Source organism: Phyllostomus discolor, chromosome 5, assembly GCF_004126475.2.
Source record: "Phyllostomus discolor isolate MPI-MPIP mPhyDis1 chromosome 5, mPhyDis1.pri.v3, whole genome shotgun sequence".
Taxonomy (NCBI): Eukaryota; Metazoa; Chordata; class Mammalia; order Chiroptera; family Phyllostomidae; genus Phyllostomus; species Phyllostomus discolor.
In genome coordinates, this window is record NC_040907.2 from 126,891,104 (window position 1) to 126,995,764 (window position 104,661).

The window sequence follows — 104,661 nt, forward strand, 5'->3', positions numbered from 1 at the left end:
AGGAAGCTCGCCCTAGGGCTCTATGCAGTACCTATTAACCACTTGAGGCAAGCTGGAGCCAAGGCGAGTCCCACATTCGCCTTTTGTCTGAAAGCCTCTGCTAAATGAGAGTTCTGGTTTGGGGCTGCTCTTCAGGCCTCCAGGGGCCGACCGGGGTGCTTTGATCCCTCATGGCCAGGGCTCCCTCCACAGAGCCAGTCTGCACCAGGGAGAGTTCAGGGAGCAACATTTTGGGTTTCCTCTCTGTTTCTAATTTTCAGGACAGAAATCAAGCAAGCCTAGGGTATGACAGGGTCAGGAAAGTAAAGAGATGGAACATGAGGGGACACTGGCTGCCCTTGGCACTGGGTCATGTGGCCACTACCCCCTTTCTACTCTGACACTGCCATTCCTCACAAACCCAGGACTTCTCCTACTTTCTACATTTTAGGGTGTCTGGTTTTGCCTTGAAAGGATGTTTTCCCCCCAATTAAGGAGAGGCAGCAGGTGTAAAGGAGAACCCAGGACTAGGAGACTTAGGACCTGAGTTCTATGTGGTTCTGATAGAACTTGCTCTGTGACCTTCGTCGAGTCACTACTCCTTTCTGGGCCTTGATTATTCCATCTGTAAAAGGGGTCTCAGGTTTCATTCTTATAAGCTAGAACACAATTTGGAACAAGCTCTGACCTAAGGGGAAACAGCAGCAAAATGTGGAACCCATGAGTCTCCACGGGGTCTCTTTGTGGTCCTGAGCCTGACCCTGAGCTTCAGCTCCCGCACAGCAGGGGCAGGGGCCTGGGCTCCAGGGAACAGCGCCCCGGCCCCACACAGCTCTGGAGGCTCCCAAGTAGACGCAGCCTCTCTCCGCCTTGGACGTAATTCCAAGCGGCCGGGGTGGGCGTCAGAAGCTCAAACTTACCTCTTTCCCTCCCCCACCCCCTCAGTTTCCTAACCGGGTCCAGCGCCCCTCGCCAACTTCCGGGGGCGCAGGGGGTCTGGAGATGCTACAAAGTAAAGCCTTCGCCGCCAGCGAAGCCTTAGCCCGGGACCCCGTCTTCCCAGCCTCCGCCTCCTCGCCCTGGCACCGCCGGTCAGGACACAGGAGCGGAAGCCGCGACCCCTCACCCTGAGTGACCGGAAGCAGAAGACCACGGGGTGTCCGAGGCGGGGACAAGGGGGAGGGGCGGGGAGGAGAGGATGGATGGTGCGCTCGGACTCGCTTTGGGAAGATTTGCGGACGGCGACCACACGGACCCTGGGGAGCCCCTGCCCGCGTCGCGCCCGATCCCCGTGCGGCCGGGGCGGGAGGCCGGGCCAGGGGGCGCAGAGAGAGGGGTCTGCTTCTCCTCAGGCCGGCACCCCACCGGCGGCGTGTGGACTGCACAGGGGTTCGCTGTGAACTCCCGGCCCCTTCCCAACCCTTCTCGCGCGGGCTCTCGCCCTGCGGGCCCTGCGCTGACGCTGGGGCACTGTCCGGACCGGTCGCTGTGGGCTGTCCCCTGGGGGTTCCCCCGTAGCCACCCTTTGCCTCTGCGACACCATTGAGACGTCTTAGATTTCGGATGAGCGGTGAGAAGAGAGGATCTAAGTGCCTCCATCTGGAGTTTGGGGCATCACCTCGGGGCACGGTACGGGGTTTCACCCCCAGGCAAAAGTCTGCAAGTGGCAGGGGCGTCCGTCTCTGCAGTCGCCTTGTCTCCACCCCCCCCCCCCCATGAAGAGGGTCAGTGAAACATCGCCCTGCGTGTGTTTCCCCCGACCTGACCCACCCACAGTGCAGGAGAGCAGGTTGGCACCTGGGATTAGCCGCTGCTAACGGAAACAAGGGGGAGTCAGGACACCTGGCGCCTCGTTCCACCTCTTGCTGTGTGTGACCTGGGACAAGCCGCCTCCCTCTCTGAGCCTAATTTCCCTCTGTGGGACACACGAGATCTGCCTACCCAAAAGGCTTCCAAAGCCCCCGTCAGGGCACCAAGAGATTGGTGCCTGGGCTCTGGACAGCGGCCAAGGAAGCGTAGAACACTAGGAAAGCGGTCGGGACCGCCAGACGCGAGCCAGACGAGGCTCTCCTCACGGGGCGAGGCTCTTTGAGGAACCGAGAGTTGCTGGGACGGAGCCCGGGGGAGAAAGCAAACAGAGCAGCACCCCCGCCCCCTTAGTGCGGAATCCAGCTGTGCCCCGCGGGGAGGGGCCGGCTCGCGTGGCTCGGCCCCCGGGTCGCCACGCTGATAGGCCGGCGGCGCGGGCCGCGGCGGGGCAGGCACGCTCCGGGCCCCGCAGAGCAGATAAAGCGTGCCAAGGAGCACACGACCGCAGCTCGGGAAACCCGCTCGGCCTCGCACACGCGCCAAGAGACAGCAGCAGGGGCCCGGGACGCCCTCCGCGCTTCTCTTCTGCACCCCTGCGGGAACTCCCCAGCGGCAGCGCAAGAAACTCAGCTGAACTTGGCTACCGAAGGGCCAGATCAGCTCACAGCTGTGCTCAAAGCCCACCCGCTCTCCACCCTTCCGCAAACGAGAACAAGGTAACACCTGGAAGCCGCAGAGCGGCGTTGGAAGGGGAAAGGGTTAGGGTTCTCTGATCAGGTGGGGGTGGCTGTTTTTTCATTTTTATTTTTTTTCCCACCTGGACGCGCTTTGGAGAACTGCGTCCAGGTGACCGACCCACGTTTGCCCGTACCTCTTACCCCGCCGCAGGATGGCGCCTCATCCCTCGGGTACGCCAGCTGTCGCAGTGACCCACGAGACAGAGCAGCCCTTCCCGGTCGCCTCGACAGAGGAAGTCACCTGCATCGTGTCTTCTCCGCCGAGCCCCACTCGCGGGACAGGGGGCTGCGTAGAGGCTGAAGGGAGCGGCTGCCGAAGTGCCACCAGGAAGCTCCGGGCGCGGCGTGGGGGACGCAGCCGGCCCAAGAGTGAGTCGGCTCTGAGCAAGCAGCGACGGAGCCGACGCAAGAAGGCCAACGACCGCGAGCGCAACCGGATGCACAACCTCAACTCTGCTCTGGACGCGCTGCGGGGCGTCTTGCCCACCTTCCCTGATGATGCGAAGCTCACCAAGATCGAAACCCTGCGCTTCGCCCACAACTACATCTGGGCGCTGACGCAGACGCTGCGCATAGCGGACCACAGCCTCTACGGGCTGGAGCCTCCCTGCGAGGAGATGGGCAGCCCGGACGGCGGCTCCCCGGGAGACTGGGGTTCTCTCTCCTCCCCAGTCTCCCAGGCGGGCAGCCTGAGTCCTGCCACCTCGCTGGAGGAGCGCCCCGGGCTGCAGGCTCCTGCCTCCCCTGCCTACCTGCGCCCCAGCGCCCTGGCTTTTTCCGACTTTCTATGATGGCCTATGGGCCGCTGGGCGGTGGGTGCTGGAAGAGGGGCAGGAGGCTGTTCCCGAAAGTGGCGCCGGTGGCCCTCACATAGACTTGCTCCTTACGTCTCTCCTTCCCTGGTGGGCCCAGGTGCCCGTAGGGGTGGCTGGCCAGTTCAATCCCCCGTCCTCTGGGCCGCGCCAACTGCTACATTCTGCCGCTGCCCGCGCAAGTGGGCATTGCAGGTCGCGCACGTTTTGAGCCCCCTCCCTGCAGCCACCCCAAAATCTCGTACAAAAAAGACGAGAATGGTAGCACTGCACAGCGGAAGATGCTCGCCGTCTCCCACCACCCTGTCCTCACTCAATTGGTCTCTCTCTAACCACCCCTCCCACAAGGGGATTTAGTTCAACACTGGGTCTCGGAGCATTTGCTCGCCTCGCCCAGCGCGCCTCTCCAAAGACGCGGCCTAACTCCTACTCTGCTCCCTGTCAAGTTCCGGGGTCTGGGACCGCTCCACTCTGCCTTAATCCACGAAGACGTTTTTCTCCTTCTCTTGCACTTTTCGGAGCCACTGCAGGGCCAGAGACGGAACTGTGAACTGGTCTCACAGCACTCCCCCCACCCCGCCCCGGAGTGCCTTCCCGCCCTTCCCCCACCTCCGCCTCGCTGAGACCTGGAGAGCTGGTGTCTTAAAAAAAAAAAATCAGTTGGTAAATTATATGATATCTTTTGAAAAGAATTTTGCTACTGTAAATTATATGGCCCCTGCCCCCTGTTTTACACTTTGTATTTATTGATGAGATTTCAAAGAAGGAATGGTCTATATTTTGTACATAAGATTATTTAGGCACTGGTGAATGAGATTTTAAGCCAATAAAAAAAGGAACCTCCAGAAGTCTGAGCAAGATGTCTGGATCGTGCAGAGGGAAGGGGAGGGGAACGTCTTCTGCAGCGGCGGTGGGAGAGGCACCTCTGTCCAAAAAGAGGAATGAGACTTTCTGGGGTCTGGGGCACTTCCTCCGGCCTGGGCTAAGAGGCTGTGTGCCAGGCTGAAAACTGGGCAGGCTGAGTTTGGGAAGGCAAGTCAGCTGCGCACGCTTGGAAAATAAGAAATGGAAGGCTTTGGTCCAGACCCCTTGTTTTATTTATGGGGTAGCAACTTGTCTTATTCCAAAGAGTGGTCTAGAAAAAAAGACAAGCCTCCAACTAGGGATACTCACTGGCTTTGGTGACCCTTTCCCCAACACCACTGGAATTCAGTTGCCTATGGGGAAAAGAGCGAGAGTAATAAATAACCCCACCCCAGAGCCCTCCCCGAAACGCCACTGGCGGGCTGGGCATCCCACGAATTTTCCCAAACTGCTTCAAGTCCCAGCGCATCTTCTGAGCGCATTTTGCGTACCCAGCCTGGGTGGCGGCGCAGTGACTCTTGGACCTAAGCGGTGGGAGGAGAGGAGGTGGGGGGTCCCGCTGGAATGTCTGCCCCCCCCCCCCGACATCCAGCAGCCTTGGCTGCAAACTTATCAAGAAATTGTTCGAGGTTTCCAGCTTCTCTTTCTTGATTACTCCCAAGGTAGAATAGGATTGGTGCTCGGTGGTGACCGAAATCTGTCCCCGGGCGCTGCTGGAACACCGCTACTTGGCTCCTGGCATCCCCAGAACCTCTGGAAGTAGATGTGAGCTCTAAGAATCCGCAGAGTCCGTCTGGCAGACGGCAACAAGAAAACGGAGGGCTCGCACTCTACCCTACCCGTTGAACCCGAGAACTCCTTGGATTGGCCCTGGGCTCCTGGGGAAGAAACTGCCCGCGTCGATAGGGTGCATCGCGGTCAGAGGCCTGGAGACGGTAGGTTGCTTCCCAGAGCCTTAGAGAGCGCAATGGTGGCGACTTTGCAAGGGTTAATGGCTCTTGCGCTCTGTGCCTTTTATGCCCTCTCCGTTTAAAACTGAACTTTTCCTCTCTCCTCTACTCTACCTTTAGGTCCCTAAAGGCAGCTCGCAGAAGACGTGTCTCGGTTATCAGGGATTGGATTTTGGGGTGTGAGGGGGGACAGCAAACAAACTAATGAAAAGTATTTCCTTTAGCGGCTTTATCTGGGGGGCAAAGATTAATGGATTATTGGTGACCTCTGCCGCAGCCAGCTTTCCACCTGGGGCACCCCCGAGGTGGTGGGGAAGGGGAAGAGGTGCCTGCAGCTCCAGTTGCACAGACCAAGCCAGTGCCTGCTACTTGCTGGGCTTTGGGGGGAGGGTTGTGGGTGAACATAAAAAGCAGGAAGGTCCATCTCTGTCCTCCAGGGACAGTAGCAAGTATATTGACAAAATAATTTGAGGCCAAAACATATTGGTGCTGAGTGGAAGTACAAGCTACAGCCATGGTGGCACTGTTACCTGGGGCTGGACTGGGAGGTGGGCCAGGGAAAGTGGCATTTGGGCCAGGACTACGGGTCTGGAGGGGAAGTCCTCAAGCAGGAAGATCACTTTTCCTGTGAAAGGTTGCGGGAAGTAGTGTCAAATAGGCACACGTGCCCTTGGTTCAAACTAACCCTTGAAGGTGGAAGAGTGTCTGTTGGCACTGAGTTCTGGCTGGAGGCCCCCACGCCCCCCCCCTCCTATTTTTGAGGGGGCTCATTAAGGAGCTATTAGTTACCCACTGCACATGGATTGGTCCTCCCGCCAAAGAATTAAAAAGAAAATTACGATTTAACCAACTCCACTGCTGGTCTGACACCTTGGGTTGGGGCAGATTTGACCCCCGAGGTATCAGCTCCACTCTCCAAGTGGGAGGCAAAGGAAGGTTTAGGGTTTGGTTGAATTGCTGCAAAGTTTAGGACTCCTATGCCCAAGAAGATGTCCATCAATCACGTCGACGTGGGAAACTTCCTCCTTAGGCTTCCTAAGAGCACTGCTCCTCTGAGTGGCTCACAAAAATGGCCTAGCATCACTACCACCTGACCCCAGGCCCTGCCTCGCGGCATTTGTCATGTAGCTGCTTTAAAACATCAGGCCGCTCGCGTCTCCGCTATGCCAGCATTTGTATGGCTCAGACCTCTCCTGCGGTCTGAGGCGGTCGCCCCAGATCCCTGAAACCCGGACAGGGTCCCAAGCGGGAGCAGGAAAGACGCTCGGGTGGAACAATTCTTCCCCCTCTTCTGCCTTTGTCTAAGCCCAGGCCTGGCTTCCCGAAAAACAGCACATGAATCTTGCGCCACCCCTCCCTCACCCCATCCCACCCACAACAGCGCCCGCCATGCGCTCACACAAGCAGGTAGATTTATGGTGCCCTTCCCCCACCCCATCCCACCCCCAAGCCGGCCTCCGTCCGTCCGAGGACAAAGCACCCGGAGCCATTGGAATGCTAATGTCTGGGAGCCAGGCCGCTGGGCTGGAACAAAGGCAGGCGGCATCCAGGGCGCACGCGACCCCACAGGCGCACTCTGCCCTGCCTCTCTTCTACGGGCTGTTCTGTCCCGCTTTGTGACCTTGGACAAGTCTCTGAACCTCAGCTAATTCAGTTGAGAACTTCCCTAACACCCTTTCACGGGATTTCTGGGCACCTGAGCGAAGGTTGTGCTTATGGTGTTCAAAGTTAGAGCCCCACCCCCACCCCCAATCCCGCGCCCCTGACCCGAAGAAATGGAAAAGACTCTTTTGGATCTGGCACTGCAGACACTACGAGGACGAGGGCAGGGAGACTCAGCTGAGAATTTGGCACAGAATAGGCGCTAGGTATATTATCATTACATTTTTACATTCATGTAATTAATATCCTCCACTCTGTTCCTCTCCCCACCCCTGCCCTTTATAAAAAAGATACAATGCTCAAGAAAAGTAGTGGGGGGGACACTCGCTAACCTTACCCATCAGCTATGCCTTCAAAGGGGCAAGAGCAGACTGTGGGAGACTTGTGGCTGGACGCTTCTTATCTCAGGTACCATCTGCCAGCAAGGAAGGGTGGTCACACCCATAGAGACAGAGTCGCAAAGTCTTGGAAGTAGGCTACTTGCCGAAGGCCCTCAATCACTCAGTGGGTTATTGAAACAAGCTAGGACTGTGACCTGTCTCTAAATTAACACCCCAGAGTTCTCCGTGCTGAGTCAGTCTGTGGTTGTTTGTGCTTTGGCGCAAGGCATGTCCTTGAGTTCTTGTAAAGCCAAGAACTTGTTCTTTGGCCGGGCTCCCCGCCCCCCATCCCCGACCCCTGGCGAGGTTCCAGGTTCCCATCTGTCCCCGCTGCTTCTGTGATGCGAGGGTCAAGGCAGACGGAGAGGGTGCCCGCCTGGCTAACCCGTCCAGCACCGAGGTCCTGAAAGACTGCGGCGCGCCCCTGACCATGGTGCTGAAATAACCACGTTGGTTCAGAGCAAGCGGCGAGCGACCAGCTTGCGAATGAAAGGTTCCCAAAAGTGGAAAACCACTCTAATCACATTTTTAGGCCAGAGTCCCTAGAGAGCTCCCTGTGGACATGTAGACCAACAAGACTGCTAGGTTTCTTTGGTGTAGTGGAGAAAGCATGCGCTCAGTTATTACTGTGTAACCTCAGCAAGGACTTTCCTCTCTGGTTTGTAATTAAACTCCTTTGCCTAACACCCATTTCCCTTACCTGTGAAATTGAGACAATAGCTAGTAACCACTTAACTGATGAAGTGTGTTTGTTTTTAGTGCAGGTTAAGCTGTCATAAGTGGTGATTATTATTATTAGCATCTTCAGTTATCTCAAAGCCTTCTCATTCTCCAAGATTTCCATTGGGGGAGAGGGAGGGGTACTTCTTTAGGAATTTGAATTTCTTATGCACCCCTGTGCATTTCAAACTATCACAAAGGCCAAGAGCCATCAACCCCTTGCTAGCGACCCTCCCTAATTTAAATCTACCCTTCCTGAGTTCCAGAATTCCTTTGGGCACCCCAAATGAGAATGTCGAAAATGGAATTCCTCTCCCCTAACCCCAAACTAATGCTTCCTCCTGTCCCTGACCTTATTAATCAGCATCACCTAGTCATCACCAGTTTCTTATTAGAAACTTGGGGTTCTCTTTGACTTTCTTCTCTCACTAGCCAAATCAAATTAACCCCTAAGTCCTGCTGAGGTGTCCTTCTCTATATTTCTTGAAGCTCACCTCTCCTTCACCTTCTTATGACCACTGTCCTAATTCAGATTCTTATTCCTCTCATGGAGAGACCACCTAGCTGATCTCCATACCTCTAATCTTGACACTGTTTGCCGTACCCTCCATGGTGAAGGCAGAGTACCCACCTAACATGCAAACATGTTATTGTTCCTCTACTGTTTAAAATCTTCAAGTGGTTTCCAATCATTGCTAAGACAAAGCCCATGTTCCAATAGGGAAGGATGGTTAATGTGAGCTCTGAAGTGATATGAATCTGGGTTTAATTCTCAGCCTTTTCACCATCAGTACAATCATGAATAAGTTTCTTGCCCTTTATGTCAATTTCTTCATGTAAAGTGGGGATAATATTGCCATTTCAGGCTTAGGTTAGAGTAAAGCCAGGCTGCTGTAACAGCCTCACCAATAATTCAATTTATGGTGAACATTCCAGGTGGGTGAGTAGCTCTGCTTCATGACATTATTCAGGGTCCTTGTCATCCACATGGTTGAGGCAGCATTGCTATGGGCCCCAGCCAGTGGGAATGGGAAATGGAGGAACATTACCCACAGTCTTAAAGCTTAGACTCAGAAGTAGCACATTTCACTTCTGCTTGTATTCCACAGGAAGAACATGATCACATGGTCTCACCTAACTGAGAGAGGGGCTAATGTGTCTAAAAAGAAGTGAAGAATGGATTCTGGTGGGCAATGAGCTATCTCCACCAAAGGATTGCTGTCAGCATTAAATTGGATTACACATGAATCACTTATGTTTACGACCAGCATCCTGCTGTACAATGCCTTGCTTACCTTGACATTTACTCCCCAGAAATACTGACTTATTTGAAGTTTTTCTCTTATACACAGCCAGGTACCCTTCCCACGCTTTTTTTCCCAAACTGTTCCTTCTGTCCAAATCCTCTTTCCCTTTTCCCCCACCAAATCTCCAATACAACCCTGGCCAGTTGTTTCAATTAGTTGGAGCATCATTGCACTGAGGATTCCATTTCCGGTCAGGAAACATACCTGGGTTGCAGGTTCCATCCCCAGTCAGGCACAATGTGAGGGGGCTGATCAATGTTTCTCTCTCAAATCAGTGTTACTTTCTCTCTCTTTCTCCCTTTCTCTCTCTCTAAAATCAATTTTTAAATCTCCAATATAGATATCACCTCTTCTCAGAAGCTTTTTTTGAACTATTCCTCAGTGCTTGCTTCTGCTCCCATAATATCTTGTGCATTTGAATATCCTCATACTTTCCAGGTAGTATTGTAATGATCTCTTTGCTCCTCTGCACCCTCCACTCAAAGTCTGTGAGATCTTCTCAAGGGAGGAACTGTGTCCATATTCACGTCTCTAATGAGTTCCCATTTTCAACCATACACCACATGTTTTTAGAATGAGTTAATGAGGGAGTGAATTGACTAAATTAATGAAGGACATTGCAATTATTTGTTTAGAAAATCTTATTCATTCCCAGGCTGGCTACCATATAAATGCTAATGAATATTTGTTGAGTGACTGAATGAAGGATAGAAAGAGACTTATTAATCTGCCTCACGCCCTCCTCAGCACAAAAATAACCTATTCTTGGCTCTGTATGGGTCTATTTTACAAGATGCCCCATCTGAGTAGGTGTTCCTGGGTTATAACAACAGTGTCACTATATCTGAGATGACTAGTAATAATACCAGTAGTCAGATATGAGTGATCCTTCCTGAGAAAGTATATTACACTGACATCTACCTCAACTCCACCCCCTCCTAACTCGATCATTTTGAGCAAATTACCCTCTCCAAGCCTCAGTTTCTCCACCTATAAAAATGGTGAAAACCACACCTACCTCCTAGGGTTTTATGAGGATTCAGATGAGGTGACAGATATGTTCATATACTTCATGTACCTGCCAGTGAATTGAAGCAGAATTCATTATAGTACCTACTCCGTTTCCATTTCATTCCTACAAATGATGAGCAAAGAAAGTCTGGGCCAGGGCTCACTTTCCCACATTAACCAGGGAAGCATGATAGGGCTTACCCAAGGCCAAAACCTATAGATTGTGGAGACAAACTGAGGCTCCTGCTATCCTAAGATCATTACCAGCTACTAGCATCTCTGTTGTACTAGTTATAAAATGCTGCATGACAAATTACAAAAACACAACTTCTGGCCAAGATGGAGATGTAGGTACATACACATTGCTTCCTCGCACAACCAAAAAAAGAGTAACAACAAATATAAAAACAAAAAATAACCATAACTGTTAGAAAATTGAACTGTATGGAGCTCTGACAACCAAGGAATTAAACAAGAAACATTTATTTAGGCTGGTAGGAGGAGCAAAGACAGACAGCCAGGACAGAGAAGATGCAAGGCAAGGCAGAGGCTGGAGGACTGGGTGGGTCAGGTGGTGGCTGGTGGATCTGAACAGGTAACTTGGCAGCTGGTGGCAACCCAGGGTTCCAGCATGGGGAAATAAAGCCTCAAAACCACTGGCTGTAAACACCAGTGGGGGTTGCAGTAATGGGGGAGACGCCCAGCCTCACAGGAGAGTTCATTGGAGAGACCCACAGGGTCCTAGAATGTACACAAACCCACCCACCTGGGAATCAGCACCAGAAGGGCCCAATTTGATTGTGGGTAGCAAAGGAAGTGACTGAGAACTGGTGGAGACCAGAGCAAGTGGCATCGTTCCCTCTAGGACCCCTCCCCCACATATAGCACAACAATGCAGTGACTAGGTTGCTCCACTCTGGCAAATACCTAAGGCTCTGCCCCCTGCAACTTAACAGCTTCCCTGAGACTATATATATATATATATATATATATATATATATATATACAACCCAAATGAAAGAACAGATCAAAGCTCCAAAAATAGAACTAAGCAATGAAGAGATAGCAACCTATCAGATACAGAGCTCAAAACACTGGTAATCAGGATGCTCAGAGAAATGGTTGAATATAATCATAAAACAGAGGAAAAAGTGAAGGCTATGAAAGGTGAAATAAAAAAAAATATACAGGGAACCAACAGTGAAGGGAAGGAAACTGGGACTCAAATCAATGCTTTGGAGAAGAAGGAAGAAATAAACATTCAGCCAGAACAGAATGAAGAAACAAGAATTCAAAAAAATGAGAGGCTTAGGGACCTCTAGGACAACTTTAAACATTCCAACATCCAAATCATAGGGGTGCCAGAAGGAGAAGAGGAAGAGCAAGAAATGGAAAACTTATTTGAAAACATAATGAAGGAGAACTTCCCTAATACAGAAAAGGAAATAGACTTCCAGAAGTCCAGGAAACCTAGAGAGTCCTAAAGAAGTTGGCCCCAAGGAAGCACACACCAAGGCACATCATCATTACATTACTCAAGATTAAAGATAGAGAGTCTTAAAAGCAGCGAGAGAAAAGGAGATGGTTACCTACAAAGAAATGTCCATAAGACTATCTATCATCTGATTTCTCAAAGGAAAACTTGCAGGCAAGAAGGAACTGGAAAGAAGTACTCAAAATCATGAAAGGCAAAGACTTACATCCAAGATTACTCTATCCAGCAAAGCTATCATTTAGAATGGAAGGGCAGATAAAGTGCTTCTCAGATAAGGTCAAGTTCAAGGAGTTTATCATCACCAAGCCCTTATTATATGACATGTTAAAGGGACTTATCTAAGAAAAAAAAGATGATCAAAACTATGAACACTAAAATGACAACAAACTCCCTAGTATGAATAACTGAACCTAAAACCAAACAAAAAAACTAAGCAAAGAATTAGAATAGGAACAGAATCACAGAAATGAAGATCACATGGAGGGTTATAAGTAGGGAGGGGGAGAATAGGGAACAAGGTACAGGGAATAAGAAGCATAAATGGTAGATACAAAATAGACAGGGGAAGGTTAAGAATAGTATGAAAAATGAAGAAGCCAAAGAATTATGTATATGATCTATGGACTAAGGTCGGGGAATGCTGGTGGGAGGGGTGAATGTAGGGTGGAGGAGAATAAAGAGAGGGGAAATGGGACAACTGTAACAGAGGGGGGAAAAGGGATAACTATAATAGCATAATCAATAAAACATATTTAAAAATTTTTTAAATTAAAAAAGCAAAAAGAGTGCTGGCAAAAATTACAAAACAACTTAACTAAACAAGAAGCATTCATTATGTGAGTCTTCTGTGGGCCTGGAATCCAGGTGTGGCTTAGCTGGGTGCCTGTGGCTCTAAGGGTCTCAGAGCTGCAGTCAGGAGTCATCCAGGATTGTGGTCTCACCTGAGAGCTTGACGGCTGGATCCACTGCCAACCTCACTCAGGTGCCTATTGGCAGGACTCAATTCCTCGAGGGCCATTGGACTGAGGACGTCAGTTCCTCAGTGATTGGGGGCCAGAAGACTTCCTCAGTTCCCGGCCATGTGGGCCTCTCCAAAGAGCAGCTCACAACAGAGCAACTGGCTTCCTTCAGCGCAAACAAACAAAAGGAGGAAAGACACCCCAGACAGGAGCCTCCGTCTTTTTGTAATCTAATTTCAAATGTGACATCCTATCACCTCTGCCACATTGTATTTACTAGAAAAAATTACTAAATCCAACCCACAGCCAAGGGAGGGGACTACACAAGGGCATGAATACCAGGAGGCAGCAGAGATCATTGAAGGCCATCTGAGAAGCTGCCCATCAGATCAGCAGCAGCAGAATCATTGCTGCCTGCTTTCCACACCCCAGAGACAGACAGACCTACATGTGCACACGTGCATACACATACCTCCCCAGGGTCAACTTTACCAGGGTTCAAAGGAAGAGAGCCCAGGTGCTTGGACTCCTGGAGCTAAAGCAGATGTTTCTCTGTCCCCGTTGTTGGGTTGGCTTCCAAGAAGGGGCCCCTAAGTGAGTGTTTGAGCCACCCCAGCTGATCTCCGACATCCATTTACTGCTTTCACAGGCCTCCCCGCCCCCACCTCCGAGGCAGAGATTTAGGATGTCTGGGGTCTGTTCACCAGTACCCACTGAAGGGAAATTTACTGCCTCTAGAGAACCAGGCCTGACTTGGGGTCTTGAATGCATCTTTTTCCCCTTTGCCTCTGCTTTATTAGGTTAATCATTGCTTGAATTGGTTGCCATGGTTTGGGCAAACCCATGGCGACTCTATAATGAAGCCTGAAAGACTAGGACCCCATTTATCATCCCCAGTGTTTGGGAGGCCCAGAGCCTCATTTGCCTCCCCCTGAGTCTGGGCACCACCCTTCTGCCTGGGGCCCCCTGGCTCCTTTTGAACAAGGAATTAACAGGTGGCGACTTGGAAGAGGAGACCCACACAGGTGGAGTGAGCAGTGCACTGCACTCCCCCATTCTCACATGTTCTGCTCCAGGAGCCCAGACAAAGACCAAACACACAGGCATCTCTGCCAGACTTTTTCTTTTAGGAGAGTGGAGATAAGACATATTCTTTAGTCAGAAGTGGTCTGTGGCTGTCTTAGAAATAGGGACACTTGGGTCTCAACTGGTCCAGGTATCACCACCACACCCTTTCTTCCCTGGGCATATATTGGGCAGGATTGCAATCCTACAATGAGTTGGAAATAGATGAGGAAAGGTTCAGTAGGAAAACTGAGACATACGGAGGTTCAGCAACATGTTCAAGGTCACCCAGTGATGGTATAAACAGGGAAAACCCAAAATCAGTAAAATTTTTATGGAAAATCTCCAAAATAGAGTACCATAATGAATTCTCATGTACCCATCACCCAGATTCAACAATTGCCAACTCAGAGCTGACTCTATTCCCCTACATACACACACACACCCCTACACTACCACCACGGATCATTCTGAAGAAAATCCTAGACACCACACAATTTCAACTGTAAGCCCTTCTCTAGCATCCTTTCTGCTCAGCATAAATTGCATAACAGGATGTAGCAGCTGAAAGCATTGACTCTGAAGGTGCACACTCTAGGTTCAAATCCAAGTTCTGCCCCTTCCCCAATTTGTGACCCAATATCAATGAACCTCAGTTTCCTCAAAGTTACAGTTGATAGATATAGAGATGCAATGACATCTCTCTCATGGGGTAATCGATAGGACTAAATGAAGGAGCATAAGGCAGGGGATCAGCACCTGTGCCAGGCACAGAATAAATGGAGGCTTTTTATTGTTTCCATTTTTGTTACCACTGAACCACCAGAAGTGACTACAGTCTGGCACGAGGTCAGCTCTCAGCCCCAGCATCCAGATCTCTTGGTGCAGTCTCCTGGCATGCAGGCAAATGCCTTGTCACTACTCTCTACCTGGCACTGGACCGTGAGAACACAGATCTCAACAGTGAGCCTGGCTCCAGGTGCTGCCCACCCTCAGCCTCTGCTGCTCACAGCCCTGCTCATCTCTGCACCAGGAACTCCGTGACCAGCAAGATCACATCTTCCTTCTCTTCTTGCATCTGTAGGCCTTCTGACCTCTCTATTGCATGTCCCACTTGTGAGCAGGTATCAATATACCTGGCCAACATGTGTGTGTGCATGCATGTGTACATGCTTCTTTGTGTGTGTGTGTGTGTGTGTGCGTGCATGTGTGTGTTGTCCCTGCATGTGAACTAGCATATTCTGGCGTCTCTGTCTTCTCACCCTGTGAGGGAGATCCCCAAAGGAGATTGAGACCTGCCCTCTTGCAGTTCATCATTGACTGACAGAGGCCAGAGGAAAACTGGTCAAACAAAGGCTTGGAGGCACAAGCACACCATTGAGACCTCCTGGAGGAGATGGGGAGGAAACTGAGCTCCACCAAACATATATGAGTGAGAACAGAGCAGAGAGGCAGGCAGGGCATTCCTCGGAGGTTGAGGGCATGGGAAGGGAACAGCCCATCTGGGTTCATTGTACAGGGGAGTCCTGGGTCTCATAGCTGAACAATCTGGGGAGGGTTTATTTCTGGAAATCACCTACATCCCAAGTCTCAGAGTTCTGAGAGGTTCTCCTGAGGTGAAAGGGCATACTCTCCCCCCAAACCTCCCCTTTTCTAACAAGTAATTTTTATTGAGAATTCATTGTGTCTAATAACAGTCCTAGCGTTTTCTGTTAATTAGTCTGTGAGATCCAAATTATTATTCCTATTTGCAAATTATCAAAATGAGGATGAGAGCAAGTGAGTAACACGCTACAAGCTACCCAGTTATGGGTGAAGTTGAACTGGACCCAGGCATCTTAACCTAGTGCCCATCCTCTCAGCAACTGCCGCGCTGCACCATGCTCATGCTGTCGTCTCCCTTTTCTTAAGCTTTGGTTTTGAACGTTTTCAAACATGGACAAAGTAGAGAGAATAGAATACTGTGTCCTCAGGCACCATCACTCAGCTTCCACAACCTTCAATTCATAGCCCACCTTGTTTCACTTGTTCCCCCCGACCCCATCCATTTCACTCCTGTACACACACTTTTGTCTTTTCCTATGGGGTATTTAAAAGACATCCAGTTATCTATCATTGCAGCGTCCACTCCTAAGTGATAGGACATTTTTTAAAACACAACCACCAAGCCATTTTATACCTAATGAAATGAACAGTTCTGTAACATGATCTACATTCTATTCACATTCGAATGCTTCCAGTCATCTTTTACAAAATGCACAAACAAACAAGCAAAGGACCTCCCATTGGAGACTCTCTTCTTTCCCAGTCTGAGCAGGTGAACCAGGCAGCTGACTGAAGGCCAGGACCAAGGCCAAGACCAAGGTTAGGCTAGCCCTGTCTCCATGGCTGGGTGGGACTGGCCGTAAGCAAATCGATCTCCTCCCCTCCCTTCCCCACCAGTCCCATCCTAAAGTCTGGTGACCAACCACTCTAGTTTGTCCAGAACTTTCCCAGTTTTAGCTCTGCAAGTCCCCGGATGGTTGGTCACCCTATAAGGAGCCAGAAACTTGGTAGTGCCCACCCAGCCCTCCCTCAGTCTCCTGGCTCCAGCCTGGCATGACCCACTGAGAGCAGGGGGAGCCCACAGCTGAATTTCAAAGGCACTGAAATAATTTAGAGAAACTTTTGAGGCCCCCCACCGCCCCCAGCATGCCTGGCTCCAGCAAGGAGAGGGTTTGAAGCTCCCCAGCCGCCTGCAGAGAATCAGGATCTTTTCACACCCAGGCGGACAGATTCAGCAGTCTCCTCCCTCCTTCTTTTTCCCCTCTCCAGATCTAACGACAATCCAAAGAGCTCCTGATAGGGTTTTAAAAGATGCTCTTCATTCACCGTCCACGAAGCATGAAAATCCAGCTCGTTTGTCTCCATTCTTTGCCGTAAAGGCCTGGCCTGCCTCGGGCCTGAAGCCTCAAACTGTCACTCACTTTTCACTTCCTTTTGTTGGATTTGCCTTTATTTCATTCTTCTGTCTCCTCCGGGCACCCTCCTCTCCCCCTTCTCACTGCATCCCTGTCCTTCCCCTATACCCTCCCCCAGCAGTCCCCAGTTCCTCTGTCCACACAAAAAAAGCAACAGACCAGTCTGGGAATTTCTTTACAGTCCCTGTGCACCCCGCCCCACCCCACCCCTTCTTCTCACTCATTGCTTTTAAAAAGTGGGAGCAAAAAGCCAACAGCAGCTAAAAAAGGACTTGGGATCTCGGACCAGAATTGCTCGTGCCCTGGCTGGAAATGGCTTCAGAGAGCCCTGAGTCCTGACCTTGGGCTTTACAGCTGTGGAAACTGAAGCCCAGAGGGGGAAGGACTGGCTCAAGGTCACACAGAGTTAGTGGCAGAGCAGGGTCCAGAGGTGAGTGTCCCAGGTTCTCAGCCTAGACTTCCGCACACAGAATTGATGGCTGCTCCTCCACCCCCATGGCACTGAATCTTTTCCCCTTTCATGACTATTAGCTGTCTGGGCCTGGAGTCAGAGCTTGAAGGCAGGGGATATGTCCAGTTTGTTGCCCTGTCTCTTGCCCTGTCCCTTGACACATGGTAGGCATTTGGTGGTGGTGGTGGTGTTTTCAATGAAATGTAAATGTAGAAACACAGGGGCCAGGCTGCCCCCTACCCTTTGGACCTCATATCAACTACCTCCTGGGCTGTGGCTTTGTTGCCAAGCCTGGGGTATTCCCCAGGTCCAGGGGAGAGGGAAGGGAGGGTAAGAAAGGGGTGTGTGTTTAGCAGTCAGACCCTTACCAGACATTTCTCCTTCTCAGAACAATTGACATGGGGGTGGGGAGAGGAGGTGTTTTTACCCTTCCCAAGGGACAGGGCAAATAGATTGAACTCTTCAAGGCATCACTCTGGGCAACGTGAAACAGGAGGGAGTAGAAAAGCAAGAGGGTTTATGAAGGATCTGGTCCCCCCACTATACTGTGTGCCAAGCCCTGTGTGAGTGATGGGAAAAGAGAGGTAGGTGCTGTCTGTGGAGCCGCATGGGTCTCAGAAGGAGCGGAGGTCAGGTTAAAAAGCACATCCCCAATGGAGCATGGCCTATCCACTGTGACCTGCCCAAGATGCTTCCTTAAGGCCCCACTTCTGCAAATGGCACCACTAGCCACCCAACTGCCCAAGCTGAAACCCTGGGTGCCACCCTCACCTTGGCCTGTGTATGCTTTTTCTGCAGTGGTGGTGGAACCCGCCTTGGCCTCTTCCACCCCACCCCCCCACCCCCATCAGCCTTGGACTGCAGGGTTGCCCCAGACATATGTAGGTCCCTGCCTGGAACTTTCCTGTCACCTCTCCCTCCAGTCCAGCCCACACGCCATAGCCTAATCTTCTCACTGCAGTTCATGTCTCTCCTCTGCACAGAGCTTTTCACGGAGGTGAGAAAGCCGCTTACCTCTTTAGCAGGTTGTGGCGGTCAAGACTTCGGCTTAGAGGTCAGGCTCCCTGGGTTAGATTGCAGATCTGCCTTTGGTGAGGTGGTGAGAATGGCTTCTTTGACAGGGAACATTTGTGCTGAAGGCCTGGCAAGGCAAGCATGGATCAGAATGGCATGATACATGTGCTCAGAGGCTAAGATGTTAGTGAGCAAGGAGCAGACTTGGGTTTGAACTCCAACCTCTCAACTCAGAGGCCAATGACCCTTCATCTCTCTTCTCCAGTTTCCCACTGTCCCATGGTGTGGAAGGAAATTGAACCGGTCTATCACATGGGGACTGAACACGTTCCTCCCACATGCCCTGAACTGCATTGGGCACTCTGGGAATTCAGAGTAGATCCAGGGTTCAAGCACCCAGTCTGCCCAGGAAATTAGCTTTTCTGTATAAAAACATTGATTGGAAACTGCAGTTTATTTTGTTAAATATTAAGGTGGTACTTTTAAATTTGTCATTGTTTTAGATAAGAACCTCTGTAGTGACTTGAATAGTGTCCCTGCCCTCCAAAAAAGATACAGCCACCAGGGACCTATATAATAACCTTATTTGGAAGAAGGATCTTCCCAGATGTACCGTATTTTTCAGAATATAAGATGTACTTTCCCACCCCAAATTTGGGAGGAATAATGGCTATGAATGCTGAAATTGAGTTCTGTTTATATTTACCAGTAAAATATTATGTTATTTATGTTATGAAATATTTTACCACATTTTTTTGCTTCAAAATTTTTTTCCTATTTTCCTCCTCTAAAACCTAGGTGTGTCTTGTGGTCTGAAAATACAGTAAGTTAAGAAGCTGAAGATGAGATCATCCTGGGTTAGGTGGACACCAAATCCAATGATAAGTCCTGAGAAGGGAAGAGAAGAGAAGAGAAGGGGAGGGGAGGGGAGGGGAGGGGAGGGGAGAAACAGATACTGAGACACAGAGAAGGCAGAGAGTGGAGCTATGGAACCCACAGCCAAGGAATGCCAGGAGCCACCAACAGCTGGAAGAGGTAAGGGAGGATTCTCCCCTAGAGTCTTCAGAGGGAGTGTGGCCCCACTGACACCTTGATTTCACACCTCTGGCCTCCAGAATTATGAGGGAACAAATTTCTATCTTAATCACCCAGTTTGTGATGATCTGTTACAGCAGCCCCAGCCACCTAATATACTTTCTTTAAAATATTGCATCTTTCTGTACCTCCTTACACAGAGCACATGCCAAATGTCACGTGTGTGGTAAACAGGGAAAACTCAGCAAATGTTAGTCCCACAGACGCCTGTCTTGATGGCTGGGGAGCCACCACAAGGGTCGGCTCTGGTCCAGCTCTGTGCAGTCCTGGAGCTGCTGAGATGTGCTCACTCCTCCTTCACGTGGCCCCCAATAGCATGCGATGGGGATTGAGCTCTTTTGTCTGCTATCCTGGCCTCTAGGTTGCCAGGCCCTGGCAGCTGGCCGCCCATTGTCCAGTTTGCTCCCCTGTCACCTATGGTTTGGGGGGCAGTTATTCATGCTCAGTGGGATTACATGCAAAAGAACAATAGGTGGCATCTAAGTGAGCACCTGTGAGCCTTTTTTTTTAATAGCATGTGCTAGCTTTGGGTCTTGAACTTGATGCTATCAGGATGATGCCAGAGGAAGTGAAGAAGGGAGGCTCACTTAGTGAGGTGGGGGGAGGGACCCCAGGGTCCCAGCTGGGGGCCCTCAGAAGGACAGATATCAGGGTGAATGCAAACCTGCTGCAGTGGGCATGGCATCCGGCCTCAGGGCTTGTCAGAGGACAGGGTTTCTAGAACGACTGAGGTGGTCCAAGCCAGGTTGGGGGAGGAATCCAAGAAGGTCACCTGGAAGAGGTAAAGCCCTGTAGGAGGCAAGAACCTCCAGACCTCAACGGCAATGACAGACAATGAAATGAGTGTGGGATCTGAGCCCAAAGACCTGTCTCTAATATCAGGTCAATTACTGTTAACAACTGGTAAATATCCGTGTGTGTGTGTATATATACATATTTGAATATCAGCTCAGTTAACAATCGGTAACAATCAGTAAATATCCTTTTATATATAAAAAGAACAAATATATCCTTTTATATATATATATAAAATATGGATGAAACTTAAACTCTACTTTTGTCATACCATGCTTATTTCTCTTAATATATTACAATTACCTTTCAGTCTCAATGAAATGTACACCTACTTTGTTATTTGTACTGCTATGTTAATTGCTTCCATTTTTCTCATTTATAAAAAAGCTATATCTGCCCTGGCCAGTGCGGCTTGGTTAGCTGGAGCAACATCCGTCCCATTAACTAAAAGTTCACAGGTTTGATTCCCTAGACTTCCAGTCTGGTCTCCAGTCAGGGCTTGTCTGAAGGGCAATGCCTTTCTCTCACACTGATGTTTCTCTCCCTTTCTCCCTGCCCCTCCTCTCTAAAACCAATGGAAAAAATGTCCTTGGGTGAGGATGAAAAAATGTTTAAAAAAGCTAACTCTGACTTGCTATGCTCTTGGGTTTGGGGAGGTTTGACTAAGAAAGCTTGTGGTACCTCAGATGTGGGCCAGGGGAGGTGCTGGTGTGTAGTTCACGGACACGTGCAGATTGGGCATTATTAGCTGTCTCGCCGAGGGGACTAATGCATCCGGAAACAGCACGGCCCAGGAGAGGTGGAGAGATGGTGGCAGAACAGAGCGGCCTTCCTGCAGCTCCTCATCCATCAGTGCTGACAAACATGGCCCCCTGCTCGGGCTCCAGCCCCAGCTGCTGAGCAACGGCAGGTATGGAGCAGGAGCCCCTCCCTGGTCCCTTGGCACCCTCCTCTTAGGTCAACAGCAGACAGAGTGGGCTCTGTCAGCCAGGTCAGGACAGCGAAGATTAATGGAGCAGGTGCAAGCTGGGTGGGACAATCACCTGGCCTGACAAGGTCTCTCCTGGAGACTGAATGCCCAGCCCAGGCCAAGAACCAAACTGGGTGCCACTCACCCTGACTGGGACTCCACTGCAGGCTAGCGGGAGCCAGCCCCACTGCCCCTGCTGCCCACACCTTCCCCAGGCTCAGCGGGCCCCGCCTGGCCCCATTCGGTCTCCGACAGGGTGGGGGGGCCCCTGCAGCCCGATCTGTGGCACTCCACTTTGAAATAAATATTTTCGTTGTTTCTTCAGTATCCTAAGTAACTCACTGCAGAAAAGTGTAGATTAGCAAAATATCATAAATCATCCATTAATCTCACTATCCAAGATAACACAGTTAACATTTGGTAGATATTATCTCTCTGTGTATCTATCTGTGCCTACACGCACACACATACACACATGAAGGGAGAGAAAGAAATCACTCTATAAGGTTTGTTTTGTAATCCTACTTTTACACTTAATATATTATGAACACCTTTTGGTGCCAATGAAATATAGTAGATCGACTTCATCATTTTAATTTCTACATCTATTGTGTGTATTCCAGTACAGTATCATAATATACTTAACCAAAAATTTTCTGTTGGATATTGGAGTTATGTCCAATTTTTGCCCTTATAAGTAACACTAAGATGAACATTTTTATACATATTTTTATTATGTCTTTAGGGAAATGTCCTAGAAGTATTTTTTAATCTTCACCTGAGAATGTTTTTATTGATTTTAGAGAAAGGGAAAGAAAGAGAAAGAGAAACATCAGTGTGAGAGAGGATATCAATCGGTTGCCTCTCACTCTCACCCCTGCCAAGGACTGAACCTGAAACCCAGGTACGTGCCCTGACCAGGAATCAGACCCAAAGCCTTACAGTGAATGGGACAATGCTCCAACCAGCTGAGCCATCCTAGGAGTGTTAGATAAGAGGGCATGTGCTTTTTTTTTTTTTTTAAAAAAAAGTTTTTTAGACAGAAGGGAAAGGAGGGAGAAAGAGAGAGAGAAACATCAATGTGTGGGAGAGACATTAATAGGTTGCCTCTCACACACCCCCAACTGGGGACCTGGCCTACAACCCAGGCATGTGCCCTGACTAGGAATAGAACTGGTGACCATTGAGCTCGGGTTCACAGGCTGGCACTAAATCCACTGAGCCACACCAGCCAGAGCAGGGTATGTGCTTTTAAAGGCTTTGGTACATATTGCTAAAGAGTTATATTTGTGCTTTCTGGAGGCTGTGGACTGTCCATCCTGCACTGGCCAGGGGAAGGGGAGAGGAAGGAGGAGGGCAGCATGTGGACAGAGGTTGGAGGACTGAGGCTGATCTAGCAAGGATCCCGCCCACCAAGGGTTTGTCACCCAGCCTCCCACTCAGAGAGAAGATGCTGAACAGACAGGTGAGGAACCCCAGGTACTTGGGAGGTGAGTGCCTGGGAGCAGCACAGAAATCCAGGTGGGGAGGGAAAAATCACCAGAGGCAAAATCAGTGAAGACTTCCCAGAGCATCCGATATTCCCACTGGCCTAAAAAAATGAAAAGGATGGACCTATTGAGCTGAGTATTCCAGGTGGGGCAAGTGATAGGGAAAGAATTGCCCTACATTTTGGGGGGGTGGGGTGGGGAGGCTGCAGTGGGAGGGGAGGTGGAGACAGCCAGGGCCTCCCCTACCAAGCTAGCTGAGTTTTCAAGAAGACCAATCCTTGCCAGCCACCAGACCTAAACTGACAACAGAGACTGCCCCTACCTGGAGATTTGTGACCCTGAGTGACTCACTGAACCACTCTGCCCGTCATTTCTCCCACCTACAAAGGGGACGGTAATTATACCACAATGGCTGTGGGGACTGAGGCCAAAGTACAGGGTGGGCTTTTGTGCATTGTGAGTAATTTAAGGCATTAATCATTACAAAGTAGAAGTTATGTTATGGTTTTCTATCCTAAAAGCTAAAACATGTTGTTTCCATGCTCTCACTTCTGGGATATAGGATACTGAGACCCAGAAGCCTAATGGAGAAGTCCCAGGACCAGCTCCCTGGGCCCCAAGGAGAGGGAAAGAAAATGGACAATTACTGAGAGTCTACTGAGTGCTGCTACTGCACACCCCTTCTGTCACTGAGTCCTTACCCTGAGGGGTAGGAGTTATTATTTGCTCCACTGGAAATGAATGAAATGAGACTCAGAGTGTTCAGTAATTTACCTTAGTAGACACAGCTGGTGGGTGGGCAGTTAGGATTCAACCCCAGCACTATCAGACCCCACAGTCCTTGAGCCTTCCCTGGGCCAAGTTGCCACTAAGATTACTCCTCATCATCACTTGAGATAGAAGGAGCCCTTTGGAGTACAACTGGGGTCCCCAGGACTGACAGTGTGGGGTTGAGGGCTATGGAGACAGAAGGCAGGAACTCCCATAGGCTCCCACCCCCTAACACCACCACCGGCCTCCTCTGCATGGGGCAGCCATCTGGTGACCCAACCTTGTGCTTCTGACAATGATTTAACCACATTAGTGGGGAGTTTGGTGGGTGGGGGCGAGGGGAGGAGATATCTGTAAAGCTGCCAGTGGAGGAGGGGCTTTAACTCCAGCCTCTTGGATTAGCCGCTAGTTAGGGACAAGAGGGAGATAATTCAGGGAGAGACCAGGGGACTTCTTATTCTGCTTGCGTCTCCTGCATTGGGGTCCACTGTGTAACACCAGGGACCCCCTGAGCCCATGAACTTCTGCGTGTCTTCACCCACTCTAAGTCCAGTTTCCCTTCGTGCAACCCCAGGCAGCTCTGAAACACTGTCACTTCTCTCTCCTGTCCCATCTGGGCAGAGCCCGACTGGTCACAGAATATAGGAAAAATCACACTGGCCTGGGCTCCTATCACAGCTCCCCACTCTCTGTGCTGGGGTCCCAGAGCAAGGGCTGCAGGCCTAGGCAAGCAATATCCATGAACGGTGGTGGCCAAGTGGGAACTTCGGTCCCCTGGACAGGCCACATACCCCTAAAGGGGTATGGGGGGCCATACCACTGTGGATGAAGTGGCTTTTGAAGAATGCATGGCTGATGGCTGTGGGTAAGCAGGCTTCCTAATGTGGAAACCTAGAATTAAACTTAGTGACAGGATCACAGGCAACCCTGCACCATCGCCAGCCTCCCCTCCTCACAAGGGCACAGCAGAAATGTGTGCTCTCAGCAGGTAGCTTGCACCTGGAAAAAAGGGTGGGGCCACCTGAGCCTGCCTCACCAATCAAGTAAGCTAGTCGAGATTTCCTCGAGCAAATTGTAGGGGAGACAGCAGACAGGCCAGGCGCGTTCTGCTAGTGCGGTTCCATACTCAGAGAAGGAAACATCCGGATTCCATTTTATCTGTGCTATTGGCTTAGTAGCTGTACTTGCTATTCTCTTAGTGATTGCCCTGGAATTTATGATATGCTTGCTCTGTATCATGTGTACCAGAGTGTGCCACATAACAATATTGCACCATTCCACGTATAATGTGAGAACCTCACAAGTACACTTTGTTCTGCCTCCTGTCCTTTGTGAAGTTGTTCTCATGCATTTTCTGCGTATATTATAAGCCTCCAAATATATCATTTTTTTATTGCTTTATACAATTATATATTTTAAAAATATTTTCTACTTCCCGTGTATTTATCATTTCTTGCTCTCTTCATTCTTTTTTGCAAATCCATTGGTGGCAGGAAGAAACTGTAAGCTCTCCTGTCTACAGAGAGCATCTTCTGGATGGAGAGCGTGGGTCTGCGTGGCAGAACGGGGTGTGCAACAGCATAAGGACTGGACCCCCTGTGCATGAAGGCAGAGCGAGGATCTGTCTGATTTTCATCTGCCCCAGCACGGGGCACAGGGCCTGACTCTACACTGACACCAAATAAATATTTTCTGGCCTTCCTGCCCATAGGACATTGTTCTGGGTTCTCATCATTACTCAGAGGGAAACTTTCCCAAGGCCTGAAGTCCGTGATGTCCTCCCAATGAAACAGGAGGGTCTTCTCAATTTTTTTGCTGCAGAAACCCTCTTAGGCAGCGCCAACTTTGACTTCCAAATGGTGAAGTTTGCTGCTGCTGCTGGGGACAGTCCTGTCCCTGGGCCCTCTGCTCCTGGAACCTTCACTAATCAGACCCAGGCAGCCTTCTGGGAGCTGTGACTTCTGGTGGTTGCTAATCCCAGGGCTGACCACCGGCTTCTCCCAGGTGCCTCCTCTGTTAACTCGCCTACAATTGCACTGGTAACACAGACCCTCCTCTGTGCCGTGTGGACACTGACAACATCTTCGACATCAAGGGAGCTCCCTCAGCAGGTCTGAGGTGCTGGATGCAGGCTGGAAGTTCTACGCACGCGCGGTGCTGTTTCCTAGGCGAGGTGGCATCTAATTTCCATTTCCACAGAGATCTTGAAGAGATTGGGAAAAAAGAGGCCACTACTGAAAAGGCAGTGACCAAAGAGGATTTCAGGCTGAGTAGATTGAGTTTACTGCTACTCCACTTGAGGTCTACGCTGGCCCGACTGAAGACCGGAGCACCCCGCCCGCCACCGAAGGCTGGTCCGCCACTCCCAGGGCTCAGGCCACTGACTGGGCAGAAACAAACACGAAGTGCTCTTAAGCTGTTCTTCCAACAGCCTCTTAAACAGAAAACAGAAGTAAACAGTCTCTAAAATAGGTAATTATTTGTTGGATAAGTGGAAGAATAAACACAAAAAGACCAAGAGTGTTTAGATCGTGCTTATAGTGGGATGTAGCACAGTGCACATAGGCAGGTGAGTGTGGAGGGTGAAGAGCGAGTGACGTGAGTGTCCGTGAAAGGGACACAAGATTCTTTAAGCAGGGAAAGTTCTGTGCTGAGACTTGCTTGGGCTTAGAGGGCTGTCTGGCCGCAGGAGAAAAACTGAGCAGTGACACTTGTTCAGAGTTCACCTCAGTAGTCAGGTGTGAGAGGACGGAGACCTGGAGAATGAGGGAAGGCGCTGAGGTGAGAGAGATTTAAGAGGCAACGCTACCTTGGTGGCTAGATGTCGGAGCGGCATGCCAGTGAGGTACTGGGGAGGCTTTGGTCAGAGAGGGGACGAGGACCAGGACAGCAGTAAATCAGTGAGGACACAGGAGTCTCCACCCTGGGAGCCTGGGGCAGAAAATTTCACAGTGAGAAGAAGCTCTGGAGAAAACACAGTCCAGTTGGTCTTGTGTGTTTGAGTCGAGACATCACGTGGGTGTGTCTTATAGGTGATAGGATTTTTCAGAGGTGAAATAAATTTGGGAGCCATCAGGGAAGGGAAAGCTAAAGCATAAACCCTAGGAACATTCAGTGGATGGGACCACACTGCCAAGCCGCACTGCTCCAAAAGACACCTGCAGTCCGGAGACTATGTGTGTGTTACACACACATGCACACACACACACACCCTGATAGCAGAGGCCTGGGTGGGACCCATAGGAGGGCGCACACAGAATGCTCAGAGAAGAAGGGAGAGGCCAGGGACAGAGTGGTAGCCTAGAAGCCAACAAAGTCTGCATATAAAAACAATAAAGCTTTCAACAGGGTCAAACGCCACATGTGGGTGAAGAATGGGTAGGTGGCAAGGAAACCCAGGGTGAGCTCTGCCACTCACTCACTGGCGTTCTTGTGTCAGTCACCCAGCCTCAACTCACTCCCAGATCAGTGGACAAGGGTAAAGGAGTGGGTCCTTCTGACGTGCCTGTTGCTCTGCAGAGCAATGCTTAAGCAATGCTGGGTTCTGTTTTAATGGGTGATGAGTATTCCCTTTTTGCCTTCTTTAAGCTTTCTTGACTGTGTCAGCCTGTGCCAACTACCCTCATCTTGGACCTTCCCTTCTGCCTCACTGACTAAGTATCTGACTGGAGAGCCCCCTGAAGGCCCCAGGGCGCCCCTGAGTCTCTAGACCAGGCTTGCATCTCCCTGGCCTCCTCTCCCCCACCATTCTGAGGGCAGGGATGACCTGGGGAAGCAGAGGGGAGCAGGAAGTCCTAGAGTGGTCCCGGATTGCCCAGTGGTGAGTAGGTGGAGCTTAAGTGAGCCATGCCCCCCAAGCAAGCACTGCCCCTCCCTCAGCTTTCTCCATTTGCCTAAATTTTCCAAGGGTGTGGGTGCAGGCCAGTGTTGTCTCATCCTTGGGCCTAAGTGCTCTTGGTGCCAACACTCCTCAAAAAGTTTCCATGTGTTAAGAGGTGCGAGGAATGACCCCCATTTGGTGAGGGCATTGGCAGGATATCTCTAAAATTCTGAATCCCTCCAATGCCCCTCAGGCCCCTGTGCCTCAGGAGACTCCCATTCTTGTGTTCTGGGCCAGAGAGCTCAATTAGCTGGGGATGCGGAGAGAGGGGATGGGGAGGGAGGCACAAAGGGGCACCTGTGTGGCCTTGAGGCAGGCTGCTTTTGAAGGCTGATTTGTTCTGGCTGGGCTGCAGGAAGGAAATGCTAATTTCCTACAGAAGGAGGTCTGCTCTCCCTTCCTCCCTAGTCCCAAGGGGAGTAAGAGTGGAAGAGCAAATTTTCTTGTTGCCCTGAGACCATCATCCTCCTTCACATACCCTAGGCTCCTCACAGTTTCTGGGACCCCATGACCACCACAAAAATCACAGGAAGCAAGGCCTGACCAATAATGAAATAGATCACCATTTTGCCTCTATTTCTCCCACTAAGCAGATGGGTAACCAAGGCTAAGGGTGGCCAGACCAAAGCCACTGCACTCACCACCCCAGAGCCAGCAGTGCTGGGAGGTCGTAGAGGTACAAATAGGAATAACTGTTTGAGCCACTGATGGGGAGAGGTGTTCCTTTTTAATCCTCTTAATCTTCCTGAATTAGGCCCAGGAGAAGTCTGGGTTTGCTGCGAACACTTGCTAACAATCCCCTCCCCCATCTGACCACTCCCAACCCACTCACCCCCAGAGAGCCTCAAAGCCCCAAAGCCCTTGACTGACCCAACGTCTAGCTAAGGTTCGACAACTTGGGTTATTTGTATTAAATTTCTTTTTAGAATTAGCTTCTACTTTTTCTATTTATAGTTAGGATATAAACTTTTTTTTTAAGATTTTATTTATTTATTTTTAGAGAGGGAAGGGAAGGGGGAGGGAGAGAGAGAGAGAGAGAGAGAGAGAGAGAGAGAGAGAGAGAGAGAGAGATATCAATGTGAGGTTGCTGGGGGTTATGGCCTGCAACCCAGGCATGTACCCTGGCTGGGAATCAAACCTGGGACACTTTGGTTCCCAGCCTGCGCTCAATCCACTGAGCTATGTCAGCCAGGGATGACATTTTAAACTTCTTTTTTAAGTACTGTTTAAATAATATACTTTAAATTTAAAGAAGAATTAATCGTTTCGATGGGTATGGCGAAGCAAAAAGTGTGCACTGGGTGCCTGATGGTTCGGTCTCGGAAGCCTGGCCTGATGTCTGAGAGTGGGGTTCAGAGAGGCTGAGACTTGCCTCAGGGGAGCTGGGCCACTCCTGTACCACCCACAGGCCCCGGACAGGGACCCGGAGCTTCCCAGGCGGGCTCTCTGGCAAAGAGGAATGAGCTAAAAGCCCCCAGTTCTACCTTTCCTGCCTCTGGGCCTAGGCTCCATGCATCCTAGGGCTGGGGGCTCTGTACAGACTCACAGGCACTCACCCTCTCCCCTCCCTTTCTCCTTCTTCTCCCTTTCTCTCCCTAGACTGTGAGGCCCCTTTGGCAGCCCTTTTGTAAGGTAATTGGATTTCTCCCCTTGTTAGTTTGCAATGAAAATGTCATCTATTCCGGGCCACTGCCAGGGAGGGGTCAAGCGCCCATTCAGGGAGCCAGCCCGGAGCTGTGAAGCTATTCAGGCCCCCCAGCCTCCAGCCGGGCAGCTGCGGAGGCTTCCCTGACAATGTTGCTCTTTGCCTCCGCCCCTACCATCGTGCCCAGCCCAAGAGTGGCCGTGACTGGGCTGAGCCTGGGGGGCTGGGTTCTGAGGCTCCAAGGTCACTGGCGTGTAGGCACTAGCGGAATTTGATTTTAAGAGCATCCCCCACCCTCAAGTGTGGGCATGTGGGAGGGGCTAGGCTTCCCCCAAGGGGGAAGTTCCATATATTCTAAGACTTTAGGGCACTTGTAAAGCAGATTGAGAAAGGCTGCAAAGGGCAGATGCTGGGAAAGAATGATGGACACCATGACCTCCCTTGGGAGATTACTGGATGTTGTAAAGCCCAGAAGCCACCCAACCTCAGCATGAACGATGGACAAGTGCCTGTTCCTCCACCCCGGAGTTCCTAGCGGGAAACATAGGGGACAAAATGGCTCACAACCTGTTTGGACATCTGCCAGAGTCCTTCCCCAGGACTTTGTGGGCACAGTGAAAAATGGAGGAAATGAGATGGAAAGGCAGTTGTATGAATCTGTAACCTTGAAAGGCTCCCCCCACATGCAGACAGATAAATCTCCCATCTTTACCCTCACTGTTCAAATGTGGAAACTGAAATCCAGACTGTGTGAGTTCTTGCTCAAAATTGTACAGCTGACAAGTGGCCAAGAAGGGTTTTGAACCCTGGTCTTTCTCATCCCAAAGCCTGCGTTTCCTAATTACTATGCTCACTGCTTAAAAAGCACAGCAGTTTAAGATGGCATTAACATTTAAACCAGGGCCAGGATGGTTCCATACCTGGTGCTCTGCTCACAGCCCAGCTGAAGGACAAGGAGGCAAATCCATGTGCCTGCAGAACCAAGGGCTCTAGAGGACGCCAGCTCCATCTGGGGATGGTGAGGGGCCACACCAGGCAACCGGAGTCCATTCCCCCGGGGCCTCGAGAGATAGCACAGGAAGTTACAAGGAGATGGCTGAGGACTCTGCACAAGGAAAATCTTTCTGAGAAAAGATGGAGTGGGTTGTTTTAGTGGGGAGCAGGGGCTGTGAGTGGAGGCTGGGCTACTACCAGCTGGATTCGAAACCACTCTACTCCAATGTGCCATTTGGAACTCTGGAGCCAGCTAGTCCCACCTCCTGGTCCTCTTATCAGCAGCTGGCAACTGTAAGCTCCTCCATCCACTTGGCCTCTCCCTTGATCGCCCTCCTACCCCCAAAGCCTTCCTGGCCATCCTCTTCATCATGAATTTTCCCCCAATGAGGAGTCTGCTGGGGGGGAAGGGGGAGCACTAGCTCCTCTAACACTTCAGGAGCTGCTCAACCACCCTCACTCTTCCACCTTTGTCCTGAAATTTTATCTTTTTCTGAGGCATGCAGCCACCGACCATGGCCATCATGGAACATTCTGGTGACCCCATATTTATGAGAACATCGACACCTGGGTCACACGGCCTCCTTGCCATCAAGGTCTGCCGTCATTCAGGGGAACTTCAGCTCTCCTTGGGAAACTCACCTGACACCCCTGTTCCTCAGCCCCAGGATGGTCACCTTCCATTCACCTCGGCCATCCGCACCCCAGAGCTTGGCATCACCCTGAAGCTGTAAACTCCAGAGTCCTCCTCACCAGTGTAGGCTCCTGGCTTTCCGATGCTCCCCCCTGAAGTCAAGACACACGCCGGGTGACCTGCTCTTACCTTGTCCAAGTAGTCCCTGCCTCCTGGTCACACTGCTTTCCCACTACACCCAGACCTGGAACATCTCTACGTACATGCTTAGATTCCTAGGCCCCCGGCCCCAGCCCACCTTGGAGAGCCTCTATCTACCTTGAGCCAGGCATGCCCTCTGGCATGTTATGTTATGGGTTGAATTGCGACTTTCTGCCCAACTTCATATGTTGAAGCCCTAACCCCTCAGCACATCACTGGTGATGGAATTCGTTGAGATGAGGTCATACTGGAGCAGGGTGGGTCCCTAATCCAAGGTGAGAGGTGTCCTTATAAAGAGGGCAAGCACCCAGGGAGGACACCATAAGAAGACTAGAGTCATGCCTGCACATGCCAGAAACTTCCAGAAGCTGAGAAAGGACTGGAACATATCCTCCCCTAACTCTTCAGAGGGAGCATGGCTTGGACCTCACACTTCTAGCCTCCTCCAGAACTGTGAAATAATAACCTTCTGTTGTTCTAAGTCACCCAGGTGTGTTTCTTTTTTACAGCAGCCCTGGCAAACAAACATACTTCCTTCCTCCTATCCCATCACCCGCAAGCCCACATTCTGAAGCTCACTGTAGCCCTGCTTACTGCTCCAGACCCACCCCCTGGTGGCCCTGCCCTGCATCCCGGGTCTCAGCCACCAGCAAAGCTCTGTGCCTGCCATGGTGTTTCATGTCTGCAGTGCCCAGTGCTTCTCCCCTGTGGTCGCCCAGCTTGTTCTCCTGAAAAAAAAATGCCTGCTCTTTGGTCTCTTGTCCCTCCTCAGTGAAACTTCCCAAGACTTTCCTCTCTGGACCACCCTACAGTACATCTGTGCCTTTACTCAACTGATTTTACATTTCTCTGTCTCAGTTTCCTTATCTGCAAAAAGGGGCTAATAATAGGAATTACCTCCAAGGGATGTTGGAGGATCCAATGGGTTGGAGGCAGCTGGCCTCCAAAGACAGCTGACAACACCTGCAGTTCTGGGCCGTCCCCTCCCACATTTACCCTGGGCTGGCCTGGGACTCAGAATGCGGAGGGAGTGCTCCTGTGAGGGCTCTGGGCCTGGTCTGTAAGAGGATTAGCAGCTTCTGCTTTGCCCTCTTGGAAAGCATGCCTCTGAGCTTCCATAGAAGAAGCCTAGCTGTCCTGCTGGAGGAGAGCACCTGAAAATGTCCCTCTAGGAGAGGCTGTGAGACTACCTGGGGAAGAAGCCAGGACCAGCCATCCCAATGGCTGAGTATCCCATGGGGCTCAGCCTCCAAATGACCTCAGGTGTTATTGGACTGCAACTGCATGACACACTCCAAGGAAGACCAGCAGAAGAATTGCCCATCTGAACCCAGTCACCCCACAGAACAGTGAGGGGTAGTTAAGCCACTAAACTTTGACGTGGTTTGTTACACAGGAAAGAATAATGAAAGCAGAGTTAAGCAAGTAACAGATTACTATCTCTGGCTCTCAGCAAACAGTGAATGTGTTGGTTTGTGGTCACTGGTCCTAGCATCCTGCTGACTGTCGTGTACACCCAGCTCTGTGGGGAGGGTGCAGACAGCCAGAGGAGAAGAAATGTGGAACTATTGTGATTAGGTCTTTTTGCTGGTCAGAATTAGAGCATGGAAATAAAATACAAATATTTCAAGAGGAAATACCTCAACAGTTCACATTGGGTCTTCCAATTCAAATCCAGTATCACAGAGTTGTTATTTAACTCTACTGTGTTACACCTGCATCTCCTTTCTTTTATATTAAGATTCCTGGTTATCAGTACACAGGCACTGAAAGGATTAGAATGCCCCACAAACACCCATTTGCTTTACTTCACTCTGAACATAAACAGCATCAGAAGAGTAACACTAACACTACCACCTCAGTATGATTACTGAAAATGGTTTAAATTATTTTTCTTTTTTTTTAATTATTTTTCATATGCTCTCCCATCCTCCCCTGCCCCTAATATTTGTGCACGACAATTACAGTCAGATGATACAGCCACTGCATTCTATAAGTAACTATATATTTAATATTCATCCCCAGTCTTTATGCTGATATCTCTCTGGTCATTCTCCTCATCTGAAGCTCATCCTAGTAGATTCCCTAGGAAGGGCTCATGGGAACAATATTCTCTGAGTTCTTGCATGTTGGTCGATAAGAGTTCGTCTCTGCTTTTGTACTTCAGAGTCAGTTTTTCTGTATATAAAATCCTTGGCTCACATTTTCTTTCCTTGAGTATCTTAAATATGTTATTCCATTTTCATCTGCCATAAAATGTTACTGTCTAAAGAGTCTGATGATAATCTAATTTTCTTTTCCTTCTAAATCACATGATTTTTTTTCTTGCCTAGGACCAGAGAATTTCCTAAAGTATGTTATTGTCCACTTACTCTAGGCTGACATTTTCAGAACGTGGGGTGCTCTTTCCAAAACATAGCTTCTAATCTTTTTTTTTAATTTCAAGCAAGTTTTCTTGAATAATAGTTTTAAATATTTGTTTTGTACCTGCATTTTGGTTTTTTTCTTCAGGGATATGTTGGATCTTCTTTGCTTGTTTGCAATACTTTGCACCTTCTTTTTCTCTTAACGCATTACCTGTTGTGTCTGTTCGCTATTATGTTCCTTCTGTTTAGCTCTTAATTTACAAAGTGATGTTTTTCTTTTTATTTCTAATTCTTTTCTGGAATGTTGTCACCACACTTCAGATTTTTCTAATTCTAATGTAAATTACTCTTTCATGTGTTTTAGATCAATTTCTTGATGCACTTTTTACCACTTTGAGATAATAGGTTATAATTTTACACTTTTTGGTATAGGTCAGTCTTTCTGACATGCTTTTATTGTCAGTAGCAATATTGTTTGTTCCTTATTCTCTTTTTTCTTATAATAAATTCAAGTAATATTTGGCCTCAATATTCTTCTTTTTAAAAAACTTTGAAAAGATTATTTCTTGATTTTAGACAGAGAGAGAGAGACCTGCTTTCCACTGCACCTGTCCACACATCCATCGCTCCGCTCTTGTATGTGTCCGGACCAGAGACCGAACCTGCAACCTTGGTGCACTAGCTGGGCTGGCGTGCCAACCAACATAGCTACCCGGTCAGGCTTGCTATTTCTTGATTTTTATTTTTATGTGAAATTAGTTTTCCTGCACTTTTAGAAGGAGGCATGGTTCAAAATAGTCTTTATTATATAATGCCCGCCTAAAAATCCAGTGACTTGCTCACTCAGATTTCCTAGCTGTTTCTCTTGCCTCATTTTTATCTGGATGCTCTCTTTACTTCATCTCTATTGTTCCTCTCCTGAACAATTTTTATTCCACTCTAAGCCTTTATTATGTCTAGTAATAGTCTTTGCATTTCTTTTTAAAAAATATTTTATTTATTTTTAGACAGAGGGGAAGGGAGGGAGAAAGAGAGGGAGAGAAACATCAATGTGTGGTTGCCTTACATGCCCCACACTGGGGAATCTGGCCCATCACCTAGGCATGTGCCCTGACAGGGAATTGAACCAGCAACCCTTTGGTTTGCAGGCCAGTGCTCAATGCACTGAGCCACAACAGCCAGGGCAGTCTTTGCAATTCTTATATTAGAGTTGTTGTTAGGGGTCGCTGTGGAATTTATCAGTAGTATTTTTAGCAATTATCAATAAATTATGTGATATTTGTCTTTTAAATCACTCTTAACTTATGTTGATAGTTTTCATAATTTTTAACTTTGTGTCCTCAGAATTTTGTGTCTGTATTCTCTCTCTCTCTTTTTGCATCTATATTCTTAAGTGAAATTGGTCTATGGTTTTTGGGACCACATTCATTAAGTTTTGTTATTAAGGTCATGCTTACTTACAAAGTGGACTAGATGGGGCTTTCAATCTTTTTCAATAATCTGGAATAGTTTGAATAAGAGGAAGCTTCAAAATTTGGTTTGAATTCAACATTTCTCCTCTTCCTGGGCCCACACCAGACAGCATTTCTCAACCCCACTTGCTGACTGCGTTCTGGCTAATTGAACAGGGCAAAGCCATTCTCTTCTGGTCCTGGGCCATAGAAACCTCTACTTTCCCACCCTCCTTGCTCTTTCTTCTTTGCAATGCCCTGGGAGCTACTGTTGAAGATGGGGACACGGGACAGAAGGAGCATGGGCTCCTGCATTACCACTGAGAAACAGCTCCCACCACGGAGGGATGCTTGTTTTGGTCTCTATGTATGTAAAAGGTCAATTTCTGTTGTGTTAAGCCCCTGAAGTTTCAGGAGGGAAGTTAGAGCAGCTGATACTCCCTTATTAATACTATAATCAACTAACATTATCTAGACAGGTTGCATTCATAAGTCATAAATTTTTAACAGCTTTATTGAGATGTAATTCACATGTCACATAAGTCACTCATTTAAAGTACACAATTTAATGGTTTTTACATTATTCACAGATAGGTACAACCATCATCACAATCAATTAAAAATATTTGTATCACCTCAGAAAGAAATCCTGTACTGTTCACCCAGCACGCTGTGATTCCTGTGCCCCACCCCCAATCCCAAGCAGCCCCTAGTCTACTTGAGGCTTCGGTGGCCCTTGTCCTTGTGGGTTCTCAGTGCTGCTCTGTCCTGATCCGTTTCCCTTGCATCCTGGGGATGTTTCTCCATCTGGTCCTCTGTACCATTCTCTTGAGGTATACACATTCAGGTCTACTATCATTGCATCCAATGCAAATTGTAATTTAGCTACTGTATTTCTTAAATTTACCGCTGTCTCTTGCCCTTATTGAATAAAAGTATACTTTTGTTTCTTAGATAGAGCTTGAAGTACAAAATACTGATTTCATCAGTACAATCTACTGCTGAGGAAGGTTATACTCTGAGTTATAAACTCACTTAATAACCATTTACTGAGCACCCACTACGCGTCTTGTGAGGAGCTAGAGCTACAGTGACATAAGATGCAGCCATTGCCCTCTTGTCCCACCTTCCCTTTGCTGCACCTGTTTCCATAGGCCCGTTTTCCCCTCCTGCTGACCCTCCTCTAATGAAGAGTTCTTTCCCCAGGCCTTTATGTGCACCACCCTCACTCATGGACCCTGAGACTCTGGGGCAATCTTCCTCGGAGATCCGAGGTGGGAGATATGGGGGTATGTGGTACCCAGCCAGCCTTGGCCAGTATTCTCCACATGCTGATTCCCCTTCCCAGTGGGAGACCCCACTCTAGCCCAGGTGATGCTAGCCAGGAGCCTTGGAATGGCCCTTCTCACTGGAGTTGGTTCTGAGACCCACTTCTGCTGCCAGCAGGGTCCAGAACCATGAGGTTTACTCTGATTCTGAGGTTTACTCTGCTGCCCTGTTCCAGATGCTCCAGCATCACCCAAGTCAGCATCAGGAGGACAGCTAGGGCCAGTCATGAATTCCCACCAGGCGGCCAAGCCCCTGCCCACAGCTTGCAAATGGTGTGTGAGTCTGGGTCCTTCCTAGGAGCTGCTATAAGATCTACCTCCAACACAGACTTTGTTTCTTAAGTGATACAGATATTTCTCCATTTGCCGTGGTTTTACTGGGTTTTTCTTGGATGCTGGAAGGTGGAAGAGCAGCCACACCATGTTTTCATGGAGGAAAGGATACGAGAGCAGGAAGAGGGAGGGGGAGGCACAGCCCTGGTCAGGGGGACAGGGGGCAGTGAAGGCCCTCCTTACATCTGGCATGGCCGCCCTCTGAGCCATCATGGCTAGAAACCCTTAGATGCTCCCTCTGGAGAGAAGGAAGAGAGGTCCAGAAAGGGACAGAGATTTGGCCAAGCCAACAGCCCGTCGGGCAGTGCAACACACCAACACAGGAGCCCACCACATCCCAGGGGCCTGTCACAGGTGCCACGTGCTCCAGGCTGTGTCATTCCCTCCATCAGTCAGCACCTGCTTACGGAGCACCCATCGTGCCTCTGACACAGTGATCTGGGCACTGGGGGCGGCAACAGTGCACGAAGCAGAGCAAAATCCTGCTCGTCAGCGAGAGAGACTGATAGTGCACAAAGCAAATCAGTGAGAGAGATAATGCCTTCGATGACCACTGTGTTACTACTGTTACTCATTGTGTGGGCCAGGGCTTGGGTGCTGCACCCTCACAGGGCAGCAACTTGACGTCTGTGGTTTCTGTCACCCACACCACCCACCTGGCCAGATGTGGGCAGTTATCCTCCTTTCACAAAGGAAGAGACTGCCCTCTAGAGCCCAGGCACCTGCACTGCTCATTCTGGCATGTGAGTACCTGCCACCCTCCCCAGCCTCATTCTAGCTCCTTCCATGGCTGCCTGAAAACCTAGGCCTCCTTCTGGTGATCACATAATCCCCGGGGCTGAGGCTGTGCAGGCTGAGCAGGGTTGGGGGGCTTCACCTGGGGTTCTGTTTGGGGTGGGCCACAGAGAAGGCACTAAACCAACAGGTGATGCTGGTCAGGTGCAGGCAGAGGGCTTCAAATCCGCTCCTCCCCTTTATCCCACTAACTGGCCTCTCTGGACCTCAGTGTTCTCACCTGCAAAACAGGAATGTTGAAGCACCTGCCTCATTGCTGTGACTAAACAGGATGAAGAATCACATGAGCGGAGCTCAGTAGCCCCCAGCACAGGGTGACCTACCCATAGGTGATAACAGTAACCTATTATATTGTATCTGGCCTCAGTTTCCTAGGCTGTAAAATAGGGATGGAAAAGTCTCATTTATGCCCACTTCTTTGAACCGTCATTCATTTTATATTTATTTGTTTATTTATTTAGCAGCTACTATATGCAGGTACATATAGTATCTTAGAACCCCTTACCTTATGGCTCACTATTTTGGAGTGGGGCTTGGGGTGGGGAGGGTGAGGGAAGATGGAGGTGGCACACTCAAGCTGCCACCTCAGCGAGGGCCCAGGTTCTGAGGTGTGCAGTGTGGAGTTTGAGTGCTGGCTCCGAGCAGCAGGCCAGCAGCGCCACCTAGTGGCGATGTGCAGCCAAGCCAGAAGACTTGTGCCTTCCTGGGCTTTCAGGACTGAAAATCAGGCTCCCTTCCAGACTCACAGACTGTGGGAGCCAGGAACCTGTGCCAGACAGAGAAGCCCCGTCGCGTTTTTGGACACTTGCCAGTTCCCAGGAGGGTGGTGGTCAGGGAAGGAGTTTGGAAGGAGCCAGGTTCTGTGGTTGCTGGCAGAGCCTCTTGGCATACAACTTATTAAACTAGTCTGACCTCAATTTTCCTCATCTCCAAAATGGGTGATCATAAAATAAGCTCCTCCACACACAGACTGACATGAGACTCAGAGGAAATGGGTGGGGGGAGGGAGGTGAAAGAGTAGAGAGATGGGTCTTTCTGGTGCGATGATGGGTGGAACCATGTGAGCTAAGAATGAACTGGGTGAGTCCAGGGACCTGCTGACCACTGCGAGGGCCCGGGGCTGAGGATGGAGTGGCAGACAGGACCTCAGATGCCAGGCCAGCACAACGTAGGGCAGCAAGGGCCTTAGAGTCAGACATGTGTTCAAATCCCAGCTGGATCGCTTCCTGGTGGGGCCCTAAGCACATTCCTCAGCCCTTCTAATCCCATTCCCTTGCCTGCAGCCCAGGTCTTCTGGAGCATTGTGGGTAAAAGGAGGTGAGCACTGGGCCACTGCTCACCAGGCATGGCAAAGGGGGCAGGTATTACTTGGTTGACTCTGTGGGGCAGTGGGGAGAAGTCACCCAAAAAAGGAGTTGTCCTCTCAGAGATCAGGAGGCCAGAGTTCCTGTCCATCCCAGGGTCCCAGCACAGCTCTGAGTGTCCAAGCTCTAAGTATTGGCTCCATCCCATGCCCAGGGTTGTCTGGGACAAAGGCTAGGGCCGGGCCTGGCCTGGCTGTCACCGCTGCTTGGGCTTTATTCCTCCATGGATGGTGTCTCCCTCGCTGGTTCCCATTCATTCTTTTCCCTTGTTCAACAGCTCTGATCTGTTACTATGTGTCAAGCGCTAAGCTAGATGCTGGGGATACAATCCAGATGAGACACCTCTATGCTCCACCCCAAACCTTCTTGGCCTCATACTTGATTCCACCCTGGGCCAGGGGATATAGTTCTTTGAGAAGGCTCAACAGGGCAGGGCCTTACTCCCAGCCTGCCCTGGGGCTCCTGCAAGACCAGGGTTTGAAAGGCCTGCTTGGTACTTGTACATGTGCAACCTGAAGTGAAGGGGGGTTCATGCAGGTGGGGCTGCTGCTGACTAATGGGAACTGATGGAAAATGTTTCCCTCTTTCACCCCCTGGGTGGAAACTTCATCCACAAGCCTCGTCATGGGGTCCCAGGGGCGTTGTTAGCAACCCCATGGTGATGGCCAATGCGACCATACATCCGTACAGGCGCTTTCTCTCCTTTCTTCTTTCCTTCCCCCTTGTTCCTCACGCCTTCTGCCGGAGATCATTTCCCAGATAAATCCTCTGTGAGAAGCGTCTGTCTCTTGGTCAGCTTTCGGGAGAACCCAAGCTGAGACAAGTGATAAACAAAATACACAAAATTCCCACCTTCATGGAGCATTCACTTCAATAGAAGAGACAGAAAATAAATCGCATGAATGAGGAAAGTAGTTTCACAGTGATGAGTGCTAAGAGAAAAGCAACTCTGGGAAGGGGGACAGGGAATTCATGAAGGAGGAAGACCGCAGGTTTATCGAGGGCAGCCAAGGACGATCCCACCAAGGACGGGACATTTGACCAGAAGAGAGGAAGGGCCAGCCACGCTGAGAGCTGAGAGCAGAGCACCTCAGGCAGCGGAAACAATGAGTGCAAAGACCTGGGGCATTCAAGGAACAGTCGAATCTGACCCCAAGTCTCTGGCCTCAGCAGGTGGATGGCTGGCGTGGTTGTTCTCTGAGACGTGGAAGACAGCTGCAGGGGCAGGCTGGGGTGATATCGGGAGTCAGTGCTGGAAACTTTAGGTGTGGGTGTCGGCTGCTATTAGATGTCCAAGTGGAGGTATTGAGTAGTCATAGCACATATGAGTCCAAGGGGGAAAGTTCACTTGGGGGGGGGGGGGCGGTTTAAAGCCATGGGGCTGGAGGAGCTCACCAAGGGAGTGTGTGCAGGCAAAAAAGGCAAATGAGACCCTCAGATGCTAAGAGACTGGGGAAGAGGAACCAGCAACGGAGACTGAGAAGGGGTGGCCACAGAAGTTGGAGAAAAACCAGGCAAGGTTGCTGTCTTCAAAGACAAACAAGAAAGCATTTCAAGGAGAGGGTGATCGGCTGGCCAAGGGCTATGGATAAGCCAAGGAGACAAGGAGAGAACGTTGGATTAGGCACGAGGAGGTCACTGGTGATCTTGACAACAGCAATTTGGGTGGCAGGGTGGGGACCAGGGTCCTGTGAGGGAGGTGTGAGAGCGAGGGAGAGGAGAGAAATCAGAGATAGTATCACACTCTTCCCGCAGGTCGTCGTGAAGGGAGGGAAGGAGAGAACTAAGGCGGTGGGTAGCAAGCCCACTGCAGGGGTAGCAAGATCCAGAAAGGTCGGCTGGCTTGTTGGTTGGTTGGCTGGTTGGTCTGGTTTCAGACAGCAGGAGGAACGGCATGTTTATGTGCTCAGGAGCGTGACCCAGCTGGTTCCTCAAGAAGATCAGTACAATTGGTAAACCCTGGCCAAACTAACTGGGGAAAATGAAGATGATCTAATTATCTGTATCAGGAATAAAAAGATGCAATCACTACAGGTTCAACAGATGCTAAAAGGATAATCAGGTTGAATGTTTATTTCTTCCTTTTGTTCCAAACCGTTGACTTGAGTCCCCGTTTCCTTCCCTTCACTGTTGGTTCCATGTGTATTTTTCTTTGTTTCACTTTGTATAGCCTTCACTTCTCTGTATTCGTGAGTCTGTTTCTATTTTGTTTGTTAGTTTATTTTGTTCATTAGGTTCCACATATAAGTGAAGTCATATGGTACAGAGAATCCAAAAATAAACCCACACATATATGGACAATTGATTTTCAACAAATCAGTAGCATTTAACAACTGGCACTGGAGCAACTGGGTATTCACACACAGAATAAGTGAATTTCAATTCATACCTTGCACCACATGCAAAAATTAACTCAAAATGGACCATTGTAATGTACAGTTAAGTTAATAGCTTTACTTAAGGGTAAGTCTTCTGAAAGAAAACACAGGAGAAAACCTCTGTGACCCTGGCTCAAGCAAAGATTTCGTAGATGTGACTCCGAAGGCACAACGCACAGGAGGAGACACTGGGCTTCAGAAAGCTGGGACTTCTGCTTTGTCAAAATGTTGTCAAGAGAATGAAAAGACAAGACACAGACTGGGAGAGAATATTGACAAACTGTATATTTGATAAAGGACATGTATACAGATTTTATGAAGAATTCTCAAAATTCAATAATAAGAAAATGATACCATTGTAAAAAAGATTTGGACAGATGCTTCACTAAAGAAATTATATAGATGGCGAGTCCACGCATGGAAAGATGCTTAACAGGACTGACTGCAGTCGAACCTCAGCTCTCCAAAGGCTGCCGTCTCCAACAATTTGGTTCTTGGCCGTGCTGGTCACGGGGAAGAAGTGTCTCCCCTGTCAAACATAACTCCAGTTCCCAACCAGACAACACTGTCACGTTGACACCTGTGTGACCAGTTACCTGTCTCTTGGGTGACAGACAAAGGAGAGAAGGTGTGAGCATGAGGGTGGTTTGGTTTTCAAACAAATTGGTTCTTCAACAGCCTTCCAGAATGAATGACGTTCGAGAACCAAGGTTCCACTATATTAAGGAAATGCAAAGTAAAACCACAATGAAATCTCACCACACAAAATGAAAAAGGCTAACCATACCAAATGCTGGCAAGAATGTAGGGGAGAGAAAGTCATGCAACCAACTTTGGAATATGCTCTGCAGTTTCTTAAAAAGAGATTCACTTACCATATGATCCAGTTTTCCACTCTGAGATATTTACCCAAGAGAAATGAAAGTACAGTTGGCCCTTGAGTAACACGGGTTTGAACTGTGTGGGTCCATTTATACACAGATTTTTTTCAATAAGTACAGCTGACCCTTTGTATCCATGGGTTTTACGTCTGCAGATTCAACCAACTGCGGATTGAAAACAGTATTTTTATATTCCCAACCGCTGATTCTCAACCACAGGACAAAAATACTGCTTTGTATCCTCAGCTGGACCAACTATAATTATGTTTGGGGGGAGGAGCATCAAAGTTATTCCCAGCTGTTTGGCTGCCCGGGGGGTTGTCACCCCTAGTCCATGTGTTGTCCAAGGGTCAACAGTATATTTCTATAGAAAGACGTGTACATGAATGCTCACAGCAGCTTTATCTGTGATAACAATAACAAATAAAAACAATACGAATGTCCATCAGTCAGTGAATGAGTAAATAAACTACATTACATCCACACGATGGAATACCACTCAGAAATAAAAAGGAACAGACTGGTAGACACTACAAAATAAATAAATCTCAAAATCCTTCTGTCAGGTAAAAGAACCCAGACAAATGAAGAGTACATACTGTATGAGTCCGCTTATAAGAAATTTTAGAACCTACAAGGTAATTTAAAGAGACAGAAAGCAGATTCGTGGTGTTTTGAGAACAAGCAGGGGGTTGGGAGGGAGGGCTGTAAATAAGGATTACTAAAAGACAAGAGGAAATTGTTCAGGGTGATGGACATGCTCATTATCTTGACTGTGGTGATGGCTTCATTAACGACATTTAATATCTGTCACTTTAAATATATGCAGTTTATGTAAAGTATACCTCAATAAACTTAAAAAATAAGTTTGGAGAGTATTGTGTTCGGAATTTTTATACAAAGCCAGTCTTCCTTAATGCATTTGCTCTGTTTCTCTTGAAATTATATAACAAACGTCCAAAATCCAAGCCCACAAACCTCCTCTAGTTCCACAAGTATGGTGGGCTGCTCTGACACTGTGGGAGGAGGCCTAGTTTCGTCCATCCCTGTGAGACAGCGGGTCAAGATGTTGTCGCTGGCTTTAAGCACAAAGGAGTGCGATAGGAGAGTCGTCCCACTCACAGGACCGGAAAAAACAAAACAAAACAAAACAAAAAAATCGTCCTCTCCACGTGCTCGCTAGCTTTCTGGAGAAGTGAGTGGCCGAGGTTTGAACAAAAAGGAAACGACCCGCGGGAGCTCAGCCGTCCGAGGGCGCCACCCTGTGGCCCCTGGCGCACACAGCAGCAGTGTGAGGTGAGCGAGTCTGTGCGGGGGCAGGGGAGAGAGGGAGGCCGAGGTAGCCGAGGTTTCCAGGTTGGGGGTGAAGTGACTTTGGATGCGGAGCCTCCGAGCAGCCCGGAACCCTCTCCGTGCCCCCGCGTCTCCCGAGGCCCCCTGCGGCCCCAAAGGCAGCTGCCTGCCCATCTGCGCACAGAGCCGGAGCCCGGGGGCCCTGACGTGGAGACTGGCCAGGCCTCGTGTCCAGAGGTCAAAGTGGGGGCCAAGCGGAGCTCCGGCAGTGGCTGTGGCCGACCCTGGTTTTGCACGCCTCCTACCGTGTGTCCACGGGAGGCCACGGAGCCAGCAGAGCAGGGGGCGGACTGCCGTGAGACTCAGTGGTCCGGGTCCCGGCTTTGCCGGTCCCCAGCCATGTGCCTTGGATGAGTCACTGAACTGCTCTGCGCCTCGGTTTCTCCATCCATAAAATGAAGATGATGAGGATTACCACAAACAGTTGTGAGAAGTAAAGGAATGAACAGCTGTAAGAGTTTTAGACAAGTACGAGTCTAGTCACGAAGTAAGCTGGCGGCCGAGTCTGCTCTCGTTGCCTTCTCCCCGTTTGGAAGTCCCTCCGCGGCCCTTCGCTACATCAGACAGCTCCGGACTTCACGCGGGGGAGACCGAGCGTCCGGCCGCTGGACTCCGGGGTGTGATGGACAGTTCCCTTAACACCCTTAGATTAAGTTAATCGGGTTTGGGACCCCTGCTGTTACATGTCTATTGCCCTGGCTGCTAAGAACCTCTTAGAAAATCTAGAATTGAAGTCTTGGGGCAGGAAGGTGGGGCCGGACTGATGCGTGTAGGTTCTGCTATCTCCAGCAGGGGGCGATCGGCACCGAGCTTTGCTTGGCGTTCTGTACCTTCCACCCCGTCCCAATCCCTGGGAACAACTGTTTACTGAAGGCGGGAAGGTCACTGTGGTTCTAAAGCTACCGGTGCATCTGTGGGTACCGCTCCTTCCCGGACCCTGACTTTCCTAGTTCCCATCTTCCCCACTGTCCGGAGGAGGAGCCTCCTGCCATAGGTGACCTGGCCTTTGTTTCCCAGTCTGTAAAGTCACCTCTGCCTCCTCCCCTGAAGTTTCCCACAAGTAAATTCCTAGCAGAAAGGACAAGCTCCAGGCCCAGCCCACAAGCACAGCCGGGAAGAGCCATTTCCTTAAGTGGCAACGGCAAAGAATGGGAGAGGCCATTCCAGATCAGGAGTAGGCAGCGCCCACCAGCTGCAGATTCTCCCAGGCCTCATTGTCCCAAAGTGTCCCAGATCATCCCAAATCTCGGCCCCAGGGTGGCCCCTTTAATTCTGCACCAACAAGGAGCTGCCAAGTCCACATTCAGGCCTTCCTCATCCCCTCCCCACCCAAACGGCACAAATGAAAGACAAAAAAAAAAAAAAATCAAGTCTTTATTGTTTGATTAATAAACTGGCTTGGAGGGGCAAGAGCAGAGTGCATGGGAAAACCCAGCCTTGATTAGTCAGGCACTTCTGTTAACTGTGTACAAAACGAATGTTACAAAATCATGTAAAAAATGGATCAGCAAAGCAGCAGCCCTTGGGGAGGGCTCAAGGCACTTGGAGGCTGAGAAGTGGGCCCACCCCGGGTCCTGTGGCTTGGCTGAGGGACTGGGGACCTGAGGTCTGCACCCTCCCCTCCTTCACCACAGGGCACCCCATTCTCCTCTCACCCCACTTACAAATCACTAAAAAACCGCCCCCAGAGGGGCATAAACATCAGAGGCTAAGAAGACACTGGCAAAAATGAAGCAGCCCTGAGCTGAGCGCTGAGCTCCCTGTTTCCCAGCGGCCCAGGCCTGGGGAAGGGCTACCCTTGCTCCCCATGCCCAGCAGTGTGAGGGGACACAGAACCCGGAGCTGGGGAGGGGCCCCAGGCTCTGTCCCCCAGGGAGGCAGTGGCCATGGGAGGCCTGAGCCAGCCATGAGAGCAAGCACAGCCTGGGCTTTGGTCAGTGCCAACTGTGAGGAGAAGGACCACTATCCCGTCCAGCCCCCACGATGCAGTGCTATCCTGGCACGGTCCTGCAGAAGCCGCTGCCCGGGACAGGCCCTAAACGGGGTAGCACATGCAGCATCCCGTGCCTGTCGCCTCCATGCTGGGCTTGGCACCTGATTCCAGGAGCCCATCAGTGAAGGTGGCAGAGTGTTCCGCAATGCTGTCTTCCACCCGGGTGATGTACAGGACCGTCAGCAGCACCCCCAGGAACTGAGAAGAAGGGGCAGAGTGGATGAGAGCCTGCTGGGGACCTGGGCAGCCCTCTTTGGCAGTCCCCAGCTCCCAGATACCCTGGCAACCAGTCATGAGAACTCAAGGCACCAGTGACCTGGGAAACCCCCAGAGCACAGACTTCTCCCTGGCACCCCCACCAGTCAAGTGGCCCTACCCTGGGCCCTCCGCTGCCCTCCCAGGTCATTCCAGAGACCTCCCCTGCTCCTCCTCAGCAGAGGTTTCTCCTTTTGGGATTCCTGTCTCCACCCACGCTACAACACTCGCCCTCTGGAGGACCTTGGGCAGGTCACTTAACCTCTCCAAGCCTCAGGAGCCTTCTCTGTAAGATGGGTATGATAATAGTACCTACCTTGCAGAACCAAAGGAGACAGTGCCTGTGAAGCACTCGGAAGAGCTTTATAAGCAATGCTACTGCCATTCTCCTTCTCCTTTCAGCCCTCCCAGGATGAGCCCCTTTGTACCTCCTCTGCACTCTGTAACCACCAGCCACCCTTCATCTGAACCCACAGCCTGCCCACCACCCCTGAGTACAGTGGGGACCAGCCCACCTGGGGGAGCAGGATACCCAGCAGCAGGCCCGCCATGATGGCGTAGTTGTCCATGAACCAGATGAGCACGGCGTTGGTGCAGCCCCGCACGTAGATGACGTTCTGCACGCTGAGGCGCTGCACAGGAAGGACCTGCTGAGCGCCGCGCCTGGCAGAGCCCAGTCCCGACTCTGCCGCTCATGCAAGGTCTGGGCAGGTCCCTCGACCTCCCTGAACCTGGTTCTCGCATGCGGTATGAGAAGGTGGTTCCTGACCACTGGGTCTCAACAGGCAGCAGTGTTCCCTGTAACTCTGGAAACATTGTGGTGACGCTTCTGATTGTCAGAGAATGGGGTTGGGGACTGAGGGACTTCAGAGCTAAGGGCAGTCCTAGTTCACTGACAACCTCTCTGCCTGCCTGCCTGCCTGCCTGCCTCCCAGACGTTCCCTGGGCATTCACGTGGGTGAAAACCCATTTGTGACGGTCTGAACCAAAAGCCTAATTCCAGGCACATATAAAAACCAGTGTTTTCAATGTAGTTTTATGACACACTGAATTTTCACAAATACTACTATGTATAAATTAAGGAATGATTATACTTTATTTTGTTCAAAACTTTATAGAGAGTTATTCACCATTAAAAAAAACAAACACATCAACTGCAAAAATAAGGCTCATGATGTGCAAGCTGCTGACATGACACCCCCGCCCTCCAGGGGGCACTGTCCCACATGCAAGCGCCTGGCTGCCCGGGGTCTTCCTCTGCACCTGTCTGGCTCCTGAGCCCTCACGTGGTGAAGTATGGTCATAAATTGTTGTATTTTACTTCTTCCATTTCTCAACTGGATTGTTCTTACTTGTTTTGAAATTAGGTGTGTAGATAGGCTATATTATCTCTGAATTCCATTTCGAGGTAATCACGAGGACATAAACAAGAGTTCATTACAAAAATTGGCCATTGGGTCTGAAGGCGTGAGAGCCACTGCAGGCCTACGGCTCTCCACCTGAAACGTGCATCAGAATCACCTTTTAGGCCTCAAGGAGGAGCATCTCTCACAGGTTCCCAGGGGGTGCGGCTGCTGCTGGGTCTGGGACCTCTCTCAAGAACCACTACCCAGAGGCATCTCAAGTCACTACTTTCAGCTCCCTTCTCAGCACTGAGCCAGCTTCTCCCCTAGTCCAGGCGTGTAGCACAGGAAGCTGACCCAGGAGGCATCCCTCATAGAGTTCTCTGTTCCCCGGGACTCCTGGGTCCCAGGCGCAGACAGCCAGTATGAGTCATCTGCAAACTGGTGGCTCTGAGGGCAGAGGCAGGCTGGCACCGAGCATGCTGGGCACACGAGCGTGCCTCACAGATGAGCCCACAGCAGGCTCATCTACACCCCTAGCCTCCCAGCCTAGGGGGTTCTCGGCTCTCTACACCCCTCTGTCTGCGTAGGAGTCCCTGGCTACTGTTCAAAGCCAGAAACGTTGGAAAATCTCAATAGCCCACCCCTAGAAACCCTCCAACCACTCTGGATAGGAAGGAAGAGCAACCTTTCTGGAGGAGATTCAAAGACATTACCTCCTTGTCAATAGTTCTGTAGCCACACATGGTGTTGACAACACTCGTCTGAAACAGAAAGGTGTGTTAGCTGACACTTGCATGGTGCTTACCGTCAAAGACACTAGTAATAATATTCTCCCCGTTTCATGGACAAAGGAGCTGAGGCACAGAGTTGCACTGTCCAGTGTGGCTGGAGCTGAGATTCCCACCTGGGCAGTCTGCCTCAACTCTGCATCCTAACATCCCACCTCCAAGAAATGCACTGGGGGGAAAGGGGGGAGGGCTAGTTCTGTGGCACTCGGGTGGGAACTACCCCTTGACCAGCGGCCAGCGGCAGACTAGGAGCACAGAGGAAAGTGTGCCCCCCAGGCTCCCCCTCCCCGCCCTGCCAGAGGCACAGCTCTGCTGGCTTGGTGATGCATTGTCTCAGAGGCCAGGCTGGGCTCTGCCCTGCCCTGCTGGCTCTCCTGAAGAAAAACCTCAGACTTCAGCTGGGACCTGACCAGTGGTGCTTTATCCGAGGGCAAGGCCGGGACCTCTGACCACACTTCCCTGCCCCAGCCGATGGCCACCCCACCAGTGAGAGGAAGTGTCACCCCAGTTCCTTTCTGGGAAGACAGTTGTTCGCCAAAACTTCCAGATGCTGATGAATCTAGGTTGGTCCTAGACCCCATTCCATCATCCAGTGCGTGTAAGTCACAGGACTGGCAGGGGCACTTCCCATCATGCCTGTGGCCCTGTGCGGTCTCCTCCTCCTATCATGTGAGAGAGACAGCTAGATGCCCCAGTCCCCCCACCCCCCCGCCACATCTAAGTGAAAGCTGCTGTGGGGGCAGGGTGCCAGCAGTGACACAGGAGTGCAGAGGAGAGGCTGTGTGGTCCCGGTGTCGTGCTGCCTGGTCCAGGTCCCACACTGTCACTTATGAGCTCTGTGACCAGCCTTCGGCGTGCTGCTGAGGGGCTGGCCCATGGAGGCACTCAGTAAGTATCTGTTGAAGGAATGAATGAAAGAATGGGCTCCTTGGTCTCTTCCATAAGCAGTGGGATCAGTGAACCCACCTCACGGGGCTGTTTGAACACCAGATGAGAGACACACAGAAATGCCTGTCCCAGGGCCACACACAGAAGAGCACAGGAATGCTGGCTGGAGTGACTCTGTTACGATCCCAGCTTCTGCAAAGGCAAGGAAGGACATCTACTCTCCTTCCAAAAGAGCGGGTTGGATCTCAGACATCACCCAGATCAGTCTAAATGTCAGGACGTGGTGTGTGAGCAAAACAACTTCCCTCAGTCTCCACTGCCTCCGCGTGCCCTCAGACCCAGCATCCACTTAGCATTTCCAGCCCCTCCAGGCCATGAACATAACCCCATGGAGAGGGTCAGGCCAGGAACGGGTCCATGAGGGCATGATGGGAGCTTTCTACCTTGTTTGTTCACTCAGGCATTCACTGAACAAACAGTGACTGGATACCTGTTACGTGCCAATCACTGCTCTAGGTATTTGGAATGTAGAACAAAACAAAGACCTTGCCTTCACAGTTCTAGGCTAAAAAGAGGAACTGATGATGAACATAATAGACAAGCAAACCATACAGTATGTAAGCCGGTGACAAGAGTAACTTCCCTCCTCACTGAGGGTCCATCCCTGGCAGAGGGGCCACAGCCCCTGCCCTCAGAGAGGGGACACACAGCTGGCAGAGGCCTCCCTTACACTTAGAGACCAGGCCCTCCCCGGCCCTGGGGGGACTTGCCTCCCCCTCCAGGAGAGCTCCCCTCAGAGGAGGGGACACGATGCATCTGTGGTCTTTCCAAACATAAAGCCTGCCTGGCCGTCACCACAGAATCGCCGTCCTGAAGTGGCTCTGCCAAAAGCCCAGGGTCCCGAGACAAGCTGTGCAGCGGCTGCTTCCACCCGCCACAGCGCCACACGGCAGGACCTCAGGACGGGGACTCCTGAGCAGCCAAAGATCAATGCAGCGAGGTTCACACGTGCGTCCTCTCACCCTAACCCAGGACTAGCAAGCTGGCTCATCAGGGGTCTGGGCAGCTAAAAAGGGGGAGAAGGAGCATCAGGGACAGGCCCCCAAAGGGTAGCCAACAAAAAGGGCGTGAGCATCAATAAAAGCTGGACACACAGGCACAGCAGTCTGAGGCCACTTAATGTCAGACAAAGCTGCCCTTTACACCCACGGGTCTTGAGGGGCATTCCCAGTGTAACAACTTTACAGGAACTTTAGAAGCCAACACACAGCTCTGTTGCTCCAAATCCTCTACAGAGGACCAGGACAGCTGATGGTGCAGCTCCTGTCCGAAGGTTAGCAGGCTCCAGCAGGAACCAATGCTTCCGTTCTAGTCTGGAGGCAGGCAGGAAGAATCTTCTTACTCAGGGGAGGGTCAAGCCCTACCCAAATCCCCTGTAGGAAGCCCAGGATGAGACATTTCTTTTAAAGCTGAGACCTAGGGGGAAAGCGACTTTCCCTGGAGAACTGGTACGTTTGCTTGTGTGAAACATCGGTGACGTAACAGACCACATCTGCCTTTTTCCCTTTGGCTGCCAGGAAGCTCTAAGCCACCAAACACAAGGCTCCTTTCCAGTGATTCCATAAGCCCTTAGGCCTATGGATCAGTAGTTTACATTTTCTCCATCATATGTTGCCCCCTATTTTGGAATATATTTTCCATGATTCTGATTTTTTTTTAGTTTAGTGTTTTATTCTCTATATTTCCTTGGCTGAATAAGATAGTATAAAATAAGTAGATTCACACACAAATAGAATCTATTCTATCAAGGAAGGAAGCACCCTCTTTCACACTTAGAGAAAACCACCCTGGTGTGGGAGACACAGGGAGAACCAGTTTTGTCACATGGGACCAGAGATAACATAGCCCGGTGCCCGTCACCTCCCTACGGGGTCGGGGGGGGGGGGGGTCCCATTGAGAGGCCAGCTTCAGATTCCCTTTCTCTGCAGGTGGCATGCGTGTTTACACTCCCAGCCTTCACCCCTCCCCCAGGCTCCAGACTCATCTCTAACGACCTCTTTGCTGCCCCTGCCAGCCTGTCGCACCAGCTCTCCAACCCCACATGTCCACGTGGAGCTCCTGATGCCCCTGACCTCTGTCCACGCAGCCCTCCTCCTCGAGCAATGGTGGCCCCCACCATTCTCATCGTTCAGGCCAAACTCTGGGTGTTCTCCTCAATCTCCTCTTTCACCTACCTCCCACCCCCGATCTGTCAGCAAATCCTGGTGGCTTACATGCTAACCACAGCCAGAATCCAACCATGTCGTGCCATCCCTGAGATGGCCACCTGGCCCTGAGCCTTTGCCTTCTCCCACCTGGCATGGTGGGTGCTGTGAGGAGCCGCCTGGGCCCCTGTAGCTGCTGTGGCGGCAGCCCTTAGCTGTCAGCCCCCTGCAGCGATTGTCATGTGTGGTTAATTCGATGTGTCAACCTGACCAAGCTTTGAGGTACCCAGATACTTAGCCAAACATTCTGGGTGTTTCTGCAAGGGTGTTTTTCAATGAGACGAACAGTTAAATCAGTAGACTGAGGAAAGCAGATGGCCCTCCCTAATATGAGCGGGCCTCATCCAATCAAAGGCCCAAAGAGAGCAAAAAGGCTGCCCTTCTTCCATGTAATGGAGAGTTCTTCCCAGCAGACTGTCTTCAGATCCGAACTGAAACACCAGCTCTCCCGGGTCTCCAGCCGGCCAGCCCTCGGGAGGCACCGAACCATCAGCTCCCCTGGACCTCAGGCCTTCAGCCTCAGACTCGGACCGAAGCAACAGCTTGCTGGGTCTCCGGCTTGCTGGTATACCCTTCAGTCCTTGGGACTTGCCTGCCTCCATAGGTCTGTGAGCCGATCCCTCACAATAATCTCTTTATACAAACACACGCACATGTAGAGACCCATGCATCCTATCGGTTCTGTTCCTCTGCTGAACAGAAACCAGTGAGTCCCCTCGCAGGTGGGACAGTGTACTCATCCAATGCCTGGTCAAGGTGGGGTGCACAGGCTTGGCCCCTTTGTCCCAGTATGGGGCAGCTCTGAGGGATTGTCCACGAAGATGCCACTGAGGTTCCTACCGAGGCTGCATCATCGCTCAACTTCTCCCTCATCCCAGCTCTGCTTCTGTCGAGTCCCTTACAGATATTGGTCCTGGGAGCACCTCCTACTAAGCCTCCTGCTCACTAACCTGAATCCCAGACTCTGCTTCCCAGCCTGCCTGGTTTGCGACACGTGGGCTGCTGCGCCAGCCCTTAACCAGACGCCCCGCATCCACCTCAGCCCGCTCAGCAGCCACGGTGATCCTGGAAAAGCCCAAATCATATCTGCCGCACAGCCACGGAAGCCCTTTATGCCCTGTCACTCACGGGAACGTCTAAGTTCTGATCGTAGCCTTCAGGGCACCCATAATGTCTCTGGCTTCATCTGCTACCACCCTCGCTCTGCTGCAGCCACACTGCCTCTATGCTGTTTCTCAAACACACTAGGCAATTCCCCCTTGGTGCCTTCACAGTTGCTGGCCCCTCTGCCAGGAAGGCCCCTCCCCCAGATACACATGTCTTACTCCCTCACTTCCTTCAGAGTGTTTTGGAGAACCCACCATCTCAATGTAAAATTGCAATCCTCCATGTCCCTGCTTTATTTTTATCCTTACCATTTATCATCTCCTAACATCCTCCTTTGCCTATTTATTTTGTCAGTTTTCCCCATGAGGATATCAGCTCCATGCGGGCAGAGAGGTCTGCGTGTGCTTGCTGCACCCCTGGAACCTGGAACCACATCTGGCAAATAGTAGGTCCTCAATAAATACTTGTTGAATGAATGAGTGAGTGAGTGAATGAATGAATACAAGTTGGGCATCCACATCTCAGCATGGACATTCGGGTGCCACTGCCCTGGGTGAGGAAGTCCAGGATCGCCTCCCCCAGGCCTCTCTGAAAACCCCGGGCTCCTCCCCAGCACCCCCACTGCCCAGAGGGCCGCCCTAAAATGGCAGCTAAAATTTCCGAACAAGCCTCCCCTCCTGGGCTGGCCTCTCTCAGGGCTCTTGCATTTGTCACCGGCTCCCTGACTCGTGGGCGAGGGCCCCACCCCCACCAGCAGCTGCTCAGTTTACAGAATCCAGCAGTGGGCACAGAAGGCTGGAGACGTCAGGAGAGAAATTTTCCATGACTGTCTGGAGTGTGATGAGTAAGTGCAAAGCTCTCTGCCTGTTCCAGCCCAGAAACCAGGCAGTTTGTGGGCACATCAGTCAAACACAGAGGACTGACGAAGCCTCTCTCACTCAGTGACTGCACAGGGCAGCCTCCCAAGGAGCTAAGCGGGTGCGAGAGTTGACAGGACCCTCCTGGCATTTACATCATTGGATCCCCTTCCAAGTTCCTTGTTACTGATGATCACCAGGCCCTCAAGCCCTGGAGACGCCCGACGCACAGGCCCGCTCTGGCCCTCCGGCCAAGGCTGCAGAGCCGGCCACCCCTGCTAGGCCGCCCTGGCCCAGAACCCTCTCCCGCTCCTGGTCTGGCTTGTCCAGTAGTCAGAGCACAGCTCTGGTGGTGGCTGCCTGCCTCTCATCCCAGCCCTCCTGACCTTGGGCAAGGCACCCAGCCTCTGAGTCCCTCAGTTTCCTCATCTGTACAATGGGTAAATAACAGTACCTGCCTCACAGGGCAGCTGAAAGGACTAAATGAGTCAGGACCACCGAGGAACCTGGAGAGGCCTGCACACGGTGAGCGCTCAGAAGAGGTGAACTACTGCTTCTAATAAAGGGAAGTTCCACCCCCAGGTGCACCCCTTTCAGTAGCCCTTAAGGCCCAGGAAGCCTGGACAGTGACCACCACCTGCTGCCCACCCCTCCCCACCCCCCATCCTGAAAGACAAGAAAGGTATTTGACCAGCTGGGGTGGCCCCAGGAATAGGGAATACCGTGTTTCTGATGCAGCAGGTGTAGGGCACCCCGCAGGCCAGGGGTCCGGGGGCGTTGCAGTCATGATACTGGTTTTTGCTCCAATCTTGGTAGTCTTCCCCACCACAGCACTTAAACTGAGAGAGGAAGCAAGCAGAGAAAGCTGCTGTCACCACCGAGGCTGCGGGCAGACAGCAGGAGGGGGTCCCGGCAAGAGACAATCCAATTTATGATGTGGCCCACCCTGGCACTGGGAGCTACAGGGTGAACCTGAGGCTGGAGGTTGTCAGGTCAAGGCACTCCATAGGCAGCATAGCTGCCCAGGAGGTAGCGAGCTCCCCGTCACTGGAAAGGCATGCAAGCGAAGGCTGAGAAGCCTCTTCATGGATCATCAGGGTGATGACTAAACACTGGATAGCAAAGTCCTTTCTTGACAAATGGATGCCATCGTCATGTCCCAGTGCAGGTCTCAGGCCAGAAAAATTGGCCTTTAAGGCCCCAAACACTAGGACCCTATGGCAGCCATGACAACCCTGTGGCCCCTGCACCACACTGACCTGCTCCTCACTGGCCCGGCGCTGCCTGCCCTGCCCTTAGCAAAGGGGCACACAGTCCTCCCATCCTGCCCTGGGCTCAGGACTGAGCAACAATGAGACTGGTCATCTCCCCCTTGGTTAGCTCCTCCTTGCATCTGCTCTCACTGTGGTGCCAGTACTGGGGAGAGTCGGTATTCTACTGGGGTGCAGGGCGGCCAGGCCCTGTTCTGGGCACTGGAGAGACAGGGTGAGCAGAGCACTGCGGCCCCTGCCCACGTGGGATACAGCCAGTGGGGGGAGGCTGAGCGTAAGCAGGACATGAAAAGGCCAGTGAGGTAGTGCTGTGTGCAGGAATGTGAAAACACAGGGGAAAGGGAGGGCCACTTTAGGTTAGGAGGTTAGGAATGGCCTGTGAGGAAATGATGACATTGACTCTGACACATGAACAATAGGAAAAAGGCCACACGTGCAAAGATCCTGCACAGAAATGAGTTGTATTTCAGCAGCAGGCACAGAGGTGAACATGTGCGGAGTGCAGCAGGGGGGGTGGGAGGGGTGAGGCTGAGGGGGCCACATGGGCCAGACGCACAAAGCCTGTGAGCAGGACAGCAGGGAGCTGGGGTTGTGTTCTGAGTGATGGGAAGTCGCTGGAGGGTTTAACTAGGGAAGTGACGCAGTTGGAGGTCCTGGTGGAAACATAAACCAGATACCTTTTACTGTCCCCCCAGGGTCCGTATGAATATTAGGTTTTAGGAACTGAAAGTGCCTCTCTGTGGCACAGCGCAAAGGGCATTTGCTTTGCAACCAGCCAGACCAGTGTTCAAATCCTCACACCACCACTCCCAGCTGTGTGACTCCAGGCAAGTTGATCGGCCTCTCTGAGCCTCACATCCTCCTCTGTGAAGCAGGATGAGGAATCCCAGCTGTGCACAGCTGAGCTGAGGATTACAAAGAGAGGCAGTGCACGATGCGCCCCGCACAGGGCCTGGCCCCAAGCAGTGCCCAAAGAGGGCAAGTCACCCTCTCCAGCCCACTCCAGAAGAAACAAAATCCCCAAGCCAGCTGAGGGCTGCTTCCAGTAAAAACATCTTGCTCCACCCAACAGCCAGAGCTGGCAGGCACATCCCTGGCAGAGAAGGGCCACCCGGAGGCTGCACCTGTTGTGACTGCAGTCAAGCCCTGAGCCAAGGGAGTGGCCACCACGGGTGGCCCTGGGTGCAGTGAGATGTTGGTCCCCACTGATGGCTATCACGGGGGATCAGGCTATCATGGGCGATGAAGCCCCCAAGGTCATGTCCCGGGAGGTGCTGCCAGCCCTCAGGCTCTACTCGTCCTCACCTAGGACAACATGAGGAGGATGATCACCACAGCTGACATGTACTGACTGACGTCTTACCACACGCCTGGCGCTGTTCTGAGCACTGATTAAGTCAAGGGACTGTCACAGTGACACCAAGAGGAAGGGACCATCAGTATGCCCCTGGCACAGATGAGGAACCTGAGGATGGGGACTGAATGAGACCGGGAAGCCAAGCAGGACAGCGGCTGGCCTGCAGCTGCTGTTACCACCAGGACAGACTTGGGTGGTCCTCAGGGGAAAGAAGTCTTGCTCCGTCCCCAATGCAAGGGAACAGACTCAGGGAAGAGCTCTGGTGGCACTGGGCTGTCCCTTGACTTGGCAGGGAGTGAGCTCCCCCACTGAAGGGACTTGGCAGAAGGGACTTTTGAACTGGGTGGCTTAGAGGTCACTCCCATCTCAAGGAAGGAGGGTCACTGTCCATTGGAGAGGGAGACCCTGGGACCCTGTGGGTGGTTTGTGGCTGCACCTAACCTTGCTCTTTTTGCTTTAGGGAGAGGGTGCGTGTAACTGGAAAGGGACAGGTAGAGCAAGGACACTCTGGACCAGGCACGTGGGATGGCTGGTTGAGAAAGTCAAGCCCCATCCTCGGTGGCTGTCCACGGCCCACCCTGGCCTCCCGACGTGGCCTTACTCTGGGAATGTGTGAGACACGTAACCCCTCACTCTCAGCCTCTGGAGCAGAGTCCCCGGCGGGGGGCAGAGGGCAGGGGAGGCACGTCTCCAACCCACAGAGCCCGGCTCACCTCCTTCTGAACAAAATCCATGATGTTCTTGAAGTCCAGGTCATCGTAGTAGTTCTTGATCCCTCTTCGAATGTTGTTGTTCAGAAAGTCAATGGTCTGTTTGGACAGAGAAATCAGGAAAGAAGAGAACCACACATGCCCCCGAGTCCAAGCCAAGGTTTCCGAGAAGTTCCGATTGGAGCAGAGTGCCCGAGTGGCCAGGTAACCCCTGCCCACATGGAGCACCCCCTCCATTCCCACCCTGAATACACCCTGCCCACACGTCCCTAATGCCCATCTGATGCCCGAGCCCGTCTGCGATGTCTCAGCAGGAGTGATTCACCCGTTTTCCTTTACAGATTAAGCAACCCAGGCCCCGAGAGGGTGGGGCCCTGCCTGGCGGTGCACAGGTCCAAGCAGCCGTGCAGGGGCACTCGGCTGCCCTGGCTCCTGGCCTGGCGTTCTTTCAACTGCCCAAAGACAGGCCTGGCTGAACCTGCTCTTTGCCCTCTAGGCCTCCCCTTGGTTCTTCTCTACCATCCAACCTCTCATGCTGCAGATAAGGAAACTGAGGCCAGAGACGGGGCCTGATTCTCCCAACCTCACAGAGTAGGTGGGCTAGGGGCGCATCCAGGACTGGCAATCAGGTCTCCTGACTTCCCCAATGGGCCTCTTCTCTTCGCCGCCACACTCCGGCCCCGGCCCCGGCCCCAGGGCAAGGGCCACCTCCTAGCTCTGACGACAGTCCCCACCGGGTAGAGTGCTGGCACGCTGCCCTCTCCCTGTCGCGCCAGGCCTTCTGGACCAGCAGTCGTCGGGCCTTTGTGCTGAGACCCTGGAGCACAAAGGGCTTCACAAAAGGCCCCAGAGCGGGAAGGGGCGGGACGGGAATTCGGGCAGCCCAGCTCCCTGCTCACAGTGACAATCGGGCTTTCAGAGCAGGGAGGCCCTCGTGTCAGCAGAGGCTGTGCTGGCACAAAGCGGGCATTCTCGGCTCTGGGGCCGGATGACCGTGGGGGAGGCGCCTGCGGGGACATGAGGACAACATGGTCCTGGGTTCCGGGACCGGTCCTGCCACTGTTGGCCCGGTCCCAGCTCTTCCCCTCTCTGGGCCTCAGTTTCCCACCTGTGAACTGACCCTGCAGGCCTATCTTTAAGACACGTTCCAGCTCTAAGGATCGAAGACCCGGCTGAGAGGGGCTGTCAAGCTTTCTGATCAAGAACAGTCCACGCAGCCACCCAGGCCTCAGGCACGTCATTTAATGTCGGCACCTCCATTTTCTTCCCTGAAAAACGGGGAGGCAACCCTCGGTCTGGCCCTGGACCCCTCATGCACACCCTATAGCCCAGAGAAGCTACGTGACTTGTCCAATCAGCTGCTGGTCACTGGCAGATCGACGCTGGAATCAAGATGTCAAACTCCCAGCCTGATAGACTTTAAAAAGCCAAGATAAGAACCCAAGGTTCAGTTTGGGGCCACCTCCCCAACCATCTCCAGTATCAGAGAGGGAAGCACAAAGCACACAGCAGCCAATCCTCCGACACACTGCTCAAAGCCAAGGTAACAAAGGGACTGGCTTGGGAAAGCCTCTCGGGGGCCAGAAGGAAAACCCTGTGCTGACAACACACAGCCGCCCCGGAGCAGACCTGGGAGCTGGGGAGGACTGGACGGCTGCCTCAGGAGGCCTGGGCCCGGCCCTCTCCCACACGAGAGCCTCTGCACTCAGAAGCCCGCAGCCCTGCTTCTGTCTGAGTGCAGGGGCTGGCTGGAACAGCTGCTTGCTGTCCGCACAGCCTGGGTTTTTCCAACGGTGGGTGCCTGGTCCTCTGGGTGAAGAAGGGACAGACCAGCCAGCTGAGACATGGTTGGGGTGTCTAAGAAACAGGACACCAGGGTGGGGCCAGTCTGCCACCCATGGTGGGGCAGGGGATGAGCTCACAGCATTGAACAGCACCCTGCAGGGGCCCTGGGCTGAGCAGAGGCACAAGAGGGCAATGTCAAGGTCAGGGACTTGTCTAAGGCTACATGCCTCAGGCTGTTAGCTGGTTTCCTTCTACTCTCAAGGCACTGCAGACACAGTCCTGGTCCACCACATACTTCTGCACCTGCCCCAGCCCACTGGCCACCTCCCCAGCTCTCCACTGGGTCATGTGCCGGAGATGGAGGTGGGGGCCTGAGGGTAGCAGGCCGGGGCAGGGTCAGCGGAGGGGATGCCCACAGGCCTGATGGGGAAAGGCTGTCCCTCCCTCTTTGGTGAGCAGCCCTGTGCTCTCTCCTCAAACCTGCTCAGTCTCTGAGCACTTTCCAAAGCTGCTGGCTCCGAAAGAGGCCTCTGTGAAAATCGGGACTTCCATCTGGTAAACCAAGCTGGGGCCCTGCGGGGCAGAAAGGCCCCACTGGAGGCCTCCCGAAATGGGCAGGAAACACAGATGGTCCCAGGCCTCCTGGGTGGCAGCTGCCCCATTCCCATCAGGGACCTCCCTGTGTCATGCTGGCTCTTTCATGTGTGCACTGCCTTGGGCACCGTGTGTGTGTGTGTGTGTGTGTGTGTGTGTGTACCAGGAGGTGTGTAGGGCATTTAGGTGGTCCCTATGTTGTGATGGGGTTGGGGGATGGGACAGAAATTACAGTGAGGCCAGAGAGCTGCACAGTTCATCAGTAACCGTGAAGAGTTCTGCCGGGTCCAGCTATGTCCCGAGGGGCTGGGGCAGCCACTCAGAGGATACGCCTTGCAGAGCACGGCAGGGAAGAAAGAACTCTGGCTTCCTCTGCTGCTCCCGGAGGACACACACACACCCAGTGCCACCCCCACCCTGCTCTAAACCAGGTCCCACCGGCAGGGGCAGCTCCAACAAGGACTAGAAAACCACCTTTCACTGAAGGCTGGCCTGGCCTTGAGGCCTCGTGGCCCAGGCTAAATTAAGTGAAGAGTAAGCAAACATCAAAGGACATGGGGTTTTCAGAGCACATTGTTTAAGCCACCAACCAGATTCAAGCTGTCTAGTCCTTTCTTTTAAATCTACTTTTAAAGATATCCAAAGCCTCCGCATCGCCCCTCTCAGCAGAGATGCTTAGAGTGTTTTTAAATAAATGAGAAATTGAAAGGGGTGAGGGGCATGTGGCAGCTACTCCCCCAGGATAGGAGGCTGGAGGAGCAGGCAGAGGAGGGAGGAAGGGAAGGGGCAGCAGCTGGAGCCTCCCCCAGGCCTCTGGGGATGGAGGTGTCCTAGTTTCCTGCCTTCCTGGAGGTGGCCGGGTTCCATATCAGCTTCTAAGATCCAAGGCTAGGGAGGCCGGGCTGCTGGCAGCCCAGCTGGAGCCAGTGCCAACCTGGTTCCCGTGACATGAAGCCAGCATCTCTGGGCCTCCCTCAGTTCCCCTAGAAGGTGAGGACTCGTCTTCTTGCCCCCAGGCCCCAGCCTCTGCTCCAGCCCTGAGACAGGCCCACTCTGACCACCAATGGCCAAAGAGAACCCACGAAGCAAGAAGAAAAAGGAGAGGAAAGCTGCAAGGTTCTTTGGAATATTTGCCATTTCCATCCTCAGATCTGGCTGAGGTCACAGATTTAATCCCCATGGTGGGGGAGGTTATGTCTAAGTTTTCCATGTATTTGGGGCTCCAGTTCTCACCCCCAAACAGCTATCCACTATGGGGCGCACCAGCTGTGGGAGTCTGATTGGGTCAGTGCAGAACTTTCTCTCCTTGGCTCTAGGTAGAAGGATATACATGTTCAGGTGTTCAGCTAAGTGGATCACGGTGCTCTCTCCTTTCTCCCTGCCATTGACCTCAATGTCAGGCCCAGAGCCAGCCAGTGCCAATGCCATAAAGAAATCCCACAGGCTGTGCACTGCCCGCCATTTCCCTGGCCTCTGGGTATGAGCACGGCACCCTTGGATCAAGCCAGGAAAGAGGCCTCTCCTCCCCATACCCTGGTGGTAGGGGGTGGAGGCCTGGGATTGGGGCACAGATATACGGGGTATAGCCCAGCACCCTCTGGGTGCCCCTGCTCAGCTCTGCCCGACTGGGAACACACAGGTAGGAGCAGCCCTCCACCAGCGTCCTTAACACACCCAGAACAAGCTGGGGTGATGGCAGGTCAAGAGGGGCGAGACAGACCAGTCGGGGAGGTCACCCAGCTCTCCTCCCCCAGCTGAGGTCAAGATGCTGCACTCCTGCTTCTGATGCCCAGGCCCCAGGGCCACCTGCTCCCCCCATGCATGGCCGTGGGCCCCGCACAAGCAGAGGGGCCACTTCAGTTTGACCGTCAAGTCATAACTGACACTAGAAACCTCGTCTGGGTCAAGGGTGGTTGGAGAGTTTCTGCCTCGCCCTTGGGAGCCTGTTTATCTTTTGCATCCTGGGGTCATGGTCTATGTGTCTTCCTGAGAACTTAATGTGAGTCATTAGCTTAACAATCTGCCCTCATTTGTCACCATGAGTGGATTCTCAGAGTTAATAGCTAACCTGCAGGCCTGGATTTGTTACAGTGTGGCTCAGAGAAACCTGTCTTCTCCTCTTGGTAAGAAAAAAACGGAACCGGGAAGTCACCTCGCCCCGGCAGCTGACCTAGACTGCTCCTCACCTTTTTCTCCTCCTCACCCTGCCCCTTCCCGCCACCGTCAGCAACCGGCCTGTCCTTCCCTGGCCTCACCACTGGCTCATCTCATCCTGTTTCATAGAATCACACTGCATTACAGTGGGAAGGAACATTGTTTTTCCTTACATGATATTTTCCCCTTGATTATGACAAAAGAAAAAGAAACCTTGGAAGCTAGGGAAAAAACATGAGAAAATAACAATCCCCTTAGTCCCATCTCTTAGAGGAAATAAGAGTTTGTATGCTCATACTTCTATTTCCTGCCAGAGTTTTCAGGACTATTTTTTTATTGTGGAAATCTTGCTGTGCTTACTGTTTTGTATCTCACTTTTCAATTGTTTGGAATACGTACCACAGGGATGTGATAGCAGAGCCCACCAGGAGCCCTGCACAGCTGAGACCCAGGATGGAGAGGGTCCTCCCTGGGTGACCCACGGAGACCCTCCCCTGGCAGGGCCCCGGGAGGGGCCAGCCCATCAAGGGGAAGGAACACACTGCACCCCGTGGTTCCCTCGGGGTCGGGGATAACTGGTAACTCACACCCCCGGCCCCAGTTCCACAGCACCCCCCTGTGTGAGGACTAAACGGCCCCTGTAGGACCCTCCTTGGCTTGGCTCCCTCACTGAGGAGGAGCGGCGTCACAGCCCCTGCGGCCTATATGGCACCAGAAAATGGCAAATAAAACTGCCTTTGTGAAAGCGCGCTGGAAACCAGACTACTGTTCACTTAGGGGATTATTTATTAAAACCATGATGCCACGGACCATGGCCTGGACCTGGGCGGCAGCCAGGAAAGCACTCACCCGCAATCTCTGGAAAGCCGGAGGCCGGCCGGGGGCCCTGCTGGCTGCCCAGAAAAGCATCCCAATGGGCAGATGGAACAAACAACTCTCCCCCCAACACGGCCAAACACACACCAATGCCCTGGCTCTGCCCGCTCAGAGCAGACGGTCCGAGAAGTGGAAAAGGGAGGAGCACGTAGCAAGACCAGATTGAGAAGACAACCAACGGGGCAAATAAGGAGTCAAAACGGACCACGGTGCCGAATCTCCTACCATGTTAACGCTTTTATTATCTTCACTTCGAGTACAGATGACTTCCAACCTACGTCTCCCAGGAATGCAGATCGAGACGAGGGTCAAGATTTTGTCGAAGAGAATCTAACACGGGTTTGGGAGACTGACTTTTAGAGAGACACTTTCAGAAATTAGGAGAGACCAACTGGTTTTAAAATAATTTTTTAAATTACTCCTGGCTGGCGTAGCTCAGTGGATTGAGCGTGGGCTGGGAACCAAAGTGTCCCAGGTTCGATTCCCAGCCAGGGTACATTCCTGGGTTGCAGGCCATAACCCCCAGCAACTGCACATTGATGTTTCTCTCTCTCTCATTCTCTCTCTCTCTCTCTCCCCCCTCCTTCTCTCCCTAAAAATAAATTAAAAAGATCTTAAAAAAAAATAATAATAATTTTTTAAATTACTTTAAAAATTAAAAAATTTTCTTGCCCCCCCAAAAAAAAATATCAAAAGGGAAATAAAAAAATATCTGGAGACAAAAGCAAATGGAAACACAGCATACCAAAACTTAAAACAGTTCTAAGAAGGAAGTACATAGTAATAATATTTATAGTGATTCTTTCTACATTAAGGAAAGAAGATCTCAGATAAGCAATCTAACTTTATACCTTGAAGAACCAGAAAAATAAAGTAAGCCAAAGTTAGTAAAAGGAAGAAAATAACAAAGATCAGAGTGGAAATAAATGAAATAGAGACTAGAAAGACAATAAAAAGGATCCATAAAATTATTCAGAGTTGGTTTTTTGAAAGAGATCAACAAAATTGACAAACCTTTAGCTAAACTCTGAAAAAAGAGATTCAAATAAGTAAAATCAGAAATGAAAGAGGTGTTACAAAAAAAAAATGTTACAGCTGATATCACAGAAATAAAAAGGGTCATGAGAGACCATTATGAACACTTATATACCGACAAACTGGATAACCTAGAAGAAATGGATAAAGTGCTAGAAACATACAACCAACCAAGACTGAATCATGAAGAAACAGAAAATCCAAACAGACCAATAATGAGTGAAGAACTTGAACTGGGAATTAAAAGTCTCCCAATAAAGAAAAGTCCAGGACAAGACAGCTTCACTAGCAAACCCTATCAAGCATCTGAAGAATTAATTAATATCAATCCTTCTCAAATTTTTCCCGAATATTGAGAAGGGAACAGAGAAGAAGAGAAGGGAACACTTCCAAACTCATTTATGAGGTCAGCATTACACTGATACCAAAACCAATAAGGACACCACAGGAGAAAAAATCACAGGCTAATACCCCTGAAGAACACAGATGCAAAAACCCTCAGCAATATATGAGCAAACCAAAGCCAACAACATGAAAGAACCATGCACCGTGATTAAGTGGGATTTACCCTTAGGATGCAAGGACACTCCAACATCTGCGAATCGGTCAACATGATATGATACCACATTAACAGAATGAAAGATAAAAATCAGATTATCCTCTCAACAAATGTAGAAAAAGCATTTAACAAAATTCAACATTCTTTCCAGATAAAAACTCTCAACAATTTAGGTATGGAGAGAATGTACCTCAATATAATAAAGGCTGTGTATGGCAAGTCCACAGTTAACATCATACTCAAAAGTGAAAAGCTAAAATCTTTTCCTCCAAGATCAGCAAGAGACACAATGCCCACTCTCACCACTTCTATTCAACACAGTACTGGAAGTCGTAGCCAAAGCAAGAAAATTAGGCAATAAGAGAAACAAAAGCATCCAAATTAGAAAGAAAGAAGTAAATTGTCTGTTTGCAGATGACATGATGTCATATATAGAAAATCTTCAAGACTCCAGCAAAAAAAAAAAAAAAGGTGTTAGAACTAATAGACAAATTCAGTAAAGTTGTAGAATACAAAAATACAACATACAAAAATCAAATGCATTTCTATAAACTAACAATGAACTATCCAAAAACAGAAATTAAGAAAACAAGAATAGGCCTGGCTGGTGTGGCTCAGTGGATTAAGTGTCAGCCTGTAAATCAAAGGGTTGCTGGTTCAATTCCCAGTCAGGGCACATGCCTGGGTTGCAGCCCTAGAGCACATGAAAGGCAACCACACGTTGATGTTTCTCTCCCTCTCTTTCTCCCTCCCTTCCCCTCTCTCTAAAAATAAATAAAATCTTTTTAAAAAAAGAAAACAATAACATTTTAGCTAAAAATTGCATCAAAACAATAAAATACTTAGGGATAAATTTAAACAAGGACATGAAAGACTTGTAGACTGAAAACTCTAAAACACTGGAAGAAATTGAGGACAATACACATAATTGGAAAGATATCTCTTGTTCATGGATTGAAAGAAACAATATTTTTAAGTGACCTACAGATTCAATGCGATCCCTATAAATTCCAATGGCATTTTCCACAGAAATAGAAAAAAAATCCTAAAATTTGTATAGAACCACAACATACCCCAAATAGCTGTAGCAATGTTGAGTAAGAAAAGGGAAGCTGGAGGCATCACACTTCCTGGCTTCCAACTATATTACAAAGCTATATTTATCAAAACAGAATATATTGTTATAAAACCAGACGCATAAATCAATGCAACATGATAGAGAACCTAGAAACAAACCTACACCTATATAGTCAACTAATTTTCAACAAAGACACCAAGGATACACAACAGGGAAAAAATCGTCTTTTCAATAACTGGTGTTGAGAAAAGTGTATCCATATGCAAAAGAATGAAACTAGACCCTTATCTTACACCATACGCAAAAATCAACTCAAAATGGGTAACAGACTTAAACCTCAGACCTGGAATCATAAAACCTCTGCAAGAAAACCTAGGGAGTAAGTTTCTTGACCTTGGTCTTGGTAATGATGTTTTTGATCTAACACCAAAAGCACAGATAACAAAAGTGAAAATAAACAAGTGAGACCACATCAAACTAAAAGGTTTTTACACAGCAAAGGAAATGATCAAAAAAATTAAAAAGGCAACCTACAGAATAGGAGAAAATATTTACAAATCATATATCTGATAAGGGGTTAATATCCAATATACATTTTTTAAAAGCCTTAGAATTCAACAGCAAGAGAAAAATCTGATTAAACAATTGGCAGGAGACTTGAATAGATGCTTTTCCAAAGAAGACACACAAATGGGCAACGGGTACATGGAAAGATGTTGAACATCACTAATCATCAGGAAAACGCACATCAAAACCACAACAAGCTGTCATTTCACATGAATGTCTATTCGGAAAAAGACAAGAGAGAACAAATGCTGGTGAGGAGAAAAGGGAACCATTGTACTCTGTTGGTGGGAATGTAAATTGGTGTAAGCATTACGGAAACAGTGCAAAGTTTCCTCAAAAACTACCCACTCCTGGGTATATGGCCAAAGGCAATGAACTCCCTGTCCGAAAGAGCTATCTGCCACGGAGACAACTCCCGTGCTCACTGCAGCACTGTCCCAGCAGCCAAGACATGGAAACAACCTCGGTGTCGTCAACAGATGAACATGAAAAAGAAAAATACAGGGTTTACATTGGATTGTGTATGATATATAGCATATATCATAACATACCATAGCATAATATAGTATATTCAGCCACAAAAAAGAAGGAAATCCTGCCATACCTGAAAACATGGATGAATCTGGAGGACATTATACTGATTGAAATAAGCCAAGCAAAGACAAGTAGTATGGTATCACTTGTATGTGAGAAGAAGAATAAGAAGGAAAGGGAGAAGAGATGAGGAAGGGGAAGCAGGAGGAGGACGGGGAGGGGAGGAGAAGAAGATGAAGATGAAGATGAAGATGGAGAAAGTGAAGAAAGAGAAGGAAGTCGAACCGGTGGAACCACAGAGTAGAGAAGTGATTGGCGGGGCAGGGGCTGGTAGAAATGGGGCGCTATTGGTCAAAGCTCCCCACTCAGGTAGAAACATTCAGTTACGAGATGAATGAGTCCTGAGGCCCTGGCGTACGGCATGGTGACTGGAGTTAACAATACTGTGTTATAGACACTGTGTTACAGACATAGGATTTGCTGAGAGGGTCGACTTTAAGCATTCTCACACACAAAAAAGTTAACTATGTGAGGTGATGGGTGTGCTAACTGACTGGTAATCATTTCACAAGTATACATATATAAAATCATCAAATGTAGAGTTTAAATATATTAGCATTTTACTTGTCAATTGTACCCCAGTAATGCTGGGGGGTGGGAGAAATGGACAAAAAAAAGGACTAAAAAAGAGACTGAGCTGCCTCTGACTTGCTGTGTGCTCTTGGGAGGGTTCCCTAACCTCTCTGTGCCTTACTGACTTCATTGATGTAATGAGAATCTCCTCTCCCCTCTCCTGGGCCTCATGAAACAGGAAGACCTGGACTCCAGGGGTGCAGACAGACCTATGCTTAAGGCCCACACATCGGAGACCCAGGCAGAACAGGTTGTTCCCTGTTCCCATCTGGGCCAGAATACCGGCTGCACCCATGAAGAGTTTGGCAAGAGTCAGTCACTGGCTCGTTTAAAGAGTCTGCACAACCCGGTGCCTGGGAAGCTGGGTCTGGGAAGGCGACTGCTGCCTTGGGCTCAACTTCTGACAATAGTCTGGCCTCAGCCCTGATGCACCCACCCAACGGTGATGCCCGGGGGATGCCAGGAACCAAGCGGTCTGGGCAGTGAGGGGTAGAGGCAGGGGAGTGGACAGAGCGAGCTAAGCTCCCATAAACAGGCCCTGCTCCTCCAGCCCTGCCTCCATTGTCAAAGCCGGAGGAAGACAAAGGAATTTATGGGAGAAATGGCAGATCTCTGAGCTGGCAGGCAGCCCTGCTCAGCCACTAGTTTCCTGTGGGGAGTTGGGCAAGTCCCTTCTCTTCTTCAGGCTTCGGGACAAAAGCATGAACATGTATTGAGGGTCCAGTAGGGGCCAGGACCATGCCAGGTTCTTCACATGCATTCCCTCATCAAGTCCTCGCCCCAAACTCCACGAGCCAGGAACCTGGGGGCTTGCAATACATTAAGTGTTTGCCCGAGGTCACACAGCAGTATGAGGCTACCTGGCCTGCCATGGAAGGACTGGGAGGCCGGGAGGCCTGGGAACCCTTCCAGCTCACAGGGGCCCTGGTTCTGCAAACCCTTGCAGCGGGTTTGACACCACAAGGGCCTCCAGCCTTCCTCTTGCCCTCGGCCTTATGTCCCAGCACAGGAAAGTCCTACTGACACTGCCTCCAAAACATACTCCAAATCCCTGGTCTCCCCACACGCCGCCTCGCAGTGAGTAAAATGTAAATCAGATCACATCACTTCCCCGTATAATTCTGCAACAGCTTCCCATTGCCATCAGAGACAATTCCCAGGTCCTAGACCACGGGCCCTGAGAACCCAGGTTATCTGCACTTGCCAGCACTCCAACTCCACCTTCCATCCCTCCCCAACACTCACGCCCTTCAGCCAGGTGGTGTCCACACTGGTCCACACACCTGCCAACTTCCTTTCTGCCTCAGTGGTTCCCCCTGCCCAGACCTCTGCCCGCTCTGAGCCTTGCCTGGAAGGCTCCTTTCCATCATCCCATTATCAGCCTCCCCGTCTGATCCCCAGGCACTGTCCCACCACCCTGTCCTGTTTTCTTGTTCCCTGGTTTCCTTTTCCAGAGCCCATCTCCCCAGCAAAACAATTGCTCCACGAAGAATTGTATACCCTGCTCTCTGCACACGCCCAGTTTTATAGCCCAGGGCACACACACACTGTGTGCTCAGCATAGTCAGGGCTGATAAATGCACCACGGGCCCACCTGGTTCCGGAAGATCAAGGCCACCACGCCGCCAGTGAGCTCGATTATGAGGCAAATCCCAAGGATGTACATAAACTGAAAAACAAAATTCAGAGATTCACCTAGAGGGGCAGAGGTCAAGGACAATCAGGAGAATCATCTGTTGGAGCTCTTACTGCTCCCGGGCCTGTCGCCCCTTCCTCCCGTGAGGACACAGGATGTGAACAGACATTCTGGGGCAAAGCCCATCTTTGGAGCTGATGGTCAGGAAGAATGACTCAGCTGTCCAAGCCAGACTGTTGTTGAGGATTGTCCCAAGGCTCCTCAGCAGGATGTAGGTGGAAAAACACACCCGCTGTCCCAGCCCCCACAAAGAGAGCTGGTCCTCGCTCCGGCTGCCCCAGAGGGGACAGGCCTGGCTTAATGGGCAGGGTAGGGCAGCATTTCCAGCTGTGCCGGCAGAGCCCCTGAGAAGCGGCTTCCCAGACCCCCAGAGTGGGTGAGGGACAGATGTCTGAGGTGTAGAGGATGCGAACCCCGTCCCTGCCCCAGGCATCCCCCAAACCGATACCAGCAAGGTTCAGCCTCAGGCAGCCCTGAGGCCCTGCTTAGAGGGGATTTTAGGGACTTCCCGATGGAGGAAGACAAAGAAGTCAATCACACATGTGGGTGCAGGGCAAAAGCATCTGCCTACTGGTACCCACCCCGCTTCTGGGAGCCACCCTTTACCCCACAGTAAGGGAGGCAGGTGGGGCTGACCCCACCCCTGACCCCAGGGCGGGCCCTTCAGAGTCCTGGGACTTTGGCCAGAGTCACCAGGACAGGTTCCCTGGGATCAAGAGCCACAAGGACTCCTTTGGCCTGAGGCTGCTGACAACCACGGCACAGAGAAAGTGAGGACAATGGCAGGCACCCAGCTGGGAGCCGGAGAGAGCGCCCGAGGGCTCTGTCTACAGCCCTGGACCCGGTGCAGGTTTGCTGGTTTTATGAGCTGAGAACTCACCACCAACTTTTTTTGGTTTTGCTTGCTCTTATTTGAGTGTGGTTACTCCCAATTCTAACTGAAAGTGTAGACCAATGCAAGGTTTAAGCAAGTAAGTAAGGAGGGTATTCAAATCAGCCTTTCTATGTGGAAGTGGAGGTGGCCCGGGCTCTAGGGCCAGCGTGGACAGACAGGCTCGTCCAGGACGCCCTCCAGGCGAGCGGGCTTGAGGCCAGGGCTGAAAAAACTGAGCTGCCTGAAGACCGTGGGACAGTCTCGGTCTCCCCACCCCCTTCGGGGGCCCGCTGAGGGGTGCGTGGGGCCGACTCACCGCTTGAAGAAGGCACAGGTTGTCACGAAGGGAGGCCACCACGCCGATGAAGGAGACGATGAACATGATGACTCCGAGGAGGATGAGGATGATGGCTGGGGCCAGAAAGGCACTTTCGAGGGTTTTGTATTTCTGCCGCTCGACCTCCGCATAGATCCCCACAGACAGGACCAGGGTCCCGATCAGCTGCAGCCAGAAAGCAGGGATTGAGAGACAAGAAGGACTGGAGGACACTTGCTTTTCCTCCGAAGAGTTTGTTTGAGGGCTGTTGCACCTGCCATGGCAGGGAGGGGCCTGCCCCAGCTGACCGTACAGGGAGGGAACATGTTAGGGGCTGAATTACATTCCCCTAAAATTCCTACGCTGGAGTCCTAACCCCAGTGCCCCAGCTTGTGACTGTATTAGGAGACAGGGCCTTTAAAGAGGTGATTCGGTTCAAATGAAGTCATGTGGGTGGGCTTTAACCCACCAGGACTGTTATCCTTATAAGAGGAGGAGATTAGGACACAGACACACCCAATGGGAAGAGCACGGGATGACACAGGGAGAAGGCAGCCACCTACACCCCAAAGACACAGGCCTCAGCAGAAACCAACTCTGCCAACGTCCTCACCTTAGACTTCCAGCCTTCGGTGCTGTGACAAAGAGTTTCTGCTGTGTAAGCCACCCAGTCTGTGGCACTTTGTTACAGCAGCCCTAGCAAACTAACACAGATCCTATTTGGAAATTCAGAGAAAAGTACTAGTGAGTCAGGGGAAATGGCCTGCAGAAGGTCAGGGAACCTGGGCCTTTGCACAGACTGTTCCTGCGGCCTGGAACGCTCTCCCTCCCGAAACCCACACGGCCCACTCCCTCACCTCCTGCCTATCCTTGCGCAATAAGGTGGCCTCTCAGGGCCACCTTATTAAAAAAGAACCCTGCCTTCCGAAACTCCTGATGCCATTTCCCTGCTTTATTTCTCTCCCTTAGCACTTACCAGCATTTAACATACAACCTTTTTCCTATTATTTTTTCATTGTTTGTCTTCCCCACAAGAATATGAGCTCCACCCCAGGGGGATGTTTTCAGCCATCTCGGGCACCCCCAGCACCCAGTGCGGCCCTGACACTGAGGAAGTACAGTCAGCGTTTGCAGTCCATGTCCATGGAACAGATGCGAGCTGGGCTTCCCAACGAGATCGCCCTGGGCTTCAGGTCCATGCTACCTACCTGGTCTCCTGCCTGGCCAAGGATTCTGACTTCTTGGGCCACACATTCCGAAGACAGGGGCAAATAATTAGAGACACTGGACGTCTCCACTGAGCAGAAGGCAATATGGGAGTGAAAGCCACGGTGCTGTCAGCTACGGTCCCAGTAAAAGATGTGAGTGATGTACAGGCAAGGTGTACAGGCAAGGTGTTGGCTCAGGGGGTGGACCCTGAGCACTGATGCCCTTGAATCTGCCCTAGCCCTGAGCTGGCTAGAGTACACCCTCCAGGTAGATGCCCTTGACTTCCTTCTAAAAAGTGCCAGGACTGTCCCGGGTAAAGGGAAGCACCTGCTTCCCTTAAGGCTTAAGCTTTGACAAATGGCAAGGATATGAGAAGTCTAACAGACCAAGCTACTCAGAAATACCAGAGAACGGGATTATCAGGAAGCCATGGCCCAGCCCTCAGGCCCAGCAGTTTGCTGTAGTTCACTGCTAAGCACCCTTCCCTTGGTTTGTAAAATTATCCAGGATGATGAGGATCCACCCCCCTCCCAGGCTGAAAGGAAAGTCTTTCCAATAGCCACAGGCCAGGAGGTACTGAAGGCATTGACAAACTCGGAGATAAGCCACTTACTAACAAGTTGTCCATACCAGGAAAACTGTGAGTAAAATGATGTCATCAAATTTGCCCACATGGGTAAATTTTGCAATTTATAAGGCAGGACACACACACACACACAGAGCCCTGCACAGGACAATGGAGAGCACAGGACATAGAAGCTACTTTTGATAGAGAAAGAATAAGCAGAGGCTCGTCAGTTCATGCTCCACAACCCAGAACATGGCAAAATTGTTGTTCAAGGTCCATTTAAACTCGGGGGTCCTCTGAGAGCAAGGGCAAGCAGCTTTAAAAAGCCAAATCCCCTCTTCTGAACTACCACCCTTACGAGGAATCATTCACCCAAGCCTAACCCTGAACCAGACACAGAGCCTAGACATCCCTCCACCTCCAGGCTGAGGACTGTGGTTGAAGAAGAACCCCACGGAGAAGTGAGGTCTTCGCGGCTGGGCAGGGAGCGATTGAACTATGCGAGGACGAGGTGAACTTCAGGTGAACGGAAATGGGGTTTCATTTTCCATCTTGATGAAAGTGATGCTGTCACGCAACCAACAGCAGAACATCTTAATACTTTCAGAATTGATTCATATACTTTTGAGAGGTCTGTATTTCCTGTTGTGTAAAAACAAAACAAAACAAAACACATTCTCGGCAGGTGGCTGTGGCCCTGGCCTGTCTCCCTCCCTGATCCCCCAGCCCCCATGCTTTTGAGGTAAGGTGTCCTGCTTTGGAAACCATCTCCAAAATACGAGAGCAGTCACTGGCCCCAACTCTGGGCAGAACTGACCCCAGCCCTCTCCATAAATGCAGTCAGTGGCTTCTTCTGTTTTTACAAGCTCCCCAGAGCCCCGGGGCCCACTCCAGAACAGCCTTGCTGGCAGGAAACAAAACTTCCTCGGATCCCCCTCCTGTTGCAAAGCACCGCATTTCCCTCACTAAGCAGCCTTGCCACATTTCCAGCTGTGGGAAAGTGATCACGGCAAATGCAAACCCAAGCCTCCTGACTTCCCCGCCACTGTATACGCAGCCATCACAGGCCATTTCTCCCGGTCCACCCAAAGGTGCTGCTACTCCAGCCCGCTCAGAGGCCTGGCAGGCAATGCCCAAAGTGGCTCCCCACACCGCTCAGGCTGATTTGGGCTCTTTGTTCAAATGGTTGAGGGACAGTGGGCGCAGGGAGAGGGCAACATAACACTTCCCAGAAACTTCAAGATTTCCAAATGATATTTACATCTCTGATGACATCCGTTTATGTTTCCATCTGAATATAAAATGAACTGTCAATGCCAGTGTGCAATCACATCCATTCTTCTCTGCTAATTATAGCCTTTCACCAGGCGGCCAGCCACTTCAGCTCCTGCGCAGGAAGCAAATAGACTATTTGTCAAGCAGGGCAGCTTCAGCTAAACAGGGCTGGGGCAGGGGGCCCGCAGCCATGCCCATTTGGGGCCAAAGCAGAAAAGAACATGCTGCTGGTGACCTACGGGCCAGGACCAAAGCCTCAGGCTTTGCAAGACACATGGTGTCTTAAACAGGCTGCAGAGAAGCCCTGCAGCCCAGCGTGAAAGGGGCCTGGAAGTCCCCCCTGAGCCCTGCAGCCAGGGACCCACCTTCTTCCTCTGCAGGGAGAGGCCCGGCTCCATGCAGCTGCTGGGAAGCAGGAGGCCCTGTGAGGCATTCCAGCACCTGTGCCTCCTCCTTCAGGAAGCATCTGGTACTGGTCCCCTCCACAGACTGGCTCACCCCCAGCTGGGGCAAGTCTGCACTTAGAGGGGACCTGAATGGGCCCTTCTCACTACAAAAGGCACAAATCAGGCACCTGCTTTGTTCCAGGCCCTGACAAGGGGTTGCAGGACTAGACGTGGGGTAAGACTGGGGGAGGGGAGATTGAGAGAGGCTAGAAATGACCTCTGCGGTCCTATGGATGAAATTCAGGGGGTCTTGCGACTGGGTATGGAAAAAAGGTCACACCTTCACCTCTAAGTTAACCTCTAAGTGAAATGTTCCTGGCACAAAGAAGGTGAAGAAACCCCTGTCTACAGGAAGCAAGCCGCAATCCCGACTCTTGAGCGGGACAGAGGACTTGGGGAATTTGAACAAAAGTGAGGGAAGACAGGAATTGTCCGAAATCAGGATGGGCTTCCCGGGGAGCCAATGTTTCCTGGAAGGCCCCAAGAACTGCTTCATTCATTCCAGAGCCATCTCATGGGGCACTCCAGGCTCCAGGCCTTTGCTGGGCCCAAACAAAGCTCCTTTCTGAGTTTCCAGCGTGAAGAGATAGATGTGGGGAGTAGCTAAATTCCAAGGCCTGAGGGAGATTTTAAATAAGATGGGGCTAGCAGCATTCCTGCACCCAGCCGGAAAACCCTGGGCTTCACACCCATCAGCCTTCTGCCCGAGGTCAAGCCTGCCCGGCTCTGGGCAGAGCCGCCTGCAGACTGCCTCCTACTCAGTCCACTCTTGCCAGCTTCTCTTCTGCCCAGATCGGGGCTGGAAGGAGCAGTAGAGGCAAGATAGGAGACAGGAGTTGGGATTCTGAGCCTCCATTTATTAGCTCAGTGACCTTGGCCATGTCACTGCCCCTCTTTGAGTCTCATTTCTCACCTGTAGTACAGTAAAGCCCGGTGCCACTGAGAGAATGACTGCGCTCTGCCAGCATCCCGCAGAGTGCTCAACTTGCATCATCTCCCTTAACTTCACACCCCCTCACACACCCCAGAAATGACGAGTCCCACTTTGTAGGCCAGGCTCAGTGAGTGACACGGATCACAGGACAGGTAGAGTCATCAGGATTCACAGCAAAAACCTGACCATCTGTCCTGCCACTAAGGCCTGCAGACCAGCCTTTTGCAAAGACCTGGGAGAGAACTGCCCTGAAATGTCTTTGCAAAATATAATGGTGCCAACGGAATACTCTGTGATGTTGCTCACATTCAATACGGTAGCCACTAGCCACGCGTGACTAACAAGCTACTGAAATGCAGCTTATGTGCCTGAGAAACTAAACTTTTAATTTTATTTCATTTTAATTAATTTAAACCTGACCACATGTAGCTAGCGGCCGTGGCATTGGACAGCGCGGATCTCAGGCATCTCGCATTGGGCACCGCCCCTGACCACTCTCACATTGTTACTTTCTGAAAGTAGAGACCACGCTTAACAAAAAATCCTGTGCCCTAGTCATCCTGCCACTAGCTAGAGATGGCTCGATTAATATGCACTGACTTCATTCAGGAGAAAACAACCTCTTCTCCCACTCCCCCCACCCCATGCCCCAGAGCTCAGTCCCTGTAGCCCCACCCTCCTGCCCCTAAAGCAGGACAGACCAGATCCAGAAGGCGCTGACAGTGCCCCCAACCCAAACTGATACAAGGGACACTGTCTCCCTGGAGAGCGCCAGGCCCGCCTCCAGGACTACAGGGCAGTATTCTAGGCTTTGGGGGCCCTGGAGCCCAGCGCCATCAACTTGGCCCCTGTCCTAACTCCAGGCAGCCTGAGCTTGAGGGGTGGGGCTTCTTTCAATCCCAAATAAAGCCAGCCCTTGAGAAAGCTGCAGAGGCTGCCTCCTACTGCCAACAAAGAATCCACTCACTGGTCTTTGTCATTGGTACTTTGCTGTCAAATCTTGCTTGACCCTGACTTCTTTTTGAAAACTGGAGATCAAGTGCAGAGAACTCGGTTCATTGCCATCCTTGATCCATGACCTTCCCGGAGACAGCCTGCTTTGCTTTGCAGTGTAACAAGCACCATTCATCAACCAGTCCTCCTGTCCTCCTGTCACCCCACTGCTGTGACCCCGCTGTCACACACTAAGGTGCCATATGTGCCCCAATCGGTTTCCGTCTCCCTGCTTCTTCCACTGGTCAGTCTACCCCTAAATAAGCTTCCGTGACTAGAACTTTAAAACACATCTTGGCATCTAGTAGGCCAAGTCCCTCTTTCCTGTCTTTTTTGGAAGTGTCCTGGGTATCTTGGGGCTTGACTCTGCCTTATACATTGTAGAATCATCTTATCAAGTTCCATGAAAAAACCTGCTGGGGTTTGACTACAGCCGCGTGGAATCCACAGATCCCTTAGGACAGAACTGAAGCAGGTCTTCTGCCCATGAGCACAGTTTATTCCTTATTTGCTTATGTCTTCTTTATTAGGATTTCGCTAATAAAAGTGCTCTCTCCACTTCCCTGAAGCTTTGCCATGGCTGCCTAGGCAGAGCTGGGGAGAGACTTCAGGAAGTATTTCCCAGGCCTGCCTGAGCAGGCCCTCCAGCCAGGTCTGGGGGTGGAAGACACAGCCTTTAGAAAACAAATCTAAGATGTGAAGTGGACACACCAGTCTGTTTTGCTCCCCTCCTGCACCAATGGTGACAGAAACTTGATTGAAAAGACTCCCACATACTGTCTGTTCTCAATATGGTGAAGCTTCTGAGAGGTCTATGTTGTCGCTTTCTCTCTCACCCTAGACGATCTTCCACATTCCTATGGCGAAATAAAAAATAAAGACTCCCACACACACAGCACATTCCAGGCTGTGAAAGACCAAAGCTGGGAGCTTTGCGTGCCCCAGCCATTCAACCCGGCCAGGGCGAAGTGGCCTTTCTAACTGAGAACAATACACACATGAAGACCTAGAAGGGAGAGCTGCCCAAGCCTGGACTCTCCTTGGGAAGTTTGGGGCAGGCAGGTGGGAAGTGGTGTAACAAATAACTGATAAGGATATTCTGCAACGAGAGGCAAAGCAGTCGAGTCCTGCTGGGAAACCAGAGAAGGCCCATTTGAGCTGAGCCTTGAATGACGCACAGAGTTAGACTTCGCGCCACCAGACCCTCCACTGGCACAGGGATGGACCCAATACATCTATGTCGCAGAAATGAATCTGAGACATGACATTGCTTCACACACACGTCAGCCCACAGAAGGAATTCTGGTGACCCCATCCCACAGCAGGGCCTTCCAAGGTTTAAGGATGAGAATGACTCACAGTTACTCTGAAAACCAAGGAAACAGCCAAGAGAAAATGAGGAGTCAAGAGCAAATCACCTTTACCCAACACACTCCTCTCCCTGGCTTTCTTTCCTCTCCCTCGCTGGGCCTTTCTCTTTCTGAATCAAGAGTCAGAACCTGCCTCCCAGGGCTGTGTTCTCCTGGCATCAGGGTGGTTATCTTCCCAGATCTCAGCCCTAAGTAGGCCCCGGGCCCACCCTCAAGCCAGGCTGATGCATTAGCCAGAGGCCAATCGGAACAGAAGTCAGTGCTCCCCATGTGGACATTCGGCTCTGGCAGTGGGGACTTCCTGCTCAGGCCACTGAACAGACAGCACCCCAGGCCCAGGGTTGCTGCTGTAGCTGAGAGGCTAGGAATGGTGAATGCAGACCCGGGCCCTAGGATATGGGCTTGAGGACCCTAGAGATGATGAGCTATGCAAGGCCGGGTGGAGCTGCTTCCTGCTGGGTACACTCAGGTGTACACTCTGAGCCAAACCTCTATCTAAAAAGAGCTCCACTGCTCACAGCTGCAAGCTATTGGTAAGAATGGGTAAGATGGCCCAGGTACCCCATTTTTCCACACCCTTTAAAAAGAACACAGGCTCACAGAGGTGACAAGGAGCTTTGTCCTAGACAATGGCTTCCAGTTCCAGCCCCAGCAGCCTTTCCGAGCCCGTGCCTGTCCACCAGGAACTGAGCCAAGCATCTCCCAGTCTTCCCCTGGCCTGGGGTCCTTCCCAGAAATAGTGTGGGAGTTTCCCCATGGGACTGAAAGTGAGGACAAAAGGAATTTCAGGGAAGGGAGAAGGAAGAGGGGTCCCCCATGATCTTACTTCTCCCTGCCCCTCAGGGCTGCTGAGAGGAGAAGCCATAATAAAGCAGGGAGCCACCAAAAGGCAGCAGGCAGTGAAGGACGGGGCACCAGGGAAGGGAAGGAAGAGATGAAGGAACTTCCAGCAGGAGCTCCAGGAGGCAGTGAGGCCGCACAGCCAAGGATGCCATCTCCCAGGGAACACCTGCCCGAGTTGGGCACATATAAACTAAGGGTAGTCTCTATACAATTTTGGCAATAATAGGGCTTACTCTCTCATGCCACTTGCTTTTTAATGTTAGATCTACTTTTATATTCAAGAAAAAAAGAATCAAATATACACACACAGGCACACATATCCATCCATCCTTCGGTTTACTCCCTCCCCTTCACACAAAATCCCACATTTGAACGAAGCCCTTTCTCTGCCCCTAAACTAGGGCTGGAAGGCAGAGGAGGCCATCAGATTGCACATGTCAGTGCCTGGCATGAACAGGCCTTAAAGAATGCACACTGACCCAGTCCAAGGACTCATAACCCCACAGAGGTCAAAGGGCAAAGAAGAAAGGAGGCAGCATCATACATGGGAAGGAGCACTGAGCGACTGTGACGGGGGTGGGGGCAGGCGGATGGGAGCCCTGGACTTCTATCCCAGCTCTGTCACCAGCTCCCATTCAACTTCAGCAAGTCACTTTCCCTTTCTGAGCCTCAGTTTCTCCACTCCAGAAAGGAGGGGGCTGGCCAGGACAACACTTAGAGTCCCTTCACTGCTCCAGGAGTCCAGAAAACTCATGCCTGCCCAGCTCTTCCTAGATCCCCGGCCATCAGCAGAGCGTGCGTGACCCAGTACTTTCCCCTCCCCGGAGTTCTCCATGCTCTCCTACCTAGTCCAGGGATGCCGCACTTCTGCACGTGAAAGGCCCTCCGGGCACAGAGGCTCTCCCAGCCCAGCCTCAATGGAGGCACACACCTTCAGCATTGACTCCCACAGCAGCCATGGAAAGGAGACCAACGGTTTTTTGGGAATAATAGAGCCAAAAGGGGCTAACAATCATTCTCCAAAGCTCAGCTCAAAGTCTTCCTCCCCCAGGAGGTCTTCCTGGATCACCCCAGCTACTGGGATTTCTCTCCACTTCTGATCACCTATGAAATTGACAAAGGACAGCCCTCGCTGATACTGATGTTTATACTATTAATTATGCCCATTCGACAGATAATTCCAGGTATTTGTTAACCTGCTGCATGCAGGGCATGGATGGCAGAACCCAGCAACACACATACCATCTTTGACCTACACAGTTTCGCAGGCTGCACACACTACGCAAACGTTTTAGTCCCATAAATACCCAGGAAGTTCGGTGGCTCAGCTCCCAGACCACACTGTCCTGACAGAAGCCATGTGGAAAGTGGTCGGGGCCCATGCCAGTCCACAGCCGCCTAACGAACCACGATGCCCGAGACAAGATGTCAAGCAAAAGTTCCTGCCACTGAGCTGGCATTCGATTAATGTTACTTCTCCTTCCCAGTAAGGATGTAGTACTGATGTAATACTCAAATCAGATGCCACAAACCATTTCTCCTTTAGAGGCACTTTGGTCCAAGGATAATTCAGGGAAAGGGGAGTCCCTATTCTAAATTCCAAGGCAGCACTCACTGATTCAACATATGTTTATTAAGTGCCTGTCATGTGCCAGGCACGGGAGTGGAAAGATAAGACCTAGTTCCAGCCCCCGAGGAGCTCTGTCTGCCAAGAACACCTACACACCAGCAAATGCAGCAGAAATGGGGAACGCTGGGGTTGAGGTAACCAAGTGCGCAGAGAGGAGGAGCTGCTAACCCACGGCAAGACCAGTGAGATGGAGGAGGTGATGCTTAAACTGAGAACACTTAATGCATGTAATGAACGAGCAACATTTCCGAAGTGGACAAGGGTTTTAGGTGCCCGTGAAGGTGCTTCAGGGACAGCAGGTCAGCGTACCTGGAGCCAAAGACAATAGATGGGGCTGGGGAGGGGTCAGGGAAGCTCACAGAAGCCAGACCACCAGGGCCTGGTCTCTTGGGTTAAGTCAAAAAATTTATTTAGCCATTTAAGATCCTTTTACTGAGAGATTGAGTCCATTGTACTCAAAGTTTTTGGTCTTAGGACTCCTTTGGATTCTTTTTAAGGTTTTATTTATTTATTTTTGGAGAGAGGTGAAGGGAGGGAGAAACAGAGGGAGAGAAACATCAATGTGTGAGAGAAACACTGATTGGTTACCCCCAACTGAGAACGGGTACCTGGCCCACAATCCAGGCACATCCTCTGACCCTTGACCAGGAATGGAATCAGCGACCTTTGGTTTGCGGGACGATGCCCCACCCACTGAGACACAGGAAGCAGGGCTCCTTTGGACTCTTAAAAAATTTTGAGGACCCCAGAACTTTTGTTTTTATGTATTATATGTATCAATTACTGTATTTATTATGTAAGAAATTAAAACAGACATTTTAAATATTTAATTCATTTAGAAATAACAATAGGTTTGCATGTTGATATAAATAGCATAATTTTTTATTTAAAAAATGCTAAAAAACACTAAGATTAGCATGGGCTTTACATTTTTGCAAATGTCCATGTCTGGCCAACGAGCAGGCGGCTGGATGCTCACAGGCACTCCTCAGCCAGTATGCGACCCGTCACCGTCACAGGCCGCTGAAATACTCCACGCACACCCCTGAGAGAATGAGTGGGAAAGGCAGCTAGCATCTCAGTGTCACTGTGAAGATGGTTTTGACTTCCCAGACCCCCGCCCACCCACCCACCCAAGGATTCCTGGAGCGCACTTTGGGAGCAGCTGTTTTAGGAGGGGGCTGGGGAGAGCTACAGCGGCAAACCAAACACAAGAGTCCCGGCTTTGGTGGAACTCATTCTAGCTGGGGAGAGACAAACAAGAAAAACACACAGTATGTCATGGTCAGAAGTGCTATAAAGAAACAAAACAAAACAAAACAGGAAAGTGCACCAGGGAGGCTGGGGGAGGAGGCTGGCGTTTCGAATCACAAAGACCTTGGAACACACCCATGTGTTCAAGGCACAGCTGCTACAGTGTGAGGGGGAGGGTGTGTACAGGAGGAAAGAGGGCAGGGGCAGGGCGGGCAGACCAGTGGAGCCTTCAAGCCATTGGGACGACTCTGACTTTTGCTCCGAGTGGGTGGAAGGCACTGCAAGTTTGTAGAGCAGTGATCTGATCTGACTTTGATATTTAAATGAGCTCCTCTGACTGCTATACTGAGACCAGCCTGGGGAGTGTAGGTCAGGAGAGTAATCAGCCATCTGCTGCAACAACCCAGATTGGAGGTGGCATTGGCCTGGACAATGACAGGCATGAGGAGGTGGTGAGAAGTGGGCAGACTCAATATATTTTGACCTTGAAATAGGGAACCCACTGAAATAATACAAGCAGGGGAGTCACATGCTCGGATTTGCTTTCAAATGTTCTTTCACCCAATAGAGTAGTCACACAGCTCCAATGTCACCCCACGGCTTACTCATTTGTTTTCATGGGAAATGCACGTTTACAATACAGAGGGCTGGCAGTCAAGCTTGGCATGGCCAGCAGTGAGGTGGCCGGACATCAGGCATCTCCTAACATGGTATTCTGCACTTCCTGCCGCATCCCAAGGAAACGGGGAAGCATATCCACAATGCCAGGAATATTCTGCAGATGAACAGACCTGGAGGTCACAAGGGAATCAAAAGCCACAAAGGTGATCTAGACTGGGGAGACTGAGGAGACTCATCACAGCCCGAATGACGGGTGAGCCTTGAGTAGATCCTGGATTGGGTAAAATATCCCGCATCTGGAGAACAACTGAGGGAATCTGGATGTGAGCTGCACAGTTGATGCTCTATTTAATGGTGACTGTTTTTCAGGACAATGGTGTATGGGAGAACACCCTTGCTGAAAGGCTGAATGCTGAGGTATCTAAGGGTGAGATCATAAAGGCTGTGGTTTGCTTTCAGCTGTGCTGGCAGAAAAGTGATGTATTTATTGAGAGAGAGGGATTAAAACAAGATGTTAACAGTTGGTAACTCAAAGGCACACAGGTGTTCTCTGAACTCTTCTTTCAACTTTTCTGTGGGTTTAAGGGTTGTTTTTTTTTAAAGAAGTGTCATTTCCACCACCCCCACTTGGTGGGGAACCACTGGTTTAGTGCCCCCCATCTTGCAGAAGAGAAGGGGCCACTCTCAGCTCCATCCCAACCACCCTCTGAGCATGGGAACCACAGGACGAAGAAGTTCTCCCCCATGCATCCCTGGGTACAGTGACGTCCCAAACACCTCCTACACACTGGTTGTTTGCAAACACAGCATCTATGATTGGGCACCTCCAGGGCGTGTTGGGTCTCGTAAGCAGACTGTGGGTATCCAGCAGCCAGCCCTGGGTCTCGCTGCTCTGTAGGGCATCTCTCCCAGCACCTGGCCCAGGGCCCAGGGTGTGCAGTTGCGTGGGCACTCAGGGAGTCCCACATCCAGCCACCGAGGGAGGACTCGTGCAGGGGCCCCCACAGCTCCACACTGCTTCCCAGACCCAGCAAGCCTTTCCCTACTCGCTTTCTGCATTTCCCTAAGCAAGGAGATGGCAAGGCCCAGTAGGTCTTGGTGAGTCAGACAAATGCAGACAAGGGACACACAGCCATCTTCCCCAGGATTCCAGAACATTCAGGGCCTCAGAAGTTGCCTCTCACCTTTTTCGTTAAAATGAGATCCAATGCAGTACATGAGCTGTGTTGCTGGATGCTGATATTTTTTTAATGCATTATGGGAAACATTAGGGACAGTTGAAGAAGTTTTAACGTAGACTTGGTATTTTCTTAGGTGCAATCATGGAATTGTGGCTATATCTAAGAAGTCTTGTGGAGGTGCATTCTGGGATACCTGGGGTGCCCTGTCATGATGTCTGCCACTTAGTCTGACCCTTAGTTGGCCAAGTGTTGGAGTTACTGACTCTGCTTGCTAGGCATGTGGGTATTCACTGTATCCTTTCACCTTTTCTACGTTTTACATAATTTTACAATAAAAATGTTGAGAAAACAAGCAAGATCCAAGTTCCACCTCTTCCACAAGGAGGTCTGTTTATAGGTCTGAGTCTCCTTTTGGCCTGGGACATCCCCGTGGCCGCAGCCGGGGGTAGGCTCCCCGGGCCCTGGGGCAGGAAGCCTCCCCTGGCCTGGGAGTAATGCCCTCGCCAGATGTCTCACTGCTGACCAGGGCTAAATACAGCCTGAGACAGCAACCCACCTATTACACATCCAAGAGAGCCTCCTGGAAAACAGGACCCCAGCATGTCCCTCCCTGTTGTGGGGAGGCTTGGAGGAACAGAGAGAGAGGGTATCGCTGCCACCCCAATCCCCTCCTCCACTTTAAGACAGTTAGGACAAGAGAAGATGAACACGACAAATCAATGTCATGAGGAAACCCTGGTGCTGAAAGTGAGAGGGGGTCAGGGCTGTGATCGCCCTCTCCCTGGGGCTAGGCTGGTTGCACCAGCAAAGATCACGGCCAGCTGGGGCACACCCCACTCGGGAGATGCATGACCTTGGATGGCCTGCTTCCCTCCTCAGTGTCCGCTGCCTCTGCTCTTAAACAGGAGTGACCGTGCCGGCCCTGCGGTCATTCAGAGGACCCCAAGAGATGGGGAAACGCCTTCATGAACTGAAAGGTGCTATAACAAAGGAGAATCCCCGTTCTTTCTTTAAAATCAGCAGACACAAAGACTCTTATGTGCCCAAACCTGACCGCGGGTGCTGCTATTTTTCTTTAAATAACTGACTGCCTTTTTACTAAAATAAATATGATCTTGACCTACCCTAGTCAACACCTACGAAATCATTGATTTAAGGTACTATTTTAATATTCATTATGTTTAATATGCATTATGCATTATGTTTAATGCATATGTATTAAATGTTTTAATTCTCTCCCAGGGACTACCTACAATAATCTTGTGGATGTCGCCCTGGCCCCAGCCCCTCATTTTGCAGACGGGAATCTGAGGCCAAGACATAGGCTGTCACTCCTGTTAGGGTGGTCGGTGACACAGCTGTGAAAGAATTCACCAGGAAGAAAGTGCAGAGAGAAAAGTTTTTAGTTACTCTCCAAGAAAGGAGAGAACATGGTGTGGAGAGAGACACCAGCAGAGAAGTACAGAGATGGACGTGTGTACCCTGTGCCTGAGGGCGACCTCACCAATGATAGGAGCACCAGTCAGGTGCCCTGGGAATGGATTTAACCCACTCAGATAGGGGACTCAGTAGAAAGCCCATCTGAGAGACCACACAGGCAGGGAGAGAGAAAGCATGTTTGGGAGAGAAAGCCTGGCTGACCTGTGGATGTGCTTACCCCGTGTCCCAAGGGTGGCCTTACCAATGACTAGAGCACCAGACAAAGGGGAAGCAATAGGCTCTTTCGAACGTCAGGGGTGATCAGTTCCTGACCCTCCAGACCCCGTGTCCCAGGTGTCACCTGGGGACGGTCACGTAGGATGACTCCATGTCCAGAGGGCAGCCTTACCTTCTATCTCAGCACTGACAAAATGCATCCTGATGGAGGATTTCTTCCACAGCTTTCCCCATACCGATGAGGGCAAGAGAAAGTGTAATGGAAACAACTCCAGGTGCCACCAGAGCCATCGAAGAATGTCACCAGGGAGAAACTGGGTGGAGGGAGGGGCACCGCAGCCTGAGGTTTCCTTCTTCACAAATTTAAAACTTTCACAACCGTCCTGCAACTTTCACAAGCTTTCTCATCCCTTTAGAAATAACCATTTTTAGAATAAATCACTTTCAATCGCTATCCCTCAGAAGTCCATCTCCATGCCTTATGCTTTCTATAATTAAAACCATAAAATTTCTTTCCAACTTAATTTGAACTTAACTTTTAGAAACCTGGATTTCCAATAATGACTACAAAGTAAGCAACCGGCATTCCCTAGAATCACTTACAAACATCTCATGACCGTCAGAAACACAGGTCCCTCCACCGGCAAACACGCTCTCACTCCCAAGAAACCTCCAACAGAGCACAAGACGCTCATCCACAGCTTCAGATCCACCCCACAGCCTCTTGTAATGAAAAGCCAAGAGCAGGTCTAGCAATTTATATTTCAGTGTCTCATGTTATTTCAAAATAATTAGACATTCAATAACTTTTATCAAAATTTACTAATTTAGAAAGAAATAGCCGAAATAAATTATAATGATTTGACCAGATATAGCTAAGGTTTCCCCCCTTTTAATAAAAATTATCTCTCCAAAATTTTTATTTTAAAAGATGGCCTAGCCGGCCTGCGAACCAAAGGGTCATTGGTTTGATTCCCAGTCAGGGCACATGCCTGGGTTGCTGGCCAGGCCCCCAGTAGGGGGTGTGCAAGAGGCAACCACACATTGATGTTTCTCTCTCTCTCTCTTCCTCCTTTCCCCTCTGTCTAAAAATAAATAAATAAAATCTTTTTTAAAAAATGGCCGAGACAAGAATTCTTGAAGAAGACCAGGTATTTACATTCAAAAATATACAGAAAGAAAAGCAAGCTTCTCTTAGAAGACTTTGGTTTTATCAGGCAAAGGGGCGGAAAAGCAGCTTGAGTTTAACATGCCACTTTTTTCTCTGCACCGAGGCACAGGTTCTAGCAGCTCCCAGGTCTCCAGGAGGAAGATACGGAGTGTTTTATGGTCTAGGTATGGGGTGAGATTTTCTCTTATAAGGACACTTGTCATTGGATTTAAGGTACACTCAGGCAATCTAGGATGATTTCACCTCAAGATCCTGAACCTAATTATATCTGCAAAGACCCTTTTTCCAAATAAGGTCACATTCACAGGTTCTGGGGCATAAACATACCCACTGGGCAGGGTCAGGGTGGGGGGAGTCACCATTCAATCCACTGCAGAGCTTGCTGGTCAGATTCAGAAATTAAGTCCCCATTCTTCCACTAACTGGTCACCAACTCATCACCATGACCCCAAGCAAGCTCATGCCACCTGTCTGAAACTGTCCCCACCACCTGCTGCATTTCTCCTGTGGGGGCCAGAACTATAGGCCCCCAATACTCGAGAGATCGCAACCAGCTTCCCCACATGATGCCTGGACATCGGCAGTTCTCAAATTGTAGACACAGTTAAAGGGAAGAAACTTCTCACAGCTCACCTCCCAAGTGTGAGAACCCCTGACTCAAGAAACTCAGATCTGCTTCTATAGACTTCTTCAAGTTCCAAAGTTAACTACAGACCAGATAAGAGGATATTGTAAAGGTAAACCAAAAAGAAAGCAAAATTCTAGAACCATGGGACCCCCTGCCCCCACCATACATCCTGGTCCCCCGAAGAAGCCCAGCCTCTCACATTGCAAAGCTGTGGTTCCCCACCCCGCCACCAGCCCCTCCTAACCTGCCAACTCCCTACCCCTGCACCCCCTCTTTCTCCCCTGGTGAGCACGCTCTCTCCCTTCTGGGCCTACTCCCTCACTGGTGAGCCTCACCCAGATGGGAACACTAGCTTCCCCACCCACAGAGACTGACCAGACTGACGGAAAGGCTGGGAGCAGGATTCAGCTGGAGAGAAAGTTGTCTTGGAAACCAGGCCAGTCCCATCAGAATTGCCTCATAGGTACCTCCATGAGCTGCGGTTTCCACTCCAGCTGCACACTAGAATCACCAGGGGAAGTTTAAAAATTACAGGTGCCTAGGCCCCACCCCAGACCCATGGAATCTGAGGACCAGGTCTGGACATATGTACTTGTCAAACCCCCCAGGGACGGAGGCTTCAAGTCACAATCAATGCCCACTGGGCTGGGAGGTACTCTTTTGACATCAGGAAGTGACCCATTCTCAGAATTGATGCCAGCCTTGGAAGCCCCACCCCACCCCACTCCACATAGGAGACTTCACCCCAATGCATGACAGAGTGGGTGAGGGGCTAGCCTCCACCCACTGCCAAGCCACCTCAGGGTCCATAGCACCCGGCACACAAGAGCATACAGGCACTGAGCACCTGACCTCAAGCACCTGTGCAGCCCACCACACTGTACCCAACCCAGCCCGCCCCAGAACCGGAAACAGCTCGGGGAGGCTGTGTGACTGGTCCAAGGCCGCACTGCATCCTGGGAGGGGCTCTCCTGCAGGAAGCAGAAGAACTCTGGGCCCTGACCAGGCCAAGACTGTGTTCCTTCTACCCTCAGGGCAAATATTTACTTTCCTGCAGGCCAAGATGCAAACCCTTCACTTGTGGGAAAGTACCCTTTGGAAGAATTAAATAAAACACAGCAGGTGCCACTTCCACAGTAAGCAACTCGTCTCAGGAATGGGTGCAAATGGTTGGTTGTACCAGTCACTCCTCCCCTCAAGTGCCCCTGTATACGGAGCTCACAGTTGTTCTGAGGATCCAGTGAGGTAAAGTAAAGTATGGCCAGGCAAGTATAATATGGCGGTTCCTCCTGCAGCTGCCCCCACCCTCCCCCCAACCCTTCCCCACAGCCAGCAAGCTCTGGGCTCCTGCCTAGTGACACAGCTTCTCCCAGCATCTGCACTAACGCTTACCACACAAGGCACTCTGCTAAGAGAGACCTGAAGGCATCTCCCCATCCAAGTCTGGCCTCTGCAGGAGAGACAACGGTTATCCCCTTTCCAGGGACAAGGAAACTGCTGAGGCACAGGGAGTTGTCCGTAACTTGTCCCCGGTCATGCAGCCCATCAGACCTGCTGCTCACCCTGCCACTCCCTCTGTCGGAGATGCTCTCTCTGCAGGCCTTTTTATGGCCGGCTCCTTCTCACTGTGTGGGCCTCGGCTGAAACATCGGCTCCTCCGGAAGGCCTCCCTTTACTATCCTCCTGAGGCAGGCACTCCCATCTCACCCTGCCCGCTCCCTGATTTCCTCCAGAGTGCCAGTTACCAGCTGTGTTTATTCCTTGGCTTGCCAGTCTTCTAGAACCCGAACCAAGCCTTTCTTGCTCATAGTTGTTTCCTGGTAACTATCACAGGGCCTGGCATACCCAGTCGGCATCAAGAAAGTACTCATTAACCGAAAAGCAAACATATTGTCCCCACCGTGGAAAGAATGGCAGGTCAAGACTGGACTCTCCTGTCCTTACCTGTGTGGCTCACTCAGGTGGGCATTGTCCCACAGACTGAAAGGTCCCTGGGTAAATTCCCAGCAGGGGACATGATGGGTTGCAGGTTTGGTCTACAGTTGGGATCAGGGTGCATACTGGAGGCAATGAATTAATATTTCTCTCTCACATTGATATTTGTCGCCCCTCTTTCTCCCCCCTTTCTCCCCCTTCCCCTCTCTCCAAAAATAAATAAATAAAATCTTAAAAAATAAAAAGACTGGACTCTCCTGCCTTCCACTTAGTTGTCAGTTCAAATCCACTCAAATCCAAAGGTTCTTTCTGGGAAAGGTTTCTCTTTCCAATCCCCTGTGACCTGAGCTTACCCAGGAGACATCATTCCCTGTATGTGGAACCGGCTGGTACAGAAATTTCATATCAGTCCTTATCTGGTTTACTGAGCCCCACCCCAGGTTGGCACTGTGAGCCACCCAGAGAGAAGAGGCAGTGGAAAGAAGGAGGCAGCATTACTCCGGCTTCTCAGGAACAAACAACAAAGGCAGCAAGGTCCTGATCCAGCCTTACAACGTAAAACAATCCCCTCCTTCTGGGAGGGACGGTGCGCAGAAGCCAGGACTGAGAGCAAAGACACTTTCTCGGGTCTCAGTTTGCTCAGGTGCAGGGTGAGTGCATCAGAACATTCTCCAAACCTCTTCCAGGGCTGCCTTCCGGATTCCCTAGCCTTTACAGACTTCATAGCTGGGCTGAGGGAGGGCACGACTGCTCTGCCCCAGGCCGGAGCCCAGGCCCTTTGTTCCACATTTTCCCCGACAGCTCATTAGGCATGGCGAACACTGCTCCAGCCCAAAGGCTGCCTCACTTCCTGCTGTGTCACTACATTCTCTTTGAAATGCTTGCCTGGAACAAGAGGGAAATAGACCTGCCTAATGAATCAAGCACAATATTTTAAATTTAAGGAAATAAAACATGTACCTACACGCGTGAGGAGATGTCCCAATGGGTGTTTGCCAACACGTGACAGTGGCTGTCTCTCAGTGGCAGAACTGGAGGTGACCGTGACTGTCTTCGCTGTACTTACCTGAATTGCTTGAAATTTCTTAAAACTATGTGCGCATATTATTTTCACAAGGAAGCTCTTTTCAAAAGTTAGAAATTGAATCTACTCCCTTTCTCACCTGGCCTCATCTATTGCTTACATGGGAGACCAGGCACCTAGCTCCTTCCAAAAACCCACTGTCCTCTCCCCGCCCCCTGAGTCTTGACACCAAAGAGGTGCCACCTCTTTCAGGAGAAGGGGCATGGCTGTTAAAGGTCACGGTGACCCAAAGAAGAAACTGGAGTCAGGCAACCTGGGTCCTGGTCTCGGTCTGTCACTAACTTGCTGTGGGGTCTCAAGTGACTCACTTCCTCTCTCCAGACTTCCATTTAACTCTCAATAAAATGAAAACATGACACAGAAAGGTGCCTTTAGGGGCCCCTCTCATTCTCAGTTTATGGCTCTTCAGCACCTAGAATAGACAGGAAGGTAGGAAAAGAAGAGCTAACCCTTAAGTATCTAACACAGTACTTCTTATGTACCAGGCATTGCTCTCAGCATTTCCTATATATTAATTCAGGCAATTATCTCAGGAACTCCCGGGTAGATTTTAATATCACTCCTTTTACAAATAGAGAAATTGAGGCACATGGAAGCTAGTGTTTAGTCACTCAACCTCTAAGTGCCAGAACTAGGACTGGAACCCAGACAGCCTTGTCCAGAGTCCACAGCCTTAACCATTAATAGGGTTGCATAAAGAATCACAGGCCAAGCTCTGATAACAGAGCCCATGCCTGGACAAGGCAAAAAAAAGTTAGTATCACCTCTGACCCTTATTACCCTCACTACTTACCCACATCCACTTCCTTCCTACTCACTCCTCTAAGTTTTTTCTTCCTAATATACTACTAATATTCCCAAAACATAATAATGATTAGTTAACATCTCACATGCCAGAGCAACAGGCTGGGTGCTTTCTAGAGAGCCAGTGTCTCCATGATCAGCCCTACCCACTTAGCAAATTCAAGACCTCAGCAAAATCTAACACTGCTGATCACACACCCTGCTCAACATCTAATCCAGGCTCTGCCATCTCAAATCCTTGTTTACAAGACACAGATTAGGACTCCACCACCCCATTGCAACAAGGCTTTCCTGAGCACCTACTGTGTGCCCAGCCCCAAGACCGGCATTTGGAAGAAGATATGAATGAGCTACACTGCTGACCTCCAGGAGCCCACAGTCCAGCAAGGAAAAACAGTCATGTAAACGGATCTCTAGAATATCCTGTGGTCAGTGCTAAAAATAGAGGTATGTCCCCAGTGGGCCGAGGGCACATGTGCCAGAATGATTCACCCTGCATGGCGGGAAGAGTTGGTCTCAAGTGCCTCTCTGGGGAGTTCATTGCTTATGGAGACATCCTCAACAACCACCAGAAAGAGCAAAGAGCTGGGGACGAGGACACCTGTGGGTTCATGCCAGCTTTGCTGGGTGACCATGAAAACATCCTCTCTGGACCCTGAGGTCCCCTCTGATAGCAAGAGGGCCCGCAAGTGTGGGGAAGGAGATCACTGTAAGTGGTTCAAGGTCGTACTCACATAGACTCATGGACCAAGAAAAGTTTGCACTGCTCAACTCCCTTCCAATCCTCTCCATCACATAAAGGGGAAAATCCCAGTTTTGTGCCAGTTTGTCTGTAAGGCTCACAAACACTTGCCAGCCTACCTGCTTTTTGAACAAACAGGGCAGGCCTCAGGTTCACGGCGTATAGCACCCACAATATCTAGCTAAGATTCAATAACATTGTTTTCCTCATGCTGTATTTATTGTAACGGCATCTGCTATTTTTAATGAGAGAATAGTGTTTTCCCATTAGTAGCAGTGATATAAACCCTTCTTTAAAAACAAATTTCAGTTTAAAAAGTGAGTCAATTTAAAGAAATACAGCCCTGGCTAGCGTAGCTCAGTGGATTGAGCGCGGGCTGGGAACCAAAGTGTCCCAGGTTCGATTCCCAGCCAGGGTACATTCCTGGGTTGCAGGCCATAACCCCCAGCAACCACACATTAATGTTTCTCTCCCTCTCTCTCTCTCTCTCTCTCTCTCTCTCTCTCTCTCCCCCTCCCTTCCCTCTCTAAAAATAAATAAATAAAATCTTTAAAAAAAAAAGAATCCAGTTTAAAAAAAAAAAAGAAATACAGCAAATAATGTTACAATTGGTAAATCCTCTATGTGGAGGCAGTGCACCAACATCTATCAACACTGTAAGCACACATACAAAGACAGACAAAGCTGTCCTGTGCCCTTAGACATTTCAGGAATGGTTGCCAGTGGGAGGAAGGGGTAGGGTCCAGAAGTAGGAACACGGGAGGCTTCTGCTGTCCATTCTATTGGTTGTCCCAGGGGCTCATCATGCAGGTGTCTTCACTTTGTAAAAATTTATAAAGTTGGCCTGGGGTGGCGTAGCTCAGTGGATGGAGCGCAGGCTGGGAACCAAAGTGTCCCAGGTTCGATTCCCAGCCAGGGTACATGCCTGGGTTGCAAGCCATAACCCCCAGCAACCGCACATTGATGTTTCTCTCTCTCTATCTCTCTCCCTTCCCTCTCTAAAAATAAATAAATAAAATCTTAAAAAAAAAATTATAAAGTTGTATACACTTACGATTGGTGCATTTCTGCATATATATTATACATTCACATACCCTTTAAACAGAAATTCCACCTCTGGAAATTACCCTGCAGACATGCACACATATGTGCAAAGCAACACATTCAAAGATGCTCACTGAAGCACTGTTTACAGTAACTAGAAATTGGAAACAACCTGAGTTCCCCAGCTGCAGACTGATTAAATAATTTTTGGCATAGCCTACAGTGATTTCTATGCAGCCATCGAACAGAATGAGGCAACCCCTAGCAGAGCTCCAAAATTTACATGGATTTAAATCTAAATGAAAAGCTAAGGTTAGAACTGTTTATAGTGTGCTACCTTATGTGGAAAAAAAGAATATAATACATACATGTGTATGAGGGGGATCCCCCCAAAATGAGATTTATTTATTAAAAATTGTGTATTTATTCTTACATGTTTAAACTTCAATTACTTTTAAAGTACTCTCCATTTGGTGCAATACACTTATCAAGACATTTTTTTCACTGCTCTAAACAGTTTTTGAAATTGTCGATTTTGATGTATTTTAGAGCTTCTGCTGTTTTTTGTTTCACCTCTTCCACATTAGCAAAATGTTTCCCTTTGAGGACTTTTTTCCATCAGGGAAACACAGAAAGGTCACTCAGGGAGAGATTAGGTTAATAGAGAGGGTGAGGCATGGGTGTCACACTGTTTTTGGTCAAAAACTGCTGAATACTCAGGATGGTGTGGGCAAGTGTGCTAGTAAATCACCCCTCATTAAATGAGAAAATGAGTTGAAAGAGTCTTCAAAAAAAAACTTCAATGATCAGTTGCAGAGCTCAAAACTCGTAATCAGGATGCTCACAGAAATGATTGAGTACAGCTGCAAAATAAAGGAAGTGTGAAGGCTATACAAAGAGAAATAAAGAAAAATATATAGGGAACCAACAGTGAAGGGAAGGAAACTGGGACTCAAATCAACAATTTGTAATACAAGGAAGAAATAAACATTCAATAGGAACAGAATGAAGAAACAAGAATCAAAAAAATGAGGAGAGGTTTAGGAACCTCTGGGACAACTTTAAACATTCCAGCATCTGAATCATAGGGGTTCTACAAGGAGAAAAGGAAGAGCAAGAAATTAAAAACTTATATGAAAGAATAATAAAAGAAAACTTCCACAATCTGGCAAAGGAAATAGACATACAACCCCAGGAAGCTCAGGGAATACCAAACAAGTTGGACCCAAAGAGGAACACACCAAGACACATCATAATTAACTTACCCAAGATTAAAGATAAGGAGAGAATCTTAAAAGCAGCAAGAGAAAAGGAAACAGTTACCTATAAAAGAGTTCCCTAAGACTATCAGCTGATTCCTCAAAATAAAATTTACAGGCCAGAAGGGGCTGAAAAGAAGTATTCAAAGTCATGAAAGGCAAGGACCTACATCCAAGATTACTCTATCCAGCAAAGCTATCATTTAGAATGGAAGGGCAGATAAAGTGCTTCCCAGATAAGATCAAGTTAAACAGAGTTTATCATCACCAAGCCCTTATTATATGAAATGTTAAAGGGATTTATCTAAAAAAAAGATCAAAACTATGAACAATAAAATGACAACAAACTCACAACTATCAACAACTGAACTTAAAAAACAAAAATGAAAACTAAGCAAACAACTAGAAAAGGAACAGAATCACAGAAGTAGAGATCACATGGAGGGTTATCAGCAGGGAGGGAGAAGGGGGAGAATAGGGAAAAAGGCACAGAGAATAAGAAGCATAAATGGTAGGTACAAAATAGACAAGGAGGTTAAGAATAGTATAGGAAATGGAGAAGCCAAAGAACTTCTGTGTACGACCCATGGATATGAGCTAAGGAGGAGGAATGCCAGAGGGAATGGGGGTACCAGGCAGAGGGGAATAAAAGTGAGGGAAAAAATGGGACAACTGTAATAGTATAATCAATAAAATAAACTTTAAAAATAAATATTTACTCTTGTAATTAAAAAAAATTTTTTTAAGGAACCCACACACAGACTCACCTACTCAGACTCACTCCCTCTGAGCTCCAGCACCAGGGTAGCAGTTTGAAAGGCACCAGAAGCATACAGGGAGGAAGTGAAGTGTCTGGCATTAAGGAAAGCACTGGGGGACAGCTTTCTCCCACCCAGAAAGGCAGGCAGAGGCCCACAGAGCCACAGATTCAGCAGATGGGTGCTATTCCTGAGACTCTGTCAACCTGCTAACACTGTTTGCCCCACCCTAGAGATCCTGGAGACTGTCCTACACAATTTATGGGCCCACTCAAACTGTTAACCATGACTTTTCCATATGAATGGCTGGTCTTGGCTCATGCTTCACAACTTCCTAAATCCTATCAGATTAGCAAAGGCTGGCCTCACTGAGTCCCCAGGCCCCATACTTCTTAGTAAGTGGGCCCAGGTCTTGCATTTACAGCAGCCAGCCTAGATTCAAAGCTCGACTTCACTTGGGAATCTCCAAGCCCAGCACAAGTAGCAACCAACTCAGGTTGCTTTATAGCTCATGCAGGATGGCCCCAGGCAAAACACAAGTGCGGGCTGACCTTGGCTAACACCACCCAGGAAACCGCAAAGCCTTTACATCCAGTGCATAGCTACAGACCACATCAGTGGTCACAGCTAGTTCTTGCAGCTGAATGGCCTTGGTAAATCCCTCCCATTGACCTGTCAACAGCAATCAAGGCTCAACTCCAAGAGGAGGGTGTACCTAGCCCACACGAAGGGTACATCTCGAGTACCCACCTTGGGTGATAAGGAAGGTTGTACCACTGGACCCTACAGGACATCTACTACATTAGGCCATGACAGGGAGTCATAGTAGTTTTGCTTAATACATAAAAACCAACACAGGGAGACTGTCAAAATGAGGAGACAAAGAAACATGGCCCAAATGAAAGAACAGTTCAAAACTCCAAAAAAAAGAACTAAACAAAAGAGAGATGAGCAATCTATCAGATGCAGAGTTCAAAATACTGGTTATAAGAATGCTCAAGGAACTTAGTGAGGACATCAACAGCATAAAAAGATCCAGTCAGAAACAGGATTCACTAACTGAAATAAAGAACAATTTACAGAGAAACAGTAGAGTGGATGAAGCCAAGAATCAAATCAATGATTTGGAACATAAGGAAGCAAAAAAACAACCAGTCAGAATAACAAGAAAAAAAAATTTTTTTAAAATAAGGATAGTGTAAGCAGCCTCTGGGACAACTTCAAGAGTTCCAAAATTCTCATCATAGGGATGCCAGAAGGAGAAAAGAAAGAGCAAGAAATTGGTAATATATTTGAAAAAGAAAGAAAGAAAGAAAGAAAGAAAGAAAGAAAGAAAGAAAGAAAGAAAGAAAGAAAGAAAGAAAGAAAGAAAGAAAAAGGGAAAGAAAAAAGAAAGAAAGCTTCCCTAACTTGGTAAAGGAAATAAACATGCAAGTCCAGGAACCACAGGGTCCCAAACAAGATGGCTGCAAGGAGGCCCACTCCAAGACACATCATAATTAAAATGCTAAAGGTTAAAGATAAAGAGAGAATCTTAAACGCAGCAAGAGAAAAGCAGTTAGTTACCTACAGGGGAGTTCCCATGAGACTGTCAGCTGATTTCTCAAAAGAAACTTTCCAGGCTAGAAGGGATTGGCAAGAAATAGTCAAAATCGTGAAAAGTGGGGACCAACACCAAGATTGCTGTATCCAGCAAGCAATTGTTTAGAATTGAAGGGCAGACAAAGAGCTTCCCAGACAAGAGAAATGTAAAGGAGTTCATCATCACCAAACCATTATTATATGAAATGTTAAAGGACTTATTTAAGAAAAAGAAAAAGATCAAAACTATGAACAGCCCTGGCTGGTGTGGCTCAATGGATTGAGTGCTGGCCTGTGAACCAAAGGGTCACTGGTTCAATTCCCAGTCAGGGCACATGCCTGGGTTGCCAGCCAGGTTTCCAGTTGGGGGCGTGTGAGAGGCAACCACACATTGATGTTTCTCTTCCTCTCTTTCTCCCTCCCCTTCCCTCTCTCTAAAAATAAATAAATAAAATATTTCTAAAAACTGTGAACAATAAAATGGCAAAAAATACAAATGTATCAACAATTGAGTCTAAAAAACAAACTAAGCAAACAAGAAGAGAGACCAAATCATGGATATGGAGAGTGTTTTGATGGTTGTCAGATGGGAGGGGTGTGTGGGACCATGGGTAAAGAAATGAGGGGATTAAGAAGTACAAATAGGTAGTTACAGAATAGCTCTGGGGATGTAAAGTACAGTATAGAAAATGGAGAGCCAAAGAACTTATAAGCATGGCCATGGACAAGAACAATCATGTGGGGATTGCCTGAGGGAGTTGGGGGTGTTGGGTGGAAGGAGCAAAGGGGGAAAAATTGGAACAACTGTAATAGCATAACCAATAAAATATAATAAAAGTAAATGAAAAATATTTCGAACAATATCTTTACTGGATGATAAGATTTAAAGCAAAAAGTCTTACAGAAGGTGCATGGTCATGGTAAAAATTTATGGCCCCTTCCAGACTTACAGAGTGAAGTGAAAGTGTTAGCACTTTGGGCTTACAAAGTAAGTAACCCTTGGCACCACTCCTCCTCCCGAGGGATAGCACCAGAGTTAATGGGCTTTCCTGTAATGATTTCCAATTAACGGCAAACCCAGTGTCAGACAAATTACTTACACTGGACCTCCACCCTGCAGTTAAACTCTGGCACCTGGAGCTGCCCTGGCACAGTTGGCAGGTGACTGAGTACTTGGCATGGGTGGGGAGATGTTCAACAGAAATACTTCCAGTGATGGGAAGTCAGGGACTTGGTAAGGTAAACTCAGTGGGCTGGAGAGGGAGGATCCCAAGTTCTGAGGCACCCTCTGCCCCAAGAAAAAAGCAAAACAAGGGCCTTAAGTTATTCTGGGCTGCAGCAGACAATGACAGAACAAGGCCTTGAAAGTTCAATTTAAGTTTAACAGTATAATTTTCTTTTATATAACCAACATGTCACTCTCTCCCCACATCACTTATCCAAAAAACAGTTCAATAAGGTATGAAGCACAGTATCCATTATTCATTACAGATAGGAAAATAGAGGTACAAGAAGGTTAAAAGATTGGTCAGTGATTACATATGGAGAGAAGGGGTAAGGCCACAAACATACCCCCCACCTCTGACTCCTGGTCTTCCCTGATTTTCCTACCTCCCCACCCATCAACTGTAGCCTTCCCTCTTTCAGGTCTGACCTCCTGAGAGGAGAGTTCCTGAGTCCAGACAAGCAAGGAGCAGGCAACAAATCCCAGAATCAGAATTGAGGGGTGGTGGGCTGGCCTATGAGACCATCTAGCCCAACAGTTTTCTACCCTGACTACACACTAGAATTACCTGGAAAGCTTAAGCAAGTTAAATAAATACCTCTGCACAGGCATCTCTCATGTTTTTAAAACTCTCTAGTTAACTCTGATGCAACCTTGGAAGACAACCACTGAATGAGAGAACTCAAACCACCCCCATCCCAATCCCACATTCTCCTTTCTGCCTCCCTGGGGTTTCCACCAACAGGTCTATACTCCATCCTGTGGCCCCCAAACATACTGCTCATCTCTCTTCCACATTATGTAGTGTCAGAGACCCGGATTGGGAGCTGAGCTCACCTAGCTTTCCAGATGAGTAAGTCATTTAACAGCCCTGAGGCCCCCAATAGGCAAGTAACCTGCCTAAGATCTCCAAGAGCAAGGCTGGAATCTGGATCTCTTGACCTCTAGGCAAGTCACATCTGCAGAGGGGTCACATGGAAAGCCAGGTCTGACGGCAGATCTAGCATTTCCTGCTAAGAGAATAGACCCAACAGGGGGCTGAGGAGGAGACCAGGACTGTGTGCATGTTTAGGGGTAATGGGTGTCAGTCACTCCTTCTCCCCTTTCTGGGGGAGTCTGCCCTGTGGCTTACTGGCAGCAGGGGCCTATTCTACATTGCCAGGGCTGAAATTGGACTGTAGAAAGATGTCCCTTTTTCTAGGTGGGGGTCAGCCCAGTCTGAAATATCCATGAAGAAATACAGTCTCTTGGGACAGTTTACCAGGAGGACCCAGTTTCCCTGCCCACAATAATAAAAAAGGCGCACACTTCTTGAGCTCTTCACTGATCCCTGTGCTAAGCACTGCACTTGGCCTACCTCATTTAATCTCCAGAACCATCCTAAAAGTTCAACATAATTACCGTCTCTTTGCAGATGAGGTAACTATGGTCTAGAGAATTGAAGTCATTTCCCCAAGATCACTCAGTTAGAAAGTGGTATTGGCAGAATTTGAAGGCTGGTTCATGTCCAACTACCACCATCCTGCCCAGCAACAAGACAGAAGATGAGGAAAAGCCCAGTGGACACGGAAATAGTTACTAAGTACCTAGGGTGGCCAGAGACCTCCCCAGACGCAGTCTGGTGGAATCCTCCCAACCACTTCTCGGACAAGCACGGACAAGGCACACACATCCTCCTGGTGCATCCTCCTTCCACTCAGGAGGCAACCAAGAGCAACGGGGGAAACATATTGCTCAGGGGCATCAGCAAGTGTATAGTGAGGACGGCACTGGGAGTCCAGGGCCACAAAGCCTGACCACGTGTCTCCTCCATAGGCTGCTAGAGAGGTAAACTCTGTAATACCCAGCAGTCCAAGTGGGCGCGGCCGACGCGGGAATCAAGGCCTACCACACCACCACAGCCAAAGTACAGCGGATTGGTGGTCAAGTGCACACAGGTGAGACAGGCGGTACTCCTTCATCGTAGCCAACTAACTCTAACGCTCCTGACCAGGCTGCAGAAATACAGGCTGAGCTAGGTCATCCCGGTTCCTAGGAAGAGTGAGTGAGGAACCAGCCCTCCCAGGAGCAGCCACGTCTGGACCTAACCCCAGACCTGGCGTGGGGCGGTCAGGGAGTGTGCCCCCATCTCCATCCCCAGGCCCTACTGGGGCCACTCACCCAGAACACTGTAGAGTAAATGACGAGCGAGAACTTGAGCCAGAGATAGGAAAGGCGCGCGCAGTAGCGCACCTGCTCCGAGTCCCCGCGCGGCATCCTGGGCACACCAGGCGCGGGGCTCCGGGGCTCCCTGGCTAGGTCCCTGGCGGCAAGCAGCCCCACCTGCGGCTGCCTACCCAGCTGCCCGCCCAGCCGCCGCTCGCTGGGGGACAGACACAGCTAAGCCGCAATAACAGCAATAACAGCCGGGGCCGGGCCGGGACCAGCTAGCCCCAGTGACCAATGGGCGCGAGGCACCCGCCCAGCCTCTGGGAGGGGGCGGGCTGGGGGCGGGGCTACAGCCTACGACCCGGAGAAAGAGTAGGGAGCGATGGGACAGGACAGGGAGAGGTTTTTGCAAAGGAGTTCTCTTGCAACCATGGAAACGCCTGTATTAATGGGGCGTGACAGACTATGTACGGAGGAACTGCAGGAAAAGATTGAGCGTGCCTAATGCGGGGTAGATAAAAATGCATATTTTCCACTGTTGTCAAGAGAAAAAAGATTATGGGAGAAGGGCAGAACCTAATCGCTAAGGTGCTACAATGTGCAAGATGTGAACTGGGATAAAGAAGTGGAGTTGCTCAGCCTGAGGACGGAGTGCCCCATCTAAGAAGGTGCTGTGCAGCAAACCAGGGTGGGGCTAAGGGGCCCCACAGAGTTAGGGTCCCGAGTTTCCTTTTGTAACAGACACCGTTTACCCACTCAGTCTCCGGGTATCCCTTTCTCAGTGGCCGGGTGAAATCTCAACCCTGCTCTCAGGGGCCTTCTTCTCTGGGAAACCCTCCTCCACGCTCATCCTCAGGCCAGGTTAGGGTCCCCTTCCTTGCACACACTCAGCCCAGGTCTGACCCAGCCTCTCACAAGAGGCCCTCCTCCCCCTGGTGCCAGACTTGGCTGTGAGTGGTCTCCCACAGCTAGATGACCCCAGCTTGACAGCTTTCCTCGCTTCCCAGGCCTAGCTCAGCCTGGGGCTTGGGAGTCAATCTTTGACTATGGCTTTGATAATTAAATGTGTTTCCCAGAGGTCTTGAGCTCAAGGCAGTGCTGGGTGGGGTCCCTGGTGGTGACTGCAGGAATGGCACTCTTGTCCAGGTCCCTTGTCCTGAACTCCCAAGCCTCCCGCACTCGCAGACTCCCAGAAAGAGACAGACACTAGCCAGCCCAGCCCCAAGGGCTCTGCTCTAAAAGGGAGAAAGTAAGATTGGGTGTGAGGAGGTAGCAATGCTCTGCCATGAAGGGTTAAAGGGAAGTCAAATTTCTTGGTAGAAAAGGAGCAGGCCCTGCAAGGGTGTTTGCTTTGGGTAGAGACACAGAACCCCCAGATGAATAGCTGAATTCCAAGAAAACATTTTTACCACAGTGTTAATAGTTATCTTTCCTGTCCTTCAAGGAGGAGGAAACTAATTCCTCAGCCCTCTCTGGGGGACTAGCTTCCCTCACCCAGCTCTGCAGGGCTAGTCTTACGCCCACTCTCTGAGGCACTGGTCTCCCCCACGCCCCCTCCTTCCCTCCGAGAGCTAGTTCAGCACCTTGTTCTCTAAGGGATTCATCTGTCTCCTTCTCCCTGGAGGTTAGCCTCCTAGCCTACACACACCACACGCACACATCTGAGACTCTGCAAAATGCCCTAAGAAATGAAGCTGAGACACCCGTGCAGAGGGAGCCTGGAGCTCTTTGGGGCTGGCACAGCCTGCCCTGGGCTCCTGAGCTCCTTCATTGTCCCTCCCCACCCCCAACCTGAACCCCAAGTGCTGAGGGCTGCCCCTCAGCCATATCTGCAAACACTTGAGACCTCAGAAGTGGCAACCTATTTTCAACCTTTCCCTCCTTTTGCCAGGAGGGTTAGGGATCAGCAAGTCTGCTGCCAATCATGGTTTGGCCATCAACTTTTTTAAAAAGATTTTATTTATTTATTTTTAGAGAGAGGGAAAGGCAGGAAGAAAGAGAAGGAGAGAAAGATCACTGTGTAGTTGCCTCTCATGCACCCCCAACTGGGGATCTAGCCCACAACCCAGACATGTGCCCTGACTGGGAATCGAACCAGTGACCCTTTGGTTCACAGGCCAGCACTCAATTCACTGAGCCACACCAGTCAGGGCTGCCATTAACTTTTTTTGAGACCTAAAATATGTGGCATAGATAGTGTGACACACAGGTGTAAGTGTCACCCTGGCTGCAGATTAGAACCACCTGGTGAGATTTAAATGTGTCCTGATTAGGGTCCCCTAAGCAATCAAGTCAGAATCTGCACCTACAGGGACCTGGGAATCAGTAGCCCTGTAAAGGCCGGGTACTGCCTTTTCTGAAGTGCAGGCAGGTCTGAGCATCACTGGGTTAGAGGTAGTCATGAGGGTGAGGTGGTCAGCCAGCATTTTATCAGAAAGGCCATGCTCCAGAGGTCCCTTGGCCTACCCAGTAGTATGCTGATAAAGGTTTAATAACTGTCTTTCCATGGGGGAGGACCCTGTCACTGATTCCCATAGTGTAAATACTTCCACCATATCTGATTCCAAATTACCAACTGAAAGTCAATGAACCTGGGAGTTAGAGAAACATACACAATCAGCACAGCAGCCTCTGAAGCTCTCCTGGTCTCAATCCACCCCCACCCCATCCCCAAGCTTTACTGATTAGCATAGAGAATGCCATAATAAATGTATCAGTGAAATTCATGGCTTATTAATTAGCATGGCTGGAATTGGAAATGAACTCTTCTCTGGTGAAGTTAGCAGTATTCAAGATACGTAGACTGGCTAAAATGGTTTGGGTTACCACCCACTCCTTGTTCAGAGTAAAAGAATCTCCCTTAGGGATGATGCACTGGGCTGAATCTTTGAGGGTCCCACGTCGGAGGTATTCTGGTTGCAGATGTGACCATTAATCTAGCTGAATCCTGCCTCAAATGCTGTGTCTTCCTTGAGCGCACCTTTCATGCGAGGTGGTCAAGCACCTGAAAGGACAGAGGGCAGGGCCTTCAGTGACTTTACAGAACAGATCATATGAACCAGTTTTGTGGCTACTTCCCAAGTAAATGTTTGTTGTATAAATATTTGCATGGGTGACAGAATTTGTTCAGAGATCTGTTTCCATGATAGCTAGGCAGGGAGCTTGTAGGTGGAAATAAGTGACCCTCACTTTTAATGGCCACTGCTGTTTATGGAAAAGAAACTCAGGATTGTGCGTGACCAACTTGGTTTGCGTAAGTCTGCATTTGTGCCGCTAGACAAGTGACAGTGTCTGTGCCTCTGTTTCCCCGTGTGTGGAACCATGAGGTTGGATTGTTTCTCTTCTAGCTCTGACAGTCTTAGCTGTAGTCCTCACAGTCAAGTCAGTCAACAAGTGATACTGAGCTCCACTGTGTCAGGCCCTGCCCCAGGCTTTGGGCGCACAGCTGTAAACAGCAGAGACAAGAGCATCTGTTCTCTTCTGTTCAGGAGTGCGGGGTTGTGGGGACATGTAACACATATAAAACAAACATGAAAAGGGGAATCTCAGGTACTGACATGTGCTAAAGAACTTGGAAAAGAGCTTCCAGGTGAAAGAAGCAGAGGTAGTGGAAAGGCCATGAGAGAGGAAAAACTTGGAGAGGTCCCTGGGGCTCACACAAGGCACATAGGGAGAGTAGAAGAGGCCAAGGTCAGAGGCACAGGCAGAAGCCTCATAGCTTCAATAAACAGTGTAGGTTTACTTTGCAGTTTCAGTGAAAGAGTTCCTGGTAGGTTTTAAGCAGGGACCTGATACAGAATCTGATCTATGCTTCAGAAGACTGCTGCATGGAGGGTGGACAAGAGGGGGCTGGGGCTGGGGCATGAGGAAAGCTGGTTAGGAAGACATTGCAGCAGTCCCAGAGCGAGAAGGCTGTGGCTTGGACAGCATGGAAATGGTGACAAGAGGTTGCATTAGGGATATATCTTGGAGATGGAGCCAACAGGGCTTACTGATAGATTGGGTATAAAGTGTGAGAGAAAGAGAAATCAAGGATGATCCCGCGTGTTTTTACCTTGAGCAACTAAGTAGATGCTGCTGTCATTTACAAATGTGAGGAACATCAGGAAGAGAAGGGTTAGCAGAGGTTGGGTAAAAAATTACTTTGGGCCCTGGCTGGCGTAGCTCAGTGGATTGAGCGCGGACTGGGAACCAAAGTGTCCCAGGTTCAATTCCCAGCCAGGGTACATTCCTGGGTTGCAGGCCATGACCCCCAGCAACCACACATTGATGTCTCTCTCTCTCTCTCTCTCTCCCCCCCTCCATCCCTCCCTCCCCCCTTCCCTCTCTAAAAATAATTAAATAAAATATTTTTTAAAAAAAAATTACTTTGGCTATTTACTATTTTAAGATATCTTTTCAAAATTCAAGTGGATTTGACCAGGAAACTCAGAGGTGAGGTATAGGTTGGATTATATAAATTTGAAAGTCATCAGATCAGTTTAAACCGTGGTTCTACATGAGATCATCTAGGGAACAATGTAGCAAGAGAAGAGAAGACAAGGAAAAGCCCTGGGGTCCTCCAGCATTGACAGAATGAGGGACTGGCAAAGAAAACAGACAAGGTACAGCTGGTGAGGTAGAAGGATGATGAGGCCAGTGAAGTGACAGGAATGTCTGGAAAAGAAAGAGCTCCACAAAGTTTTTAACTTTTAGAGACCATGACTGGTGTGGCTCAGTGGGTTGGGTGTCTTCCCCCAAACTGAAAAGTCACCGTTCAATTCCCAGTCAGAGCACATGCCTGGGTCGCAGGCCAGGTCCTAGGTTGGGGGCATTTGAGAGGCAACTAATTGATGTTTCTCTCCCTCTTTTTCTCCCTCCCTTCCCCTCTCACTAAACATAAATAAATAAAATATTTTTAAAAAAGTTAAAAGAGGCCTGGCTGGCGTAGCTCAGTGGATTGAGCACAGGCTGCGAACCAAAGTATTGCAGGTTTGATTCCCAGTCAGGGCACATGCCTGGGTTGCAGGCCATGGCCCCCAGCGACTGCACATTCATGTTTCTCTCTCTCTCTCTTTCTCCCTCCCTTCCCTCTCTAAAAATAAATAAATAAATCTTTTTTAAAAAGTTAAAAGAGATGTGCAATAGGACTTAGTGTCCTCAGAACTCCTCTTAACACACTGAGGTTTGAATTATGTCCTATGAGGTCAAGTGGGAGTAGAACAGAAAACTGACCATCAGCTGTAAAGATGTGGGTCATTGATGACTTTGATAAGAGTCTTTTAATGATGCAACAGAGACAAACGCCAATTGAAGTGGATGGAGGAGAGAAAGGAAGGAGAAGAAATGGAAGAGGAAAGTACAGATAACACAGGAAATGCACACTCCCAGGCAGGTATAGGAAACCATTCACATGGGAAGGAGTACATAGATGAAATTCTTCTCAACCCACCAAATATCCTGTAAGGCCAAATATGCAAGAGTTAACTTCAAGGTTGGAGAATTTAAATAGCCAAGAATTTTATGCAGCTTCTCCATTGTTAAAGAACAAAATTCAAACTTCTGGCCAAGATGGAGGCATAGGTAGATAATGCTTTGCTCCCTCATACAACCAAAAGAAGGACAACAACAAACTTAAAAACAAAAAACAATCACAACTGATGGAAGATCAAACTGTGTGAAAGTCCAACAACTAAGGAGTTAAAGAAGAAACATTCATGACACTGGTAGAAGGGGCGGAGACAGAGAGGATGCGTACCCCAAGGTGGTGGCTGGTGGCCCAGACAGCTAAGGCAGCAGCTGGAAGACTGGGTGGTCCCACATTTGCATGCAGATAAACTGGGAGGAACAAATGGGGAGCAAGACAGACCTTGCAACCCAGGTTTCCAGTATGGGGAAATAAAGCCTCAAAACATCTAGCTACAAAAATCTGTGGGGGTTGTGATGGCAGGAGAAACTCCCAGTCTCACAGGAGAGTCCATTGGAGGGACCCATGGAGTCCTAGAATGTACGCAAACCTACCCACCCAGGAATCAGCACCAGAAGGACCCAATTCACTTGTGGGTAGTAGGGGAAGTAACTGAAAGTGGGGCAAGAGCCATCCCCCACATACAGCGCCACAACACAGCAAAGGGTTTGCCCAGCCCTGGCGAATATCTAAGGCTCCACTCCTTGCTATGTAGCAGGTGCGCCGAGACAAAAAATGTGGCCCAAATGAAAGAATAGATCAAAACTTCAGAAAAAGAACTAAGCGATGAAGAGATAGCTAACCTATCTGATGCAGAGTTCAAAACACTGGTAATCAGGATGCTCACAGAAATGATTGAGTACAGCCACAACATAAAGGAAGAGTGAAGTCTATACAAAATAAAATAAAGGCAAATATACAGGGAGCCAATAGTGAAGGGCAGGAAACTGGAACTCAAACCAATGATTTGTAATATAAGGAAGAAATAAACATTCAATTGGAATGGAATGAAAAAAACAAGAATTTAAAACAATGAAAAGAGGCTTAGGAACCTCTGGGACAACTTTAAACATTCCAACATCTGAATCATAGAAATGTCAGAAGGAGAAGAGGAAAAGCAGGAAGAAAACTTATTTGAAAGAATAATAAAAGAAAACTTCCACAATCTGGTGAATAGACATACAAACCCAGGAACTCAGGGAATTCCAAAGAAGTTGGACCCAAAAAGGAACACACCAAGACATATCATAATTAAATTGCCCAAGATTAAAGATAAGGAGAGACTCTTAAAAGCAGCAAAAAAAAAGGGAAACAGTTACCTACAAAGGAGTTCCCATAATAAGACTATCAGCTGATTTCTCAAAAGAAACCTTTCAGGCAAGAAGGGGCTGGAAAGAAGTATTCCAAATCATGAAAGGCAAGGACATACATCCAAGATTGCTCTATCCAGCAAAGCTTTCATTTAGAATGGAAGGACAGATAAAGTGCTTCCCAGATAAGGTAAAGTTAAAGGAGTTCATCATCACCCAGCTCTTATTATAAGAAATGTTAAAGGGACTTACCTCAGAAAAAGAAGATCAAAACTATGAACAATAAAATGACAACAAACTCACAACTATCAACAACTGAACCTAAGGAAACAAAAACAAACTAAGCTAAAACCTAGAACAGGAACAGAACCACAGAAATGGAGATCACATGGAGGGTTATCAGTGGGGAAGGGGAGGAGGGAATGGGGAAAAAGGCACAGGGAATAAGAAGCATGATTGGCAGGTACAACATAGACAGGGAGAGGTTAAGACTAGTATAGGAAATGGGGAAGCCAAAGAACTTATAAGTACGACCCATGAACATGAACTAAGGCGTGGGGTGGGGATCCTGGGGTGTGGTGCAGGGCAGAGGGGGATAAAGGGGAGAAAAAGTGGTGCAACTGTAATAGCATAGTCAATAAAGCATACATTAAAAAAAAACAAAATTCAACCAAGTAAATTGGAAGACATACTTGGCTTTAATAAGTAATTCATGAACTAGAAGAGCGCTCACAGGAGTTGCACAAACTCCAAGGAGTTGCAAATGGAAGTTGTGCAAAAGAGGCTGGGACTAAGAAGTTAAAACAGTGCATCATTTCAGGCAAAGACAACTCATAGGGAAGGCAGAGGTCTTATCAATCAGATCACCTCACTAGCCTGGATCAGGAGATTCTACAGTGACTGAATTAAAATCCCACTCCTAGAAGAGGCTAAAACCCCAATCAGGTTAGTTACTAAATTTTAGTTTGGTGGCGTGGCTTAGCGAATGTGACTCCATTTTGGCCTGTTGTTTCTTTTTTTAATAGCAAGAGGTAGAATCTATTTCTCCACCTCCTGAATCTAGGCTGGCCCTTGACTTGCTTTTACCAATAGAATGTGACTAAAGTGAGTG

At 49.8% G+C, this 104,661-nt stretch overlaps 2 protein-coding genes across 4 annotated transcripts; one reads left to right on the forward strand and one right to left on the reverse strand.

Annotated features, from left to right (window-relative positions):
* Positions 1-2,296: 2,296 nt before the first annotated feature.
* NEUROG3 (neurogenin 3) lies at positions 2,297-3,871 on the forward strand. Its single transcript, XM_028511201.2, has 2 exons — positions 2,297-2,504; positions 2,677-3,871. The coding sequence occupies exon 2, from the start codon at positions 2,678-2,680 to the stop codon at positions 3,314-3,316; it is 639 nt and encodes a 212-aa protein (XP_028367002.1). The 5' UTR covers positions 2,297-2,504; position 2,677; the 3' UTR covers positions 3,317-3,871.
* A 40,383-nt stretch (positions 3,872-44,254) lies between these two features.
* TSPAN15 (tetraspanin 15) lies at positions 44,255-97,029 on the reverse strand. Of its 3 annotated transcripts, XM_036026862.1 has the most exons (9): positions 96,807-97,028; positions 84,590-84,715; positions 68,436-68,621; positions 67,144-67,218; positions 55,738-55,833; positions 53,119-53,235; positions 47,206-47,253; positions 45,662-45,778; positions 44,255-45,089 (listed from the first exon to the last, which is right to left on the reverse strand). In XM_036026862.1, the coding sequence occupies exons 1-9, from the start codon at positions 96,900-96,902 to the stop codon at positions 44,934-44,936; spliced, it is 1,017 nt and encodes a 338-aa protein (XP_035882755.1). In that variant the 5' UTR covers positions 96,903-97,028; the 3' UTR covers positions 44,255-44,933. The 3 variants fall into 3 exon arrangements, with proteins under 3 accessions (XP_035882755.1, XP_035882756.1, XP_028368614.1); XM_036026863.1 differs by lacking the exon at positions 67,144-67,218 and having other exon boundaries at positions 96,807-97,029; XM_028512813.2 differs by lacking the exon at positions 84,590-84,715 and having other exon boundaries at positions 96,807-97,026.
* Between the last annotated feature and the right edge of the window lie 7,632 nt (positions 97,030-104,661).

Coding starts and splice junctions, on each gene's coding strand:
- TSPAN15 (XM_036026862.1), bottom strand. CDS start 96,902: ATGCCGCGCGGGGACTCGGAGCAGGTGCGCTACTGCGCGCGCCTTTCC. Junction 84,716..96,806: donor TTTACTCTACAGTGTTCTGG/GTGAGTGGCCCC, acceptor TGGTGATTCTAG/TGTGCAGCTGGAGTGGAAAC. Junction 68,622..84,589: donor CCAGCCTTTCCGTCAGTCTG/GTCAGTCTCTGT, acceptor TTCTGGCTGCAG/CTGATCGGGACCCTGGTCCT.
- NEUROG3 (XM_028511201.2), top strand. CDS start 2,678: ATGGCGCCTCATCCCTCGGGTACGCCAGCTGTCGCAGTGACCCACGAG.